Here is a 142,892-nt window from a genome sequence, read left to right as displayed (position 1 = left end):
GTACAATCCAATGATTTGCATATTATTATTAACATTGATCACATATTGACCCATTCGGATCCATCAATGAATGTAAGAGAAATAAAAGGCTTGGCTTCTTCGTCGGTCAGCTCCCTGGACCAAGACACTCTTCCTGCATGATTTGCCCCTGGTCCACTGCATTTGTATTGCCCGTAGAACACAGTCCTGCAGTCACCCACCACACAATAAATCAACCATTCTTATTATTAGCACCAGAAGCTAGATAGAGTTAAATTACATATACAATAGTCGCAAAAAAACCTAGGTACGTAACTTATATGTCTCCCTCGAGTCTATATCAATCTTACATTTATTCTCGTTAAGTTTAAAATTACATGCATGCATATTCCCTCAAGTTTTTGTCTCCCTGAGGTTCTCGAAAACCGAATAACCCGATTACTCGCCAGTGAATATAACATCACAAGATACGACTTTCATAAAATTAGTCAGAAGGGTGGCCATAATTAATTTGTTTAATTTCATTTATAATTTAGAAATTAAGAAGGGATATATATAAATACTTACATTTCTTTGGAGGGATCTCCCAAATTATACCATCCCTTTGGAATGATAATATTGTCCATATATGTGTGAGCAAAGACCACCCTAGAGAAGGCTCCCCATGCTCTACCCAGGTACAGTGCGGCTGAGCCCGTGACTTTACAGTTCACGAAGGAGAAACGGCCACTGTCGTCTAATATGCTCTTTCTTGCTTGTGCTGTCACTGCTCCTATCGCTCCAGCTATTGCATGAACCGCACAGTTCTGCACCGTATACCTCAATTATTGTTAGTATCCATATATAGCTACCTATTTTTTCAACCATCTAAATACAAATCTTTGGAATTTTTACTTACAAAAAATCTTTTTTTTAAACAGTAGATATTATAATACAACTCAAATCTTTTGAATTATTTGTAATCATGAGAATTGAACATCTGATTATGATCATGATACCAGCACCCTTTTTATATATATAATTCAACTGTATATGACACGTTGCCTTAAAAAAATCTCTTGATTTTGGAGAGTAATTTATTTATTTACCTCAAACATGGAGAGGCCATTCCCAAAGATGAAGTCGACGGAGCCTTCAATATAGCAATCTTTGTAATAATGCCTTCCTAAATGATCGCATAGTGTGTCATGTGCACCCAAGAACTTACAACCAACAAGTGAAGCAGTGTCCGCAGATATCCTAAATGCCACGGCTTGCTTCCCCACTGCTCCCGGCGCCGTATTCTGCACTCATTTTTCAGTCTAATAATTAATCGCTACCTAAATGGGATTACCATTAGGAAGAACAGCAAAATATTGTGACATTGTGGTATTTTTAACAAATCAAATCCAATAACGACGTTTCTTTTACAACTTTTTTCCTTTCTTTTTCCTAAGTTGCAAATCAGGAATCTGGCGTCAGGTTATGTTCCAGCTCAAATAGAAAGGCCGTGTACAAATTTTTTTTTTTTGCAAAACTAGACCTCTCTAGTTATCTTCAATACAACTGGAGAGGCCTCGGCATTTGTGCAAAGTTTTCCTTTCACTGAGATTCAAATTAAATTTGATCAGTTAGGTGATCAAAATTAAAATTCGATCAACTTACATAATCCATTTTTCTAAAAAAAAGGAAATTAATATAGAGTTATATATATGTATAATTTGAATAGGAGTATTTTATTACCTTGACTGTAATATTTTTGGCAATGAAATATGGAGAATTGACTGCAAAAGTTGCGGAACCAAATGTACCGAGAGGCATGCCATTTGGGCCAATAGTCTGGGAAGTATCGCCCCATTGAATTATTGTTTTTTCTGCTCCTGCGCCCTCTATGCTTATAAATGATTTGGTTGCTGGTATTGATACCTTCTCCCTGCATGCAATTAAGTCTGGGCAGGAGAATCGAATATGTGAAAGAAAGACAGAGGCTCAACGATCGATACTCACGTGTAAACTCCTGCATGAACCTTGATGACAACCCGGACAAGATTGATTATCGGCAACGAGTCGATGGCGTCTTGAATGCAAGTAAAGTCCCCCAGTGCTGCGTTCTTATCGACTGTGAGAAAAAACGAAGGGGTCACCTTATTCTTCGCAGCCTTGAAAGAGGTGTGCTTCAGCTTCCCAACAAAACTAACCCATGTCATGAATTGTAGCTCCGAGTCTTGAGCTTGTGTCGCGTTCACTTTCACTTGCTTCCCGGCATGACTTTCCTTTGGCTTCAATTCTTGCGTAGTGTTCACTTCAATTTGCTTCCCCGCATCTTGCGTCGTGTTCACTTCCATTTGCTTCCCCGCATCACTTTGCTTTGGCTTCAATTCTTGCGTCGTGTTCACTTCCATTTGCTTCCCCGCATCTTGCGTCGTGTTCACTTCCATTTGCTTCCCCGCATCACTTTGCTTTGGCTTCAATTCTTGCGTCGTGTTCACTTCCATTTGCTTCCCCGCATCTTGCGTCGTGTTCACTTCCATTTGCTTCCCCGCATCACTTTGCTTTGGCTTCAATTCTTGCGTCGTGTTCACTTCCATTTGCTTTCCCGCATCACTTTTCTTTGGCTTCAATTCTTTCGTCGTGTTCACTTCCATTTGCTTCCCCGCATCACTTTGCTTTGGCTTCAATTCTTGCGTCGTGTTCACTTCAATTTGCTTTCCCGCATCACTTTTCTTTGGCTTCAATTCTTTCGTCGTGTTCACTTCCATTTGCTTCCCGGCATCACTTTTATTTGGCTTCAATTCCTGCGTCGTGTTCACTTTCATTTGCTTCCCGGCATCACTTTTATTTGGCTTCAATTCCTGCGTCGTGTTCACTTTCATTTGCTTCTCATCCGAACATGAACATGAACATGACTCCTTTGGCTGCAGTTCCTTTAAGTGGCAAAGTGTGTGGCTCGCATTTAGAAGTAGAAAAAGGAAACTAAAATACAAAATTTGCTTGAAATTCAACATTTTTAAGAGAGAAAGTGGTGTTTGAATTTGGAGTAATTAATTGGTTCAAGTGGAAGAGGGCGTGGTGGCTTATATATGGGATTGTGATACACTAAATAAAGATTGGTTATCCGTATATCTTTATTAAATTGGTCGGTATATAATGCATTATATATTTATAGAACAAAAATATGGTTGTGAATAAATTGGTTTTCTTTTATTGGAGAAGAAATCGAGGGGTCACGGGTGGTGAAAATTAACTACATATATGGAATGTGGGGCTTCGCACTTTTGAGAGCTTTATTTGGCGCATAAAAGGGGCTTCGTGTCGTGTATTTTTCCTTTTGTTGTTGTGGTAGGGTTGGGGAGAAGCCTCAGCATCCACTAATATTGGTTCAAGCCGCCTTTGTGATGTAAGTAGCCAAAAAAAAAAATTAGAATAATAAATTGGTAACTTTCGGTACGGACATAATTTCTTTATATCTTTGCGATCATATCAAGTTATTATAATAATGGAGTGGTTCTTAATTTGGAGTCCATTCGGTTCTTAATTTGTTGTGCATTTAGCTCAATCAAATATTGGGATTTTTTGAAGATAGTAGTAAGATTTGAGTTTTGAAAGCTTATATAAAATATATACTTGATTGTTATACATAAAAAGTAAAATAAAATGAGAGTATAATGGTTAATAGAAAAACATAGAGAAAATGATCATTCAATGCACATTTAATTTCTTACAAATTATTTAAGTTTTAATGTTTGTTTTTTCATTCAATTTAAATTAATTATTTTAAATGGTAAGGAAGACTTATTTCTAAAATTCTGGGGAGGTGTAGTAGTCAGAGATAATCAACGAATTAATGTAGGAAGACAAACAAGTATCTATGGAAATCTACGCCTCAATCAAGCCAATCCACACCCGAAAAAGATTCCAAGAAAGATCGAAAGTGACCCCAATCCATCAAAGCAACTGAAAAACCTGCAACGCTCTTTCTTCTTCAAGCTGCCCACCATTATCCTACAACCTTTGACTCTGTACTATGTTTAGGGCCGCCATAGTTTCGAGCTCATTAGCCATAGCCGCTTCCATTTGCTTCCTCTTCTTCGCCCCACAGAAATCTTTCTACCACTCCCTCTTCCTATCTTCTTCGTTTTCAAGCAATGAATCAATCTCCAACCACCTTTACACGCTCACTAAACGGCCACATATCGCCGGCTCCGCCGCCAACGCCGAAGCCGCCGCCTATGTCGTGTCCACTCTCAAGTCCTACGACGTTCGAGCCCATGTAAGACCTTATTACACCGCCTTGACTTACCCAGTTCGCCGTTCTCTAACACTAGCGCCCACCATTCATGATTTACCGGTTGAGCTGGATCTGGAACAAGAGATTTACGAGGATGACCCGTACGCGGATGTGGCGGATCAAGTCACGCCCACATTCCACGCTTTTGCTAAATCAGGCACCGCTGTTGGGCTCGCGGTGTACGTTAACTACGGGCGGGTGGAAGACTACGCGGCGTTGCGAGCAGTGGGTGTGAATGCTTCGGGTCGGATTGCTTTAGCGAGGTATGGGAAGATATATAGAGGGGACATAGTTCAGAATGGGTATGCAGCGGGTGCCATTGGGGTTGTGATATTTACAGATAGGAAGGATTATGGTGGGGGTGGAGGGGATGCAAAATGGTTTCCTGATGAGAAATGGATGCCTCCTAGTGGGGTTCAAGTGGGATCAGTTTATAGTGGAGTTGGGGATCCGACTACACCGGGATGGCCTAGTACTGAGGGGTGTGAGAGGATTACAAATGAAGAGGTGGAGAAATCCGGGGACGTGCCGTTGATACCGTCTTTACCGGTTTCTTGGGAATCCGGGGATGTGCTTATGAGGGCGATTGGTGGAATGGTTGCGAATGAGGATTGGCAGGGAGGAGAAGGTGCCCCTGTTTATAGAGTTGGGCCAGGACCTGGAGTTTTGAATTTAACTTATGAGGTGAGCAACAATTGTCACATGCCATTTTGAGCTGCTAAATAGTTTAAAAGATTAGAGTTGCTAGGTTAGCTCTTACTAGGGATGAATTCAACAACGTTGAACATTAAAGTGAAAGCTTTTAATCAAGAAAATATGTGTTTTTTCTAATGGTTGAATGCATGTTACCTGGCTTTGCAGGGGAAACAAGTTATAAGCACTATTGAGAATGTGATTGGGATCATTGAAGGAGTTGAGGAACCAGATAGGTATACTTTTTTCGGAATGATGCCCTATATATATCTGTTATGAAACTGGAACTTACTTGCGTGTGAGGCTAAAGCTACGATTCTTCGTTAATTATGGCTGCAAGCCTGATACTTGTTGGTGCATGTTAGATTTCCTTGTTATGCTAAACATTACATGCAACTAGGAAGAAAGAATGGGGGATGTACAAGACATGAATATACTTCCCTTAACGAGTTCTTTGCGCTTTGTTATCATTGTTAGATATGTCATTCTGGGCAATCATCGGGATGCATGGACGTTTGGAGCTGCTGATCCTAACAGTGGCACAGCATGCCTTCTTGAGGTGATTACAGCTTGAAGCGAATACATCTACCATCCTTTTACAAGTGAATAATTTCACCGTGTACATGCATTACCGTCCGAACTGGTTTGATGCAAATTATTAGGTCGCAGAAAGGCTGCAGAAGCTGCAGAGAAAAGGATGGAAACCTAGACGGACGATAATATTATGCAATTGGGATGCTGAAGAGTATGGCTTGGTCTCTCTCTCTCTCTCTCTCTCTCTCTCTCTCTCTCTCTCAAATGCTACTAGCTATTAAGTCCATATATCAAGTAAATACAGATTGTAAGTTTATTTGCTGTTCGTAGATAGGATCCACAGAATGGGTTGAAGAGAATAGACAAATGCTGGCCTCGAGGGTTGTTGCTTACCTGAATGTTGATGTAGCAGTTTCAGGAGCCGGATTTGAAGCATCTGCGACTCCACAGCTTGATGAACTGATCATACAAGCTGCTAAGCAGGTACTAATGTGGTGATAGAGTCTGTTTGTTACCGTGAGCAATAAAGACGGCATATGGCAGCATAGTTATGATTCAAAATCTCATTTTTGAAGGTTCAAGATCCAGATAACTCATCTCAAACAATCTACGATTCTTGGATCGACTCGACAAAAAGTGCTTTGGTAAGTGCTTTGGTGATCTATGTTGCAAAATGACCGAACATAGGGCTTGGGCCATTCTAGTTTCCAAGATATTAATACAAATATTACTAATAACTACAGTTTTGGTATGGTAACAAGCATGTGGTCATACAAGTTACCATCTAAATCTAGATGTTAGTTTATTTTATAAATGTGACGCTTCTTGTTATCCTTTAAGGTTGGGAGACTAGGAGGTGGGGGATCAGATTATGCAGCCTTCGTGCAACACATAGGTGTTCCATCTGCAGATTTAGCCTTTGGAGGAGGCAAGTAAAAATTAAGCATCTCTAGCAATTCATACATGGTCTGAATGATCAGTTGACATCCTCAAACGTAAGGCAAGACTATGGGTTTAGAATATGAAACAGAAAAGGCCACAAAAACAGATCTTGTAAAAGGCTGCAATTCATGGAACTTAAATCAGTTCGTGTCATTTTTTTTTTTGATAAGAAACAAATTTTATTAATACATTAGTGTTTACAGTACATTATGCGGATAAGATATCCGCTAAGGGAAAGGTACTAGCCACCACTACTTCGATATTAATCAAAAACAAAATTCCAGTCCCTATATAATTCCGATACACTTAGGTGCTTATAATCTTTCAGTAAGTTCGCCCAACTTGCCACTCTAAATTTAATTTTGTCCCATAGCTCTTCGACCGTCTCCTCCGTGTCTTGGAAAACTCTGTTATTCCTCTCCATCCAAAGCGACCAGAAAATGCAATGAACGATAGTATACCAGAACCGAAGATTTTTACTTCCATTACGTAAACTTGGTTCAAGTGTGTACATCTCCTTAGACCTTGCCGGCATTACCCACATCATATTCAATTCCCTGAACGCCTTAGTCCAAATGTGTGAGCTGTAATTACAGTGTAGGAGCAAGTGATCTTGATTCTCTTCGGCACAACGACATAGACAACACCAAATAGGACGTAGGACACATATTGGCCATCTTCTTTGTATCATACCACAAGTCTGAAGTTTATCCAACGCCACAATCCACGAGAATACTTGCACCCTTGGCGGGACAGGTATTTTCCAGATATTCAAATAATATGAGGAATGAAAAGGTTCGCTGGAAATGAAGAATGATGCATAGAAAGATTTGACCGAAAATATCCCCGATGATTCCCCCAACCAAATTTTATAGTCATCTACTCCCCTCTCTAAACGAACATTATATAAGACACCTAACAACACTGTAAACTCACTCTCTTCTTCTTCACTAAGGTTTCTCCTAAATCTCAAGTCCCAGCTGTGATCATTTATCCCATCCCTAATGACATTCTCAACAAAGTTTGAAACAGATTTATTTTTAAGACTCGAAATGGCAAACAAAGAAGGAAAGCGTTGACAGAAAGGCACCCCTCCCACCCAATTATCTTCCCAGAACCGAATATGATTCCCCTCCTTAATTACCCCCTTAACCAATCGATTGAAAGCCGGGAACGATCTAGAAATTCCTTTCCATGGACTCTTGAAAGTGGAGGTCCCAGCTAGCCCCAAATCCCATCCATTGTCCTGAGTACCATAGATGCTAGTAATAACTCTCTTCCACAAAACCATCCTATCCACCGAAGCTCTCCACCACCACTTGCCGAGAAGCGACTGATTTCTGAATCGAATACTACCCACTCCCAGACCCCCATTCACCATCGGCTTACACACTTGTTTCCATCCCACAACATGCCAATGCTTCTCACCATCCGGTCCATCCCACAAGAAGTTTCTCATTAATCTTTCCATAATAATTTCTACCTTATGCGGAACTTTGAAAATGGACATAAAGTAAGACGGCAGTGCACTCAACACTGCCTTGATCAGCGTAAGTCTCCCTCCCCTAGATAAAAAAGATTTTTTCCAGTTGGCTAGTCTTCTTTTCATAATCAATAACACTGGATCCCAAAATTCCAATTTCAATGGGTTGCCTCCCAACGGCAAACCCAAATATTTTATTGGGAAGGTTCCTTTGTTGCACCCAATGTTACGAGCCATTACCTCTGCTTCCTCATCAGTAATGAGCAAGCCCACAACCATATTTTTTTCCATGTTAATCTTGAGTCCGGAGAGCCTGCAGAAGGATTTCAGAATGTCTATAATTGCTAACAAATGTTGAGTAGATTTTGCAAAAAATATAGTGTCATCTGCAAACTGTAGGTGAGTTATATGTTCGTTATTCCGACCCACTTCGAATCCCAAAACTTTTCCATCGAACTTGGCCATGTCAACCATTCGTCCCAAAACATCTATTACCAAATTGAATAGTAGAGGTGAAAGTGGATCTCCTTGCCTAAGACCTCTCTCCCTTTTAATTTTCCCCCTTGGCCTGCCGTTGATAAAGATTGAGTAAGAGACACTCGAAACACATCCCATTATCCACTTCCTCCACTTGCTTCCAAAGCCTTTCTTCATCATTACCCAATCAAGAAATTTCCAGTCAACACTATCATATGCTTTCTCGAAATCGACTTTGAACACCCACCCATTCCTTTTATTCCTTCGGTAAAATTCAACCGCCTCATTTGCGACTAAACAACAGTCCAATATTTGTCGTCCCTTAATGAAAGCACATTGATTTTCTTCTATTGTTGCACTGATGACTTTCCTCAATCTGTTCGTCAAGACTTTTGCCAAGATTTTATATAAGCTCGTAATTAAGCTAATCGGTCTGAAATCCATTACCCTCGATGCTTCATCTTTTTTCGGTATTAGACAGATGTATGTCTCATTTGTTATGCCGTTGATTATTCCATTTCTGTAAAATTCAGTGAGCACCCTTAGTAGGTCATCTTTAACCGTATCCCAATTTTGTTGATAAAAAGCCAATGTGAATCCATCGGGGCCCGGTGCCTTACAGCCATCACTCTCAAAAACCGATTGTTTTAACTCTTCCTCATTGAACGGTGTCTCCAACTCTTGTGATTGAACTTGATCTATCGCACACCAGTCCACTCCTGTTAATTCCGCGGTTTCTCCTAACAAATCTCCCTGTCCTTCTCCTCTTTTCTTATACAATCTCCTGTAAAAACTTAATATTTCCTCTTCGATGAGTGATTCATCCGTGACTCTCAATCCATCTTCCTTTTCCACAACATCAATCACTGTTTTGTTTCTTCTATGACTGAGTAGAGAATGGAAAAATTTTGAATTATGGTCCCCATCCCTCATCCACGTAATTTTTCCTTTTTGTCGTTGAATTTGTGATTTTCTTATCATATTGGTTTCCAACTCAATTTTCTTTTTTTTCCGTTCCTCTTTCAATGTCACTGACCACCTCCCTGATTCCTCTAATTCATCCAGTCTTGTAATGTCACTTGACAGTTCTTTAATCTTCAAATCCACATTTCCAAAACCCTGTTTATTCCAAGTAGCTACTTCCGCTTTGATCTTCTTCAGTTTAGTCATAAAGATATATCCCTCCCACCCTTGGAATGTTCCACAGTTCCACCATGTCTTGACCATCTCTTTAAAATTCGGGTGTGATAACCAGGCATTTTCGAACCTAAAAGGTGTAGGTCCCCAACGTAAAATACAAGTGTCAAACAACAGCGGATTATGGTCGGAGGTGATTCTAGGTAGCACCTTCTGTCTATAATTCTGGAACATCTCTTTCCAACCCTTAGTTATGAGGAATCTGTCAAGACGGCAACAAATTGGTTGATCCCTATAATTGGTCCAAGTGTACTTGGCATTCAGAAGTGGTGGATCGATTAAATTTAATTCTTCAATCAAACTGTCAAAGCATCTCATACTCGTCGTTCTCGAATGACTATTCATTTTTTCATTCGTACTCCTTACCACATTGAAATCTCCTCCCAAACACCACATATCACCACAAATCGAGTGTAATCCCGCTAATTCGTCCCAGAAGTTCTCCCTATCTCTCGGTTTAACTGGTCCATATACTGCAGAGAACCACCATTTTGCTTCCGCATGTCCACAAATTTCGATCGATACCGTGAAATTTCCTATCAAATTTTCACCCACTACCACCACCCTAGGATCCCATAAGACTAATATTCCTCCCGATCTTCCCACTGACGGAAGACTCACCCATTCTATGAATCTCGATTTCCAAATGCTAGCCACAAAATGTCTGTCCACCCTCTCTCTTTTGGTTTCCAGTAGTACCACGACGTCTGGTTTTTCCGTGCGAATGATATTCCTTATTAATTCTCTCCTATTTGCTGACCCTCCACCCCGTATGTTCCATGATAGAATTTTCATACTGAGACCGTGATTCCCTTGGAAGTAGGGCATCTGTCATAATTGGCATCACACTTTAGCTTATTTGATTCCTTGCTCAATTTGCACATAATGTCATTCTCCCCTGCCCCACAATTGGCCATCAGGTCCTTCTCAGCAGATCCACTGGGTGATTCAGTTTTGAAACCCATCGAGTCCACTTCCTGGTTTTCTATTTCGAAGCCCGGCTTAACATCGATTAAATTAGCCCCCCTCCCTAAAGATCCACTAGACAACCCCAATGAAGAACAAGACGCTGGGATGATACAATGAAGATTAAAAGAAGGATTGAGAAAAGAAGAATGAGTTCCAGATAATACCTGTCCCACTTTGGAGCTAGCAATTACCGTTTCTTGTTGCTTTTCTGAATCCCCAGGTGATTTCGGCGACGAGAACAGAGATGACAAGTCCTCCAGTTTTTCTTCCAATGAGGTAGATATCTCCGAGCTTGCAGACACATGGCTGTCCGTATCCGAGAAGAAGAAATCCTCTTCCGACATGTTATCGAGTTCTCCTTCAACGTCTTGATCTTCTTTGCCAATCAAATCACAGAATGAGTTCATGGGGCTATTCATGATTTGATTATTAATCCCCTGTGTGTCAGTTTTGTATCTGATAGCGGACTCTATGTTCCTATTTCTTCTTTGGTAAGTTATCTCAAACTTTGGCTTAGTTGATGCAGAGCTCACCACTTTCTCTTCATTATCCTGTCTTTTTGTTGGCGAATCAGACATCGTGTTGATCTTTGAGTGTTGAAAGTCATTCAAATCTTTAGGAATAATTCTAGAAAGTATTTTGACCACTTTACTATCGGCACTGGATGTATGATCACCACACTTGTTTTTGGGTGAAAGATGAAGTTTCTCCGTGGTCGAAGTAGTCGTTGTGGCATCCTTATTAATGTCCGAAATATGGAGCTGCTCCCTTGATGCGGAAACTCTACTGTCAACCTTCTTGATAGAGATAGCCACAGGATCATGATGCATCTGATCAGAGATATTGTCTACTACTGGACCTTTTTCATTTGGAGTACGTTGAATGGCTGGACTTCGATCTCCTCTACTACACTCCTGAAAGTTGTGTAGCCTGCGAATATTGTTATCACCCCATCCCGCCAATATTCTCTTACCATTCGCCACTACTTGAGCATACGTTCGTTTGTCGTATTGTTGATAAGCAATGGGGTCAAAAGTTTCGACCCTTATACTTATTTCTCTCAACTCCCCTTGAATCGGAATGTGCATCCTAGTATTAATGAATCCTCCCTCAATGCCTGTCACCTTAATTCTAGCTGCCTCGAGATCACTAACAGAAAGAGTACGAGCACTGATATCCAACAACCCTCCACAGAGGATCCCCAATACTCTTGAAGATATCCACCCTCCAAAGATTCCAAGGTAACCCGTAAATAGAAATCCAGCTGTTGCAACATTTCTCTGCAATGTAAGCCGAGTTGACGTCCTGCTTCCAACCCTCAAAGTCCAGCATAATTGCCTTATCAAAGAAGCCTCTCTTAAGTTTTAAATAAAATGAATAATCATCTTCATTAGAAGGCCACCAGACCGCTTTGTTCGCTTCAAACGGAGATAGAGTTACTATCTGTTTAGCTGCTTTTCCCAGAGCCTTTTCAATATCTTCCCAAGAATCGGTGACCTTACTTTTGGTAACAATCAGTGCTTCTTCCCACTTCATAGGCAAATTCGAGTTGCCTCACACACCATGCGTACTCTTCCTCTGTCGAAGAGAATCCCGATGAAACGTTTTGTCTCTGAATGTGTCGTTAAATAGCTTCCTTGGTTTGGGCTCTTGAAAGTACATAGAGACGGCGTTCTGGTAATCCCCTGACCTCAGCTTACCCAACGCAGTAGCTATGTGTCTCCAACCCACCGCCTTAATCCCACTGGGCACGATGGTAGTTTGCTTCTTACCATTTAGACAATATTTGGACAATTCCAGAAACCTACCTCTCTTATTAGAGAAGATCTGCACCGTAAACACCGCATTCCGACCTCTGAGCCTGAAAAATGGCTTATCGAGCTGTGAAGAATTAATGGCATCTAAGAATCTCAGTTGAATCCATTGTGCCTCCCTTGTATCAAAATCCAGCATGTAACATGATTTCCTAGTACGTTCGGACCACCAAATCGATCCTCCTCTACTCCCCAGTCTCAGCGAGAAAATCTTGTGCTCTATCTTAATTACCTCGTCTCGATTTGCTGACCCAGAAGCCATTGGAACGTTAGAGAAGAACCTGCGATTCCTAATAAACATCCTCAGAAGAAACGAAAGGAATTTAAAACTGAGACGGAAAAGGCGGAGAAGGTGAGGAGAAATTAGAGGCGGAAGGACCAGCGGCGGCCGACGGCCGACCGCCGTCGGCGAAGGTGAAAAAGTAAGCGGCGACTAGAGAAGCGGAAGGAAAGGACGGAAACGGCTAAGAAGGGCTCCGGAAGATTTGAAAAATAACGAGGGAGAGAGCATTTTCAAAAAATTCTCTCTCTATCTTTCCATTACCTACACTTATAGTTCGTGTCATTTCATTCAAGCTTTGAAATGTTATCATATAATAGCAGAAAAATAAATTAGCAGACAGTTGTGCGTATTCCCATTCTAACATATATGTTCTCAATAATCAAATAATTGGAAACGGATGTTGGAATAACCTCTCACAATCAGTAGCATTTAGATGGACTGATCCATGAAAAGCACGAATAGGGTCTGCTTATTTGTTGATAGAACTCGTGGCTTGCAGATTACCCTGTTTACCATTCAATGTATGATGACTTCATTTGGATGAAGAAATTTGGCGATCCATTGTTTCAGAGGCATACAGCAGGTTTGTTGTGCATTTTATTCTTGCCATCAAACTTTAGTATGCCAGCCGATTTTATTTATTCCCCGATTGTATTGGTCAAACAGTGGCAAGTCTTTGGGGTTTAGTAGCGCTCAAGCTAGCTGACGAGGAAATTTTACCTTTTAATTATCTGTTTTACGCCCTTGAGCTTCAGGTATGTGTCGGAACTACACATACTGATTTTTTATGGTATACTTGACTGTAATATTTTGAAAATGATTGAAACAGAAAAGTGTGGAGGATTTGCAAGGTGATGTTTCGGGTAGAGATATCACACTTGCTCCCCTATTCAAGTCTATAGATGAACTGAAAAAAGCAGCCATAGAGATAAATGACAAGAAAAAGGTGATGCTTACTTTATAATCAGCATTTACATTTAAAATTTGACGAACTGAACTGTGCCATTCTATAGTCATTACAAGGAAGAAAAGGTTGGACGTGGATGCGGAAAGATAACCAGAATTCAGTTCGAGAGCTGAATGATCGACTTATGATGACAGAACGTGCTTTTACAGATGGGGAAGGGATTCCTGGAAGATTGTGGAACAAACATTTGGTATGTTTCATTCTATATATTAAGGAACCAATATGTGTAATATACAAGTACGCTAAAGGTTATTATAAATACACACACATACACGTGTGCGTTTTTGTATATATAGTTTTATAATTAGTTTTGGTCTGAATTGGCAATATCTGATTCATATCTAATTCTACATTTGGTTGGTTTCAGATATATGCGCCATCAAAGTATAATGATTATGGTTCGAAGTCCTTTCCCGGGATAGACGATGCAATTGAAAAGGCGAATAGCTTGAATACTTCTGATTCATGGCGTTCTGTACAACATCAAATTTGGAGAGTTGCGAGAGCCATTACACAAGCTTCCTTGTGCCTCCAGGGTGAACTAAAATGAATGCTCGATGCAAACAAATTGGCTCGGTCCTTCTGTATATATATCAGGGCCAATGGAAAATGCTTGATATGACTCGTTACGAGCACTAATATCTTGCATGTTCAGAGCATAATTTGGGTTCATAGATGTTTAATTAAGAATGATTATAAACTTGGACTCGGTATTTTGATCATTCGATGTGATGGTATGGTTGGTCCACCACATTTCTACAAAAACTTTCAAAGGCTTCATTGGAAGAGAAGAAATTTAAACCTTAAATCTCATTATGACACATTCAAATCCACAAATGATGCATACAAACCGTGCACACAGTGATGATTCATATATATATCTATACATATGTTGCATGTATGCACCATTTGTAGAGTAGAATCAGAACACACTAGAAACAAAGGACCCAACAAGTAGGCTTACAGAAACGTTATAAACAGTTCATTTTATCTACTGGGAACAAATTTCTAATGCATATTGCATAAAAACTTAGTCCAATCAAACTGTACAATAAGCTGTAATGAGATGCCCCCCAAGGGCTTAATTATCCGAGGAACTTAACTATGAGTTTCTATATCTTAATGAATACATTTTTACTTGTATTCTAACTAAATATGTGCAACAAAACCAGGATTGTACGAATGTGAAGGTCCCTTACTTCCATACCTTTATGGCTCCATCTCTACTGCTTGATATCAGAAGTCTCTGGTTGAATTTCACAGAAGCCAAAGAGAGGATAGAATCATGGTGACACCCTGCAGAATCTGTGGCGGCAGCAGCAATTATAGCTTTTCTAGTCAATTTGGTAGCCAGTGGTCGTCTCTTTGCTTCCTGCTTGGAATTGCACCAGAAAATAGTCCAAGTACATGTTTATGGATTATATGGAGATAACATGTTTCATCTTTTCAACAAAGAGAAAAATTGCAACGTGATTTAGAAAACAAGGCATGCCAAAATAATTTATTTAAAACAGGTGATGGCTTTTAAGGGGGTTCAAGTAGTCAGGACTCATCATCAAAGGAACTTCCACAATCATACAAATTACAAGTGCCATACCGACTTTACTTCAAATTTCTATATTCTTTCTTGCTGTTATTTCATAACAAACTTGGAAAGCTGACATAGCAAGTTGCGAGTCCCGCAAAGAAGATTTTTTAAATCAGATTTTTAACACTTCAATTACACCACTAGCAGCAAAGAACAGAAACTGGAGTTGAGTATTTCTATAGGCTTTAAAATGTAAATAATCAATAACCCACACAGCTTTTGCTCTGTCAAACTTGGTAGTGATGTACAAGTGGAAATCCACCATAATAAGATGCATATTCCTTTACAAAAAATATCTGACCTGTTTAGGTTTTAAAGAACTTTTACTGCACCAATACCAACTGGGACAGAAAATAAGAGGCAGATCTTAGCGGCTGATTACCTGCACAACTTGCACCCCAAAGCTAGATTTTGTCTCATAAAAATCATCATTCCCAACTCCTTTGATACATGGTCCACATACACAATAACTCCTATCCGGGCTACATATAAAAACAGTACCATCCATAAGATGAGCAAAATTGTACATAAGAAGTAAATGGAATACAGAAACAGAAACCTCAATCTCAAAAGAAAACAAATGAGTACCTGCAATGGTTCCATCGGCGTATCTTCAAGTCAGTTCCCCCAGTTAGAAGATCTCCACCAGGTAATGGAAGCAACGCACGGATACCAGGAAGACGAGGGGGAGGTTCATTCAGCTCATCAATCCTGTACTTCGAATTCAAATTTTGCCTCAATTCTGATTTAGTGTTGGTCTTAGCAGACGGTCTAGTGAAAGCCCATGACGACTCATAATTCTCAGTTTCACTCTCATTGTTTGCTGCCCTCAACACCTGCAAAAATGAGCGATGATTCCATACTAGACTGACTAGTCAGAGGTTCCTAGCTAAAATTTCACCACTGGAAGTAATGACAGCTTTTCGAAGTTCTTATGTATGATATGGAGAATCCAGATAATGCTCATGGCAAGTGGTGACAGATCTAATAAAAGTAACCATCTCAATACAACTTTTTTTCTCCATGTACATTTTGATCTTTCTGGTATAATAAACACACGGTATACACCCATGTTTCTCAGTTTCATAATCGAAACAAATAGCAGTGTTACTTTACAAAACCTCAATTTAAATATTGCCTCGCTCAGAAGCATAGTCATGCATCATACAAGAAAGAAGAATAATAACATGGATACAGTTACACAAAAATAATAAATATCATGTAACAAGAAATAATTTTTCATTTAACGTGTCAACATCATGGCGCTGTGCAATGAGAAATAAACAGGGGAAAATACCACAAAACAGGAAATATGACAACAGAATATTCTGTACCTGGTGGCGGCTTCCATTTTCTGCATTCCAAAGTGAAACTTCATTACACCCAGCCGCAACATATACCAATGGTCTTGTAGCCACAGACAAGGGCGTACCAGTAGGAGGAACAAAAAGACACATCTTTTCAATAGGGCATGCAGGAGAATATTGCCATGAGTTAACAGGTATGCAGAATCTCAGATCCCACAAAGTCAGCACACCCCTTGATGATCCCGATATGAACCAATTACCACAAGGGTCTGCCGCCAGAGAAGATATATAGCCCTCCTCAGGAGGCACTTTTGTATGCCAGGCACGAGAGATTGTTCTTGTATCCCAGAGATGGATCCCACAATTTTGTGTGCTGCATAGAATTGTTTTGCCAGTACTTCCATCTGCAGAGTAGTTCAGAAGGCTTAGTATAGCCCCTTCTCCAAAACCATTCTTTTTAATATCAGTGATACCAGAATAATTTTCGACAACATTGCCAAGCCCTCTAGAGATGTGATCAACAGAAAATAAATGTATCATCCCATCACTTGCCCCAACAACAATTTGCATAGAACCTCGAAGCACAGCACAACACAGTGCACGACTACCACCCAATGAATAGGTTAGCCTAGACCTAAATGAGATGTCCTTCTCCAGCTTCTTGCAATCCCATATCTTAACAGTAGAATCTTCAGAAGCACTAACAAAAAAATGTTGGTCCATGGAAATAGAAATATCATTGACAGCAGACTTGTGCTCCTGGAGATGTGCAACCAACACACCCCGAGGCCTCCAGCCTGAATCTGGAACGGTAGATGACCAAGCTGGAGGGGATGGTCCAGCAGCCTCAGTATTTGTAGAGTGATTTTCTATTGCAGCAGAACTCCTTTTCGTCCTATCAGACACTCCCACTTCATTAAATCTACTAGTAATACAGGTAGTTTCATCAATTTCTCTGTCTTCTACTTCGTGCACCACTCTCCGCAATTGTGCAGGGCCATTACCAACATAAATTGATCCCGATACTAGCTTAGGAGCTGGGATCGTACTGGCTAAACTAAATGATTTATTTATTGGATCCATCCAAGGTAAGGAGGAAGAACTAAAATCTAAAGAATTTTGTGGAAATGAAGAGTCGGAGGCAGCAGGAGTAGCGCTACCTGTTCTCTTGTTCTCAATCTTAAAGTAGTACAAAGGTATGCTTTCTGATGATTTATCAATAAAGCTGTTCATGCAACTCATTTGTGGTGACATAAATCCAGACAACTGAGACTTTTCTGAGGCTACACGATCTTTCTCTTCCTCCATGCTCGAATCATTTCGTATTAATCGTCCCACGGATTTGAACTTACTGGTGTTATCATCCGAATCAGTTAAATCCATGTGTTCCCCTGTGTTACCAATAAAGTTATAGGGTATATCATCATGTTTTGACTCTGACCAACACTTTACAGGATCCAAATCCTTGACATCCTTGACATTTTTCTGGATCAATTCTACATCTTCCAATTGCTTAGATTGTGATGACGTGCTGTACCAAATCTTTCTCTGTCTCTCAAGCATGTCTGAACTTCTGGTGTTTTCTAAAACTTGATAATACAATTCTCTCGAGACTGAAGGCCTCAGACACGAGAGGACAGCTTTTTCCGAGGCTAAAGATGCTGGTTGTCTACGTAAGAAAGGACGTATGAGTGGGACCATAAACACATATGAATCGATTGCTCCTAAGTTCTCACTACATGATGCAATGAAGGTGACAGCTGACCTCCTGACCCACTTACTGGGATAGCATAACAGAGGAACAGCACGCTCTATCATTTCAAGCAGGATCCTCTTCCGTAAATAATTTCTTCTGCACAAGATAGCTAAGCAAACTAGGGCATTGACAATAACTGACTCGGTTACATCATTTAGCGCTTGTTCAACGTAAGGTAAGAGATATTCCTCCACACTTCGCTGGCCCACAAAAAAGCAGACATATACTATTTGCCCATAAAATACAGCCCTTAGCTGCTCATCTCTATCATTCAAAAAAGCTGGGAGCATAGGCAGCAAGAAGTCATTGCTCTGCTTCTGGCCCAAAAACCAACAAAGGTTATCGATTTCATGCAAGAGTGCTCTCCTAATGTTAGGCGTTTGCTTTGGACCCATTACAAGTTCTTGAATGACCTCCGAAATAGATTTTCTCAACTGTGTAAGCTGTACATCAGCACTCAAACTCTGTGGCTCGTCAGAACTTCCTTTGGTTATAAATGACTTCTGCAATAAACTTGCTTCATTAAGAACCCCTGCCTCAGTCAAGCTTTTTGAGTGAATGAGGAACCCATAAGAAGTCAGTGCAAGCTTAGATATATTGCTGGCATAACAAATTCTAACACTTTCCTCGGAATCATCAGGAAGCATGGAAAGCATAGGAAGAATATATTCCGGAAAAATTTTGGCATCACTGGGAGGAAAATCTCTGACTAGAGGAAGAATGTCGCACAAAGCCTCTAAGGCAGCACAGCGTACAATTGCAGCTGAATCTGAAAACAAAGCTATAATGTAAGGAAGGACACGTTGCAGTCGATCTTCGTCATCGATATACAAAGAACAAGATTTCAGCAGTAGGACAGCAACCCTCCGTATAAAAGGGACCTTGACATTTCGAATGCACGAACAAAGAAGCGAGGCAATCAGTACCATACCCTCACAGCTAATCATATCATTAGGTAATGGAACAAAAGGCACTCCATAAGTGTCTGACTGATTGTCATAATCCAATATCATTGAGGTCGAATCTGTCATAGTAATCTTTTTCAAGAAGGGAAGGTGACTTCGTTGGAATATAGTGGAGATGCTTTGAATCAACTCCCCAGGTCGCTGCAATCCATTTTGCTTCTGATTTTGGGAAAAACCTGACTTAACCACGCTATCTGGCACTGGATTCATACCAAAATGACAATTGTTTTGCTTCACATCCCTGAGCAGCGTATTCACATCCCCAAGAAGATCGAGATGATTACGACTTGAGTTCTTCTTGGTTTCTTCACCTTTGTTCGAAAAATTATTTGCCCTGTTGATATCCTGTTTTGCATCTATCACTTGCGGCAACTGACTTATATCATTTGGAAAAGTTTCCATAGAAGAGATTATATCATTGCCAGTCCTATTGCCTATCATTTGCCTATGTATTTCTTGGAACGAGGTCTCACAAGCTAGAACCTGCCACGGAAATAATTGTAATTGAAAAACCTAGGACAGCTAATCAACAATACAAAAGCATTATCCAAGTTGCTTACCTTTGCATCAGAACTCAGAGGATTTAACAAGGAATAGAATTTGTGAAGAAATGGTGAAAAGTAAGTCGGAAATACAACTACTGCATAGTTCTGCAGGTAGCTCTCAGCAGGCAGTCTTGACTCTGAATCCAATTGAATCATATGAAGAATCATTTTACGGATTACTGAATCTGGAATCTGTGGTCAAAGAGAAGACAAAACAATATCTTAGCATTCTGGGAATAGACATTTTACGAATTCCTGAATCTGGAATCTCGGTCATAGAAAAGAACAAAACAATATCTTAGTATTCTGGGAATTCAACTCAAGAAAGTGTTCCTGATAGCTTATTGTCGCTTAAGATGAGATGTTGCAGAATTATTGGACAAATTTTAGCCAGAGACAGATAGTTGGTAAAAGTAAACAACCGAAAAAAGCAAACGGAAAACTTAACCAGAAAGGGATCCGTATGCATAAGAAGGTACCTTTTCCAGATGCTGGCTAGGGTCATACTGTCCTCTTCGATATGCAAGAAGTTGAGATAGTTCAAACAATGGTTGACCTTCAAGAAAAAGCTCGGCAATCACACACCTAAAAAGGAAAGTTCAAAACATCAGGAATTTAAAACCAAATATGATAAATTTCCACTCAATAAAACGTGACATGAAAAAAACACTAAATTTAAGTGGTTATGCTGGCAAGATAATGGTGAAAAATATATTCTGAAACTAACAGCTCTTGAATAATAAATTTAAATTCTCCTAAAAATGTCTCATATGATCCATAAAAAAAAAAAAAAATTAAAGACAATCAAGCCAGTAAACTAATGAATTGGCTGATAGAAGAAGGCATTTGATAACTAGATAACCTTTTTCAAAGCAGACAAAAGTTGATAGAGAACGTATTCTGAAATTCTTCCCATCTGCAGTGATCATTTTATAGATTTTGTTTGTACTATCCAAATTGTAAAACGACAGAAGTTAACAAATGCAGTCACTTGAGAAATGATAAAAATAACCAGTATTTACCAGGCTACTGCAGATACACAGCATTGCAGAATAAAAATAATAATAATAAAGCTGCATGTTTCAGCTTACACTATACTATCACGTGTCATCCACATTGAGTTAAAATTGAATAAAACATGTCATCAGTACTAACTTCATCGTGGAAACAGCCCAACAGATTACAATGATGGTTCCAACCATTTTGGTCCAACTTTCTCAGATAGGAAAAGCTAGTCAAATGGAACAGGGATTGCAAAATAAGACGTCAAAGCTTCAAGAAAATCATTTCCCATCAATGATTTAAATGCTCTAGATGGATTTATCCAACTAATAAAGGAGTTGTCAAATGTTTGATCACTTGATCGCATCACCATGTAAGCAATAAATCATGTCTCTGATGAGAATTTCATCAAAGGTTATCGCATCAAACAATAAAACTCTCACCCTACTGAAAAGATGTCCATTGCTGGCGTCAAAGGTGCATCTTGTGCCATTTGCATCTTGCCTCCATGCTCATAAAACCTCTGAAAAATGTAGTGTATTATTTTATCCATGGTATGAGAAACAGAATCCTCCAAATATTAGAGAAGGGAAGATACAATGTCAGCTGCATAAAACCCAACAGAGATCCATATTACTTTTTCAATTGATCTCCTGATAGATGATGGATACGTCATTGCGCAATTGCGTCAAATTGTCAATTTCATTACAATTTCCTGATGACTGAAGCCCCTAAATTTCATGAGATTGTTGTGCACTCTCCATATTACAAAACGGGATGGGAATGAATTCGGGAATTATGATAGCGTTATCAACCCATTTTTTTGTGCCTAAAAGGATCTTAAGATAATAGATTGCGATAGTTCTGTCCATAATAAACAAAAAGTTAAATGCCGATGAAAAAAAAACTAAATCTTGCAAAGGTCAAGAAAATTTCTGAAGAGGATTGGTGATGCCACACTAGATTCTTCACATCGGTTACACAATTTTTAACTTAATTTCATACATTTCAGGGAAAAAGGAAGAATAAATTTGGAAAATTTTGTATAAACCCAGATCAACGACAACAAAAATCTAAGACGTTTAGAAAAAATCTCCCTTTTAAGGGAAATCAGTACCAGAACAATTTGATGATAAAATGGTAGTAAGAATCTATTGGTGTACTTTGACAGAGAGCAATGGCAATTTTTGACAAGAAAAAGATGGCACATAAGGCGCACTTTGTGTAAAAAAAGTAAAAAACAGAAAATGAACAGGTAGAAGATAAAAAAGAGGAGCGAAAAGAGGATATAAGATAGAATGCAAGTTGACATTATATTAATAATACTCATGTTGGATGTGAATCCAACATTCACATACCACCACAGGCAAGAAGTCTAAAACTACAAGCCAAGATAGCAGGTTCAAGATCTCATGAAATTAACATAAAAATACCACTCATCGACAACAGGATGATTTTCATCTCACTTAGGACATCAAACAGAAGTTATTGTACAGGTTCAAGGTATGAATAAAGAGAATCAAAGTAAAAGCAATTCCAAGAGCAGAATAAGAAAGTTGAAGATAATCAAGCATGTAAGATAATCACGAGAAATAAACAAATGGTACAAGTGAATTGGTTATGCTCACGTCTGCTTCCGCACTTGAAGATCATGAGTTGATACTGTCACTTGCATATGGAATGTCTCTTAGTGAAATAAACAGTAATACACCTAAACTTTAACAAGATTCTAGTTGCATCAAACCACTAAAACATATAATCCCTTGGGTATGAATTTTTCAGTATGCAGGCATTGAAGCATTTATACATAAGACTGAAGTTCTATGTGTCTATAAGGTTATCATCGTCAACAGGTGACCAGAAATGATCCAAGACACAAAATAACAAAAAAAAAACAAACCTCAGGTGCAACATAACAGCGCCTTCTTTCTCCAGTATCAAAGAAAAACGAAAAATCAGAAGGATCATCATGTGGAATATATGTGGGCTTAAATGATGCGAAATCAGCGAGGTACAGCCAATTCCAGGAAGTGACCAGCACATTCTCACACTTAATATCGCCTGCAGCACATTCATAGATCAAAAAAATAAGTGAAAAGAAAAATAGCAACCTTGCAGCTATGCACTTTGAATTTTCGTGTTCATCTCACCATGACATACTCCATGCTCATGGCTTTGTTTCACAGCATAAAGCAACTGCAAAAATGCATTGAGTAAGTTTATAAATGTGCGCATCTTTGGCACAATCACAAACTCCTACAGCATCAAAAAGATTTGAGAGAGAGACATGAACCTGAAATGCTAGCCATTTCTTTTCAACAAGAGACAGAAAAGGTCGAGTGCTCAACCGATCATGAAGGTTGTTAAAGAAATATTGCCTCAATAAATAAGCAGCTTTATCTGTTTCAAGCCAAAACTGCAAAATGAACCCAAAAATGGCATTAGTTTTAACTGTTTGGAACCTGAGGAACTAATGGCAGCAATGAAATTCAATGCAACTAAAAACTCCAAAATGAGAAAAAAAATGGGATATGAAGCTTTAACTTTTACTGGAATTTCACGATGTAACTTGTCAAATTACTAATTCTACAAATTCACAACAAATTATCTCTTCAACACCACTATAAAAAGACACGACACAGAACACTCCTCACATGTATAAGCTTTGTGAAAATGACTATTCATAGCTTTCCTGATAATTGTTCATCCACTATGAATTTCATATTGCTCGATTCAACAGCAACCATACAAAGTACGTAATTACCCAATTCTAACAAAAGAACTGAGGTATTGGCACTTCGAGTAAACAATTTTCGGAATCCAATTACGCCAAGTACAAGAAGTTCAAACTACTCCAAAACTGTACTCCATCCTCTTCGAGCAATACAATTCATGGCGTTCATTACAAGAACCATAGCAGCAGCACCAATAACAATCAATGAAAATTATTATCGTCAAATAAAGAAAATCGCAAAGACGGTATGGGGTAGATGATAAACCTGGAAGGGCCAAACGTGGGAGTGATCAAGGTTGGAGAAGACATCTCGAATGTGAGCAAGGCGGCGCTCATAGTCTCTTAGAGTGATTGAATCGCCTCTCTTGAAGTAGACCTTAACCAGAACCAAACCCTCGTCATGCTTGCACAGTATGGATTTGAGGAAACGCCCCCTCCCCAACACTTCCTTCAACACCAAATTGTAAGAAGACGGCAAATCGTGCAGGTAATACTCCGTCGCCGAAGCCTGCGTAGTCCGCGCGATCTTATTCCCCATTTCCCTCCTCAATTCTCTATTTTCCACAAATCATACAGTTCGAATTGGGACAAATTTGATCGACGCGGGGTAGAATTTCGAAGCTCTGGAATTTTAAAAAAGAAAGTTTTTTGGAGACAATCAATTTAAGAGCTCGGCCCATCATTTTCCCATCGCCCGCTCTGCGACAATGTTACCCTGAATTAGGGAACTCCGGGCATAACCGGACCATTGATCCGACCCATTTGCCATCAATTTCTTGTGTTTTTATTGGATATCAGTACACCGATGCACGCAACATATTTTTTGTAATTCGAAATATAATTAAAAAATAGTAAAAAAATTACATTATAATTCTTATAGAACAATTTTCATATATTCTTTGATGGTTTTATAAAATAATATAAATACAACACGAAAAAACATGAATAGCAACATGTATTTTTTCTATGTAACAAATGTTTACTCAAAGACAAATATATCTTTAATTACAATTATTTTTTATTTATTTTGTTATAAATAAAAATTATTTATATTGATAAATAAAAATTATTTAAATTAAAAAATTATTAACACTCAAATGTTAGTTCAAAAAAATGAATCAAATAATCATAAAATTAATAAATTACAAAATCATAGAATTATATGAATTTTTTTATAAATCGTATGTAAAAGTTTTGAAAAATAAATTGTAACAAATGTTTACTCAAAGACAAATATATCTTTAATTACAATTATTTTTTATTTATTTTGTTATAAATAAAAATTATTTATATTGATAAATAAAAATTATTTATATTGATAAATAAAAATTATTTAAATTAAAAATTATTAACACTCAAATGTTAGTTCAAAAAAATGAATCAAATAATCATAAAATTAATAAATTACAAAATCATAGAATTATATGAATTTTTTTATAAATCGTATGTAAAAGTTTAAAAATAAATTTACAAGAGTCTGAAATCAGATTTTAGAAAATTTACTAAAGAAATTTATCCATCATTTAAAAAAGTTTAACAATTTTTTGCGAAACTTTAACCTCTAGGTTTATGCAACGACGGATAGTATCTAATAGGTATACAAAACAGATCTATTATTTACATCATCTATAAAAAAAATATTATTTTGTATGTTAAAAATATTATTTTTTATTGTGAATAAAAGTAAAGTTAATCCGTCTCACGAAAACGATCTCACGTGAGACTCACTCAACCATTACACCGCAGAATCCATTCCACATTTTAATCAAGCAAAAATGTGAGATTAATTACAGCGAACTAAACAAGAAGAAACAAGCCTCGAACAAATTCGACTTATTAAGACCTATATACACAAAACGGGCGGGCGATCCAAAGATCAGGTCGCGGGCGGATTAGAATCAACCACCTCGCGTTCTTCGACGTTGGGATCGTTGGCATCCATGGTAACTGCTTCCCTATCCGCCAATCCGAGCTCGGCCGGGGAGTAACCGTCGCCCACCCACGTGAATTTTCCGCCATGGCCGCCTTTCTTGGGGGATCCGTTCTTTCCGGCGACCGATTTGCGGTCCTTCTTCGTCTCCGGGCCGTTGGGATTGATCACCGGTTTGACGCTCTTGCTGGTGTTCTTCATCTTTCTTGGATCAATTTGGTCTGATTTTTTTTTTATTAGATTATATAGTGGAAATGGTGGGGTGGCGGTCACGTGACCGATAAGGACTTGAACGGTAAGGATAATAACTAAGAATTAATTATTATTATATTTTATTAATATTTCATGCCAAGTCAAGGTAATAGTATCACAAGGTAGATGAAACGTGTTCGTTATAATATAGTTTACTGGAATATGTGGCGGTGCAATGTGAATAAGATCAATAAATTCTTATCACATAGTTATCTTATAAACTAATTTTCTTAGACAAATATTATATAATGATACGATTCATATTTTTATGTCATTTTTATTATTTTTTATTTTAAATATAAATCAAATTAATTCATCATGTAAATATTGTGATATCGTTTTACATATTCATTATTTTCAAATAATTGATACATTCACATGCTAGTACCAAAATTTCCATAGATGTTATATATATCTAGATAAAAACTTGTGTTAGACGATCTCACGTGTCGTATTTTGTGGAACGCATATCTTATTTAGGTCATCAATTACTTTTTATGTTAAAAATATTACTTTTATTGTGAATATCGATAGGTTTGACCCGTGTTACAGATAAAGATTTGTGATACTGTCTCACGAAAAACCTACTAATATAGCTATATGTATAAAGAGTGAGTCTCATGTGAGATCGTCTCACGGATCATAATTTGTGAGACGGGTCAACCCTACCCATATTCACACTAAAAAGTAATACTATTAGCATAAAAAGTGATACTTTTTCATGGGTGACCCAAATAAGAGATCCGTCTCACAAATAATACCCGTGAGACCGTCTCACACAAGTTTTTGACATGTATAAAATAGAGTCTCGTGTCATATTTATCTTTGGTTATTCGTGACATACCATTTTTTTCTTCCAAAATAATATATCCTCAGAATACCGTATTTTTAAAATAAAAGGTACAATAAAATAAATTTTGAAGTGTTAACTTTAATTTTTTTAAAAAAATTGGATTGATTGCAACATTGAATTATACGCATAATATAACTATTTTTATGTTTATTTGAAAAAGGCAAATTTTCAATTTTATTAATGAATACACAGTGAGTGACATTATTAGTCGTATATTTTTATATCAAATCGAAGACGGTCATGTAACTACTTTTTGATGATCATTTTAGTCCTTGTCATGATCAAAATCATTTAATTAAATAGTTAATATCATTGTTGATTTTTGTTTTCAATTACATGGTTACATACATGCGCATATCACAAAGGGTTTTTAATCACATACTTATAAAAATTTAAGAATGATATTATACAATTATTTACATGATTCTAACGAGAAAAATACATAAATACAATACTATAATTGATTGAGTGAAAGGTTACTAAATTTAAAATATCACTATTTTGTATATACATAACTAAAATTAACATGTTGACTTCGAAGAAGTTTTTAATTTTGGGTCTGATCGTTGACGCAAAGTTGAACGCGAAACTAATTCTCAAGTACTTATGCGATATTCAAATCAATATCTACCGAATTTTTCTTTTTCACGCCTTAAAAGCACAAGTGCCATTACAAAAGGGAAATACTAGCAAAAACCCTTCAAAATATTGTTGACCCAAAGGAAAAAAATAAAAATAAAAATAAAAAACAAACAAACGTGGCGATCAATTTTTACAATTGATGACCAAACTGGCGACACCTTTAGTACCAAAAGAAGGAGAAAATGATGGTCTAGGGCACTTCTTTGTTATGGTCGCCTTGGGACCAAATTTGTGGTGATTCAAATTCCCCCCATAGCTCTTACACGACTTCATTCTTTCGATATAAGAGCTCTCCTTCTTTGCAAGATCTTCTAGTCTCCTCACACTTGCTAATGACCCAAAAGTTTGTGACTTCCCATGGTAATACTTGGACAGACCCCTCCTAAGTAAATAAAGTTTGAGAATAGTGTAAGCTTGGCTAAAAGCACACATAACATTCTTTATCTGGGAAGAAATCATCTGTTACACCTTGTTATACATCTCCTTTCTGGTTTTCATTGTTCAATAAGTAAATTATAATTTAGTGTAATTAAGATTGCTTACTTGACAGGGAGTTGGGACATGAGCTCAGCCAACTCGAAAAGAGGCCCTAGTCGAGGGGACGAATCGGAGGAAGATGGTGATGATGCATCATCTGCTAGCTCGGAGGATAAGGAGGAAGATGACTCAACCGAATCATCCATGGAAGAGAAAGAAGACTCCATGGATCCACAATACTCAGCCGACTTCTTCGATCCCATTTCTTGAAAATTCTTCGTTTCTTCGCCCATGGAAAAGAACCCACGAGAATATTGAAGCCAAAGATTGAAGAGTGATGGTTGTTTTGAGGATAAGTCCCTTTTATGTCACAAAAAATAAGGGGAAGTGTGTGTGTGTGTGTATATATATATATACATGGCAAATGGGGTGCAAGTGGATGTATATGTGGCTAATAATGAGTGGGTTTGAGGGGTATGATTGGGTGTACACATTTTTTGTATGTATTGTACTTAAATCTATTATCTCTTACTATTATTAAGAATATCTATGATAAAAATAAAAATAATATATTGATCTGTATTTTGCTCTTCCAATTTTAATTTATGTTATATCAATATGTTTTTATGTTATACTATATTACACTTTTGTTTTTGTTTTTATTTTTATAATTTTAACAAACACTTTTGTTTTTTATTTTTTTAATTACAAGAGTACAAATAGCACTGTAGTCTCTCGATATTTTTTAAATTTCACTTTAATCCATCAATAATTATAAAAAAATTATACATATACGTATCGCGTGTGTAAAATAATTAGTATTGTTATTATCCATAAAACACCTTTGTTTCGATCCTAATGGGAAATTGGGGGCATTCTTTTGGCTTGAAATTGCTCAGCTTTCACATTGTACAAGGAAGAGGATAAGGTATGTGGGTTTGACTCCATCCATATCCGAGTCACCAATGCCTTTACCTTTGCACTTTGGGCAGACTTAGGTCACCATCTCCCGCATCTTTTGTCCCCACAGTTATGACACGAGGCAGACTGTCTTTTTAGGCAATCCACAGTTTCAACATTATGCCAGCGAGGGTTTTTTTTTTTAAAACTAATTCAAATTTCAAATTTTATTTCAAAACTAATTTAAAGAAAAAAGTATTTGCAAAAGTAATGTAAGCCAACGTGAAGCAACGTCCGTGCTTACTTAACGTGGACGCTGGATATGTGGAGCCACATTTGCACGACAGATTTTTAGCGACGGAATATATTCAAATAACCGTCGCTAAAATCAAATTCACGACTGTTTATAACAATTGGCGCTAAAGTTGAATCTGCGACGGGTTAGAACCGTCGTTAATATTAGCGACGGTTTTACGACGAGATAAAACCGTCGCGATTTCGAAATTTTATATTAAAACCGAATTAACCAACCGAAATAACCGAACCGTTTTGGTAGAAAATCGAATCGAACCGAAAGAAAATAGTTCGGATATCGGATTATATATTTCTAAACCCGAAAACCGAAAAAACCGAAAACATAACCCAACCGACCGATGGACACCCCTATCCACAATATGTGAACCTCAAAAGACAAGTCTCGATCTTTAAAATTTATATTAATTTCTTACCCACATTTTTTCCCATCCTCATAAGAGATATAACAAAAATTCATGTGAAACAGTCTCACGAATCTTATTTTCTAAGACATCTATCTTATTTGAGTCATTGATTAAAAATAAAAAAAAAATATTATTTTTTATGCTAAAGTATTATTTTTTTTTTGTAAATATCGATATGGTTGACACGTCTCGCAGATAAAGATTCAGGAGACCGTCTCACAAGACCCTACTATAGAGATATTATGCACAAACTTTATTATGTTTCTTATTATTATTACTTAAAAAAATTTAAGTTTTTAAATATGAAATTATATCTTATATCTATAGAATAATTACCTTCGAAACACAATCGTTTTTATCATTGAATTAATCTCTTTTTGAGAAATAAAATAACATGAATTTTCAGAAAATAAGACTCGTGAGACTGTTTCACATGAATTTTTGTCATATCTCTTATGAGGATGGGAAAAAATGTAGGTAAGAAATTAATATAAATTTTAAAGATTGAGACTTGTCTTTTGAAGTTCACATATTGTCGGTAAGGGTTTTCATCGGTCGGTTGGGTTATGTTTTCGGTTTTTTCGGTTTTCGATTTTCGGTTTAGAAATATATAATCCGATATCCGAACCATTTTCTTTCGGTTCCATTCGATTTTCTACCAAAACGGTTCGGTTATTTCCGTCGGTTAATTCGGTTTTAATATAATTATTTAAATTAATGATATAAATATATTGTAAAATATAATATGTTAATTTTTTACGGATTTTTTTAGTAAAATATTAAAATATAATGTCTAAATTAATTAAACAAACAAAAATGTACCGCGGTTTAGAAAATTCCAAAATTTCGAAATCGCGACGGTTTTTAAACCGTCGCTACTATTAGCGACGGTTATAACCCGTCGCAGATTCAATTTGAGCGACGGGTGTTAAAAACCGTCGCAAATGTGATTTTAGCGACGGTTTGTGGAATATATTCTGTCGCTAAAAGTCCGTCGCGCAGACATGGCTCCACATATGCAGCGTCCGCGCTTACTAAGCGCGGATTGCATTACTTTTGCAAATACTTTTTTTTTTAAAATTAGTTTTGAAATAAAATTTGAAATTTGAATTAGTTTTAAAAAAAACCCTGCAAGCGAGTCCCTTGCTGGTCAATTTGTACTCGAAGTAAACACTAATTGGACTTTGAATTGTGGTTTATCCTTTTATTGCAGTAGAATGATCGAGTATTGCTTAAAATCAGACAAAAATATTCATAAAAAAACTTGTAAAAATAAAAGAAAAGAAAAGAATCAACATAACACGACGCGATCAATTTTTTCTAAGCTAGAAAAATAATTTTTGTTAATTATTTATTTATTGTTTCTATAATGGAGGTGGGGAGTTCGAACCTAATATCTCTCCCCTCGATAAGAGAGTTCACATAATCAAACCAAGAGTTTTTTGTGCAAGCCGTCATTTACTCGTTCGAAAAAAGTAACTACGGGATATACACAAATAGAATGAAAAATAACTACAGGCTTATGATTTTATATTAAAATAAAAAGAAAAAGTTGTGAACTTGAATAACCCTTTCGTGTTTGCGATGTTGCATTAATTTGTATTAGATATTTAAGATAACATGTTCGATTTTCATATATTATGATGATTATAATTATTAAAACAATAATTGTTGGTGTGTAATAATTTTCTTAGCTTTAACTGTGTCTGATATATGTCGATTGAACTTTTATACGATTAAATATTTGATTTGAACTATTACTATTAGTTATAGTTTTTGATAAAGTAACAAACGATCGATCGTGCAGTATTTATTAACATAATTTCTCTAAAACTTTTGAAAATTCTATCATATAAGTTATAGTCGAAAATATTTGCAATGGACTTCTAACATTTTGTCAATAATTTAAATATAGTAAACAATATGTTTTTAAAAAAATTTGATGAGACGTGTTTAAAACTGTGGCTGAAGTAAATCATATTCTTGACTCTATTAGTAAAAAAATTATCATATTTTAATGAAGTGATTTTATGTTATCGTACTTAGGTAACTCAATTTTATTTGAGTCACTAATTAAAAGGACTACTATAACCATATTATAGATATATGACTCGAATATTTTAAAATCTAACCTTGAAAAATATTACGACCTCTCAATACAAATATGCATATACAAGGATGCAAATTTCAAAAAAAATATTTTGAGGGAAATTAAGTTGGTATCCATATTTTATCTCAGTTTTTTTTAGTGATGTGTGCTCAGTAAAAAAAAAAAAAAAAAAGATAAAATGATCATTTTTCTGAAAAACCAAAATATTTTTCTAAAAATTGGTGACTAAAAACAAATTGAATATATTGTGTCCAAGATATAGGTAGCTAGAGGCTCCAATGGAAAGGAACCGCTCGGGTGATGTACAAAAGAAACGAAGAATTAAAAAATATTTGGATAATTTTGTAAGGATCTTATCTTACAAATTAAATATCGAGGATATCATGATGGGCAATATATAATTAAAACTAGTGATTATGCACACGCGATGCGTGTGTACAATTTTTTTTATCATTATCAATGGATTAAAATGTAATTTGATAATTTATGGGGTGACTAAATTGATATTTAAATTGTTGAAATAAAAAAAATAAATAAAAGTGTGTGTTGAAATTTGGAAAAAAAAAATAACAAAAAACAAAAGTGTAATAATAATATTATGTAAGGGTAAAATTGGAAAAAAAAAATTGGTGTCCTCCTAGGTAATTACTATCATAGTATAGATAATCCGAGGATTTTGACCGATAACTTATGTAATATAACTGCATCTACCGGTTCACGTATTTGGGGTGAATTTCAAATCCATAATATATTTCAAATTTCTTAATTTGTGTGGATGGAAAAAAAATTTAAGATTGTATTTGGGGTGAATTTCAAATCCATAATAACAAATCAAGTCAACTTATACAATATTATTGGGCTTAAAATAAAATAAATTTTAAAAGTAAAAAATGTGTATTTATTTGTATTTAATAATATTATTGGGCTTAAAATAATTTAAATAAATAATAAAATTTATTTTCTAGTTTGTTCATGTGCGCTTAAATCATTTTTAATAGTTCGATGATCAAAATAATTTTTAAATTTATACATAAATCTCTTTCATGCTCATGTCATGTCGAGGTATTGTAGAAGAAAAACAGTAAAATCCGATCCAATTTATCGTTTAAGCTTGTTATTCTGGATATTATTCAAAAATATCGTAATGAAAAGAACATATAAATCATGTCATTTTTAATAGTCCGTTGATCAAAATAATTTTCAAATATTTTAATGAATCCAAAATCCTATCTATCTATATTATTTATTTATTTGGTTTTACGTTTGAAAAAAATTATATAGATCAGATGCAGAAGTACTTTATACTCCCAAAAATAAAAAATAAAAAGCATTAATATGGAATATTAAAAAGCATCCCAAATTAATATAAATATTAACAAATATATCAATTTTTGAAGTCCTAAATAAACATTTTTAAAATTAAAACAAATAAATATCAAAGATTCTCCACGCGGGGAGTTCTTACGCGAAGGTTCTGGATTGGTGCTAAGGGAGTTCGCGACAGCTAAATACACCAGGATTCTGCATTACCATCTATCCATAATCTGCTTTCTTCTTCATTAAGCAACAATCCTTCTCCCGATCCCTCTTACAGATCGCTCAATTGGATTAATTGCTGTCTCAATTTCAAGAATCACCATGTCTTCCCCCGCCGAGTAACTTTTCAACTTTCTGCTCTTCGTGTGCGCTTTATTGAGGATTTGAATTTGTTTTTTATGACCGCGTTAGGCGTAAACGTTTGATTAAGATTTTGCAATTTGAGGCGTTTGAGGGCTATTTGTTGTTGTATGATTGCGTATCTTGTTATTAACTGTCCTCTTTCTTGTTGATTCTTTCTGTCTTTATTCTAGTTTGTGTCTTCGGATGAAGCATTGTCGTTTGTTGATGGACATTTTTACGAATTTTGATTTTTTTGAAGTTGAGTGTTGCTTTGACTTTTGATTTAGTGCTTCGGGAATGGACTTAAATCTTGATCTTGTGATACCCTATCTACGGAATTACGGTAGATGCATCTGAATGTAGGCAAAAACTGAAGATTATAAGGTTGTAGCAAATTCTGTGACATGACATAATGGTATCACAGGTGGTTGTCTATTGCCTTGTGGGACAAAATACATCTCGTAGTTGTAACATTTGAGACAGTGCTGCAGACATTCTAAGCCTTTGGATTTGAGACGGAAGTAGGATTCTGAAGGTGGGGTAGTTTAGATAATCTAAAATTGCGTTACAGTAGAAAACTGAAAAGGTTTAGAAGATTGTGTAATGAACACAACCAAGATTGATCATTATCAGAAAGCGAATATTGTCGATCAAAGTCTCTTTTTGTGAACCTGTGGGCCATGAGTGTGATGGACTCTGAATTGTAGAGCAAGGCGCTCTAAGACTTATGAGTATGTTTTGCAATGCTTGCACTTTTTGAAGTGAAACACCCTAAATAAAAATATGCTAGAATCTGAATATTCGAAGAAAATTTCAGTACATGTAATGCAATTTGTACTTAACAAATTATGAAATAATAAAATGAAATTCATTAGCACATACGTGAAAATGCATGTTCATTATCTTGCATTCTGTTTACATGGAACTAGTGTCTACTTCCTTTCAAATTTCTACTTGTTCTTTGCATGTGCTATGGTTCTGGATCCTACACAAATGTATATGCTTATACATCAGACAGTAATTTTCAATCATTGATGTTCATGATTTCAATTATTGGTTCGTTTGATCTATAGATTCTACAAGTCTCTTCCGCCTATAGCTAAAGCTTATGGAACTGCATGCTTATTGGTGACTATTGCATGTCAAATTGGGCTGCTCAACGGACAACAACTTGCAATGATCCCTTATCTGGTGTTCTTCCGTTTTGAGGTGAACTTATTTCTTATTTTAGCCCTCCTATCGTGTTTGATATTAAATAAGTTTATAGAATACATTTGCGGTGATTGTCAAATTAATACATCCTTGTATTGTTTAATAAAATTGTTCGTTAAGTCACCGTGAATGTATGAGTGTGGATTATGAATCAGCTAATTTTATAAAATCTAGTTTATCTTTTTTCGTTTTTCCTGGCTCCAAATCATTTTGCGCCATACCACAGGGGTGCATGCAATACAAATGCAATTATTACTGCAGCATGACCGTTAAGCAGCTATAAGATTTTTTTAATGGTAGGATCTATTGCATTTTGCAAGTTTGTGTTTCACTCGACACTTAAGTCAACGCAACCTATCCTTCGAAATTTCATGTTTACAAATTGTGTCATACTAAAAATCCCGCTTTTTCTTTCTTACCCACGCACAAACATATCTTCGGTAATAAAATGAAAACGAATATAGTAATTGTGAACTGTGTAATGTAAACTCGTATTGGATTCGAGATTAATTTTGAACTTGTTATCTGGAAACCAATTTTTTTGATGGAATCTCAATTTTATTGTCAGGTGTGGCGGCTGATAACCACATTCTTTTTTCTAGGCAACTTTTCCATCAATTTTGGGATTCGCCTTTTAATGATGTATGTTGCAATACAATGACAATAACTATGTCTTATTTGAAGATTTACCTTCTCTGATTATTTTAGATCGAGATATTTGTTGAATAGTGCCTTCATCATTACTTTCTGATGCTGTAGAGCAAGATACGGAGTTCAATTGGAAAGTGGACCTTTTCAAAGAAGAACAGCTGATTTCTTGTGGATGATGTTGTTTGGAGCTTTTTCTATATTGGTATATCAAGTTTCTCCTCTATCCTCCCCCCTCTCTTTAGGACTTCATATTCGATGTACCCTTTCTGTCTTTATCGAGAAGCCGATCCTATGAAAAGGGGTTCTATTATACGTTCCCGTATTGTTTTCCCTCCTTTTCGATTGACTGTTCCTCTTATAGCATCATTCTCGTCATTTTGAAGGCCACTTAGCTTTAAGAAGTTTAAATGGCTATTTCTTTGTTTTATTCATTCTGTTCTATAACATATGCACTTTTTTGCTTGTATAGGCTCTATCTGCCATACCCTTCTTCTGGTCCCCTTACTTGGGCGTATCACTTGTATTCATGCTTCTGTATGTATGGAGTAGAGAATATCCAAATGCCAGCATCAACCTTTATGGCCTTGTAACTCTTAAGGTACTTTAATTCTTATTTTGGGTTTCTCAACAACAAAGTTTCTTGGTTTCTTCTTTCATACTGGGCTCATTGTTACTTTCTTTTTTGGCTTAGGCATTTTACTTGCCCTGGGCAATGCTTTGTTTAGATACCATCTTTGGTTCTCCGATTGCACCAGATCTTTTGGGTATTATTGCTGGGCATCTTTATTACTTCCTAACTGTGCTTCATCCGCTTGCTGGTGGGAAGAATATACTGAAGACGCCAAATTTGATGTATCCTTTTCTTGTTGTCTGTACTCGATCGCACACAAACAAGTGCTTGTGCCAGCACAAGCTTCACGTAATTAGTTGCACCAGGTTAAAAATCATTTTCCAATGTGTTTTGTCTCAAGATATTGTTATACCATGAACATGCCATGTCGCTCATGCGTTTTCTCGCTCAACTTTGTTATCCCCAATATTCTGGTGTAGTGCCTTAGAATTAGTACTAGAAAAAAGGTTAGGAGTGGTGGGATTGAAACGACACAAATAATACCCTCGTTCCCTTGGAAACATGAAAACCTTCTGATTTCCTCCCGGGTTTCTTTAATTTGTATTCAGACATAAAATAGTGGCAAGGTGGAGAATTGGTGCTCCAGCAAACAGCGCACCTCAGCCTGACAGAACTACTGGTGGGGTATTTAGGGGAAGATCTCATCGCCTCGGTGGATAATACAACTGCTGTTCTTTAACATGGAAACGACATTAACTTTGTTACACAAACATCTGTTAACAAAGCTCTAGCTTTTGAGGGGATATAATTTCGTATTTAGATATAATATATGCTGAAAAGTCAAGTTGGGCATTTTAAAAGATTGCGCAACCGTGGACAGAATCCGAACCTTTTCCTCTGGAAAAAATTAAATGTTAAACTAGCGCTTCTATTCTTCTTTGCATATATAATTATCCATGTTTTGATTGACTTTGTATAGCAATAGACTCGCTAGTGATACAGAAGATTATCACGAGCATGATCACCGCGCTCGGTATTGAATTGCTTGTAGCAAGATGGGACAAAAATTATTGTTGTTAACATTCAAAGGTTTTAGGCTAATTTCGTGAGCTGAGCTGCAACCCCAGGTAAGTAATCCTGAACTTAAAGTCAATTTCAGAATTATTTTCCTGATTTACCAAATAGATTGAACTCCAGCGTTTAAACGAGTTTACAATAATCAGCCTCTAGACTTGAATTCTGTACAAGATTATATATATATATATATATATATACCTCAAACGAATTGCAAATGAGTTGCGGCTTTTGGACCATAAAGCCGCAACTCATTTGCAATTCGTTTAAGGTATAGATATTTAGATACAGCCCCCACAACCCCAAATAAATTAGAGTGGGTTTCGTGTGAGACCGTCTCACGGATCTTAATATGTGAGACGGGTCAACCCTACTCATATTCACACTCAAAATTAATACTCTTAGCATAAAAAGTAATACTTAAAATATTACTTTTTCATGGATGACCCAAATAGGAGATTTGTCTCACGAATACAACTCGTGAGACCGTTCACACAAGTTTTTGTCAATAAATTAAGCCCTTTAGACTAAGCACAAGGAGATTAGTTTCGAATTTTCATCGAACTGCTTACTGCAAAGTCGTTAGTGTAATAGGAAATGTTGAAAATCTATCAGTTCTTGCATGTAAATATAGGTCGCCACGGATTCTACAATACCGTAATCCAGCGATTGTTTAAGGCCGCAACGTACTTTTTTGGCTTGTGATCACCAATTACAAATCGATAATAGTTGAGAGCCGTCTTGCTTTAAATTGCTAGTAATCTATCAAAAATTTAAATTTATTTTTCATGGTAGGAAAGAGAGAGAAAATAGACGATGTTGTGCGATTATAGGATGGAGTGTTTGGACTTTGGTTGGGTTTATGAAATAGTGTGTATACATTGAGATATAAAATGAACATTGTTTTAGGATAAAAGAAACGGGGAGATTATTGTCAGGAGAATGATGTTTATGCTCTAAGTTTTGTTAAAAATAAAGGGGGCGTTAATTTTTTTAAAATTCGAAATATCTAATAATTTTAAGGTGACAAAATTTTTAATTCCACAAGCTTGAGAATAAAATGCAAAATAAATTAAATTTGAAATTAAGATTAAGGTATTTTTATATCCACTACTGACTAAATATTTTTTTTATAAATTAAATTATTATTTTGATCTTATCTATTTGATGCTGATATATTCTAAATATTAAGATTTAATTAATGTAAGCTCTTTTTTTTAAGTGAATTCTTTTAAAATATATTTAAATAATTAATTTGATAAAAAAAACATTTTATTTTCAGAAACTAATATTATTTATATTGGATATCATGATTGATTGAAATAGTAGAAACTAAAGAAGATATGTGATAAATTATAAAAACAAGAATGCAACGTTTTTTTATTTGAAAAAAGAAAGAAAAAATAATGCATAATTAAGTTGAAATAAATGTAGCAGCAATATTTAGTTTAATTTACAGTAGTTTTAATTTTAATTATGATAATAATTGAGTAGTTTTGAAAATATGAAGTTTTTGGCAATCTAATTTAGGGATTGAGAATCATTAAAAAAAATTACTTAGACAAAAAAAAAGATTCATATTGTCAACTTATACAACAAAAGATAGAGTCGGAGTAGTGTGTGTGAAATAAAGAGTATACGTATGATTTCATTTATTGTTATTGTGGTTTATTGATTGAATTAACTTATTATTCTATTTTGTATAAAATTTGACCATTTTTTCCTTGTTATAAATAGTTACATTTTATTCTTGTGCACATATATATTTTAATTGGTGTGTGGAGTGCTGATCAGAAATATAATATAGTGACCATATTTTAGATCGTGGAAAAAGTTAAATCATATTAAATAATTATATATTTGGAGCGAGTTGAAGGAGGGGCACATGTTTTGGCAGATGAAAAACTGTAATGGCTTGGTTTGTTTTATTTTGTAGATTAGAAAAATGGGTTCAAAAAAATATAACCAACAGGGAAACATAAAAAATGTGAGTGACACAATTCGTGGTCTGAGTTTAGTTTAACCTACTTTATATATTATTCTCAGGGCAGATCTAAACTCTAAATAGTACTGATCTTAACCCAGATAAACATGTTGCAATATAGTGTTCTGATAATTTAATATCAACTCTCAATACTGTCATTGTGATACTTTTGTCCCACATATTAAAAATGAAAGATTTAAAATGAGTTTATAATGGCTTACAGTGAACTTCTATATCAACTTGGGTTAAATCATTTTCGTAAAACAACGACAAATACGAAGTAGTTGTTATAGGGGTCCATTGTGCAGTCACGTAACCACGGGCCCGAGCTCGGTGCGTGACAGTCATTATTTGTTCGTAACTTCTTGTTAAAATGTTATGTTTTGGTTGTAATTTTGATATATGTATTAATTTTTCTACTTTTTATTGCATATTTACTAAAATTTAAAATCATTGCTAATGCTTAATGAGACCAATCCGAATTGGACCCGTCGGATTTTGGCCAAGACGGGGCGAGGCTAAAAAAGGAAAGGGAAGGTTTGGTCCCAATTTTTTCTCGACGGGTTGGGTCTTGGAATGGATCAAACCCATTCCTTGGCCATTTGATAGGTAGATTCAATGCTCACTGTAGAAAAATGTTTTATGGAAAGTTAAACATGAATTTCATAAATTTGATTGCATATTTTAATCTGGTTAAGTCCATCTTCCTATATATCTTGTATTCTTGATCATATGAGTTACTTATATTTTATGTTGGATCTAATCATGAATTCATCTACACAATTATGTCTATCACAAGAGTCAAAGTTTGATGGAATATGTGAATGATCAATTGTCATATACGTTCGATTCTTTCTATCAACACTTCTTCGGACGAGTCTGTCGCACAAAGTTTGTTCAGTACAATTTTACCTATATATAATGCTTGATTAATGGGCAGTACCATCAAATCGAGAGCCATTTTCATTGAAGACAAGACATCTCGCCCTTACTATTGTGGTCCCCCGATCCTTTAATTTTTCAGGCGAAGCACACAGTTTTGTTGCTATGGAGACCACTGTTTTTGTGATGTCGCAAAACCTTTGGTAGCAGTTGACAGTCTAACACTACTGCATGTTTATAATTAGGACATTACTTAGGACCACAAAGCATTATTTTAACGTTGTCGATGGAAAGGAAATGCATGCTTCCAAAACACGAATCCATGATTCTACTTCAAAATCGATCTTCTTCTATTTTACTTAGCTGATATCCCAGTGATCAGTGGTTTAAATATTTTTACAAAAATATACGTATCTAATTTTTATTATAAGTTATCTAGGTGGATGGAACGTGAATTTCAAATCTAATTTTGTTCAACTTTTAAATTCTTAAAAAATGGAATTATGTTGGATCAAACATTACATCATGGGATAATAAATTGTAAGCATATATATATATATATATATATATACACACTTCTAAAATTGTTATCGCATGCATGTTCGTTCATGTTCAATTTGAAATGGCCAATCATCCTTTCATTTTCAATAATAAATATCGATGAAGCCACAACGTAACGAACAAACACATAATAATACCATGCATGTGAGACGCCGCCGCACAAACGCTATTTTATTAAACTGATATTGATTTTATGATTCTCCTAGACCATGATCACCAATTAATATAATTATCTTACAACTGTTCAATACTAATTTTTTTCCACTTGTTTGCTTATTGTAATTCTTATTGTAGCTAGGGTTGTCGAATTTCCGTCTCTCGGGGCTAATGTGGTGACTGGGGTTCGGGTCACAAGTCGTATCGAGACATGATCTCAAGGAACATTTTTGTTTTTGTTGTTCAACTATAAAAGAAAAGAAAGAAAGAATAAATTCTTGCATTATTTAGTTGGTCGACAAGCCAACACAAAAAGTAATGAATTTGAATAAACTTTTTCTTATTAAATTGCAACAATAATATGGGGTCAAATATCCAATTATATGAGAATTGGAGGGGTAAACTGAAACAACCCCCTACATTTTTATTTGTTTTTTTAATATTTGATTGAAAATGACAAGTAACTTTAAGAAATGGAAAAAGGGTTGTCAGGAGAAAAGTGCATTATCAAAAAAGTAGCGAGCAAACTAACTCATAATTTATCATGCTAACAAATCCAATTAACAAAGTCAAGCATCATTTGGAAAGTGTCTTGATCCATAATTTAAAATTGGACAGAAACTAATAAATCAGAGTTGGCTCTTAATTAAAATCACTCGACTGAGTAGTTCTTTTTGCTCCCATGCACGAAATCTTCCAAAAGGTGGATTCCTAAGATTAATTTCTGGGTCAGTAGGATCTATCCTCTTGATTAAAAATAAATTAAAATATATTTATATTTTATGAAAGAGTATAATTTAAATTTTAGGAGTTCTTTTCGTCCATTATATTTATCATTAATGGTAATATTTTGATATAAACTTTAATTATGTCTTCTTGCACAATCAAAATGCAGTATTCTATCCCATGTCCATTTTTAACTAGTGTTTGGGTACATTGATTTATTCGAGGCTAAAATAAGAAATATATGAATCTATTTTTGAATTTTTGAAATGTTTTAATAAACGTCTCAACTCGAATTCAGGGTGTGGCAGACTTTGATATGTCGGAGTCCTACTTTAATTAAATGTAGTAAATATCTACAAGGAAAAAAATAGGATAATTGGTTTAAAAAAAAGGATAATTCAGAGCTTGAATAAATTAAATTCCAACCTGGAAATTAATTTATATACATGCATCTCGATAATATGGTGACAACCAAATCTAGCTGTTCGGGCCCTCAGGTGGGCCTCATTTTTTCAGCACTTTCTCGTCAAACATTTTTCGCAATTTTCTCATGATAAATAAATTATAAATTTTTTAAAGCATATAAATTGATAAAGACTTTTTTTGCTCATAAATTAATTAAGATTTGGCACCTTCGATAGTTGGGAAAAAATTAAATGAGAACTAAGTTTTTTTTTTTTTTTTTTTTCTGGATTAATTAAATAACTTATTCGTTATCTAATGCTAGAGTAGTACTTATCCATGTGGTGAATTCGGAGCCGGGCATGTGTTACATGAGATTTGAAGCGATTCTCGAAAAATAGACCCACTTAAAACTGAAAATAGAACCTAAATTATTCCAAAGTAGAAGCAAATTCTAAAACACAGAAGACCGACGATGGAAGTTACAGTAACCGGTCAGAAACCGAACAAAACTAGTGACGGTCAATTTTTTGGCTGTGCCAAAACTTCACAAAATTAATACGAAAATATGGCTCTCATAGTAGGATTTCAAATCGGGACTCAGTTTGAAATTTTGGCCAACGTCGACGGAGATATCGCCGGTCAAAATATTAGTGTTTTCGTCAAGTTTTGAGAAACACTTTAATATCGTAGCAAAACATATCATACGTCAAGAACTTTTCGAAAATATGGTTGCTTTTAATTTTTAACAACCGGTGACGACGATAATGCCGATCAAAATTGTCGAAAATTAAATGTTGAAGAAAAAAAATGATTAGCAATGACTTTCCCCATTATTAATGACATGTGAATATTTCAAGGAGAATACCAATCGATAATCAAAATCTAATCTAATCTCAACATTGTTTAACACTTCATGTGACTATTGACCGGGCACATGTACAAACAGTTATTGACTACTATTCATGATAATTAAGGTACTGGATTGCATTATTATTTATCATTATACACAACTTATAAGCATGAATAATTTAGAATTTATTTTTAATTAATATAATGTTTATGCATTATCATAAAAATATACTCCACCCTAGTAATTCTATTTTCTTTTCGGGTTTTCATGAGGATAGCAACATATATTGTAACATGTGACATCTGATATGAAAATTCTAAATTATGTTATTATTATTATTGTTGTTGTTGTTATTGTTATCCCGATTATAATTTTCGATTGGCGATCATTGACTCCAAATATTTGAAATGCAAGGACAGGTTCATCATTTGACACATGCTATACTTAATCATGCATGCTAGCATAATGTAATTTGGAAAGTGACATCCACTTTATAAATAAAAATAAATAAATTATATCCACTTTTCTTTGTTTATTAAGTGAATCTCGTAATTAATTAGTTCAATAGGTACAACAAACTTGTTAAAAATATTTGAAGCAAATTTGAGATTTGTTATATTTTTTTATAAAAGAAAAGGGGGAAGAAAACAAGAAATTGCAATATTGGTTATATGAGTAGGTCTCTTGTGATACGATCTTACGAATTTTTATATATGAGACGGGTCAAACCTATCGATATTCACAATAAAAAATAATAATCCTAACATAAAAAATAATATTTTTTCATGGATGACCCAAATAAAAGATAATGATAAGTGGTTTTGCCATAATAATATCACATGAGTAATTTTTTTTAAGATCCAATTTTAATTGACGATAAATTGACATTTTATTATATCGTTGCGAGAGATTGACGAAGTCTTCCTCCCAAAGCCCAACCCACCCGAGAAATAAAAGAAATACAGTTTGCAGACAAACACAAGAAACAGCTCACAAAGCTCTACGCCCACATCCATTCATTACACATTCACTCCTAGAATTTTCCGAAAGCTCACTCTTCTTAACTTCTCTGCCCTCTTTCCTTATTTGTATTCACCAACTAAAAATTGCTGCGTACATAAAAATGGATCCATGCCCGTTTGTTCGTTTGATCGTAGAATCTCTAGCTCTTAATCTTCCTTCCGCCACCAGACCAGCCGGATCGGAAGTTCACCCTTCGGCCACTCCATGCTACGCGAAGCTTAAAATCAAGAACTTCCCTTCGCAGACAGCCCTCCTCCCGCTCTGCGGCGGTTCCCGGCCAGCAGCCGCCAATGCAACTGAATTAATCTCATCCTCTTCTGTCGGCTTCCACCTCGACACCGACGCACTCCGCCGCCTCTCATGCAAACCCGTTTACGTCAAAATCTCGGTTTTCACCGGGCGAATGGGGCGCACCTGTGGGGTCTCCGGTGGGAAGCTGCTAGGGTCCGTTAAGGTGTGTGTGAACCTTGGCACTGCGGAGACGAGGAACTGTGTTTATCAGAATGGGTGGATGAAGATCGGAGGCGGCGGCGGAGGGGATCCGGTGGCGAGGCTGCATGTGACTGTCCGGTCTGAACCGGATCCCCGGTTCGTGTTCCAGTTCGGGAGTGAGCCCGAGTGCAGCCCGGTTGTTTTTCAGATCCAGGGAAATATAAGGCAGCCGGTTTTCAGCTGCAAGTTCAGTGCCGATCGGAATAATAGGTCACGGTGAGTGATGCAAATCCAGCGCATTTTTAGCCAATTTTGTGTATCATTTACTAACGTGGACCAGGTGCTGACGGAGTTCGCTTTGTTTGTTGCGTAGCATAGGACCCGCCATGCACCCTTTCTCTATCATTCTTCCCTGGAATTCGCTGGTTTTGATTGGTTTATATATACATTTTTTAATTTTTTTCATATTTCCTTTTCTTTCATTTTATTCTATCATTTTTCTGGAAAATTATAAATTTCGCCACATAAAGTTTGGTTTTCGCTTTAATAGTTTTTGTCGCAATTTTGACGTAGTGTTGGATGTTGGTGGTGCATGTGACTTCGATCATTGCTTATATGTCTGGTATAGACAAAAAAGACTCAAAGTTTTTGTAGTAAAACGAAATTAAAAGTGAAATCAGACCAATTTACTGGACGAACCTTATAATTTTTCTGTCATTGTTTAGGTGTGCCTAACATTTTGAAATTTCTTGAATAATTTATGTTGCCATTGATCACAAGGCAAAGAAGTATATTTCGCATTCCGTCTTTGCTTTAAATAGTAATTAATTATCTTGCAAATGCTCAGTTTGATTTATTTTGTTTTTTGTCAAATAGAGGGTCCTTCGTTTTAGGTAGTTGTGATGTCAACCAGACAACCGCCATTGATTCTCTTTGCATGTGCAAAGATTTGTTTTTTTTAGCTTAACTTTTTGCTCAACCAAACTTAATTTTATTATGTTGTAACCCTATGATATAAAATTATAAGTTGTATGAATTCACAAAGTTTCCTTCCTCAGTGCCAGATCCCTTCCTTCGGATTTTAACATGAACAACAGAGGATGGATGAGAACGTTTTCGGGAGACAGGGACAAGCAGGGCCGGGAGCGGAAAGGGTGGATGATAGTCATCTACGATTTATCCGGCTCGGCTGTTGCAGCAGCCTCTATGATCACTCCCTTTGTACCGTCGTCCCCCGGCTCTGATCGTGTTTCTCGTTCTAATCCTGGTGCTTGGCTTATCCTCAGACCGGAAGGAGTCTCGATTAGCAGCTGGAAGCCATGGGGTCGTCTCGAGGCTTGGCGCGAGAGAGGACCAGTCGATGGTTTGGGTTATAAATTCCAGCTCGCAAGCGACAATGGCTTAACTAGTGCAGTCCCTATCGCTGAAGGTACTGTTTTATCAAATTTGATCGGCACAAGAGTCAAGACTGCTGCATGTACATTTTACATGAAAATGTCATTTTGAACCTATAATTTGTTAATGCTAGCTTTGTGTATGAACTTAGGAACATCAAATGTTTAACTAAGTTTTTTGAACCTTGATATTTATACTGATTTCAAATTAAACTTCCATCAGGTACTATGTGTGTGAAAAATGGTGGCGAATTTTGCATTGACAACACCAGAAAAGAATCGGGATTGAGCTTGTTATTGCCAACGCGTGGATTCGTGATGGGGTCAAGTGTGGAAGGCGAGGGAAAATGCAGTAAACCAATGGTTCAAGTCGGCGTGCAGCACGTTACATGTATGGCCGATGCGGCCTTGTTTGTGGCTCTTGCAGCAGCCATAGACCTTAGCATGGATGCTTGTCGGCTCTTTTCATGTAAACTGCGGAAGGAGTTTAGTCTCGAGGAACACGAGTCACTTTCTTGAACCTACCTTGCAAAATATTTTTTGGTGAAATCTGCAGTGAAAGCCATTGAGTTACGGAGAACTCTTGGTTTGAGCTTGGAAGATATAATGTTAAAGTTAATCTTCCGCCCTTAATTTTATTTCAAGAATTCTTCGTTTATTTTCAATCTTGTAGATAAAAGTATGACCACATTTTGTGCCGTAACTTTCATAATTATTTTTTAGAGATTGGAAATTTTTAACCTGATAATATATGTATATTTCTTCATTAAATCAGAAGTATTCTGTAGTGAGCTGATGTATCACAGGATGACAATGTAAAGGTATAAATATTTTGAGATGTTATTTATTTATTCGATTGCATTCAATTATATGTTTCTGCTCTACAATTTTGAGGACAATGGAGATCTTTTTTTATTTGCATGTATATAGTGGCAACCCACATAAATGCCAACTATTTTCATATCAGCTAAAAATGGTGAAACTTTCCTGATTTGGAAGTAGCGCATTTTACTATCCTCACGATATCTTATCGTGTCTCTGACTCCTTGATGTTGGGTTTCTCCGGCACGCTGACTATGAGTCTATGACCATGGATTGTCTTCTTGGCCAATGGAACTCTCTCTCGATCAATGCTGCTGACGAAGGGAAAATTATTTCTATAAATATTAAGTTGGCTGGGAAAGGAAGGCAGCTCACCTTTGGGCATTGTTGGAAAGACATTGATAAAAAAAAAATCTACATGGACGGTGTTTGGGTTCTTATATGCGGATACTGGTGATTATATATTGATGCTACTAAACCTGTGTCCTGCTGGGTTCAAAATCTAGACCAGTAGTTTTGGTTCTTCACTACCGACAATTGTGGTCTTACCTTTGAATCGTGTCCAAATATTTATTCCCTTAGGTATTGATCACATGGAGTACCGTATGGTCCATGTTACATACAGATACAAATATTCCAGCAAGTATATGAACCATCTTGATGGATGTATGAAGATAGTGAGTGCTCGTTCTTTTGAAATTATTGAAATTTTGGTATATTTTATCTTCAAACATCGTTTCTTGAAATTCCACCAACCAAAACTAAAAATTACCAACTGACGACGGAAGCGGAGAAACCGGAACAGGAATTTGTGACAGCGGAGAAACCGGAGCAACAGCTGATCGATACTGTTGGAGATGGACATGAGGAGTAGAGCCGAACTCGAGCCCAATCCTTGGTTTGAACTGAACTTAGAATAAAGTTTCGAACTTCGAATAAAGGTCGAGTATATCTATTTTGAACCTTAAGTTTTTTAGCATAATTAATGGGTATGTCATGGTCAATAAGAAGAGTATACCCGTTAAATGTGTAGAATAAAATTCTGGATATGAAAACAACATGACATAATAAATGCCATATCGAAAAGTCTAAATAATATATATAGTTTTATATGTTGCATATATAGTGTGTATATTTATAAGAGTACCAGTATCACTCATTTATTAGATGTAATAAAATATGAAAAAAAAATTCACATTCAATAAATGAGTGACACCTCATTGCACATATATTGTAAGCTAATTTAAGTTACAGTCCGAAGAAATCCATGAAATTGATAATTTTTTGTGAAATTTGTTCATAAATTATAAGATAATATTACTTTTTGTGAAATTTATTGATACATATTATAAGTATAGTGATACATATTAATTGATACCATCTCCATCTCCGAATTCCATCCCCACCCTCATACCCGTCCTGATCTCCGCTTTTTCGAGTTCGGAGAATTCCCAAACCCGGAACTTTGGGGATCAACTTTCTATCCCCGTCCCCGTCCCCTTTTCAAAAATATTAATATTGCAAAACGATGACGAATTCGGAGATTTTCTCAAACCAAAAATTATTATTATCTATTATTATTAGAGATAATATTAATATATCAATATCAATATTAATAATAATAAGATTATTAATATTTTAAAAATATTATTATATTATTAATATTAACAATACTATTATTTTATTATTGATATTATTTTTTAGGCGGGTTCGGGGATTTCGGGGATGAGGATAGTAATCTCATATCCGTCTCGAACTACATCGGGGATTTAAAAAAATCTCGGAACCCGAACCCAAACCCGAAAAAATCGGGGATCCCCATCCCCGTTCGGGTTTTCCACGCAGGGCCCCAAACCCGTGAGGAAAGTTGTCATCCCTAAATGAGAGAGAATGATAAGTTGAAGTAAATCTTATTGACCTTGGTGATCATCGTCGGTATAATGTAAAGAGTGAGTCTCATGTGAGACCATCTCACGGATCCTATGTTGTGAGACGGGTCAATCATACTAATATTCACAATAAAAAGTAATACTCTCAGCATAAAAAGTAATACTTTTTTCATGGATGACCCAAATAAAAATCCGTCTCACAAAATACGACCCGTGAGACCGTCTCATACAAGTTTTTGCCTAAAGATAAAATCTCTTAATTAATTCAAAGTTTCTTTAATATTGAATATCTCTAAAATTTACTTTAATAACGAGCATTAGCCCATAATTTTATAAAACTTTATTGTGTGCCTTAATATATCTTATTAATATCTCTTATTTAGGTCATTCATGAACAAATATTATTTTTTATGCTAAAAATATTATTTTTGCTATGAATATCGATATGATTGACTCGTTTCACAGATAAAGATTCGTGAGAACGTCTCACAAAAAGACATACTCTAAAATTTAACCCACGGTGACGTGAATTCCCTCTTCCCCCATTCCACAACCGTATTTCATTGGGGCACATAATATCTTCATCCTTTTTTGTCATTCTACCAGCTCTTTCAGCGATTGGGCTCCTTTTAAGGCCGATGTGATGCTATTTTGCAAGGTCCCTCCAAAACTTTACAGCAGTATTCAGACAACGTATTTTTTACTTTCTCTAAATAATTTTTTCCAAAACTACTCTGTTTCATAAGCAATTTTCTACGATATGTTATGTTTATAACAATCTATTTTTCACAAATGAACCAGTTCGCGAGTTTTTATTCATTTTGGAACTGAAACGAAATATTGATTTAGGTTCGAATTCATGGAAGATGGTTTACATTTCGGACATTCTAGTTCATGTGAAAGTGTTTTTATTTTCTACCTGATCCTTCTTTTTTCTTTTCCAACTAGTTTATAGTTTATTTCTTATTATGTTACTTCACATATACTATGCGATACGAACTAAAAGAACATAAAACAGATAAACTGGATTGGAGACAAATCACAAGTTGTGAGAAACATCAAAATTTTCCCATGAAAAATATAACACAAGACAACTGCAAAGATTATCTACTTGAGTAGACCCAATCTCCAAATTAATTTTCTTTCCAGTAATAATATCTCAAAAATATGACAAATTTAAACCTTACAGTGCCAAAAACTCCTAACCCAAACTCTTCCGATCATCAAAACCAAAATGTATAGCAACAGCCATAGTTTGTGTGTATTTCAAAAAAATGTTTTACAAAAGGCACAATACAAATTCGGGGACTCCACAGTACAAATTAATTCATCACCAGAAGTCGATGGAATCTGAGTCATGACACCCTCAGTTAATGAGAGAGCCAACACCAAATTGTTCAAATAAAAAAAGACATTAATTTCGGATAGATCATGGATTGGAAATTGCACTGTTAATCAGTGCTTCCACCAATGTCCCACAAACGAGAGGCTTAGGTGAAGGGATCCTAAGACAGCTCAATCCACCCCCAGGAACCGCTGAGCAATCTGTTCCAGGTCTCTGGAGTTCCTTTCCAGGGATGCAGTTCAAAGAGAAATCAAATCCCACGTTTCTGAACAACAATTTGTCACAATCTTGGCTGAACCCGGAAAAGAAATTTGCTGAAAGGGTTAGATTCAAAAGTGCCCTTAAAGAACATACTAAATCCGGTAAAGTCCCGGAGAATTTGTTGTTTCCAAAGTTGAGGACCTCGATTTCACTCAGACAAGATAAAGAATCGGGCAGATGCCCCGTTAACGTGTTGAAACTCACGTCTAAAACTTGCAAATCAGTCCACAGGCCAACCCCTTCTGGTATGCAGCCTGTGAGTTGGTTGTTGAGGAGCAAGATTTCCTTTATCCCCATGTAGCTCAAACTGAAAGGGATTGTTCCTGTGAACCTGTTGTTTGCTAAGTTAATCACAGAAGCTGGAGAGTTGCCTAAATTTTCCGGGATTTCACCATCAAATTGGTTGTTGTTAAGGAAAATTGCATCAAGTTTGGTGTCGAACAGATCCTCGGGAACGGGGCCTGAGAATGAGTTGAATCTGAGGTCCAAGTAGAGGAGATTTGGAATGTCGAGAGCCGTGGTGGGAAAAGGGCCCGAAAATTTGTTGTTACTGAGGTCTAACTCTGTCAAGGATTCGAACTCCCTGAAAGATGATGGCACAGTTCCAGTGAACCTGTTGCTGTTGAGATGGAGAAGAGACAAATCTGTGAGAAAAGACAGTTCTTTAACCAGAACACCTTGAAGATTAGCATGGTTAAGATCAATGGCGGCCACCACTTTGCCCGCGGGATTCCCCATGAAATCTTGAGTCTCCGAGCAGAAAACCCCTTTGTAGGAGCACACATTTGAGCCAACCCAAGAACCCATTATCCCCTTGGGATCATCTGTAATCGCAGATTTCCATGTCTGCAGCGCAGTGTAAGCTCTGCTGAGACTCGACGCTGAAGGGTTGTTCTTCGGAGGGTCGACTCCTCCACCAATCCACACACCTCCGCCGCCCACGGCAATGCCGACCCCTTCGCCAACAATAACTGCGAGTGCAGCTTCTGTAACAATAATTGGGAGGATAAACGCAAGAAGCCAGCTAGTCTCCATGTGCTCTATGGTGAAATGTAAATGTTTTTAGCTACTTGACGAGATTTGCTGGAAGGATATCCGGATTCGGTTGCTGAATTGATGACAAAGACCGGTGTGATTAATGGGTTCGGAATTCAGTTTTACTGTTTACATGCCTTCGAATGTTTCGAGCCTTTGATGGCGCAGAGATAAAAGCAGAACCACCACTAGGGTCAGTTACATCACATTAACTATAGTACTAAATTTGTAATTCCATGGTCCATCACTCAATCCATTTTACCATAAATATCAAGCTTCAGACCATATTTTAAATAAGATCGAATAATAAGAAAAATCCTCCCAGAAATAAATTGTGACTTTATGTAGTTAAATAAACTAATATGAAATACAATTTTTTTCCTTTCTGAGGATTTATTCATTCGAATGGTATGCAAAGCAAAATTTGTTGGGTTAATAATATCTGATAATTTTTTTTTTAGTTTTTTTATATTGGGGTTTTGGATGAAAGTTATTCACATGCAGAACAGGGGAAGCAAAAATAACTTTGGACTCATTTGGATTGCGAGGGCAAATGATTATTTAAAAATTATTATACTGTATAAATAAATCCTATAAATAGGGATTTAGTGATTTTATCTCATGATTCGAAATGGTGGATATAACCCAATTTTTTAGACTTCCACGATCACTACTCTACGTACGGGTGCATGCACTCACTAGCTAAATCATGGATATATGAAGTGGCTTGCAAATTACTAGGGATGTAATCGAGTCGAGTCGAGTCGAGCCGAACTCTTGAATGTTTGAGTTTGGTTCGTTTATAATCGAGCCGAGCTCGAGCTTTATTTAACGAATGTATGCTTGGCTCACGAGCTTATTCAAGCTTTTATCGAACCTAAACAAGCTTAATATATATGAATTATACATTTAAATTTTCATTAAAAATAAATTATATATTTAAAGAAAAATATATTATTCTTATTAAAACTTGTAAATTTATTATAATAAATAAATTTAATAGATTTTTTCTATATATTTCCTAGCTTGTTGAGGAAAATGTTGATATCAGAGATTTCGGTGACATATTATATACTACAGTAAGATAAGAATGAGATCGAGTTAGATTCTGATGTACTTGTGTTTTATGATTTGATTGCATTATTGATATAAATATGCTGAACAAGTACAGAACTGTTATAGATTCCTTTTTAGGAGAATATAGGATTCAAACCAGATATGGCTGATGAGTAGAGATTTCACAGTAAGGATTCTAGATTTAGAATTCCTTTGATATCTGTATTGTATATAACTCGATTATTACAGAAAGGAGCAGATTGCATCCTTATGTATTCAGTAGATCCACTGAAATCGAGTTTAGTATTGACAGATTGGTCAGTATTATACAAGTTGGCTGATGTTTGCCTAGATAAGATTTCAGAATTGTGTTATATCAGAAAGATAAATTTCAGAATTGAATTGAGATCAGGTATTGTTTGTATAGTAGATTTAGTACAGAATGGTATTGACTATACAGAATGATACAAAATGAATTGAAAGAATATTTGAAAGATCATATTAAATATTCTGAGAATTATGATTCTTGTATACAGAAATTGTTCAGATATGTATTTTGTTTGAAACAGATTCTATTCAGAATAGATGATATTTGATGTTAGTATACTGATTGATTTTGAGACAGTTGATATTGTGATCAGTGACTGGTCAGATACCGATATCAGAAAGATCAGAAAGTCAGAAATGTCAGAATTGTCAGAGATTGATATTATATGCGTTGACAGATTATCTGATATGATTGTGTTTTGAACTGCTTGAGAATTATTGCTTCTAGATCAGTATTTTATACAGATTGTATTGTTTGGGGAACATATTATAGTTGCAGATGATATATAGCAGTTGATCAGAATGGCATGAAGATCTGATTGATTTGTCAGAATCGATAGTATTGTTAGAACTTACAATCCTATATATTTACTAGATTAGTATAAATTATTGTTATTCTGAATCAGTATTGATACAGATTTTATGAACCGTTGAGAGTATATACAGTTCAGCGGGTACTAGAAATGAATTCGAGAATTTCAGCAGTTCAGAAACGTGATCAGAGTGGTCAGAACAGTATTTCGATAATCAGAGCAGAGTATCGGTCAGAGAAACAGATATGTGATTTTGTGTTTTATATTAGACTGATTGTGTCATGATATCAGAATGTTTCAGAGTTGTATAACAGAATTGATATTTATAATCAGAGCCGAATACCAGGTAGGTATTTTTCCTTAAATTTTCATTATTAACTGATTGTTTATACCGAATAGTTTGAATCTGAAATCACAGATAGTGTCAGAAATGCGCCGTAGTGACTTCAGTTATCATATTTGTGATTGAGAATGTATGAGATTCGAACAGACAGGTATGATATAGACAGATTAAATCAGTTTTGATAGAATTGTACAGAAATGTTGGTAGAATTATACTGATATGTCTGAATCGCCAACAGAAGAAGACAGAAAGATAGAAATCAGAAGATTTATTACAGATTTTGTATATTTTTGATTCGACATGGGGAGTATATTTCGAAGAATTTCGTTTTGAGACCCCTATAATACTTTCCGGATTGTGATATGATATGATTATGAATGACAGATTGTTCAATCTATATCTATTAGGTTGTACAAGATGATGTACAAACAGAAATAAATGACACAGATTGATGTCAGAACATAGTCAGAGTGACTAGAATGTAGAAGTAGACTATATCAGATTGTGATTTTGATCAAGTTTGCAATTATAGCAGATCATACCATAAGTTATTTTGCAGATTATTTACAGATTGACAGACAGTCAGAGTGTATTATCCAGATATTGGAAGATATCCAGAGAACTGTAATGCTGGAGGTTAGCACTAGATGATATGACATATTGTCATTGTGTGAATTATTGTATAATTATAACTATCAGATTATCAGATGGGTAATGAGATAGTTACAGACAAGATATTATACAGTGAATACTACAGAATTCTTTTGCAGAGAAGGTAGAAAAGAATGAATACAGATCAGATTTGACCGGTTTATATGCCAACGTCGGATGATGACGGTTGGTAGGGGAATGATATCCTTGATTTGAGGATAATAGATTGATAATAGCTAATAATACTGATATGTCATGAGCTATAGATTGATATATACAGATGTTGTATAGCCAGTAATGCGAGATTGATTCTAGCAGAAAGAATTAGAGAAGTATTATGATATTATACATAGAGAATTCTTATTCCAGACTGGAATTAGAAATCTGAGATAGATTCAAACTCTGTATACATTTTTCTGATATATCTGAATTGAATGTTTATGAGTTCGAGGACGAACTCAGATCTAAGAGGGGGAGAAATGTAATGCCCGAGATTTTATTACCGTAATCTGAGATTAATCTGGAATGATTTATTGATTAATCGAGATGATTATAGATGGAACAGATTAGACCGGGAGAGTCGTGGAACGAATTGACAATGTGCCAAGAAAGGAGCCCCGCGCACATGCGCGATATGTATCGGCGCACATGCGCGAGGAGGACAGAAGCTTGCGTGGACATGCGCGACTCCACTGCGTGCACATGCGCGTAACGTCCAGAGGCATCGGCGCATATGCGCGACGGAGATGGCGCACATGCGCGGGTTGGGCAGAGTGATTGGCGCATATGCGCGACAACGATGGCGCATATGCGCGAGCAACACGGGGGCATGGTTAAGGCTCTCGGCGCATATGCGCGGAATTTTGCGCGCATATGCGCCAGTCATGCAAAACATGATCAAGCCACTTGTCTTTTGGAGGTGCAACGTGTATATATATATATATATATATATATATATATATATATATATATATATATATATATAAAAGCAATTGTTCTTCAAAAATAAGAAAGAGAAACCGAGGGAATCTTCGGGTGAAATTTAATTTGAGAAGAATTTGTCCGTTCGATTTTGAATCCGACTTCGGTACTGTGTTCCTATCAACGTAGGCTACAACTGGACGTAAGTTTTGTTACGTTTAGACATGTTTTGAATTTATGATGTTGTCAGAACTGAATATGATTCAAATATGGTGTTTCTGCTACCGTAGACATCGTATAATTGAAGTCAGATTGAAGAACAGATTGTTTCTGTATTTGTTATGATTTTCAGAGTTGATTTGACTGAGATTTCATATCAGATTTGTATTGTTATGGAGATTATGACTAGTATTGTTATTGATTACGACGTCTGATATTATATCTGTGATGTTTAGACTGACGGGGTAGCGAGACTGTGTTGTTATGCCGTTTAAACATCAGTTGAATTAGATTGATCAGATTCAGTTATGATTTCGATTATATCGTGATATCATTGATATCAATCAGACTGTATTTTGTTCAGATATTGATCAGATTATATACTGAGTTGAGTATTGATCAGAACAGATTGTATATTGAGTTATTCACTAATACAGCGTATTCGATATTGTCATTTCAGAGTCGATATGGACAGATTTGACTTCGAGACTTCGTCTTCGTCAGACCGGGACGACAAAGGTATAATTCATGTGATATTCGGGAAGACACAACTCAAATAAGATCCTATTTGAGTTTCCCAGCAAAAATCACATACTAGCTTTATTGTTTATATTATGCTTTGTTTACCGATTGTTATACATTGCATTTTAAGATATTTATGCTTTGTTTACAGATTGTAATACATTGCATTTAAGATAGGAAAGTCTTGACAGCTCAGTCAGACTTCTAGACGTTCGGTGTATCGTACATAGGAGCAGACACCCTCCGATTGTAGCACGACGATACAGCCATGGCCGAAGTCTAGGAATAAGACGTACAGTTACCACGATCGGTTGAGTAGGTGACAGCCATTGACGTCTTATTCACACCGGGATCCCTAGAGTTATAGTTGAGTCGAGTTTAGACATGATTTGACTAGAACTGCATGCGTATATGAATGGGGTTCATAGACTATGAAACCCATTGTTATTGCTTTCAGTTATGATAGCCTGTTTTTATGATTTGATTTGAGCATGACAACAGGTGGGACAAGATCGGGGTCAGAAGATGATGAGAGAAGATGAGTTTAGCGTGGTGATTCCGGACTTGGATATAGATATGTTTTATTACTAGAACTTTAGTAGTTGAACCTTAGATTAATTGAAACACTATTGTACATTATTGTACTTTATACAAATATGTATATTATTTAGATGTCATTACCTTCCGCGCTTATACTTTACAATCTAAGTACCAATAATAACACGTTTTATAATTCATAAAATCGAACATATGACATTGACTCTTTTTAATAAGAAGAGTTATTATATTCAACAAGACGATGAAGTTGCTTCCTCGTAGAAATCAAGGGGATCCACATATAACAATAGCTTATGACCTCTTAATATGCAATGTGAAATTATATATATTATTGGTGTAACTTTTAAGAATTTGATAATTGCAAAACGACTAAATGGCAGACCAAAATTCGTGTAAACATGCGATGTCTCACTCAAAACGACCCAAATGAAATGGCCAATATTACACATTTATCTGCATATGAAATTTTTTTTAACTAGTATCATAAATTTAATATTAGGATCGCATCATTAAAACTTATAGTTACTTCGGAATTTACTGTTCGATTTTATGTTTATTCATAAAAAATTTTAGGAGCATTTTTTCCCCAGTAAGTATAAGTGTTGTACGACTTTATTTATCTTTATTTTTTTTTTGAGATATTATGGTTTTTATTGCGCTATACATGACATAATTTTCTGGAAAACGCTTCTCATTAATTGTTTAATTAAAATGACAGTCACTATACTTATAATAAATTTCACAAAAAGCAATATTATCTTATAATTTATGAACGAATTTCACAAAAAAATTATCAATTTCATGGAATTCTTCGGAATGTAAATTAAATTAGCCTACAATACATATGCAATGAGGGGGTCACTCACTTATTCAATGTGATTTTTTTTCTTCATATTTTATCACATTCAATAAATGTGCGACACCTCATTGATACTCACATAAATGTACACCATAAGTATGTAACATATAAAACTATATATATTATTTAGACTTTTCAATATGGCATTTATTAGGTCATGTTGTTTTCATATCCCGAATTTTATTCTACATGTGCATGTCGCAATCTTAAAAGACAATAGAGTGGAGCAATTACTTACATGATCATGAGTTAGTTTTTTTTTCTTTTTTTAAATCGTATTGCTACATGTAATTTGAATACTAATAGATTACAATTTTTTTTTCTAATTTTTGGTTTTTGTGATGGACAAGATAAAGTAAACATTGGAGAATAAAAGGGCTAAAAGAGCAATCAAGAATGATTTTCGACCATTAACATAAAGCACAAGGAACAATGATATATGAGGAATGTGTGTGTGCAAAGCCCATAAAAAGAATCGGGGTAACCAGATTAGCTTAGAAAAAGCCCAGGCCCAGTATTTGGAATTTAAAAGAATCGGGGGTAATCAAGTCAATTTAATAAAACATTTTCTTCATTTATATACATTATATAATAGAATTTAAAAAAAAAAAAAATTTCCAATTAAAACAATTGAGTAAAATTTTATGAGTTTTAAAAAGGAAAAGGATAAGAAATGGATAATAATATATATAACAGGAAAATGGTGGCATGGCCCATCAGTGGATCCTCGTCACTCCCATTAATGCCATTCACTTGACTTTTTGTTCACTCCTTCCCGCACCCTCTTCTGAATTCTACGATCTTCGATCAGGGACCACTCAGACATCTAGATTCCATTCGATCCCGCTTTTGATGCCATTCTAGTTTTAATTCAGATTTTGCTTTCGGTTCTCGATTATCTCCAGGTTGTGGGCCGTTGCTTAGAATTCACTCCACGTATGGATTCGATTTCTGATGATCTGATTTTGATTTCGAGTCCCGATTCATCGTTTTTCTCAGCTGAGTTTTAGCTTCGTTTGATTGTATCCCCAATTCGTACGTAGATTTGACCTGATTAAATAGATTCAGTGGGTTTTCGTGATAATTCGTGTTGCTATTGATTGCGATGAAGATCGAGGAATTGGATGATTCTATGGATGGTGGGTTGGAGAGAAGCTACGGTGATAACAGTAATAGTGATAAGGAAAGAAGGCTGATCCCGGTCCGGGTCGACGCCAAAAGGGCTTTGGTCGGGGCTGGGGCTCGGATACTTTTCTATCCGACCCTTTTGTACAACGTCTTCCGGAATAAAATTCAAGCTGAGTTCAGGTGGTGGGATCAAATTGATCAGGTATAACACAGCTTCATGGTTCAGGGATTAGTCTCTAAAATTCTTCAATGTGTTTTTTTGAGATTTGATTGTTGAGGTAGTAATTTTGTCATACCTCGTTTTGTTTGAGTTGCAATGTGCGTAACATTAAATTTGCGTACCTGTGATCGAAGCTAGCGGATTGTGATATTGAAAATACAATCACAAGAGCTTTGATTCGAGTCTGATGCAAATATGCAATCTTTGTATTGCGACTTTTTGTGCCGATGGTGTAAAAATTAGTTTAATTTTGTAAGAAATAATCTCCAGCATTTTCTCATGTTGGGTTGGAGAATTGCCTGATAGTGGCCGTCTCTTTATGACCGCTCGATGATGATGCTTACTCACTTGAGTTTGAGGTTTATATATTTTCGCTTTCAATGATATCCTTATCATGGCGGTTACCAAATATTTATGTATCTTCTGTTGGATATTTAAACTGAAGATATATGTCTAAATATTTGCATCTGTGAGGAGTATTCAGTTTCTCCTGCTTGGAGCCGTTCCATTTCCAAAGGATGTACCTCGGCTTAAGCATCTTGGAGTTGGTGGTGTAATTACTCTGAACGAGCCCTATGAAACTTTGGTACCGACATCTTTGTACCATGTAAGTTATTTATCTCTGCTTGACTTTGGATGTTGGAATTGTGTGAGCCTGTGAGGCTATGATTATTCTAAAGCCTTTTTCTTATAAGCTATCATACATTTATGTTTAATTTATACGAGTTTGCAGTTTCTTTTGCCCTAAACGGGTATCTGTTTTATGTGGCAATTTTACTTCTAAATATTTCTGTTATTGAAAACTTTGATATGTTTTTACAATTAGAATTCTTCCATCATTTGTGTGAGATGTTCTCTCCGGCCCCTTGTTCAAATTGACTTCCAAGGATTCTCTTTCTCACTCAGTGTTCTATTCTTACTCACCATCCTGTTGCATTGTTATTTCAGGCTCATGGAATAGACCATCTTGTAATCCCAACCCGAGATTATATGTTTGCTCCATCGTTTGTGGACATTAATCGAGCTGTAGATTTCATTCACAGTCAGTGGTTTTCTTTTCACCATTTTCCTTATATCCGCCTTATGTCTTGTAATTATACCATCCTCAACACTTGCCTTTCTTTTCACGCTGCTCGTAGAAAATGCTTCTACTGGTCGAACAACATATGTGCACTGCAAAGCTGGACGGGGACGGAGCACAACCATTGTCCTCTGTTATCTGGTGCTGTTCTTTTTTCTCCACAGAATTTGAGAAGTAACAATGGCAATGTTGGACCTTCGTAACACCTTAACATGATTTGCAGGTGGAATATAAGCATATGAGTCCTGTGGCCGCACTTGAATATGTTCGGTCTAGAAGACCCAGGGTGCTATTGGCTCCATCCCAGTGGAAGGTATACACAAAACCAGGGCTAAATTGCCCAGATCTGAGAATTTAGGGGAGGAGGTAGAAACAGGTGCCACGAGGTTAGAATACTGGCAATTGACGTTGTGCATGGTGGGTTTTGCTAGAACCATGGCAAGTGTACTTGCCATACGAGAATTATTACACTTGCCATACGAGAATTATTCATCCAAGTTGTTGGAAGAGTTGATTGCACATTGTCATAAATGCATTTCTTTGTCTCTGCATTTTGACGTTGGAGGATTACTACAACGTGACAAGAGGGTCGTGGAGAAAAATGGGATGTAAACACGCAGTTATAGTAAATCACATAAAATCTCAAAACTTTTTATTTGTGAGCGACGAACGCAGAACGCCCCTTGCACCCTTTGCTGGATCCGCCTCCTGCAAAAAACTGTATTTTTTTCTAGCTGATAAAAGCAACTTACAAGATTCTGTGTCATGTGGATGCTTTAAAACTCGTAGTTGCTTGCTTTTCCAGGCAGTTCAAGAATACGAGCAACAGCGGATGGCCACGAAGGCGATGTGTACTTCAGGAGACGTTGTGCTCATTACAAAAGCCGATCTCGAAGGTTATCATAGCCCTTGCAACGACATCTCCGGCAAGGAGCTGATGGCCATGCCAAGAATATCGATGTCAATGCCTATGATGGCTAGGTTGTCTTGCCTCTTTTCATCGTTAAAAGTTTCAGGTAGCTGCGGACCGATAACGAGGCAGCTAACCGAGGCTCGTGCTTGCTAAGCTTGGAGGGGGGAGCATATCTTTGCAAACAAGCTAACAAGAAAAACGTCCATAATCTCTTGTGGTAAATGATAAGAATATAAATAAACAGAAAGAGGATACTTTTCGGTTGTACATAACATGGGTCGGGTATGATTTGGTGCTTAATTTGTATATAACTACAAGTACTACTATTTCATCTTGGATCCTTTGCTCGTATACTGATTTTGTGAAGTCGGGTCTAATCCATGTATTGGATCCGAATATTTCTTCGGTTGCCTGGCCGAGTAGAGTTGGACTCGGGTCTAATCCATGAAATAAACAATGAAACTTTGAGTTGACAAATACTAAAAAAATTAGTATATTAAGGCTATGTTTAGTCTATAGGATAAAATAACTAATTGGATTGATAACAAAATTTAAGGTAAGGATATATAATGTGTAATGATGAAGAATGTTTTGTTTGGTAAGATTTTAATGAGAATGATAAATTTTATATTTTTTGTTTATGAGACAAAAATATCCTAAACTAACATTGATGACAATTTGGTATATAAAATGATATTTCTAGCAATGTTTTAAAAATCATGTGGGTAAAATGACAATTTGTGTTATATTTTAGGAATTGAATTCTCAATCCTCCCAAAAAAATGTGATGTCTTTTCACCCAAATAAGTTTTTTTATCATGAACTTCATGATTAATGAACCCATAAAAAATGAGACAAACATGGATTTATCAATCACTAAAAAAAAAAAAAAATAGGACGGTTAAACCGTCGCTAAATGGTAAAAGCGACGGTTTTAACGACGGTTTGGCGGTCGTAACAAAACCTAGCGTCGCTTTCTCAAAACGACGGTTTTTCAACTCCCGTCGCCTATAGCGATGGTTTTTATGAAGAAGACCGTCGCTCCGTAGCGACGGTTTCTATAATGCCCGTCGCTAAAATAAGCGACGGTTATATACCGACCGTCGCTATATTAAGTGACGGTTCGTAAACACCGTCGCTATAAAAAGCGACGGTTCGTAAATACCGTTTACAAACCGTCGCTAAAATAAGCGACAGTTGTTAGAAAACCGTTGCTATATTTAGCGATGGTATAAGTAAAACCGTCGCTATATTAATCGGTGGTTTTTTTAAAAAAAACCGTCGCTTCATATAACGACGGTATGTAACGAGAGTCGCACCTGATGCACCGCGAAGATATTAAATTTAAACAAAAATTAATGTATTAAATTTACACAAATAAACTAATACGTAAAAATTAAAATCATGTATTAAATTTTCTGTAAAAAAAAAACTTTAAAACCTGATGTTGCGCGAAGATATGCTTGCTTCCACGGAACGCTGAAAAATCGCACCGAGTAGCAAATCTACAAAATAAATACGAAATAGTTAGTACACCAAACTTTAAATTTTTATTTAAACATATCCTAGAAGGTTTAAGTTTTATCACTCATATCAAACATATCCTAAAAAGTTTACGTTTTAGCATCGGTTTTATTCAGTTAAATTGAAAGGGTTTCCAACTTATAAAGAAACATTCTTATTTTCGAGCTTCGATTTGTTATGAATTCCATTTAAAGCGGTCAAGGTTTAAGGATATATATATATATATATATATATATATATATATATATATATATTATATCGTCCTTTATTTTGACCTATTTTCAGTTTGGTCGTTTAAAAAAAATAAAATTACATTTTTGTTTTAAATTTGTTAATGAGATAAGGTGGTTTAGTGAAGAAGAATCTGAAAAAAGGAATTTGAAGTACATGTGTTATTCCTCATTGCACTACATAATATTAAATTCCGCGAATCTGTGCAAACCCTAATACGTACTCCTTTTTAAAGCACAAAAAAATCTTCCATAAAGCCAAATAAATGAATAACAACTTTATATGTCGAACACGACATTTCATCATTATTATTTTCATATTGCATGTGGAAAGTGACACATTAATTCTTCTATAACCCTTTTCTTTCCCTCTCTTTAATTTGGATATTATAAGCATATAATTAATTAAAACATGAATGCTCATTTTCTCTCTCTCATTTTATAACATTTCAAATGTTGTAATTATTTCATTGATTGAGTTTTTGTCTCTTTTACGAATTTTAGATTGGCAATTCACAATTTTATTATACTAACTTGCAGTACTTTGTATTACAAAAAACTAATTTAATTTATACGTTTACAATGCACGCAAATTATCATAAGAATCTAATGATGTGTGTATGTAGATTTGTAGATATACACATCTCTAGAGCTGAAAGTTTACAATATATATACATTGGATGCCACTTTGGGAGACGCGGTTTCGTATAAAATCTTTAGGTTAATTCTAAAGTTAAAGGAGAGAGTACATTCATATGATATAAAATACAACTATATTTATTGATAAAATTTTAATAAACTTATGCAAGCATTTCATTTTAATAATAGGTTTGATTTGTTCACAGACAATTCCTGTGAGTTGGGAGATTCTGAATTTTTTTTATTAATAAAAGGGCTCTGAGTTTCTGATAAACCCAAGATTTAAAGCTGCTTAATTATCTTAATCAAATAAATTATGGTGTAAATTTCTCAAAATCAGTGGTCTTTATTCCCTTTAATTAAAAACTACGTTCATTCACTTGATTACATGCGAAAAGAAAATAATAATAAAAAAACCCTTAACAGATATAAATACATTAGTAGTACCAAGTATATATCTTTTTCTTAAAGATCTAAATATATAGAGGTGGAGCCAAGAATATTTATTTGTGAGTATCGGTTTGGCTTACGATGCATTTGGAAGCCCTTGGCCAAACAAGTATTTCACAAATAGCCGTCAAGGAATTCCATTAATAACATGCCATTTTGATCATTTGAAACAACTCGATGAATTTAGTAGCTCATTTTAAGAGGCTATAATCAAATGACTATAGATCGAACCTACCCAATTTTTACAGTATGCTAGTTGGCTGTTGATGATCTAGCTATACTTATCATCTTCTTTTTGGGGTCAATATCAGTAATGCGGTTAATCCAACGATAAAACTAATCCCAAATTATAGAGCTATGACACAATCAAAGACGAATGAACAAAATGTTGAATTGTATCGTATACTAGTCTCTACAGGGGATTATTACTCATTTTGGTACTTGATGTTGTATTTTCTAATTATTTCTTCAATTAGGAAAATGAAAAAAATAAATAATAATTCTAGGTTTTATATTAGTCAAAATGTTTTATTAAAAAAACAAGTATATGTCTATAAAATTAATTAAAACTTGATATTCACAAATTTCAATACAATTAGCCATTATATATATATATATATATATATATATATATATATATATATATATATATATATATATATATATATATATATATATATATATATATATATATATGAGGGAAGCCGTTGCGTCCCTAAACAACAATTGAGCAATGATATCCATTTTCAAAACAAAACAAAAAAACTAATAAAAAAATATATAAAGTTTTAATGACGTTCAATATTTGTATCGAATTTTGTAAACAAAAATACCTAAAAAGTAAAAAAAAAATGGAACAAATATAATAAGAATAAACACATAAAGACGACATAGCAATCATCATGGTGATAACTTTCATGCAGGTGAACTCTTTACTTTGAGGCTGGCCGGTCTTGCATTGGTATACATGGCTTCTTCTATCTGACAAAAACACTGCAGCCTTCCTTTGTCTTACACTTCTTTTCCCCTTTTTTTCTCCTTCTTTTCTCTCTTCTGTGCTTTTTCTATCTTGGGTTTTGTTCAACAGTTATTTCAGTTTGAGCCAAGAATTTGGACAAAAGATAGAAAAGGGACAATGCATGTATGGGTATACATGGTCCCTATTCGCTTGTATGAACAGAATTAAAGAAGAGTTTCGAATAGCAATGATTATGGCAATGATCTCTCTCTTTTGTCCTAAAAATCGAAAAAAGAAAAAAAAAGAATTATCCATGATGATGATGATCATCATCAGGGTTATCGGGATCAGGCCAGAAGGTGGAGTACTTCAACCATTCTGCTTCCTGAGTGTTTGCCATGGATGATTCCTGAAATTCCAACAAAAATATGATAATTAGATTATATGAGCTAATGGTTGATTTACGCGTTCTTCGGTGAAACCGAACTGGGTTCAAGTTTTATTCGGGAGCGATTAACATGTTCGAATCTCGATCTTAACTCAAATTTAAGTTAATATTCATATAAGTTTGAACTAAGTAATAGCGGAATAGTATTCATGATATCTAAACCTCGTACTTCAATTTCCACTTAAGTTACAAGGGATACATGCATATTTAAGTTCTAACATGAAAAGTTACAATTTTAGTACATTGGACATGACTTGATGCGCCCAACACCATATCCAGGACTCCGATAAAAAGTGATTAAAGGTAAAACTTATCGAGATAAAACTGCTATGTGATTATTTATAAACCGGAAATAAAAAGATGACGCAAGATAAAGAACCATATAGAACCATAAAATTAATTTTGAATGTATACCTAAAAAAATGAATGGAATTTTGAAGCCATTTCGGCTGCATGCATGTGAATTCTCTCTTCCTAGGATGCCATATGGAAAAGTTTTTGGGTCATTCTCCTTCTTGGCTTTTACACCAATGCTTCCTCGTAGATTTAAATAATAAATTGTATTTGGATTTAGATAAAGTGTTCTATTGTAAAGTAGATTTAGCTGTCATCTTCAATCTTATTCCTTTATATATTCTTTGTGTAAGTAGTTAAAATTGAGAGCAGCCTTACAAAAGAATTATCTCACTAAGTTCCATTTCTTCACTTTTATTTATTTGTTCAAAAAGTGGAAGAAAGGAGGATTCTTGCAGCAACTTCCACAATTGACGGCTTTTAGTTTCACGATGTTCTATTTATGGTTGCATGGATATAAATTGCCTAACATGCATGTGATAAGACACAATCAAATAAAGTTTTCATCAAAATAATTTTAAAAAATATATATATAGACTAGATAGGAAAATGTATAAATGTCATAATATTTATGTTTTTTTCCCAAAGTTTTTCGTTGAATGAAATATATAGACTAGCTAGGAAAATTTAAATATTTGACCTTGAAAATTCGAAATTATACTTAATTAATTAATGGCTTTTATGGGTTTTGTGATTATTACCAATCCAAATTCCAATGTCAAGAATCAAGAACCTTAGGTATAAGCTTGAGACAGAATTAAGGTACCTTTAATATTCTAGGTTCTTCTATTCAATATTACATTTATAAATTATTATTATTACTACTACTACTACACAGACATCGATGATATATGAATTAAAAGAGAAAAAACCGACACGGTTTCAACTTCAAAATTGGCAAGTCAAAATAAAATGTAAGAACTGGTGACATTATGATAGTTAAAAGTGACTAATTAAAGGCAATCCGGGAAAGAAGATACGTCAATCTAACCCAAAATTTTTTTGAGATAAAACGAGAAAACAAGAAAAAGAAAAACGCATATAAATCCTCCAAGTATAGTTTGGCTAGCCTGATATCGAAATCTCTCCTTATCATAAAATAATATTCCCTTTATCTCAAAAACGGTTATAATTCACGAAAACAATTAAATTTAATGATATAAATTTATTTTCATGTACATTTTTGTAAATATTGCTACAATATATTCGATTTACTTCAATTTATACATTACTAATCATATCTTTATTTTCCACAATGCAAGTGATACCTTTTCCCATTCCATGATTTAATCTCTAAGTAGTTGTGGTTTAGACAGAGACACACACACACATATTTAAGAAAGCATGCATTTTAGGGTCAAAAAGTTGAAGAGTTCAAATACATACTTCTTTGATGTCAGTTGAGGTGCAGCCCATAATGAGTTCCTCTAATCCAGATGCAGACCTTCCTCCTAGTTTATGATGTTGTTGCTGCTGCTGCTGCTGCTCACAGAATATAATAAATAATTTTTAGTTGTGACAAATATAAAAACATAATCATGTATATGATCATGTACTGTCTGCAAAAGATAGGGACTATTAAAGTCAACAATATGATTATATATTTGTTAGCAATATCGCTGGCATTCAAATTTCTGATCACTTCCCGATGAGTACAAATTACAAACAAAGTCATATGATAAAACAGGCTGGATACTGATTAATTTCTTTTAAATGAATAATCTTTCTTATTAATTATTAGTTTAACCTCAAGCCACTGGACATTTATACTGATGTTGTATATAATAAGAACAGAAAAAGGTAGATGTGAAAATGAAAAGCAAGATTGTTATTTTCAGTTTTCGAAGAAAATCGAACTCAAAAGTATTGAATTCGAAAAAGTATGTAACGAGGCTGGATATTCGTGATTTATATATTTACTTGTGTATGTGTGTTTATACAAAGTTTATATATATAGGTGTACCTGGAAATTTTCATTCGGGAGCATGATCGTTGGAACATGGAAGCAGTTATCTTGATCAAGAATAATGCTGGAAGTGTGATGCATTACTGGTGGAGGTGATATAATGGCAGAAATGGAATGTGAAGGCCTGCTGACGTGATATGCTGTAGCTGCTGATGCTGTTGAGATTTGATGATGATCATGGCTCATGTGCATCATGTCACGCGCTTCGCACGTGCCACTTTGTGCCTCCCTTCCTATTGAAGCCTCTCCAATATTTCCAGCCTGAAATATTAATCACCCTAAATTAAAATCTGTTTATTTTAATTTGGTTTTAATAATTATCATTACAGGTCTGAAACCTCTCAGTCATGCTTCATTAGTTTGTCACATTATGGACAGACAAAAGAAATATGGTGAGCATGTCATGTTATATATAGAAGGAAAATGCATTATTATATTTGTAGATTAATTTTAAAATGTGTTGGTAATGTCCATAGATTATAATTAAGAAACATAAAAATTGACTTAAGAATTATAAGAAATTCAGAGGGAGAAATACAATACCGTATCACAAAATGCTGGTGGTGATGAATCATGAATGCAAAAAAAAATTGTAAATGACATGATGAATGATTTCATTTGAAAATGTACACTTTGTAAGTATATATTATCTTAAATAATAGCTTAATATGCTAACGAAGTGAAAATTTTGCTATACATACCTGATCGTCAAAGGGTTTTCTATAAGGAAGAAAGCTAAAATGATCAGCTTTCAATTGCTGGATATGATCTATAGCACTATAACATGGAATAGGTGCACCAACATTTACAGCGGCAGCTGAAAATTCGTCTCTTTGGGGGATCATTTCCTTATTAGAACAACTCCCACTGCCACTTTCTTTCTGGCTATTTGGCTCGACGCTTAACCCCTCGCCTAAAAGGGCATTAACACTACTTTTCTCCGAAGACCAGTTGCATTGCCTTGGTTGTGTCTGATAGAAAATCTTGGAAACCACAAGTTCCCCTTCTCTTTCTTCTTCATGTTGGCCTAAATGGTATTGATGCATAACCCAATTCGTTTTCTCGGGCTTTCTGTTTTTCCCAAAGTTTGTGTACAACACCAAGATTTTCTTGCACCCTTTTTGCTTGCCATTCACCATGACTGGCCTGGTTTTGCCTGTCTTATGCCACCGCGTTTCGCCACCTTGTAAGTCGCATTCGGTTTGAATTTTTCTTCTTTTTCTTGTACCGGTTGTGTAAGCTTTGGAGGGTCTATGGAAGAAATGTCTGCTAAGTCCATCTCTTGTCACTCCTAGAAAGAAAGAAATTAAAACAAAATTAGGTTTATTTAGGTGCAACAGAATCTTGAAATTTAAATTTCTTTGAAGTGAAACTAGGAGAGACTATTAAAAAAATAAATAAAACAACCATAGTCAGAAAAATTGTTTATCTTCCAAGAAAATATCATAGTAAAACCTATCTACTTGAATCATGGCAGATTAAGCTACCGTATCCAATACACACACTAAATGAAAATTTATAAGATTAAAAAAATAAATTATATGGTGAGAGTAGTTCAGACCTGGAAGCTTTTCGGGATGTGTATAACAAATCCCATCTTCACCTTCAATAGTAGGAATAAATTCATCAATTAAAGGATGGGATATTGATTCTTTTCCTTCAACCTTTGCTTCAAGATGTTCTATCAATTCTTGATCCGTCGGATCAAACTTTACTCCGGCCGGTAAGCCTACCCAATCCTGCAACAAAACCCAGTTATTTCAATCACCAGAACTGAATATAACATGAAAAAAGAGAGGAATCGGGAAGACTTAAAAACCATAAAATCAAAAGCAAAAAGTATATTTAACTCTCATATCTTGTTTTTAATTATTTAATAACTTTCCGAAATCTTGCTAATGAAGACAAGAATATATTCAATATTTAGAGAAATTTCGAGTACCGGCTTTCCTTCAAGCTTGTGTCCACAACCCGGGCAGTGTTTGGATCCACATAGTTGATGCTCCTCAAGCTTCGCATCTATGAGATCAGAACTGCTCACAGATCCCAACTGAGTACCCTTGTTCATGGCTCAAACAAACACCTCCTCTCTTTATAAACTACGTATTCATCAGATTATATATCTGTACTTGTATATTAATCTTAACTCCATATATTAACAACCTCAACCCAGCTTCTTGCCCAATCAAAACTCTCAATCTCCTCAGCAAACTATTTAAATATCAAGAAAACAAAAATAACTTGACCATTCATGTACGTGCAGTTGTATCTTACGTTACACATAAAAATACCATCTTTTTCGAAGATAAAAATAAAAAATCAGTGACTACATAAATCCATGGACATGGAACAAAGAAAAAAATTGATGAACATATGAAATTCTTGGATTTCTTGAAGAAAGTCTTTAAAACTAAAAGGTTACGAACGAATCAAGCTTCAAGGGAAATGAAATATTACGAAAATATAATATATTTAAAATATAGACGCCAGAGAGGTTAGGACAAAATCAAACAGAAAGAGAGGAAGGTAAAAAGAAAGAAATCAAGGGGCTTTAATCACGCAAAAAACGCCAGAATTCTGCTACTTTAACTGAAGCAAGTAGTGAGATAAAGGAAAAGCAAGCTGCCCTATATCATACCTTTAACAACTCTCCCTGCTAAATTTGTAGACTGTTTTGTGTGTGTTTTAGGTGTTTGTGCGTGAGAGAGAGGAGGAGAAGAGAGATTTTGGATTGGATTTTTTAATTCATACACCTTTGTATGTATGTATGTTGGAGTCTTCTTGACTGGTAAAGCAAAAGCAAGAAAATGCAAGGGCCTCGGTTGTTACTTAAGAATGCACTCAAAAGCGCAGCAACCCCAACTGTTTTTTACTTAATCTGCCCAACCAAATTTAGTCCAACAGAAAATACATTTATTTAGGATATGTTTTCATATTCAAATGTTTAAAATTAGAACCCATACATGATTGCAAATAAAACAAATATTTTTTTTTATTATTATAAGAAATATTGGTGGCATGTGTACTAATTTATAAATATAAATATTGTATACGCACCCCAAAAAGGAAACTCAACTTAGAAATTTGGATTTGCCCAATTGACTGATTGAGCAGTCATCGGAGGAAATCAACTGTTGCAACTATTGGCGTGACAACAGATGAAGCCCTAATACGATGATGTATGAATTATGGAATATGGTTAATAAAATAAGTAGGGTTCCGTCAAATCTTTCGAGACGAAATCAGAAAGTTTTTTTATCAAAAGAAGTTAAAAAACCCCTCTATGTTATATGATATTATATATTATGTATATTTGCTATTGATTATTAAAATTTTTTGATATACATAAAATACGTCACAAACTTTCTATTGAGTATTAAAAATTGTAGATGATTGGTCCCACATTGACCCCAAATTTCTAAAACAATAAAATACGGTGTAGACTACGATAATCCAAAATTTATTGTGAAAAAGTGGGACATTTTACACCAAACTTTAAATTTTTATACATTCCGAAATCAATTGATCAAATAATCTCGATGCTGAATAATAATAATAATAATAATAATAATAATAATAATAATAATAATAATAATAATAATAATAATAATAATAATAATAAACCATGCCAAAAAAAGGTAAATAAACTAAAGAAAGCTATAAAAACAGGAATGAATTCCAAAAAATGATAGGAAGTCACATGGGTTTTGAGCTGTGGAGTGCTCTGATCATGATTCTTTGCCATCAATATTGTTTACACAATGTGTAGGAAAAAAGATGGAAAATTAAATCACTCAAATCTTCTGTTTTTACTTATAAATTTTATTTCATTTTTTTCGCATATTTATGTGAAAAAAATTATTTTTTATGCATGTAAACCACTTGCAAATGTTATAAATACTAATTATTAATCGATACCTAATTTTTTAAACTCATAAAATAAAATGTTGAAGTATATATTATATAAATGGGAATAAGTGAGCAAGGCTGGCCTGCTGGCTGCTGGAGAGATGATATAAAAGAGAGGAGGGATAGAATGTTGATTGATATTCAAGGCAAGTGATCAGGAGTATACTCGATGGACCACCACCACACTCTGTCTATTTTTAAATTCCAGCCATTTTTTTAATAGTGTAAATTTAGAAAATAAATTAATAAAAAGTCGAAATTTTGTTGGTTTTTGTTGCGTCCTTTTAATACGGTCAAAAATAAATGATGAAGCCTTCGGATCAATGTTTATAGAGAACATATTGGAATGATTGTAATTGTTCATATGTCTTGATTAAAAGGAGAAAAGAATTATTTGGGCACCTTGAAGAAATTAATGTTTATAGTAAAAAAATATGGAAAAGATTATATTATTTTTTGACTTCATAATTATTTTATATATGCACATGCAATTATTTTGTTATTCGATGCATAAATCATAATATTCTGTAATATACAAAAATTATATATTGATATAGTTTTTTTTAGTATAAATGAGAGAGAGATTCAATTAATTTCAGTTCAAGGGTAACGAGTGTGACCATATGACTACTTTAATTTTACATATATTGAATGCAAACAACATATATATAGCCATGACCTACACAATACACACATATGTACATATACATGTATGTCTATATATATATATAAGTATTATTTAAAATGGTTAAAAGTGTTGAACAATATTCTTTAATTGGAATAAGTACTAGTCTTGGTTAAAAGGACTGGAGTTGAATGTTGACTAATGGAGTAGAACCCACATATGGTGAGATTGTTCCATTATTACTCGTCGTTTGTAGTCTATTTTTCAATAAATAAATCAACTTGGCATTCCGTGCATGCGAATAATGAATGATAAACATAAAATTGTGGGTTACCAACCAAAGACATGGAGAGGACAACCATTTTACTTTTTACACACACATTCATGTATAATATTCTCTTTCCATCATATATATATATTCATCATCTCAAGGATATATATTATATTCAAATTAAACTAAAAAAATTTGATACATCACGGACCATATTATGAAGAAGTTCATTTACTCATAAGTTAGAGCTCATTTTAGGTTGAAAATTGAAATATGGAGTGTTTTTTGCTTAATTTTTGTCAGTTTTTTTAGATGAATTTAAATATGTAATATAACTTTATTCTTGTCACATTAACAACATAGTAGATCATCGATGTCATATAGGCAATATTTGATGGTTTTATTGAATTCTAGCGCGAGGAAAAAAGGAAAAAAAAAAGTGTTTGATGTTACTAGATGAAAACCAAGCTTTGACATACATGAATAAAATCCAAAACATAATTAAAAAATTATGAGACTAAAATCCAAAATTGTCCCTATTAAAATATAACGAATACCTGAATATATTTGTGATAGAATAACAATAAGTTTGTCTAAATTGCTATGGTAAATTTTGAAGTGCAATCAAAGATGGGAAATAAGATTCGGGCGAATAATTAATATTGAATGTACTCATCTTAAAAATACCAATACATGTGTGTGTGTGGATAGATAGATAGATAGATAGATAGATACGTGGGAACGTGTTAACGTGTCACACATACCGTTTGATAATGGCGGCCGGCGAAAGTCATCACCCAATTGTAGAAACCAAGATTCGAAGCAACGAAGAGTGAAGACGGCAAAACTATAGTCGTCTAACAATTCAATGGCACAGTAAATAAACGCAGGTGAAAATTTTACATGCATGACTAATCACTTTTAACGATAAAATACACAACTAAAATACATACAAAAAATGTATTTCTTTATATTTGGTTATGATTAGGCATGCGATATAACTCATCATTAACGAGAAAAGCCACATGCTTGCAAACCATTCTATGCCCCCGATTTACTTTTTGGGTCGCCATTACAATTGTCTTATTTGTTAGCTACCTTCATTAATTTACATGATTATGGTCAAGTATTTGGTGTGTAATACCATGCGAAAATTGAAGTCTGATTTTCCATTCTATATCCACGTCCTGGTCAATGAGATACGATCCCGAGGACACTAGATCCAACCTTTTCTTTCTTAAAAGAAAAGATTTGGATTCCACGCGACGAATCACATGACTAGCTATATATACTCGGATCTGCATCATAAGAACTCGATATCGGGCTACAAAATTTACGTGCATGAGAGTATGAGCCATATGTTTATACTGGGTTTTTTTTAAAACTAATTTAAATTTTAAATTTTTTTTCAAACAAAGTGTTGCAAAATTACGGCAAACCGTGCTTACAAAGCACGGAAGCTGCACATGTGGAGCAGCGTCCGTGCTTAGTAAGCACGGATTAGGTCCACGTTGGCTTATTAGCGACGGTTTTACATTCCGTCGCTACTAGCGACGGTTTATTTACTTAGCGACGGTTTAAAAATCCGTCGCCAAAGCAAAATTTTGCGACGGTTTTACCGAAATAACGAAAAATAATTATTTCATACCGATACCGAAATTTTCAGTACGGTATCCTTTTCGGTATACCGATTTTTCGGTAAGTTCGATATTTTTTTCTGTACGATTTTTCGGTATTTCGATATTTTTTCTCAGCCCTAGCCGTGAATAGTAAATGACGACATGCGATTAATGTACGCCGTTAATGTCCACATAATGTTTTTAAAAATATTTTACTATTAACAGCGCACATAAAGATGCACGCCGTTGATAATACTATGAACGGCGTGGCGTGTCTTTATTATGCGCTGCTGAAATTGCATATGTTATTAACATCACACATAAATGCAAGCTGCAAATATTACTATCCGCGGCGTGCATTTATAGTACTATCTGCAGCTTGTATTTATGTGTGCTGTTAATAACATATGCAATTTTCGCAGCGCACAATAAAGACACGCCACGCCGTTCAATGTATTATCAACGGCGTGCATCTTTATTTGCGCTGTTAATAGTAAAATATTTTTAAAAACATTATGTCTGGACATTAACGGCGTATATTAATCGCACGTCGTCATTTACTATTCACGGCAAGGGTTGGGAAAAAATACCGAAATACCGAAAAATCGTACAGAAAAAAATATCGAACTTACCGAAAAAAATATCGAACTTACCGAAAAAATCGGTATAACGAAAAGGATACCGTACTGAAAATTTCGGTATCGGTATCAGTATGAAATATTTTTTTTTCGATATTTCGGTATATACCGAAATAACGAAAAATAATTTATTATTATTTTTTTTTTCTAAATTTAAATCGGTCTACCGAAAATATTTCGGTACACCGAACCGGTACCGATATAAACTTTTTTCCCATTCGGATGCGGTATGGAAAAATTCCATAATATAGCGACGGTATTACACAACCGTCGCAAAATTTGAGTTGGCAACGATTTTGTAACCTGTCGCTAGTAGCGACGGTTATTAAACCGTCGCTAGTTGCGACGGATTTGTAAAACCGTCGCTAATAAGCCAATGTGAACTCAATCCGTGCTTACTAAGCACGGACGCTGCTCCATGCAGCGTCCGTGCTTATGCTTGGTTTGCCATAATTTTGCAACACTTTTTTGTTTTGCATTATTTTTGAAAAAAAATTTAAAATTTAAATTAGTTTTAAAAAAAACCCGTTTATACTAAATAATCCAATTAGCATACCCGATATAGCATGTAATAAGTTCTTGTTTGAATTTTTGCTAAAAGAAAATTTGAGAATGCGAAAAATAATTTTTGGATGGTATTTGATATCTAGAATTGGTTTATGGTCGTTGTGGTCACTTATTTTTTTCCCTAAATAAAGTTATTTATAGTACATTTAAGCGTATCAATTGGAGCGTAACATGCACTGCATAGCAAATGTACAAAGAAATTGATTACCAACTAACATAATAATATGATCATATGTGATTGAAATATAACAAAATTGCTTATACATATAGAACCGTGAGACCATCTCACAAAAAAGCTATTCATTTATTTATACATGTCTAATATGCTAAAAAATATGTAATGGATAAATTGCATATTATTTATTATTAGAAAAGTAATGAGTAAAAGCAGCATTACGTTGTAATGATCAAAGGTCGGTATATGATTTTCTAAGGGCAAAAATTTGTGTGAGACGGTATCATGTGTCGTATTAATTAATGAGAAATCTCTTATTTGGTAATCTATGAAAAAATATTATTTTTTATTACTAAGAGTATTACTTTTTATTGTGAATATCGGTAGGGTTGACCAGTCTCATATAAAAAAGATACGTGAGACCGTATTTCAAGAAACTTACTAATAATTAAATCGTTAAAATGACTATCATCGGTTCATTGTGGATCGGTAATCTTACAAACAGCAGTTTTGTTAATTCAGGTTGAAAGGGACTACTGTGATAAAGTGGATATCATTCAATACTTCTTAAAAATTGCATTATAATAGAATTTTAATTTTTTTTTTCCAATTAAAACAATTGAGTAAAATTTTATTAGTTTTAAAAAGAAAAAGGATAAGAAATGAGGATAAAATGGTTATAGGAAAATGGCGGCATGGCCCATCAGTGGATCCTCGTCACTCCCATTGAAGCAATTCACTTGACTTTTTGCTCACTCCTTTCCTCACCCACTTCTGAATTCTACGATCCTCGATCAGGGACCACTAAGACATCTAGATTCCATTCGCGGAATCATTCCGCTGTTGATGCCATTTCTAGTTTTAATTCAGATTTTGCTTTCTGTTCTCGATTATCTCCTGGTTGTGGGCAGTTGCTTAGAATTCACTCGACATATGGATTCGACTTGTGATTACTGATTTCGATTTCGAGTCCCGATTCATTGTTTTTGTCAGCTGGGTTTTAGCTTCATTTGATTTTCTTCCCAATTCGTGGGTAGATTTGACCTGATTAAATCGATTCAGTGGGTTTTCGTGATAATTCGTGTCGCTATTGATTGCGATGAAGATCGAGGAATTGGATGATTCTACGGACGGTGTGTTGGACAGAAGCTACGGTGATAACAGTAATAGTGATAAGGAAAGAAGGCTGATCCCGGTCCGGGTCGATGCCAAAAGGGCTTTGGTCGGGGCTGGGGCTCGGATCCTTTTCTACCCGACCCTTTTGTACAACGTCTTCCGGAATAAAATTCAAGCTGAGTTCAGGTGGTGGGATCAAATTGATCAGGTACAACACAGCTTCATGGTTTAGGGATCAGTCTCTAAAATTCTCCAGTGTGTTTTTTGGGATTTGATTGTTGAGGTACTAATTTTGTCAAACCTGGTTTTGTTTGAGTTTCAAGGTTGCTTTAGTCGTCTCGGCCTCTCGGGGAAAGAAAGAGGATTTTTTTTTTGGAATTTCCTGTAAAAAAATATTGATGTTTTATGCTCTTGGGTTTTTTTATTCGTATTTATGTGCGTAACATTAAATTTGCGTGCCTGTGATCGAAGCCAGCGGATTCTCATATTGAAAGTACAATCACAAAAGCTTTGATTGGAGTCTGATGAAAATATGCAATCTTTGTATTGCGACTTTTTGTGCCGATGATGTAAAAATTAGTTTTAATTTTGTAAGAAATAATCTCTGGCATTTTCCAATGTTGGTTGGAGAAATGACTGATAGTGGCTGTCTCTTTATGACCGCTCGATGGTGATGCTTACTCATTTGGGTTTGAGATTTATATACTTTCGTTTTCAATGATATCCTTATCATGGCGGTTACAAAATATTTATGTATCTTGTGTTAGATATTTAAACTGAAGATATATGTCTAAATATTTGCATTTGTGACGAGTATTCAGTTTCTCCTGCTTGGAGCCGTTCCATTTCCAAAGGATGTACCTCGGCTTAAGCATATTGGAGTTGGTGGTGTTATTACTCTGAACGAGCCCTATGAAACTTTGGTACCGACATCCTTGTACCATGTAAGTTATTTATCTCTGGCTTGACTTTGGATGTTGCTATTGTGTGAGTCTGTGAGGCTATGTTTATTCTAAGGCCTTTGTCTTATAAGCTATCATACATTTATGTTTAATTTATATGAGTTTATTTTTTCTTTTGCCCTAAACGGGTATCTGTTTTATGTGGCAATTTTACTTTTAAAATATTTCAGTTATGGAAAACTTTGGTGTGTCTTTACAATAAGAAGTCTTCCATCACTTGTGTGGGATGTTCTGTCCGGCCCCTTGTTCAAATTGACTTCCAAGGATTCTCTTTCTCACTCAGTGGTCTATTCTTACCCACACCATCATCTTGCATTCTTATTTCAGGCTCATGGAATAGACCATCTTGTAATCCCAACCAGAGATTATTTGTTTGCTCCATCGTTTGTGGACATTAATCGAGCTGTAGATTTCATTCACAGTCGGTGGTTTTCTTTTCACCATTTTCCTTATATCCGCTTTATGTCCTGTAATATACCATCCTCAACACTTTCCTTTCATTTCACGCTGCTCGTAGAAAATGCTTCTACTGGTCGAACAACCTATGTGCACTGCAAAGCTGGACGGGGACGAAGCACAACCATTGTCCTCTGTTATCTGGTGCTGTTCTTTTTTCTCCACAGAATATGATAAGTAACAATGGCAATGTTGGACCTTCCTGACACCTTAACATGATTTGCAGGTGGAATATAAGCATATGAGTCCTGTGGCCGCACTTGAATATGTTCGGTCTCGAAGACCCAGGGTGCTATTGGCTCCATCCCAGTGGAAGGTATACACAAAACCAGGGCTAAATTGCCCAGATATGAGAATTTGGGGGAGGGGGTGGAAACAGGTGTCACGAGGTTGGAATCCTTGCAATTGACATGGTGCATGATGGGTTTTGCTAGAACCATCGCAAGTGTACGTGCCATACGAGAATTATTAACCCAAGTTGTTGGAAGAGTTGATCGCACATTGTCATAAATGCATTCCTTTGTCTCTACGTTTTGACGTTGGAAGATTACTACAATGTGACAAGAGGGTCGTGGTGAGAAAATGGAACATATATTTTTAGGGAAGGTTGAGGCAAAACACGCGGTTGTAGAAAATCACATAAAATCTCAAAACTTTTTATTTGTGAGCGAGGAACGCTGAACGCCCCTTGCACCCTTTGCCGGATCCACCTCCTGCAAAAAACTGTATTTTTTCTAGTTGATAAAATCAAATTACAAGATTCCGTGTCATGTGGATGCTTTAAAACTCGTAGTTGCTTGCTTTTACAGGCAGTTCAAGGATACGAGCAACAGCGGATGGCGTCGAAGGCGATGTGTACTTCAGGAGACGTTGTGCTCATTACAAAAGCCGATCTCGAAGGTTATCGTAGCCCTTGCAACGACATCTCTGGCAAGGAGCTGATGGCCATACCCAGAATATCGATGTCAATGCCTAGGATGGCCAAGTTGTCTTGCCTCTTTTCATCGTTAAAGGTTTCAGGTAGCTGCGGACCGATAACGAGGCAGCTTACAGAGGCTCGTGCTTGCTAAGCTTGTAGGGGAGCATATCTTTGCAAACAAGCTAACAAGAAAAACGTCCATAATCTCTTGCGGTAAATGATAAGAATATAAATAAACAGAAAGAGGATACTTTTGGTGCCCCATCTGACGGTTGTACATAACATGGGTCGGGTATGATTTGGTGCTTAATTTGTATATAACTACAAGTACTACTATTTCATCTTGGATCCTTTGCTCGTATACTGATTTTGAGAAGTCGGGTCTAATCCATGGATCGGATCCGAATATTTCTTCGGTTGCCTAGCCAAGTAGAGTTGGACTCAGGAGAAGCGTGTTATCTTTGTTTGCTACAAAACAGACATCGTGTATATATATATATAATATATATATATATATATACAAATAAAATTATCCAATTCCTAATAATAAATTGCAGGTAAATAAGGTTACCTTCGCGAGTGACAATGAAATAAACAATGAAACTTTTAGTTGACAAATATTAAAAAAATTAGTCTTTAAAAGGTTTACGTTTTAGCATCGGTTTTATTCAGTTAAATTGAAAGGGTTTCAAATTTATCAAGAAACATTCTTATTTTCGAGCTTCGCTTTGTCGTGAATTCCGTTTAAAGCGGTCAAGGTTTAAAGATATATAGTATATGATAAAAACTTGTGTGAGACAGTTTCACGAGTCGTATTTTACGAGACAGATATCTTATTTGGATTATCCATTAAAAAATATAACTTTTTATGCTAAGAGTATTACATTTTATTGTGAATATCGGTAGGGTTGACCCGTCTCGTAGATAAAGATTCATGAGACTGTCTCATAAGAAACCTATATATAAATATAAATATAAATATATATATATTCGTTTAAAAAAATCAAATTACATTTTTATTGATGTAAAATACATTTTTGTTTTAAATTTGTCAATGAGATAAGGTGGTTTAGTGAAGAAGAATCTGAAAAAAGGAATTTGAAGTACATGTGTTATTCCACATTGCACTACATAATATTAAATTCCGCGAATCTGTGCAAACCCTAATACGTACTCCTTTTTAAAGCACAAAAAATCTTCCATAAAGCCAAATAAATGAATAACAACTTTATATGTCGAACACGACATTTCATCATTATTATTTTCATATTGCATGTGGAAAGTGACACATTAATTCTTCTATAACCCTTTTCTTTCCCTCTCTTTAATTTGGATATTATAAGCATATATATAATTAATTAAAACATGAATGCTCATTTTCTTTCTCTCATTTTGTAACATTTAAAATGTTGTAATTATTTCATTGATTTTGTGTCTCTTTTACGAATTTTTGATTTTTTAGTATGTATTTGATCGATCAATTTACGATTTTATTCTACTAACTTTGCACTTTGTTTTACTAAAAACTAATTTATACTACACAATGCATGCAAATTATAATAAGAATCTAATTATATGTGTATGTAGATTTGTATGCATACACGTCCCTAGAGCTGAAAGTATACAATACATATACATTGGATGCCACTTTGCGAGACGCGGTTTCGTATAAAATCTTTAGGCTAATTCTAAAGTTAAAAAGGAGAGAGTACATTCATATAATATAAAATACAACTATATTTATTGATAAACTTTTAATAAACTTATGCAAGCATTTCATTTTAACAATAGTTTTGATTTGTTCCCAGACAATTACTGTGAGTTGGGAGATTCTGAATTTTTTTTATTGATAAAAGGGCTCTTAGTTTCTGATAAACCCAAGATTTAAAGCTGCTTAATTATCTTAATCAATGAATAATTGTGTAAAATTTCTCAAAATCAGTGGTCTTTATTCCCTTTAATTAAAAACTACGTTTATTCACTTGATTACAATCGAAAAGAAAAATAATAATAAAAAAACCCCTTAACAGATATAAATACATGCATTAATAGTACCAATTATATATATTTTTCTCGTGGCCATGCACGTCCCTTTTCTCTCCCTCTCGAGTTAAGTAAATCATATCCATATATACTAATAATAATTGGCTGGAAAAAGATCAAATCTGAGATTTTATTAGAATATGTGATTAAAGCAGTACTAAAGGGCACATAATTATCATACTAAAAGAGATTAACTTAAAGATCCGGACCCAAGAATTGGGTCAAGCCAAATGGATGTGGAGGAACAAATTTTTTTTTCTTTCCGAAAATTACATATAAAACTTCTTCTTTCGCCCTATTGTGTCCCCTTCGGTCATCAAAACATGTTCGTATTAATTTAGGTTGTGTTTGGATGAAGGAATTTGAATATACGGATTTCAAATCTATGAATTTATAATGTATTTGATTATTTGGATGGATTTTAAATCCACTTCACTTTTAACTTATGTCAATAGTGATTATAACTGATTTGAAATCTACCCAAAATGGGTGTTATTTGAGAATCATCCTTCAAATCACTCTCCAAATTAAATCACTCTCTTCAAATCAAATTGTTCCATTCAAGACCAACCTTTATTAATTTGTTGATGATGACAACGGTATTAGCTTTGGAAAATTGAATAAGTTACAATTTCCCATTTCGGAGTGGTGAATCTTGGTCCAAGAAGCCATATGCATCGAACAAATGTGAATTTAATTTGAATTTAATAAAAATGATGAAACGTCAGAACATATAAGTTCTTTGAACCCGATTTTTCGATTTGAAATTAGATTTGAACACACAACACACACACAGATATATATGAATTTTGTTATGATAATGTACATGCAGCATAAAGCATTATATTGGCTGTACACAGTAAACAGCATAAATAAAATATATTAAAATAACCTTCAAAAAAAATATATATTAAAATAAAACTCCCTTTTAATTAATTAATCTACCAGAAATAACGAATATATCTTTTTACGGGAATAACAAGTATATGTCAGTATGTTTAAAAAAAAAACAAGTATATGTCTATAAAATTAATTAAAAATTGATATTCACAAATTTTAATACAATTAGCCCATTAATTCTATTTATGAGGTAGCCGTCGCGTCCCTAACCAATAATTGAGCAATGATCCATTTTCAAAACAAAAAAATAATAATAAAATTTGAATGAACTTCAATATTTGTATTGATTTTTGTAAACATCAAAATGAAAACAAATTATACAAAAATACCTAAAAAGTAAAAAAAAAAAAAAAAAAAAAAGAACAAATATAATAAGAATAAACACATAAAGATGACATAGCAATCATCATGGTGATAACTTTCATGCAGGTGATCTCTTTACTTTGAGGCTGGCCGGTCTTGCATTGGTATACATGGCTTCTTCTCTCTGACAAAAACACTGCAGCCTTCCTTGGCTTACACTTCTTTCCCCCTTTTTTCTCCTTCTTTTCTCTTTTCTGTGCTTTACTAACATGGGTTTTGTTCAACAGTTATTTCAGTTGGAGCCAAGAATTTGGACAAAAGATAGAAAAGGGAATGTATGTGTAGGCATGATCCCTATTCGCTTGTATGAATAGAACTTAAAGAAGGGTTTCAAATAGCAATGATTAAGACAATGATCTCTCTCTCTCTTTTGTCCTAAAAATCGAAAAAAGAAAAGAATTATCCATGATGATGATGATCAGGGTTATCGGGATCAGGCCAGAAGGTGGAGTACTTCAACCATTCTGCTTCCTGAGTGTTTGCCATGGATGATTCCTGCAATTCCAACCCAAAATATGATCATTAGAGTACCATATGAGCTAATGGTGATTTAGGTGGTCTTCGCTGGAACCGAACCGGGTACAAGTTTTATTCGGGAACGATTAACATGTTTGAATCTCGATCTTTAACTCAAATCAAAGTTAATATTCATATAAGTTTGAACTAAGTAATGTCGGAAAAGTATTCCTGTTATAAAAATCTAGTGCTTAAATTTCTACTTAAGTTACAAGGGCATACATGCATAATAATAATAAAAAAGATTCAGTGTAATTTTCAAGCCATTTCGGCTGCATGCATGTGAATGCTCTCTTCCTAGGATGCCATAGGAAAAAGTTTTTGGTCATTGTCCTTGTTGTCTTGTACACCAATGCTTAATTGTTATATATAGATTTAGCTTAATTGGTCCATATTATAAAGTACATGCATATTTAGGACATTATATTTAGCTGTCATCTTCAATCTTTTTAAATATTTCTTTATATGTTCTTTGTGTAAGTAGTTTAAATTGAGACTAGCCTTACAAAAGATTTATCTCACTAAGTTCCATTTCATCACTTTTATTTATTTGTTTTAAAAGTGGAAGAAAGGAGGATTCTTGCAGCAACTTCCACAATTGACGGCTTTTAGTTTTACGATGTTCTATTTATGGTTGCATGCATATATATTGCCTAACATGCATGTGCTAAAACACAATCAAATAAAGTTTTCATCAAAAGAATTTAAAACAAAAAAAAAACGAAAAGGTTTAAGGAGAAGATAAAGAAAATGAGAGAGCAATTACATGTATCCCAAAGTTTTTTGTTGAATGAGTTATATAGACTAGCTAGAAAAATTTTAAATATTTGACCATGAAATTCGAAATTATACTTAATTAATTAATGGTTTTTTATGGGTTTCGTGATAGATATGAAAGTCTAATTTAGAATTAGTAATCCAAATTCCAATGTCAAGATTCAAGAAACTTAGTTATAACCTTTTAGTATTCCTAGTATAAAGACATAATTAAGATACGTTTAATATTCTAGGTTATTCGAAATTATTTTTATTATTATTACTCAGACATTGATAATATAGAACTAAAAGAGGAAAAACAGAAACGGTTTCACCTTCAAAAGTGGCAAGTTAAAATAAAATGTAAGAACTGGTGACATTATGACAGTTAAAATAGTAAGCAACATATACAAAAATTTTGAATTGGTTGAACACTTCAACATCCTTAAATATAACCAAATACGATTCTATATTTTGTTTGATAGAATTAAATATTTATTGCTAATTTATCACATTGAACGGTATAACAAAACTGACTAATTAAAGGCTATGCTGGGAAAGAAGATACGGCAATCTAACCTAAAAAAGAATGAAATAAAAGGGGGAAAAAGGAAAAAGAAAAACGCATATAAATCCTCTAAGTATAGTTTAGCTAGCCATATATTGAAGTCTTTCTCCTTATCATAAAATAATACTCAATTTATCTCAAAAATGAGTAATTACAACACAATTAAATGTAATTATTGCTGTAATTAATTTATCGATTTACTTCAATATTTACATTATTAATCATATCTTTATTTATCAGAATGCAATTGATACCTTTTTCATTTCATGATTTAATCTCTAAGTAGTTGTGGTTTACACACACACACACACACACATATATATAAAAGAATGCATTTTAGGGTCAAAAAGTTAGAGATTTCTCATACGTACTTCTTTGATGTCAGTTGAGGTGCAGCCCATAATGAGTTCCTCTAATCCAGATGCAGACCTTCCTCCTAGTTTATGATGTTGTTGCTGCTGCTGCTGCTCACAGAATATAATATAAAATAATTTTTAGTTATGACAAAAATAAAAACATAATCATGCATATGATCATGTATTGTCTCCAAAAGATAGGGATTTTTAAAGTCAACAATATGATTATTTATTTGTTAGAAATATAGCTGGCATTCAGACAGTATTGAATTCGAACAAGCAAAAAGTATGTAACAAGGCTGGGATATTCGTGATTTATATATTTATGTGTGTACGCGTGTTTATACGAAGTTTATATATATAGGTGTACCTGGAAATTTTCGTTCGGGAGCATGATCGTTGGAACATGGAAGCAGTGATCTTGATCAAGAATAATGTTGGAAGTATGATGCATTACTGGTGGAGGTGATATAATGGCAGAAATGGAATGTGAAGGCCTGCTGACGTGATATGCTGTAGCTGCTGATGCTGTTGAGATTTGATGATGCTCATGGCTCATGTGAATCATGTCTCGCGCTTCGCACGTGCCACTTTGTGTCTCCCTTCCTATTGAAGCCTCTCCAATATTTCCAGCCTGAAATATTAATCACCTAAATTAAAATCTGTTTATTTTAATTTTAGTTTTAATAATTATCATTACAGGTCTGAGGCCTCTCAGTCATGCTTCATTAGTTTGTCACATTATGGACAGAAAAAAAGAAATATGCTGGTTGCAAATGCAAAAAAAAAGGTAAATGACATGATGTATTATTTCATTTGAAAATGTACAATTTGTAAGTATATATTATCTTAAATAATAGCATAATATGCTAATGAAGTGAGAATTTTGCTATACATACCTGATCATCAAAGGATTTTCGATAAGGAAGAAAGCTAAAATGATCAGCTTTCAATTGCTGGATATGATCTATGGCACTATAACCTGGAATAGGTGCACCAACATTTACAACGGCAGCTGAAAATTCGTCTCTTTGGGGGATCATTTCCTTATTAGAACAACTCCCACTGCCACTTTCTTTCTGGCTATTTGGCTCGACGCTTAACCCCTCGCCTAAAACGGCATTAACACTACTTTTCTCCGAAGACCAGTTGCATTGCCTTGGTTGTGTCTGATAGAAAATCTTGGAAACCACAAGTTCCCCTTCTCTTTCTTCTTCATGTTGGCCTAAATGGTATTGATGCATCACCCAATTCGTTTTCTCGGGCTTTCTGTTTTTTCCAAAGTTTGTGTACAAGACCAAGATTTTCTTGCACCCTTTTTGCTTGCCATTCACCATGACCGGCCTGGTTTTGCCTGTCTTATGCCACCGCGTTTCTCCGCCTTGTAAGTCGCATTCGGTTTGAATTTTTCTTCTTTTTCTTGTACCGGTTGTGTAAGCTTTGGAGGGTCTATGGAAGAAATGTCTGCTAAGTCCATCTCTTGTCACTCCTAGAAAGAAAGAAACAAAATCGAAGTTAGGTTTATTTAGGTGCAACAGAATCTTGAAATTTAAATTCATTGAAGTGAAACTTGGAGAGACTATTTAAAAAAACAAACCCTAGTCAGAAAAATTGTTTATCTACCAAGAAAATATCATGGTAAAACCTATCTACTTGAATCATGGCAGATTAGGCTACCATATCCAACACACACTAAATGAAATAAAATGAAAATTTATAAAACAAAAAAATAAATTATATGGTGAGAGCAGTTCAGACCTGGAAGCTTTTCGGGATGTGTATAACAAATCCCATCTTCACCTTCAATAGTAGGAATAAATTCATCAATTAGAGGATGGGATATTGATTCTTTTCCTTCAACTTTTGCCTCAAGATGTTCTATTAATTCTTGATCCGTCGGATCAAACTTTACTCCCGCCGGTAGGCCTACCCAATCCTGCAACAAAACACAGTTATTTCAATCACCAGAACTGAATATGACATGAAAAAAGAGAGGAATCGGAAAGACTTAAAAACCATAAAATCAAAAGCAAAAAGTATATTTAACTCTCATATCTTGTTTTTAATTATTTAATAACTTTCCGAAATCTTGCTAATGAAGACAAGAATATATTCAATATTTAGAGAAATTTCGAGTACCGGCTTTCCTTCGAGCTTGTGTCCACAACCCGGGCAGTGTTTGGATCCACATAGTTGATGCTCCTCAAGCTTCGCATCTATGAGATCAGAACTGCTCACAGATCCCAACTGAGTACCCTTGTTCATGGCTCAAACAAACACCTCCTCTCTTTATAAACTACGTATTCATTAGATTATATATCTGTACTTGTATAGTGATCTTAACTCCATAAATTAAGAACCTCAACCCAGCTTCTTGCCCAATCAAAACTCTCAATCTCCTCAGTAACCTATTTAAATATCCAGAAAACAAAAATCATTTGACTATTCATGTACGTTCAGAGGTATCTTACGTTATACATAAAGATACCATATTTCTTAAAAAAAGAAAAAAAAAATCAGTGACTACATAAATCCATGGACACGGAACAAAGAAAAAATTGATGACCATACGAAAATTATTGGATTTTTTTGGAGAAAATTGATTCCAATCTTTAAAACTAAAAGTTTACGAAAGAATCAAGCTTCAAAGGGAAATGAAATACTACTAATATATATTCAAGAAAATATAGACGCGAGAGAGATTAGGACAAAATCAAACAGAAAGAGAGGAAGGTAAAAAGAAAGAAATCAAGGGGCTTTAATCACAGAAAAAACGCCAGAATTCTGCAACTTTAACTGAAGCAAGTAGTGAGATAAAGGAAAAGCAAGCTCCCCTATATCATACCTTTAACTCCCTGCTAAATTTGAGACTGTTTTCTGAGTGTTTTAGGTGTTTGTGCGTGAGAGAGAGAGAGGAGGAGAAGAGTGATTTTGGATTGGATTTTTTAATTCACACACCTTTGTAAGTATATGTATGTTGGAGTCTTCTTGACTGGTAAAGCAAAAGCAAGAAAATGCAAGGGCCTTGGTTGTTACTTAAGAATACACTCAAAAGCGCAGCAACCCCAACTGTTTTTTACTTAATCTGCCCAACCAAATTTAATCTAACAGAAAATAAATTTATCTTTGATATGTTTTCATATTCGAATGTTTGAATTTACTTGAAAAAGAACCAATTTATGATTGCAAATAAAACAAATATTTTTTTATTATTATAAAAAAATTTTGGTGGCATGTGTATGTACTAATTATAAATATAAAAACATTGTATACGCACCCAAAGAGGAAACTCAACTTAGAAATTTGGATTGTCCCAATTGACTGATTGAGCAGTCTTCATCTATATGCTTAATTATTTAAAAATATCGATCAGTTTTTTTTTTTCTTACCGGACTTCGAATTCGACATGTTCTTGAGAACTTATACAGTATATATATATATATATATATATATATATATATATATATATATATATATATATATATATATATATATATATATATATATATATTGCTCTTAACATTGATCCCAAATGTCTAATTAGGTCTCTTGTGAGACAGTCTAACGAATCTTTATTTGTGAGACGGGTCAGTCTTATCGATATTCATAATCAAAAGTAATACTCTTAGCATAAAAAGTAATACTTTTTCATAGATGACCCAAATAAGATATATGTCTCACAAAATACGACATGTAAGACCGTCAGACACAAATTTTTGCCACAAATAAAATATTGTGTAGACAATGATAATCCAAATATTATTGTGAAAAAGTGGGACATTTTACACCAAACTTTAAATTTTGATATTTTCCGAAATCAATTAATATAATGCTGATATGGAAAAATAATAAAAAATAAAAAAACCCATGCCAACATTTAATTTTATGAGCCTAATTTTCGAAATCTAAGTTGTTTAAAAGAAATAAATCAAATATTTATTAAGAAATAGAGAACATTTAAAAAAAGAAAAAGGAAAAAAAAAAGGTAAATACTAAAGAAAGCTATAAAAACAGGAAAAGAAAATTCCAAAAAATGATAGGAAGTCACATGGGTTTTGAGCTGTGGAGTGCTCTGATCATGATTCTTTTCCATCAATATTGTTTACACAATGTGTAGGAAAGAGATGGAAAATTAATTCACTCAAATCTTCTGTTTTTACTAAATTGTATTTCATTTTTTTCACATTTTTATGTGAAAAAAATTATATTTTTGATGAATGGAAGCCAAGAACTAATTATTAATTCGATACCTAGTTATTTCGTATTATTTTAATTTTAAATGCATAAAATAAAATGTTGAATTATAAATTATATAAATGGGAATATGTGAGCAAGGCTAGCTGGAGAGGATAGAAAAGAGAGGAGGGGTACAATGTTGCTTGATATTCAAGGCAAGTGATCAGCAGTATACTCGATGGACCACCACCACATTCTGTCTATTATTTATTTCCAGCCATTTTTTTAATAGTATATATTCAGAAAGTGAAAAAAAAAAATTAAAAAACTAGAAATTTTGTTAGTTTTTATTGCTTCCTTTTAATATGGTCAAGAATAAATGATGAAGCCTTCGGATCAATGTTTGTAGAGAACACATTGGAATGATTGCAATTGTTCACGTGTCTTGATTAAAAGGACCAAAGAATTATTTGGGGACCTTGAAGAAATTAATATACATTTATGTATGTGTGTGTGTATTATAACTATTAATTAAAATGGTTAAAAGTGGTGAACCATATTCTTTACTTGGAATAAGTTCTAGGTTAAAACCGACGGAGTTGAATGTTGACTAAAGGAGTAGAGCCCACATATGGTAAGGTACTCGTCGTTTGTGGTCTATTTTTCAATAATAAATCAACTTGGCATTCTGTGCATGCCAAACATAAAATTGTGGTGCACCAACCAATGACATGGAGTGGACAGACATTTTACTTTTTACAAAAACTAACATTTACCTTTTTGCACCCACACATTTTGTGTTAGGTACAATGATTATCTTAATTGATAGAAAAATCGAAACGTGATATTTAAATTTTTATACGGTTTAAAATATTTGAATTATATCATTAAGATTAACTATAACTTTTGGTAAAACGACAAATTTTCGGTCTTACAAATAGTATTAGAGTCAAGATCACGTGGTTGGTTCTCATTTATTGCAAAAAATGCAATTATTGAGAAATAGATTTTGGGTGTAACAATTGTTCTTGCTCGGTAGAGTAATCAAAACGTGATATTAGAGTTATTGTACGATTTAAATATTTGAGTTACATTGATATCACTAATTATAACTTTCGATAAAATGGCAAGCTTTCGATCCAATACGTTGACAATGTAATATTCTCTTTCCATCATATATATATATATATATATATATAGTTGAGTTATACTTTTAAAAAATAAAATTTTGATACCTATAAATTTATACAAGGACCATATTCTTACGAAGCTCATTTACTCAAAAGTTGGAGCTCATTGTAGGTGAACCAATAACGATTTCCATTTTCACACTCCCATGTTTATGTAAATTGAAGAGTGTGGAATATAATTTCAAAACCAATGTCCAAGATGTATGTGTTTGGTGGTCAGATTTACGGTAACAAATGTTCTAAAATAAGCAATCACGACTAATTTAATAACACGTGAAAAATTATAATTTTAATCCTGCAACTTCTCTCATCTAATAAATTTACTGGATATTGCTTATTTGACATTGATGTTCGCCAACTTCTCTTATATTATATAAGTTACAATAAATCTACACAGAAATAAAGGAAAATGACAAAAAAAATCCCATGAAACCGTGGGAAAAGTTAGTTCACTTTCTTGGCAGGTAGACATGAGTCGTGGTGTGGTTTGTCATTCACTAATTAATGTGGTTAATTTGGTTATGATTAGGCATGCGATATAACTCATCATTAACCCAAAAAGCCACATGCAAACCATTCTATGCCCCCGATTTACTTTTTGGGTCCTTCACTCTCGATCGCCATTGCAATTGTCTCATTTATTAGCTAGCTTCATTAATTTACATGATTATGGTCAATTATATTCTATATATATTTGGAATTTTGGTGGACACTAGATCCAAACATTTCTTAGTTAAAGGAAAAGATTTGGATTCCAAATCACGAATCACACTATATTCGGATCTACATCATAAGAACTCGATCGGGCTACAAAATTTACGTGTGACATATGTATAAACTAAATAATCCAATTAATAGACCCGATGTAGCATGTAATAAGTTCTTGTTTGAATTATTGCTAAAAGAAAATTTGAGAATGCGAAAAATAATTTTTTTTGATGGTATTTGATATTGTTAATTGTCACACATCGGTTGGATAAAATACATGGGAGTTGTATATATGATCTTGGACAATCATCCCCCCTTGAGCTAGCTTTTGGGGTTGAGTTAAGTCCAAGTTCCAATCTTAATATAGTATCAGAGCTCAGTTTACACTGTTATGTGTTGTATTGTCCATAGTTGGGTCATCCGTTCTGCCTATAATTGAGTCATTTGTAAACTTCATGCTCCAAATGTTTATTTTTGGGCGTGAGAGCTGTGTGTTAGTTGTCTCATATCGGTTGGATAAAATATCTGGGAGTTGTATACATGATCTTGGACAATCCTCCCCCTTGAGTTAACTTTTAGAGTTAAAAGTTAGGTTCAAGTTTCAATTTTAATATATATCTATTATTGGTTTATGGTATTTGTGGTCACTTATTTTTTCCCTAAATAAAGTTCTTTATAGTACATTTAAGCATATCAATTGGAGCGTATCATGCGCTGCATAGCGATGTACGAAGGAATTGATTACCATCTAAAATAATGATATGATTATATGTGATTGAAATATAACAAAATTGCTCATAACATATCCGACATCAAGATCTTAAGATTGTTATAGCTTATAACGAAATTGCTTATAACATAATAATATGATGAATTTCTACCTGAATCAATTTATGAAAAAATATTACTTTTTATACAAAAAAAAATATTATTTTTCAATTTAATTTTGGGTCGGATCAATCCATCTCACATATATTAAACCGTGAGATTGTCTCACAAAAGACATACTCATTTATTTATAAATGTCTAATATGCTACAAAATATGTGATGGCTAAATTGCATATTATTTATTATTAGATCATTTTAAAAAGTGATTAATAAAATCAGCATATCATTGTAATGATCAAAGGTCGGCATAGGGTGTGAAATATCCTCCTGAATTGATTGAAAATTAACAAGATTTGAAAAATATATTTTTTTATCTGATATAATTAGCGATATCTGATCCTATTGAAAAATTATTTATTTATTATACTCTTATACGGATTAGTATTTCATATTTATAAGTGGGCAAATTAACAATGTTGTCTATGTATGTATGTATGTATGTATGTATGTATGTATTACGCACATAATAAATGGAGAAGGGGTTCTGAAGAATTGGATGCAAGTACCATTAAGTTGGGTAAGACTTTTTGGTCCAATTTTGTACGTAGTTAGGTTCATCTAATTTGAATATTTTGATTAGGGTGAGCAAATATCGAACCAAATCAGAAAATCAATCTAAACCGCTGGTTTCTATTGGTCTTCGGTCATTTGAATTGATTTTAAAATTAACCACACCGAAAAATGGTTTTATTCAATGTTTTGATTTAAAAAATTTGAAACAAACCGAATCAAATTGATTTTATAAATATATAACATTTTTAGCTTTATATATATATATATATATATATATATATATATATATATATATATATATATATAGATTATTTAATTTTTAAGCTTATATCTTATTAGTATAAAAAATTGGAGTAGGTCTCTTGTGAGACGGTCTTACAAATCTTTATATGTGAGACGGGTCAACCCTACTGATATTCACAATAAAATTTAATACTATTAGCATAAAAGTAATATTTTTTTATGGATGACTCAAATAAGAGATCTGTCTCACAAAATACAACTCGTGAGACTATTTCACACAAGTTTTTGCCAAAATATTTATAACTAGCAGTTTTAAATCTTTTCCATATGTCTCTTTTTGGAAGTGATGTTGGCTGATGATTGTTAATTTTTATATTTTAAAAAAAAAAAATCTGAACCACTTAATTTTGACAATTTATATTTTGAGTGGGTCTCATGTGAGATCGTCTTACGGGTCTTAATCTGTGAGCCGAGTCAACCCTACCCACGTCAAAATAAAAAGTAATGCTCTTAGCATAAAAAGTAAGACAAAAACTTCTGTTAGACGGTCTCACGGGTCGTATTTCGTGAGACGGATATCTATTTCGGTCATTCATGAAAAAATATTACATTTTATGCTACAAGTATTACTTTTTATTGTGAATATGAGTAGGGTTGACCCGTCTCACCGATAAAGATCCGTGAGACCGTCTCACAAGAGAACTACTCAAAAAGTAATGCATTTTCATGGATGACTCAAATAAGATATATGTCTCACAAATACGATTTGGTTTTATCATCTCACAAATGATGATAAAATTATGTTTTAAAATAGTTTAAAATTTTATTTGGATGAAGATTAAAATTGAACTTCCAATAAAAGTATAGCCTAGATTTGGTTTTATTTTTAATTATTAACAACTTAGTTTGATTTGCAATTTTACAAAAATGATAGCGTTGGTTTGATATAAACTGAACCAATTCAGTTTTGTTCACCGCAACTTCGATGCATTGCTAGAATATCTTTTCAAATTATTCCATTGAATAAAAATCCTTTCAACTCCAACTTAATTTGAAATCCATATATCGAAATAATGATAAAATAAAAAATCATTAATCAAGCTCAATATTACAGAATACTGTCTTTCACCCTACCAGGGCACACATAAAACACACACATCCAATAACTTGCATGTTTCCGGCATCCAATCATTAATACAGACTCCAGAACGGCAAGACCAGTTACATAGAAATTTCGGTTTTGACCTTGCCCACAGTCTAAACAACTAAATATTTCCAGGTTGTGCTTTGACCGAATGATTTGATTTGGAAAGAAGAATTTGAAATGACACTCATATTAAATGGAATTCAAATCTACCATTGTATTTATACAAGTTAAGGATGAAGTAGATTTAAAATTCCTCTAACATAAATTTATCCAAACAACCAATTGATGAAATACATAACTTCAAACCCCTCCATCCAAACACAACCCCAACATTTTCTTTTGCTTTTCTAGCTATATTGCATCCATCTTACCAAAAAAAAAAATAGAGGTGAATGCTACGACTACAACAATTAGGGCACCCTTTAATGCTTAGGTTACTCAGAACTTAATGCAACTGCAAATGTATATACAGAGTAAACACGTACAGCCTGACACAAACCAACCTGCAGTACACTTTTAATGCTGGCTAGCTTGCTCCAACGAATTATTAAGTTAGACATAATTAGTCTCGTATGCTCGCTATCTTGTTCCAACAAATTTAATATTTTTCAGTAGACATTTTACCAACCTTAGCAGTGGCAAAACAAAAAAGCTCGAAAGCATAACATTTAAAGGGCGACCTACAAAGCATGCAATGAAATGAATCATGTATCAGGGTGTTTCTTCCAAGTATCTCAGTAATTATCGTCCATGAAATGCGCCTGGCATACCTTATTTCCATTAAATATCGATCAAAATCAAAAGAAATTTAAAAATGCCACTCGAGGATTAAAACATTTTAGGGGGTGGTCGAATCGCCGCGGCAGTAGGAATTTCATTTTGAATGGAACCTACTGGAAACTGCCTCGTAGCTCCCTAGATGCAGAACTGCAAGATGAAAGGGTAAATAAGAAATACAAAATTGCGGTAAATAAATTTCTTATGGACTGGTGAAATATCAGTAGGGCTAAGGAATTCTGCAATAAATAGCAATTACCATCGCCATAAGATGCCATTGTGAGTGGAGATGATAAAAGTTTTTGCGCTGTTTTAGCAATATCTAGAGCCGTAACTTCATCTACAGCCTTCAAGAAATGCTCCACAGGTTTCCTATGATTCCAAAGCAAGCAAACACAACACAGATTAGTCCAACTTAATAATCTCTTCTTAATATATACACAGCATAAACATAAATATCATAGAATAACTTTTATCGATTCTGTTGAACAGGCATGGTAATCCACTCAACATCGCGAAGACCACCACATTTACATGTTAACCTATCCCCCTTGAATAGTCCTCTTGTACACCAAAAGTACCAACACAGAACAAGATGCTATTGCACCAATGTCCAAGATAGTGCAGCCATTAGCTTTAATTACAGGGCATTTATACACAAAAAAATTGCCAAAAACCCCATGCCAGAAAACAGACTGAGTAAATAAAATATGGTGGATTGAGAGGAACTACAGTTGGCCAAAGACTATTTATCCCATGTCCAAAAAAATCTTATTTAGAGTGGGCTATATCTTTCTTCAGTAATCCATCTGCCTTTAGTTTTCATTGAGTAGCATATCTTGTTGGATCCGATTCCATAAGATGAATGGAATCCAGTTTAATGCTCCTTCAAAATCAAATAAAAGCACATAATAAATATACCCAGACAATTTTCAGGTGTTTGTGATATATAATCGAATCATTGAAATGACTATCATCTGTTCATTGTAAATCAGTAGTCAACAATCTATTCCATGCATTGAAAGATTAAAAATAGCAGTTTTGTTAATTCAGGTTGAAAGGGATTACTTTGATAAAGTGGATATCATTCAATACAACCAAAGCAGGAAAGAGAACATAAATTTTGGGACATCCTCGTATTATCAGTCAGAAACCAGCACAGCCATAACTCGACATACCTCTCTCCATATGTCAAAATTTGTTTACCTATGTCTTCTGATGTAACCATCTGCACAAAAATTGAAATAGCAACTTAAATATTCAAATACAACAAGAAATAAAAAGCATGCACTCTCGGTGGAACATTTCAAATTAATGACATTGGAATTTCTAAGGTATATTTTAGAAAGAGTTCTCTTTAAAGGTTCAGTTGCATACTCTGGATTCTAGGTTCATCAAAATGGCAGATTTCGTCGATTGTTTAGCCCGATCAAGTTGCACACCATTAACTGCAAGACAAAAAAGTTGGCAGGAGCAAAGTTCAGTAAAAGAGTATCCACATCCATAAATAGGATGCACATATATTTATTAATATAATGTACAATTCTGATGGCGCAAGTTTAGCTAGCATCAGAAAGTCTTTACTCAAAAGAAAAAAGTTTGCAACAAATCTCAGATAAAGGAATTAGGAAGGATGTTAAGATAACCTTTCAGGATCAGCAGCAAACAGAATCAGAAATGCTAAAACAAAAATTAAACTATGATATTAAAAACTCTTATGTCGGACCTTCTCCAGGAGTTGCAACAGCAATGAGTTCTTTAACAGCTATGTCAATGGCATTTGTCGCAAAATCAGATCCCTGAATTCAAACAAATGGCCTCACCAATTTCAGTTAAGAACATAAGAACAATACCCACAAAGTGAGCAATGAAACAGGTTATTCCCAGTGTTATCAGGCCGCATGCCGCAAATTTTCTATTTTGTAAAGTCCTCAAGCAAGATCAGTTTTCTGCAACCTTAGTTGCGAAATATATCACCAAAAAGAGCAATTTCTACACATATTTGCTTATTTAATATTAAGCCATCATAAATGCAGACGAAGTGAAGCTCTTGAACAGACTGAATTTGCAATCTACTTTTTTTTTTTTTGATAGGAAACGGAATCTACAATCTACTTCTAAGTAGTGAAAATAGACATTATAGTTTGAACACATTAAATACATCATCGTCAAGGCTAAGTTCATAAAATATGGATAAAGACTGTCATTTCCAAACTCCATATGATAATTTTTTTATCTCTTTTCATATTGATCCACAATCTACTTTCAGAGGACTAAAAATCCATCAGAGCTAAACCTGTTAAACTCATCCTGACATCCTCAATGTTTACTTTGCTACCTTAGGATCTTGAGCATCAATAAATATGAACACAAAGCACAAACCTTCTTCCTAAAATTCTTAATCTATTCATCATTAATATCTCAAAAGTACAGTTCTTCAATAGCATTTTAAATTTAAAGCATTGCCATTACAAATTGAAAGGAAAGACAGGCAAAACGATAATGGGTCATGGTTGAGATAAATAATATAGAAGTCATAAAACACTTAACAACTCAGATGTGGCTCATAAAACACTTAACAACTCAGATGTGTCTCAATGCAAAATGCATGGCTATGCCGATTGAGATATCACAGCATTAAACACAAAAACACAGTCATACACAATCTGTTCAAAGCTAGAAATACTAGATCATACCGTGGAGCATTGAATTCCAAATAATCCAGTATGGTTGAAAATGCTATTGAATGCAGAAAAGGATTGAATCTGAGGATGCTCATTCAGGACACGAAGGTCTGTTTAACAATCAAAAGAGCAGTGAGTGACAAGCTGAACCGATAACAACTCATTCAAAGAAGAAAAGAAAATAAAAAATGACAAGATGACATTGACTGACAACAGATTGAAAAATGTGTTGATTGTTTGAGAGAATTGGCAGTGTTTAAAAAAATACAACTTCCTAAATCAAATGCTTTAACAAAATCGATTAATGACATACATAATCTTGAGTACATCCCCTTTCCAGGACCACCAGCAGAGAAAGACCCACCTCCTCCCATGAGCATCTACAAGACAAATACAATCAGTCTTCTTGCAAGATAGCATTCAAATGAGAAGAAGACCAGGAGGTCGGGGAAAAACACTGTGCAGTCTTATAGTAATTAAAAAATAAACGAATGAAAAAATTGAACAGTTAAACCTGAAGAACTGTCAATGCTATAGCATCCTTTTCTTTGATCCAGCCACCAGGAAGTTCAAAGGCGAGAGCAAAGTGAGTTATCTAATCAATTTTGTTGGTGAATACAGGGGTTAGAAAAAGGTTATTGCTAGAGTTAACCAACATGCCAGAGTTAACGAACATTTAGGGAACTGGTATAAATTGGTACACTGATGCATACCCCTGATTCTCCTTGTTGTCGAAAATCACCGCCAGTATAAATAGGCTTAGGTTCCGAAGGTCGAGAAACAACTGGTAGATCTGATAGCAGAGGCTCAGCATATTCTAACAGTTTATCATGCTCAACACCGGAAGCTGCAAGGACCATCCTAGAAGCCGTGTAGTTTTCCTAACAGAATCAAAAGCCTTTCTAGTCACAGAACAAATAATTTGAAAGTGAACCTAAAGAACCTAACCAAAACAAGAAACTGGTAAAATTAAAAAACCATGAATTGGGACTTACAGCAACAAACTCCTCCAAAACAGAACTGTTCAATCTGCTAGCTGCAGATTCTGAAGCCATAAGAGTGTTTCCATAGGGACCAGAGTAACCAGTTGAATGAATGGCCTCCAAGAGCAAGTGCTGAGGGTTTTTCGAGCACTCGCTAATATCAGAATTCACCTTATGGAGTTGTTCACCAACTTCCCAATCCAAAAACGCCGGGTTTCTGACACAGTCAATAAGGAGCTCCACCATTTGAGGAACGTAGGTCTTCAATGCATCATAGGTGTAACTCATATGCTCTCGAGAGGCAGACGCAGTTACATTACCACCAATTGCCTCAACTTCTCGCACAACACGTAGGTGGCTCCGGTTAGTGGTACTTTTGAAAGCCATCCGTTCCAATAAATGTGTAACCCCATAAGAAGCTGGAGTTTCATAGATTGAGCCACAATCAACATACAACCCAATTGAAGCAGCAGGATTCTGAAAAACAAGTTTAACCAATTATGCATCATTCACAGAGAAAAAAAAATTCCGAATTCCCCAAAGTAAGAAAGAGGTGAAAAGTATGATATCTCATACCGCTGATACTTCAGAAGCAATCTTGAGACCATTTAGAAGAGTGGTTATTTTAGTCTTTCCAGGCTCAACATAATCAGGTAATGATGCGGGAAGAACTACATTCTTAAGTGGGAAATCTAGAGGGGGAAGGGACGGGGACTTCTCACCAGTTAACCAACCAAAGAAACCTCCTGATGATGACTTGGCAGCAACAACACCTGTACTCGCATATCTAGTCAATCCCCCACGGCCAGTCTGAGTCTTTCAGGGCAGAAAAGAAAAGCACAATCCCTTAAGACTTAAATATCATAAGCAAACACTTTCTATGAAGCACAATTGTGATGCAATTGAACCAAAATAATAAATTTCTAAGTGAAACTAAACCATTAACATTCAAAACTTCAATACAAGTAGGGATACAAAAATACAAGATACTATCCCACACTGGCTTCATGGTCCAAGGTACAGTGTGTCTTCCAAAAATTACAAATTACAAATTACAAATTAACCTGGTACCAACTATATAAAAATCTATGTTTATCATAAATGTCAATCTTGACGAGATAGAATGAAGCATGAGCAGCTAATCCGTGCTCCAACACACTCCACGAGAAGGTTCCAGATTCTTAGCAATAAATTTTCAAACAATAACTCAGCCTATTGCAAAAGCAACCGTTTTTATCAGAGAGACAAACGCACAGCCTCCGACAAATGCTCCCCTCGGATGTGTATCATTTAGCTGATAGATTCTCATTTGTAAGAAAATGAACTTAAGATGATAAATATCCGATCGTAATATACATTTTACATCAACGTAAACTAATCAACATAAGAAAATCATACAGCCACCAACCAATTAAAACACATAACCATGTCTGGGCATCCACCAGATCTCAATTATGGAATCATACATCTAGAAACAGAAATACACACGTAAATTGCTGAATGAGCGGCGCTAGAGTTAAGATGGGGCCAGCTACTCATGCAAACCTTGAGATCTCGAAGCCGATATGCCGCCGCTCTATACATACTGAATATCCGATTATCGATCCTTGGAATCAAGAAGAAAATGAGTGGCTTCGACTGTGCGAGTGCGTGAGAGCTGGTCTGGGAAAGCAGCTACTGCGGAAGGAGGAGAATGGAATAAAAATGGACAAATCAGGCCGGTTTATTTATTTTTGGGCTTGTACGGCCCGTTATTTTCTGGCAATTGCGCACGTTCCTTTTCAAACACAAAAAAAAAAAAAATAATAATAATAATAATAATAATAATAATAATAATAAATATATAAATTGATCCCTATTTAAGACAATCATTAAAATATATTATTTTTTTATCAAAATATTATTTCTTTTTATAATATAGACAAATTGATTTTTCTGATATATAAAAATATATAAAATCGTCTCAAAAAAAACTATTATTTCTCAAATATGGTTGCGTTGCTTCGTGTTTTGGTCAATGATAAAATAAGGAGTGAATCATGTTATAATAAAGGGATTGAATTTAAAAAAAATTATTTTATCTATATTAAATATCCACCTAAAATCCAAAACTTCTCTCAAATATGAAAACTCTACCTAAACGTAAAACTTCAAATCAAACTCAACTCAAATAGAAAATTTTACCAAAACATCACTCAATCTCTAAAACATAAAACTTCACCTAAAACTCGATTCAAATAAAAAACTCTACCAAAACTCTACTAAACCGTAAAGTTGAAAACGACATCCAAAACTCGATGCAAATGTTAAAAACTCTACCAAAATATAAAAGCTGGACCCATATTTAAAAAAAAACGACTCAAATGTAATAAATATTATCCAAATATAAGATATATTATTTTTTTTACATAATGATTTGATGTAATATGGTATAGGGTATCGATAAGATGCTCTTTTCGCAGAAAAAACACATGGGTTCGAATTTAGATCCGGTGCAAGCAAAATGATGTGATGCAATTTTTTCATTTTATTTTGATAAAAATGTGTAAATATTATATTGCCCGCAAATCACTCCATTTGACCAAAATAAAAACATAGCACTCCTTTTGACCAAAATACACATCAAACTAATCCCTTATATTTTATTAACCCCTTGTTAGTTAGGTCATTATTTGTATGAGTAAGTCTTTTGTGAGACATTCTCACATGTCAATCTTACCGATATTTACAATAAAAAATAATATTTTTTTATGGATGACTCAAATAAAAGACATATATCACAAAATACGACACGTGAGACAGTCACACACAAGTTTTTGTCTATTTGTATATCCAAGAAAAAATATTATTTACTATTTTTTAAACAAATACATCTATTATAAAGAGGAAGCACCCTAGGAAAATTACCTTGGTAATCAAGACCTTTATATTTTGTTAATTTATACTTTTTTATTTATACAAAAGTTATCCAGGGAAAATTAACGATCATTTATTCCATAAGAAACTTATCAAGAAAATGAAAAATGCTCAAAAATGGACAAAAATATTTATTCGGCTAATTATCCCAAAAACCCGAAAAATGGACCAAATATTTTTAGTGAAAAAAAGTGACTACAGAAATTTATCTGGTAACCATTTTTAGAAATAGTAAATATTTTGGATTAACGATTTTTTATTTGGTTTAGTGTTCAGGTGTGAAACAGTCAAACTTGTGGTGGTTGATTAGATTTTTTTTTCTAATTTAAAACAATAAGAAGGAATTTTTTTTTACGCTAATTCCTTTACCATATTTCCAAAAAAATTACATAATTAAAATCCTTCGTGCCATTCATATATTGCATTTTATATATGTATTTGTTGATATCTGAGTATGTCTTTTGTGAGACGATCTCACGAATCTTTATCTGTGAGACGAGTCAACCATACCGATATTCACAATAAAAAATAATACTCTTAGCATAAAAAGTACTATTTTTTTCATAATGATCCAAATAAGATATTCGTTCACAAAATACGACCTGTGAGACCGTCTCACATAAGTTTTTGTCATTACATATTTGCATATTTTAGAAAAAAAAATGTATATGCCATTGTCCATTGATATATTTAAGTAGGAACATTACTATTTTCACTATATGTATTTATGAATATGATACTGAAACTTAATTTACTTAGAAATAAATTTTGAATGGAGAAAGCAGTTGATTAAAAAGATTTAACTATTTATTTGAATTATCAATCGCAGATCGGTCTTGGTTCATGAAACTTCGAACTTACCATAACTGCAATCCAAGGGCCAGAATTGATCCAACAATGCCCCACTATTCGATCGAATTTGCCCCTGGTTCATGAGGAATATTTAGAAAAATGGATTTGGTCAACCATTTTTTTCAAAAAAAAAATTGACTATAGTTAGAAAAAAAAATATCCGGTCCATGATTCCTATACTAGATAAGAATATTATATTTTTAGCTTGACAACAAACATAGTTTCATATTTTTAAGCAATATTGACCATTTTTCAATTACGACTAATTTGGTATTTTTGTAAATGGGGAGAATAAGTCAAATATTAATACGTCATATATTTATTTTTACCTAATTTTATATATTATACAATATGATAATTGATCCTTGATTTTGTGAGTCAAGTCAAATATCAATTTTTAAGGATAATCGAGTGATAATAATAATTTTATTGAGATTTATAAAAATTATTTATATAATTATCTCGAAATCATTTATATAATTATCATATTATATAATATATAAAAATAAATAAAATATTTATTTGATTTTAATTTCTACCTACTAGCATAGATTTATAAAAAAAAATCATTTATAAATTGAGGGTAATTAAGGTATTTGTAGTGTATTTTATCATTTGATTAAAATTATCACACCTTCTATTAGGGATATTTTATCCTTCTAAAAAATTATTTATCAAGGGCCCCTGATATTATCATGAGTTTTTTAAAAAGGTACCAAACATGGGATAAGGAGGATTATTTATCAATCCCTCTCTTATCCCATGTACCAAACTATGCCTAAGTATTACTTGTCAATCACTTTCATAGCACACATAAATATTGGTTATCAACAATGTCTATGTCACAAATTACACTCATGCAATATTGCAAGAGAGTCAAACATGTGACATTGATTCTCATAAAAATGTGAGATTAAATTTTTTGTCACTTTATCAAAAGTTATAACTGATAGCAATACTGCGACTCTAATATTTTAAAATGCACTCATGGTGATCAAAACATCATTTTTTGATACCTGTTTGCTCTACAACATATATAATTTGGCTATTTAATTTATTTTAGAAAATAAAAGAAAATGTAGTGAAACAGTTAAACTATAAAAGTTTGTCATTCATTTGGATCGAATTTTATTTTTTAATAATATATTTGGTGTTTATAAATTGTAAACTATAATATATATTGTTATAATATAGTATTATATAAATTTTTGGGAGGAGAAAAAGTTAAATTAAAAGTATATAACAAACTGAGGTGAAAATATAATGCAAATCATATGTTAGTTTTGTTTTTTAAAATGAAAAAAAAAGTTTTGAAAACATAAATCACAAACAAAGCCCAAGTTTCCCACATCAATATGTACTTGATATACTTAATTGACATGTATGTTGCTAGGAGGATGCCCGTCTATTCCCTCTATCCTTTCTTGTTCTCCTAGGTAACGTTTGGTTGGGGTGATTGGGTAGGATAGATAATTTTATCCTACTCTATCCGGCGTTTGGTTGGGGTGATTATTTAATCAAGTCAATCCCTCTTATGAATGATTAGGTTATATTAGGTAGGTTAAAATAATACCTCCTCACCCCCTAGGATTATTTATCCCACTCTTAATACCTCCTATTTTTCCAATTTTACTCTTCTCCTAAATTCAAACTCACCACCACTTCCCGCCTAAAATCAAACTTACCACCACTTCCCGCCACCGACTGCCGCCTCCACAACCGCCGCCGGCCGACCACCGGTCGACCGCCGACGGACCGCCAACCGCGGCCGAGCACCTGCCGACAGGCGATGGACCGCCGTCCGACAGCCGTTTAGCGATGGTTTGTAAAAAACCGTCGCAAATAGCGACGGTTTGTTTTCAAACGGTCGCTAAATGTCAAATTTTTTAGTAACTAAAATAATTCAAAATCAGATCGGCGACGGTTTCTCAAAAACCGTCGCTAATAGCGACGGTTTTTAAAATCCGTCGCTAATTTTCCCCGCCGTCGCGAAGGGGAAGGGCAATTTCGTCTTTTCATCCAAAAATTCAAAATTATCCTACACTTAAAAATCTTACCAAACATAATATTATTTTACACCATATATTACAATCCTACCAAAATCATTTTCTTTATCATTTACGTACTAATCATTAGTTTATCATATCCTTCCAACCAAACGCAGCCCTAATCAACTAGCATGGATTACATAAGATTAAACATTGATCTCGAACTCGAAATTTAGAACAAAAACGATGGCTTCGTGTCATAGTATGGTCTGCAAATCGCCAGGGGTTTCGGCCACGATGTTACTGGGAGTGATTCAAGAATTACATGGACCAACTTATATATTAATCCAAATTATACTGCCATATTTTACCAAAGTGAGTAGTTACTTCTTCCCATTTTTGCGATATTTACATTTTTGAGGTCCAAAAAATCACTTGAAAACTAAACTCGTTTATCCGATATATCAGGCCTCCCTTCCAAGCATGGCACTGAGAAAATGCCAACTTTTAAGCTCAACTCTTATCCAACACGACTTATACGCCAAAAATCAAGCACAGGAAATGGGGTTCAAGTTTTGTCTGCAGATACGGTAACGACAAATTTGTCCATTGAAGTAATGAATGCACGGGACGACGAATACGATGGAGTCGTCGTCGAACCGAAAATATGCTGGAAATCCAACGTCTTTAATCACTTCTTTAATAATTTCTATAATCACATTTTGTTAGGTTGCAAATACTGAGTTGCTAAATTCGATTATAAAATCATCTAATGTAGTATGACCTTAATCACATATATCAAGTAAGTCCAGTGCAAACATCAAAGAACCTCATAATTCAATCATATTTTTCCATATACGGAAAAAAAGGGTATATGGCTAAAATTGTTGGAACAGCAAGCCGATCAGAGACGTTGGATGTTCGTAGGCAAACACCTGGAAATTAACGTTGTAGGCAAACACCTGGAAATCAACCGTAGGATCGTCAAATTATAAGCTTAACGTAACGGAGGTCGTCGAAAGTTCACCAAAGCTCCGTGTAGGCTATCAGAGACGTTGGATGTTCGTCCGAGCTCCTGCAGCAGTGGTTTAGTGATGGTTGATTGCGTCACTTATGACTGATAATTTATTACTATAATAGAGATAAATCGGTAGGTTTATATGACTTTTTTGTTAATTGCCAAATCAACTCCGTTATGTTTCTCCTTCTATTTAAAAGCTAGTTGTTTTACTTCGTTAATTACGACTTTACCCATTCTAAATTTTAACAATTTAATTATCATTTTAATCCTAACAGTTACAAAAGTTAATTTTACCCCTTTCTCAATGTTAACAATTATGAATTACCTGTTTGGCAATTATACTAGTTATCATATTGTCTCTATTCTATAATAGTATCCCAATTTTAATAGGCATAAACTTGTGTGAGACGGTCTCACAGGTCGTATTTGTGAGAAGGGTCTCTTATTTGGGTCACCCATGAAAAAATATTACTTTTTATGCTAAGAGTATTACTTTTTATTATGAATATGGGTAGGGTTGACCCGTCTCACAGATTATGATCCGTGAGACGGTCTCACATGAGACTCACTCATTTTAATATTAAAAATCATTGCAGAGTAAAGGAGTATATCACTGAATATGTTTTTTTTTTGTAAATTCGACGAATAACTCGTGACAGACCGCCAAATAATGTGATTATTTGCCAATAAATCCAAAACTTTTCAAGTTTTTTTTTTAAAAAAAATCGCTACATTTGTATTCGACCATATCAAAACCCTTTTTTCTGTAAATCTCATATGGCTAAAAAAAATGACTCTGATTGAATCTAGGCTGACCATAATATTCTCATGGTAGCAAGAACTCAAACTATATATCAATTAAGTAGGAACATTTCCACACTCTGTCTTTGTAAGTTCTTGCAATAATTAAAGTGACTCAATAAAGAAATTTTCTGGTCTTAATATTTTTATTTTTAATTCTGAATACGTACCGTCCAATTTTAGAATATATTTTAAGTTTCAACGTGGAACAATGCTAAAGAGCGACTACTCGTGCAAGAGCCACGCAACATGGCTGGACCTGTGGCCAATATGCGTGCCAATTGCAGACATTATTACTCAATTATTATATTTTTATTAGCCAATTGATCGAATATTTGTCAATTTTGCCGGGTGGTGAGGTCAAATTTTTGTCTGCTTTTAGATTAATAAATATCATCTTGACATCATTCATTTATTTTATGTCTCGTATTAGTTTGGCTAAAAGTCTACGGAAAATGAAATGCAATTTAGAACTTTTTCGAGAAAAAATTATGAAAAAATAGAATTAGATAAAAAAAAAATCTGTGAACAAAATTAAACTATTTTCTTTTTTCCCCCTTGTATATTTATAGTGATAAACCCAACATAGAAACTTTTAATTCCAAGATAATTGATTTAAAAGTAGTTGAATTTCAGGAAAGAAACTTATTGAGTTAACTGATCATGATACGGTAACTCATATTTTCCTCACATTTTTTACACTAATTAATGTAATATAATTTGAAAGAGAAAAGTAGCTTGAAATCTTCCAATATTTGAGAAATTTGAATTATACCTCTAGATTAATTTAACAAAAAAATTTACTTTATATATATATATATTTACATATAAAAAAAATAGATTTGGAAATAGGAAACAACAAGACAATGTAAAAAAATAGATTTGGAAATGGAAACAACAAGACAATTGTAGATGTTAATTTGACCAACTTATTCGATCACTGACTGTATTATTTTTCGGTTTATTTCATCCTACCTATGTGGACATCTGTGGACATTATTCCATGATAATATGGATGGCCTACTTTTCTAAGAACCTAAAAAGGGAGAATGATAGCAACCCCCAATTTCGACCTTTGAGTGGAAATGCATTAAAAGCCTAATAATCAACGATGATAAAGACGGTTTCGTCTTGTTAGAGTTTTAGCATTTCGATGAATCCTAATAAAAACAAAAAACAATATATATATATATATATATATATATATATATATATATATATATATATATATATATATATATATATATAATTTGAATAAAAACTTAAGACATATTTCGTCGTCGTTTCATCAATTGTTTGACTTAAATGTTATAATAATTGAGTAATAAACATTATTTTTTATTTTTATGTTTTGATTTGTTATTTCCTTATTATATATTATGTATTCTCTCAATTCACGAATATATATAAAGGATTAAAGTTTAACTTTTAATCGAAAGATTCGGAATATTCCATGGGAATGTGCTACATTCGTCCCCTTTGACCCAGAGCCAATACAAGTGGTGAAACTTGAAAGAGGTAATACACTTGAATTTCACTCATGCACACGTTTTCTTTATTAGCCTTCCGCACCTATTCTCACGTTTCAAATGTACGAATAAAAATATTCAAACATTTTATTGTTATTATTATTATTATTGTTATTATTATTATGAACACAATAATTTAAATTATGCGGTCTAAGTCTACTTATGAAAAAATTTCAATTTGTATTATCATATGATCAAATTTCTCCCAAGAGAACTTTAATAGACGGGATTAAATTTTTTAAAGATATGGATTTTTTATATATGCCAACTTTTTATTTTATATTGTAATTTTTGAAAGAATCATATAATTGTATAAATTATTGCGGCTTAATTATGAAATAAATTATGTTACAATAATTGATTTTTTAGTTCATAATGCAAATCCCAAGAGAAAAGTCCAAATTCTGTCCCTATTGTTATCGTGATGGTTTGCGTTACTGAGCATCTGCACAACATTTTATCGTCACATGCTCTTAATCAATATCACCTTCTTTCTAATACATTAATTTGCTTTAGGCTAGATGGTATTAAAATTTGATTAAATTCAAATCAAAATGATTTGACTGAATTAATAAGTTATTAATTAATCACTTATACTAATAAAAATAATCCTAACTATTAGGAAGCAATAGTTTCCCCGATTATAAGATCATTCGATATATGATTTTTATATTGTGATGTAATGTTTAAGATATATCATAAGTCATAATTTTTAATACAACGATGATGATAAATGTTGTTTCGTCTTACACGAGTTCTTGAAAAAAAAATCCTAACTCACAATACTTTCAAAATAAACCGTTTATTTTACGAATTTGTGTGAATATGAGAGACTAATCAAGAGGCTTTTGACATAAATTTCTATATTTTGATCTGAATTAATATTATTTTGAAATTTTATGTCCTTAATCTCAAAATTCTGATGTTACCCTAAACTTTTTCTTCTCATCATCCACTCTATATTATCTGGATCACTGGATGAATATATTTTTTATTATAACTTTAGCATATAAACAACATTTTACGTCACATATCATGCTTAGGTTCATACTTTAACCTCAAAATCATATTTTTTTAGCTAACCAAAGGTCAATCGGTAACCATGCCTAATTAACAATTTATTATAAAATAATAAGAATTATTACATCTACCTTTCTTAAGTTTAGTCATAGTTATAAAAAAATTAACTACATTTAAATATTACAAAAAAATACAAATAAATTCAATAACTTCAAAAATTACCTACACTCCTTCAAAGTTGTACTCATCTTTTTATTTTCATCCTTATTGGTGTATTTATCTTACATTTTCATAAGAATACATAAAAAAAATGATATATATGAAATATTAGAAATTATTATATTTATTTATTCTTTTCATCGACACAAAAAAATAAAATATTTAAATATAATCGAGTTTTTTATTATTATAGCACACTTCAAGTAAATGTAATTAACTTTAAAATAATACTATAATTCCACCTATCAAGGTAGGATCATCACATTTCTCCAAAATTAAAGGAAAAAAATGCATAAATAACAACTAGTCATGATGGAATCAAGACCCAGAATCGAATCTTCAACATTTCCAGGACACCACCCCTCTGTTTTCTTCGGAAGATCGTTTATGAAAGCTGTTATCTTGTGCTAAATCAAAACCATGATCTGGAGATCCTATTGAAAACTGCGAAAATCACCTTTGGTTCAAGCCTCCTAAGCTTCCACCACTTCCCTTTTCAGTTTCCATCTCCAAATTTCCGTGACTCCTCACCATAAATCTTTAGCCACCTGTGTTTGCCGTTCAAAGCTTTAAATTCTTGGGAAAAAAAACCCTTTTAAATACAGATAGTATTCTTGGTTTTACAAGAGAAAAAGAGGAGCATTTTTTTGTCTAAAATTCAAAGTTCTTAGGCTACCAAAAGGGGTAACTTTGGCGGAAGATCATACGTAAACAAAATATTTTCAGGCATCCACAGCCATCGTGTTAGTTGAGCTGCGTCGGAGCTGAGGTGAGCAGCGATATTGAACAGTAAAAGTAAAGGTTGAAGAATCCAAGAAACGGGTTCTGACGTTGGCGACTATGGGATTGGAGTGTAATTCGATGCCTAAAATCGTGACTGGGGAGTATGGTTACATTTTGGAGGACGTGCCACACTTGTCTGATTATATTCCTAACCTTCCTGTACGTATGATTGTCTTAGTACATGTCTTTAAAAATTGCATATTATGTGTGGTAAATATGCACGATTGAGCTTTAATTATCTTCGCCTCCAGGGAGTTTTTTCCCCTTTTGCTGGTGATTGTTTGTTCAATATCGGAAAAATGAGTATTTGTCACTTAAAACAAAGAAATTGATGTTTCTTTGGTAGACACGTCACTTGTGTAAATTATCTTAGCTATATATAGACTACGTGTTTCCTGGTAATTTCTGTAGGAAATAGAAAAATGATCTTTTTTATATATAGTTCCATATCGATCGAAACATGAATGGTTTTCTGACGTGTTCTGCTCTGTTTCGGTATCTTTCCCCTAGCCCTGTACTTGATTTTTCCCATTTTTCATTTCGTAACCGCGTACACTACGGATTGCTTGTACTTATGATTGATATGTACTTGATTGTACTCATTGATTTACATTGGAATCATTAAGATTTGATCCGTGGTGGAGTTAGGAATTTGATACAGTGTGTGTGTGGTGGTGGGAAGGGATCTTATTTTTGTATATGTATCACAAAAGGGAAAGGGGCCATCACCCCGCCAACTAAAGATGTGTCCTCCACGGATTTGATCTCTTCGTATGATGTTACCCGCATGTGCTCTATCATAGTGATTTTTTTTCACCTTCTGTATTTATGGTTTATTTGTTTTGGGCAGGTTCATTCGAATCCTTTGCAAGATAATCCTGCATATTCAGCTGTTAGGTAAGTTCATTTGTCTCGTTTCCGTTTCTTTTATGTTCATTTCTTTATAGTCTTAAATATATTTTTCCACAGGAGTCGGATTGCATCATTTGGTGAAGGCTGATTATTCTTACTTTTTTTTAACAGGCAATATTTTATCCATGTTGATGATTCCGTACCACAAAAGGTCAGTCATTATTGAGAAATGACCTTCGAGCGAATAAATATCTTTTATATTGGTGTTAAGCACTTACATGGCTTTCTATTGATGAATGGTGTACAACATCCTTGTTTATACTGTAGGTTGTTGTTCACAAGGATAGTCCAAGAGGAGTTCATTTTAGACGAGCCGGTCCTCGCGAAAAAGTAAAGTGTATATATTGCTTATACAATGTCTATTACACGCTTCATGCGTTCAAATGTAGATAAAAGTTTTAATTTTTCAGGTTTATTTCGAGTCTGAAGATGTTCATGCTTGTATTGTCACGTGTGGAGGTTTATGCCCTGGTCTAAACACAGTTATTCGGGAAATAGTATGTGGTTTACATCATATGTATGGGGTAAATCGAGTTATAGGAATAAATGTAAGTAGATTCCTTATTACATCTGTTCAGTTAAAAGGTATAGCTTTTTATTTATATTTATTACTGGATATTTGAATCTGCAGGGAGGATACAGAGGTTTTTACTCGAAAAACACCGTCTCTCTAACGCCCAACTCTGTAAACGACATTCATAAACGTGGGGGAACTATCTTGGGAACGTCTCGTGGCGGTCATGACACCAAAAAGATCGTTGATAGCATTGAGGACCGCGGAATCAACCAGGTACATGAAAATATAGTTGTCATGAAAATATGTTGAATACTATCTACGTTTATTCTAATATTGCATTTTTGCTGCTTTCAGGTCTACATAATAGGAGGTGATGGAACACAGAAAGGCGCTGCAGTAATTTTCGAGGTATTTTTCCGATATCATTTTCCTACATTGAAGCCATTTGAACAATGTCAAGAATCTGAGTTTGAATTGTTTTTCGCTATCCTAAAGGAAATCAAAAAACGTGGTTTAAAAGTTGCAGTGGCGGGTATTCCCAAAACCATAGATAACGACATTCCGGTATTTATGCTGTTGATATTGCTCTCAAGTGTGCCTTTGAAACTATCCAGTCTGTGTTACCCTAGCTTATCCCCTGTTACCTACTACTCTAGGTGATCGACAAATCATTCGGTTTTGATTCTGCTGTCGAGGAAGCCGAACGTGCTATTAATGCTGCACATGTTGAAGCTACAAGTATCGAGAATGGCATCGGTTTTGTGAAGTTAATGGGAAGATATTGTGGTACATTTTATACTGTATTCCATATTGTTCTAGTACACTCATCATTTTACTGTAGTACATTACATATTTTTGTTGAAAGGAACACATGATTATCTTATTAATTTGTGCGTCAAATTTTCTATTTGTCATTTGACACTACATGCTATGTGCGGTATCTCAGGATTTATCGCTATGTATGCAACCCTTGCGAGTCGAGATGTGGATTGCTGCCTTATTCCGGAATCGCCCTTTTTTCTTGAAGGCGCTGGTGGACTTTTCGAATACATAGAGAAACGGCTGAAAGAACAAGGGCATATGGTGATTGTCATGGCCGAAGGGGCTGGACAGGAGCTTCTCTCTGAGGAATTTCGAACTGCGAATCAACATGATGCTTCTGGTAATAAGCTTCTGGATGACGTTGGACTATGGATATCTCGACGGATTAAGGTTCTACTGCCTTTTCTAATTTCTAAATATTCCGTATTTTCTTCCTTTTGTGCAGGAAGTTTGTAAATCATGCTCTTGTTTTGGTTTTCAGGATCATTTTTCGAAGAAAAGAAAGATGGCAATTAATCTAAAATATATAGGTACAAAGCCTCCGATTTTGTGATCAGCACAATGAAACCTAGGATATCTTTTCTTACAGATTTTGCACTTGTTCGTCCAACAGATCCCACATACATGATTCGGGCTATTCCTAGTAATGCATCCGACAACGTGTACTGCACGCTTCTTGCTCAAAGTGCTGTTCATGGAGCCATGGCCGGATTTACAGGTTTCACAGTAGGGCTCGTAAATGGAAGACAAACTTATATACCCTTCTATGTAAGCTACTCAGATGATCGTAAAGTATTCTAACCCTTTTTAGCATTTACCACGATTAATGTCTTTAGAGGTCCAACATGTCTTGTTTTACTTCGCATGATTTTGCATTTAGTGTCTCAAAATGTGTCAATCCGACTGAAAGAGAGGTGGGGAGATCAGATGGATTTTGGGGGATAAACTCAACTTTGAGAAAAATGACGAATAAAATTCAATATTTTTCGCTAGTTCACGTCCCCTTTGCCTTCAGCTGGATCCACCTTCGTCTATCTCTGGTTTCTCCCAAGAATCTTGGCTTTTTTATTAGTAATTTGCTCACACGTAACTTTGATCCAACTCCAACCATTTCCCATTTCTGAATTTTTTGAGAATCGCCACTCACTTCAGTTCATCCTCTCTTCTTTGTTTACTTTTCTTGCACTTGTGTGTATGTCAATCCTTGAGTTCTCATGCTGATAAAGAAACCGACCCAAATGATTTGCAGAGAATTAATGAGTTGCGAAACAAGGTCATAATCACTGATCGAATGTGGGCGAGGCTGCTGTCTTCCACGAATCAGCCAAGTTTCTTGTCTCGAAAACAGGCCACCGAAGTTGACAAGAAGGAACACCCGGATACGCAATTATTAGACGACAGTTTTGCTGATGGCGAAGCAGTGACTAAAGATATCACATGCTAGATGTTGTTGCGAGTTAGCGAACTTGCTCCAAAATTTCTAGTAGTAAGGCTCGTAGAAGCTATCTATATATATGTGTGTGTATAGAGTACACTGGTTTGTTGCAGAAATTGCCTTGGTTTTGTTATGCAATTAACTGCTTAAATAAATGCTAAAAGATCCAAATATTATGTAATTTGAGCATATATCTGAGAGTTAATCGGAATAAAATATGTTTGATATACTATTAGACACGGTTTGATTAATGAAACTGGATGATGTAATGATATTATAAAGTTAATAGATATAATAAGTTTAGGTGGTGTAATTATTTATCCTATCAGGTTTGGTGTATGAGTTAATTATCTTATCGACAACACCAAACAATATCGTATATTTACCATGAATTCGATCAATCCTGATACCGATTGGCAAACAATTTGTATAGTTTAGCAACCATTTTTTTGAAAACCTAAAAAAGTTACTAGATTAAAGAGACAACTATGTGTATTCTAAATTTTTTTTATTTGACTTGCAAATGAAAAGTAAAGTACAAAAGTAAATGATGTCGTAAATATTTATTGGAAATTGCTCTATAAAGAAGTTTTTTTATTCATCAACCCCGTTATTAAATCCAACTTCGAAAATATGTGTTTATTATATTGTATTTTGAATTTAAGACTGACATAAAAACTAAGTGATGTTTCGACAAATCATCATAGTAGTCAGTATTGAATAAAAAAACCTGTATCACTGTATCTTACTTCAAGTTCATATTTTCGTAAAAATTGAAACGAAAAAAAAAAATACAATTGGATTACATATTTAATTTATGATTTAGAATCTAAATCACCTCAAATACCTCTACCTGAAAATATCCCAAGTGATTTTGATGCATTTATTTTTCTATACGGTAATAAAAAAAATTGTTGATACTCCATACTCTTGATTATATAAGGTCGAATAATATGTGGTTATAAAGACCAAAAGTCCTCGACCCATGGCAAAATTGTAATCCATCTCAAAATTTAGGGGTCAAATTGGTATTTCTTGTATGTTAAATTTCCAACGGAATACAGAGACGACTTGGGAATTGAACGGATTCGAGGTTCAGCAGTCTGCGATTTATTTCAATCTGCGGAGGATCAAGAAGATAGGGAAAAGAGCTGCATACTTGAATTGAGATGGGAATAAGATTCGTACTGATGGTAAACAAGCAAGGACAGACCCGTCTAGCTCAGTACTACGAATATCTAACGATCGAGGAACGACGCGCTCTCGAAGGTGAAATCGTCCGCAAATGTCTCGTCCGCACCGAGCAACAGGTCTCTGCTTTTCTGTATTTTGTTACAATTTTGCGTTTATTTTGATATGACGTACTTTATAAAGAAGAATGAAACTGGATCTCATTTAGCACTCGAAAATGGAAGAAATGCACATGATTTGATTGATTGCACCTGCTGCTTGATCTGCCATCTCCTTGGTTTAGTCTCTTATGGATTCATGTAAATCAATCTTGTCCTTTTCCTGTGGATTTTACTCTGATCGCTAATTTGGTGAGTAGCTGCATGAACTTGACTTTGGAACTTCCTGGCGGTTTGATTTTGATGAATTGTTGTGGTCCTATGGATGCGGTTGTAGAAAGTTCAAGCTTGAAATTTAGGTTAGGAAAAATCGATCTGTGCGTCCTAGTTTTGGATTCAAACGTGTCTAATTACGGTCTGGAGAGAGCCTGTAGAAGCACCGAAGATATGTGCGTCCTAGTTTTAGACTCATCTTCGTCCTAGTATAAGATTCTGATGAAGGAGAAGCAATTTGTGGCTATTTTGAAAGCATATTAGCAAACTGGCAGTTTTTTTGGGGGGAAAAATGACAAGGATCAATGCACGATCAATTCACCAATTATGCGATTGAATTAATTTTCATTTGGTTCTGCTTGGGATAATTTTGGTGTTGGTGTGTTTCTTACCATACAGTGATTCCATGTCACAAACTATAATTATATTAAATGTTATGGTTTTGTTAATTTATTCGATTGTCATTATTTCTTTGGAACCTAAGTAGTGGGCTCGGTACAGTTTTTCATCACAGCCATGTGGTCGTGTTGACAAGTTCTGATCATACGTTGTGAAATAGTTTATAAGTACAGTGACTAGGATGTGCTGATATCTACTTTCTTCAGTCACTGGAAAATGTAATTTGAAATCTCAAATCACTTGCTTTATTACAGGGTAGGGACTTCGAGTCTTTTTGCTCATCTACTTTTATTTTTCCATCTTCATTTTCATGTTAACTTCGCTGCTAAGCTGCTAATTGTTAAGTAGAGTGATAGAAGACGTGTGTGTCTTATGGTTAGTGGCATTTATCTCGTCCAATGTAAGTTGCTTAAGTTTTTGGTAATCGTGCTTGTGATAACATTTGTTTGCTCTATTTTGAACAGTGTTCCTTTGTTGAGCATCGAAACTACAAAATTGTGTATAGGCGATATGCATCACTATTTTTCCTGGTTGGAGTAGACAATGAAGAAGTAAGTTTTACAGTTTTGTATTTATCGATCTTCCTTTGTGCATTATGTGCTACATTTTCCTGTTCTTGTTTCTTCCATAGGCTGTTTTGCTTGTGAAATCAACAAAAGTAAAAATAATAATTGTAACTGCCACATAAAAATTGAAGGATTTATTGAGAAATTATTACTTTTTGGAATGCTTAATATTGTAGCGTGGCTGTGTTCGTGATATCTAACCTACTGCTTTATTATTTTGGATCAATATTGAAATGGTGTATCTTTGCAATAAATGGTTGAGTGTTATAGAGTGGCTGTGTTGGGTATGTATTCTGCAAACAGCTTTCTTATTTGGAAATCTAAAATAATACCGTAGTCCACTCACTAGACTTGCAGTGTTACCACACCATGAGGCAAGAGCATTAGATGATTGGGCGTCAATATCAGTTTTCGAAGTGATGATTTAATCTAACTTGATCCTGTATAATATTGCAACATTTTTATAGCTACATTTATTTTTTTGCTGACTTGGTTATGTGGTCAAAGCAATGACATACACCAAATTTATTGTAGTATTAACAATCTTCAATATATGCATCTCAAAATTAATGTATCTAAAAAGCACTTGAGGTTGATGGATTTGGGTACCCTAGTTTGTACGTATTTGATTATCATTTGTTACTGGCTACATTGCTCATATATTGCCATGACTTACTATTTGTGAATGATGCGTTAGCTTGAATTGAGTGTTAGTCAAAGAGTTAGTTTATACTAAAGTTTATGAAAAACCAAGTTTTCTATGAAACATGGGCATTAACCATCGAAGAAAAACTAGGGAACACGTAAGTTCTTTTTAAAGCCTGTGAAAGAATACCCTGTCAACAAAATGATGAGAATAGCAGCATCCTTAAGTTCAAATGATGATTCGTGAGAAAATTTTAGGATCTTGTGCATACTTTCTTAGAAAGTTGAAATACGTCCATTGACTAGCATGAAAAGTCTTCTTGCTCTTCATCCAACTTAAAAAGTTGAAGATCCATGATTTGGTTGGTGTCTATGTTTGCAGAATGAGCTTGCGATTCTGGAGTTTATTCACCTCCTCGTTGAAACTATGGATCGACATTTTGGCAATGTGGTAAGTTTCCTTTTTTAATCATACAAGTCTGTAATCATAGTTCACTCTCTTCCTTTCAAAGATCTTTTCATGGCTGAGTTGTAATTTGGCAGTGTGAGCTGGATATCATGTTTCATTTGGAGAAAGCTCACTTCATGCTGGAAGAAATGGTGATGAATGGTTGCATTGTCGAGACAAGCAAGGCCAACATTCTGTCTCCAATACAGCTGATGGACAAAGCATCATAGGCCGGTGAGTCCAGCGCTTTCGAAATATTGCAACATTTGGTACCATGTTTTGTTTTGAATTACTTTTTAATGTAACTCTCGTGTAATTACTTCTATGTCTGCTAAAAAAAAACTTCTTATTTCGATGGAGCTGAGTTCTTATTTATGCAATATGGTATAATTGGATTGTTATATCATGAAGGCACAGTTCGAAGTGATACTAATTATTTCTTTGATAATTTATCTTGATCATATTATTTATCTACTCATTAATTATTTATCTTACATGAATCAAATCATTCAATTTAAATTACAATATTACATTTAATAAATAAAATTATTGATATTTTATTGATTATTAAAAAGACAAAACGTAATTTATTATCTTATCTCATATTTAATCAATCAAATTAAATGACTTATTATATATAGATCAAATAAAATATTATATTAACTATTATTTTTATTTATTTTTTTATTAAATTAAATTATTTATCTCTACATTATTATCTTATTATAAGTTTCAAACGGTGCCGGAAAATAAAGAACGATGAAAAAAGAAGTAACCGGGGGTTGAAAAAATATCTTGGTTTGGTAGCATGAATTTTAAAAGTTCTCTCTTTTAAACGTTTCCATCCGCCTTCATTCTCAAAATAATAAAAGCTATTTGTTTAAAAATAAAAAAGTAAAACCTTCAAAAAAAATAAAATAAAAAAGTAAAAGCTATACAAAGAAACACCAAATTGTATAAATAATACCTCAAGTTGGATTAACCATATACAGACGGATAATTCCACCATTCAAATTCAGATAATGATCTCAAGAACTTCTATATATTCAGGTGAATACAAATTCGGAAACCAAAATAAAAAAATTAAATTTGAGAAGTATGATCGAAAGTCTCACTTGTCGGCAACGGTATCATAAAGAAAAAAATAATGATTTACGAATTGAACATGCTTACATGCCTACTTTGGAACAAAACTGATCTATTGACTCGATCTTATTCCACGCTAAAACAATTAGAAACCCTTCATCGCCCTTGATCCATAGAAATGGTCAGTTCATTATTGGAGATTGTATCTGGTTTTGAAGATGAAGAGGAAGACACGACTGATAGACGTCTCCTCACTACAAAAGCCGGTAAAGTCGTCGGTGGTTGAAGAGGAGATGTTTCACTGTCAAGCATATTAACAACATCATTTGACATGGTGGGACGATCACCGGGATCTTCTTGGACGTAACATAACCCGAGTTTATGCACTTCATCACTTGAGATGTATCGCATGTTTCCACCAGTGAAGGATCTGTCAAATATATGGCCTTGTTTCCATGCTTGTTAATGCAACTAACAGAATGAACACGCAAAAGATCTATATGCCACTCTGAATTAAGTTGTTGGTGTAACCATGTGGGACCATAATAAAACATTTTAGAATTTGAATGAATAATGTAACTCACATATCTCAAGAGATTTAGCACTTGTTCCGGATTGTAAAATCCGGTGTTCTTCTTCCCACTGACTATTTCAAGCAACAAAACTCCAAAACTGAATACATCATCAGACTTGGTTGAGAATTTCCCTTCCAATGCATATTCAGGCCACATGTAGGCCCTGCTCAAAGTAACATGAGCAATTTAATTTTGAGATAATCATTTACGTCCACTTGGAATAACATGTGTTTCAGAACGTGTAAGAAAACTTACAGTGTCCCGATGACAGTTTTGGTGCTTGCCTCGCTCCTTTGCCTTCAACAATCCTCGACCTCGAGCTATCCCTAAGATAATGTCGAACCTCTTCTTCCAGTCAAGCAACAACCTGTTCTCCTGATCTGACAAAAGAAATAACTGAGGAAAAAGTCGATGCTAATATTCAAGATAAAGATTGCTGAAGTGCTGCTAAATAAACGTCCTACCAAATAAGAAGGCATCTAAGCTTCTGTTTGGCATGTGTTCATATGGTAAGATTTTTTTGTGTTTGTTGAGGCTGTATCCTAGAAGTCTCACAAGGTTTCGATGCTGAAGCTTGGGGATCAAGAGTCGAGACGACTTCATTCTGGAATTCCTTGATGCCTTGACCAGAGCAACTGGACAGCCTCTTCACCGCGATTTCTTTTCCTCCTGGAAACTTTCCTTGCAAAAATTTAGAACAGTGACACCCGTTAATGCATTAGAAAGAATGGCCTTCTTTTCTTTCAAAATAAGTACTACGAGCAGCATTGTTCTCACCTTATACATGGGCCAAAATCCACCGTGCCCAAGTTTATTTGCATCAGAGAATTTATCAGTAGCAGATAAAACAATATCCAAACTATAGAAAGGTACATCAATGGCGTTCGTGCTGTCCTTTTTCCATATTCATTGTGCTGTTCTTTTCATATTCATCAAGTCGTCCACCGGTCCTTCATATTCATGTGAGAAGATCACCGGCTGCTCTTCAATGTTCCCTTCATTGTGCATAGAAATGGAATCGTTTTTTCAAAATTATAAATGGTGATTAAAGATCAAAATGAGATGCATGCATCATTGTCTTCTAAGAGATTTTTGTGCTTCAATGTGACAGTTCAGTCCGATATTCCCTGTTCAATTTATGGGAGAAATCAAGAAATGTGTTATCCGTCAAAATTCTAACGCTTACCTTCTCCTTCAAACAAACTTGTTCGACGTACTATATTGATGCAGAATAAAGTAAGTACAACCCCAGCTACAGAAACGATGGAAACAATTACATATTTCATGTGTTTCTTGTTCTCAGATCCTCCTCCGGAGAATCGCTAAATCGGTAGTTCGAAGAATTTCTTGAAGTAATAATCCAACAACATATTACTGATCCAAACACACCTACTATTGTTACAACTAACACTAGATCGTCCTTCCTATTCATAGCCTGTGTTGCAATAGCATCTTTTGTGCCCATCGCCCTTGTCGTGGCAATTAGAATTGGGCCAATTTTTACGAACTCCCGAATAATTGTATGTTGGCTCCAACGGGATTCTCCAACTTATTTCAATCTGATTTCCATCTTGAGCATCCGGGTTGGCATTAGCAGGTTCTATGTAGCGCGGGTTAGTCACAGTGAATGGTGATGATTGGTCAAGCTTCAAATTTTGGATTGATTTGTTTCCTGTTTTACATCCAACATCACCTTCAGAGTTGTATGGAATAACAAAACTATTCCTTGCCTCATGAACACACTCTCGCATTATGCCAAAAATTTTCTAGCTCTGAGATCCGTTTTAAAGTATTTTAAACCATTTTTTGTTGCAGATTTTTAATCGACTGTTTTGGATCTTCATAACAGTTAAGTAGTTGTAGTGATTTAAACATCAACATACTTTGATCAAAACTACATGCATGAACTACACACTCCCGCATGATGCATTTTTCATCGCATACTTATTTATTATTATTTAGTAAGAAAAAATTATTCACGGCATATATTCCATGGTAGCCTTTATTTGTAAAAGGCTCCCCAAAAGTTGATTCATAATCGTGACTAAATCACGTTTATCTATTAGGCCACATTATGGAGCAAGATATACCGTTGGTGGCTTTGAATGTTGTTTCTTCAATTTTTTAATCTTTTTGATTATCTTTTAGTTTTATATTTTAAAAAAAATAACAGCTCTTCATAAAGTATGAAAATAGTAATGTCTAAATTCATTTATTTTCAAACATATCAATTTTTTTTATATCTATTTGATCATCTCTAGGTATCTATCGTATGTGCATATTATATATATATATTTTGTGTATTATGTATGTTTGTGTGTGTGTGTGTGTGTGTGTGTGTGTGTGTGTGTGTGTGAGATCACATGTAACACATATGAAGGAGACAATATGTGAAAAACGAAATTCATTACGAAAATAAAGAATTACAACTCCGGAAAGAGATCTGGCGGAATAAGAGATTTATTTACATAAAATCCTCAGTCTTGATAGATATATATAAATCACATTCCTCCTGCCAATAAATTTACCATCGAAGCTTCGCAGGAAAATACTGCAATAAATATAAAGATTTGAATGAAATTAGAACCTCTAGAAGAGAAGAAAAATCAAAGTTCATAATTATAATTTAATTTTTTTTAAAAAAAAAACATTATTTACCTTCTCAATGAGGGAGAGGTAGTAAGGTTTCACCTTTTCAACATCTACACGAACTTTGCTTTTACTGTATAAGTCATACTTGCTGCAATTTTTTATCAAATAAAGTTATCATTAATATAATTAAATTAAGTATAAAAAAAATGTCTTAAATTGGGCAAAAATTATATCATGAATTATTATATTTCACAGACACTCACTTAAAAATATGTAGCCATTTCAGGTTCTCCTTATCCTCCTCATTCATCAAGTGTGTATATGCTCCAGCCTTGTGCAAGGCTGCAGCCATCCATGCCAATAAATCAATCAGCAATCTTTGAATCAATTACTTGCACAACTTTTAAACTTTTTAATAGATAAAAAGTGGTAAAAATTATTTTCTTACGATAAAATGAATGGTATCGGATGACGAACAATGCAGCCGAAGGTAGAGTGGTTCCATTTTCCTTAGCCACCTAAAAGAATAACAAGAAATCATAAATCGCACTTTATATATAATATACAAATTAAAAATTCACGGGACGATTTTATAAATTTTTCGAGGCTAATTACCAAATACATGTAGTCATCGTGCCCGAACGACATCGAAACGTTCTCTAATCCGCAACCCTCTTGGTAAATTCCATGTTTGGTGCTGTAAGAAGGGTTCTGAGAGTCCGGATTCGTCTTGAAATACTGCATCAAATGCAAATCGAGTTTAATTAATTTGATGAACTGATTTTGGCATAGGATCATATGAAAATCTTTACATTTTAAATAGAGTTTAATGTTTGATTACCTTATGATGTACAATGGATTCATCAAAGGCACAGCCAAGAGGGAATGTGTCACCAACAACAGCCCATTGAGGCAGCGCTCCAAATCTAGGTAGAAGCAGCACCTTCCCAAGATCTGCATCCCATTCAAACAAATTGATCACCATTCTATTCTAGATTCACACCAAAAAAAAAAAAAAACAAATCAGACTACCAAAATAGGAAACAAATTACCGTGAATGAGGGCGGTCAAGTGCAGCCAATCGTCGTTGGGGTAATCTTTCCTGATGGCCTCGGCAGTTTGCAGCAAATGCTCGATTTGTGGCTCGTCCAAATCGGGATCGCTATCGTCCACCACATCGTTCAGAAGCTCGCAACACTCCCATATGCTCATCTCTAGTTTATCGAGTTTCATATATTCTGCCCTCATTTCCTTCACCTGCATTTGCAATATGTCTTCAATTTCACACTCCAAATTTATTAAACAAATCTTACACACACACACACACACACTTACAAATTCAACTGTTTGATTAATGTGGTTCAGGCGGTAGAATTCCTCCACGGTCTTTTGTCTCTCACTTTGAGCATTGTAATCCCTGCCATACGTAAATCCCCAGTTGAGTATATCCCATAAATATTATATACTTGCCATTTTATTTTTTCACAATCTAAAATTATTCATTTTTCCCTGTAAAAAAAAAAATCTTTTTTCCTAATAATTTTTTATTATTAAATAATAGTTAATCTGTTAATGCACCCAAGCGGCTCGAGTAGGTAACTAATAGTAATATATGTATATGAATCACTCAAAAAATATTATTTTTTTATTGTAAAACTTCAAAATTTTATATATGTAAAGGAAATGTCGTATATATTCTGGACACTATACGTGAAACAGATATGGATAATATGCCCCAGATTTGGGAGAAAAAAAAAGAAAAAAGAATTTGATATCAAAACAAACAGCGAATAAAATACATTTTAAGATTATTAAATCAAACGCCTTTTTTGCCAGAAAAAAAAATAAATAAACTTGAATATTTCGAATCTAGGGTAAAAAAACAAAGAAAAAAATAACCTGAATGAATTGCCAAAAGAATTGATTTCGGGCGCGTCGAATTTCCCATCCAAATCCAATTTTGGCATCACAAAGCCTCCATCCAACACAAGTTCATTCGCATCATCGCATGGAACTTTCTTCTCGGCAGTGTCGAACTCTACAACCAAGATTCAAACAAAAAATACATATAAATCTAAAACGTCGCTCTCTCAAAACCTGAGTCGTGTAAACAAATTAAATCGAAGAGAGTAATAATAAGACATAAAATGTGTGTATACCAAGGGGAGGCTGCTCGATGAGAATCGTCATCGTCCAAAAGAGAGAGCCCAAGCGAAAACGAAAATAGATACACGTATGTGTATATATATAGTTTGTGCAAAAGGGAGCGTGTAGGATTCGGAGAAAAAGAAGATATTTATAGTGGGTTAAAAACTGTCCTTGATTGACAATTTTAAGGTTTCGAGTCCTCAACTGGAAATCTAAAAAAGACTCTAATATCGTATGTTTTCTCCGAAAGATATGACGTTACGTTTGACCAACACTCCGGGTACCGCGTGTAGATCACCGCGTTTGTGGATCGTCGGACGTATGCTCCACGCGCGAGGGAGATAATTGTGGGTGAGTCAGATGGACGTGTACTTGATTGTTATCTTTATCGAACTTACAGCAGGACCTGACGCGGCACCGAGTCATAACCGACGTCGTTTCAGGGGTAGGTGATTCAACGGCTGAGCTGTTACCCGCTAGCCAAATTAGTATGGTAAGTGGACGATCCTCGTTGTGCCCCGTCATCGATCAACTTTCATTTTTTTTTTATATTTAACAAATATAATATGTAACACGGTTTTTGGCTTGGTGAAATTTATTGTCTTAAAACGTGAAACATGATAATAAATATTTTTTAAAAAAAACTACAATTATAAGAATTATTTAGAACTAAAATTAAAAATTTTATTAACATTTTTAGATAGGTGATAACTTCTGATAATATTTCAAATTTTTGATAAAGTAAATTATAAGATAAGATAAACGTAAAATAATTTATAACTTCTGCGTTTTCTAAAAACATGCCATTTTTTTTTAAACAGAACAAATAAAAAAGAAGAAGTTTCAAACAAAAAAACACACAGAATTTTCCCCCAAATTACTCTTATTTTTTGTGACAAAACAATGAAAAATCAAGTATAATATTTTGATAGCAAAAATTCTTTGACATAGTTACATTTTATGCAAAAATTGTCATAGGTATTATAATTAAAGTTTTTAATGTAGTCACACACCTGATGTCTAAATAATTATATATTATAACTTTGTTCCATGGAATTTTTTTACGTTCTTAGTATATTTTAGTTCGTAAATTATGTTAATCGAGTAAATCGTGTTATACAACTTTGTGAAACAAACAGGCTGAAAAAATTGTCAGACACGATAAATCGAAATCATGAATATTTGATCTTACGTTTACCTAAAACTCGGTCCCTTCCATGGAATTTGTTTGTTGTCCATTAATTTAATAGTGACGGTCATAATTTATAATAAGAACTATCTGGGTTTTGATCAGGGAATTATAATATTGATGATGATGTGGCCCATTTATTCATATACTTTAATTAAAACAAAAAGTCAAAGTATTAACTTGTTGGATTAATATTTAAATTCCGACAATGATTAATTTTGTTTTAACTATATAAATTGATTGCAATTTTTCTTGAAAATAAGACAAACATGGTGTCAATTAGCACTTTAAAATTTTTCACATTTTCCATGTGTAAAATTATAATGTTTTGTTTGGTAGATTAGTTTAAAATATAATCTTGGAATAAGTAATAATTTTTAAAAAAAAAATGTGAATTATGGGGAACTGAAAATACTGAAACGCTTTCTTCGGAACTTTCAAAGTTCTTGGGAGACGAAAACTTCACTGAAATTCTGTTACGATTAGAGATAATGCTATTTTATTATTTGGCAATTTTTTTGTGCCTACGTCTCTCATTATTTTAACTAGTAACTGTTGCACACGCGTTACGTGTGTCCTGAATACATGTGGTTAATATATTAAATATTCATGATATTACAATATAATGACGTCACAACATAAAGAAGAGAGTTTATTTTTCACGGTGCTAGTTTGGAGAAGAAATAATATTATTTTTCACGTGAGCAGTTTTCTTATGACGGTGAATATAATATTATTTGTTAAGAAAAAATATAATATAAAAAATTAAAAAAAATAAAATAAGAAAGAAAGTTGGTGTCCTCGTAGAGCGGTTATTATTAGGGGTTCAATTATAATAAAATAGTAAATATAAAAAATTAAAAGGGGTAAAACAGGAAAGAAAGTTGGTGTCTTAATAGAGCGGTTATTATTAGAGCCTCGTACTTAATATAATATTATAGATATTATAGATTATAGATTAAATACGGAAAATTCATGTTATTTTACAACATTTGACTTTTTTAGTTATCTTATTAAACAAACTTTTAGTGATTATATTAAATAAATGTAAAAACTTGTGTAAGACGAGACATATCTCTTATTTGAGTCATCCATGAAAAATATTATTTTTGTGCTGAAAATATTACTTTTTATTGTGAATATCGGTAGGGTTGACACGTTTCACAGATAAAGATTCGTGAGATCGTCTCACAAGAAACATAGGTCTTAAATAAAAAATAGTTTGTCTGATATTAAAGTCTCAAGTTCGAAATTAGATCTCGATTTCGAAACTCAATTATATTAACTTTCTCCTAAAAAAAATTGGTAGAAGTTAATGTCTCGGCCACAAGACCTTTTAGTAGTCGGTGGAATTTTAAAGGTACACACATCATAAGATCTTTCAGAAACAAAATAAGAAGTACTTTCAAAAAATTTATGAGCTCTTAACATTTTACAAAATAATATAAATAATTCATAAGTTTTGTTAAATTCTGTTTTGTAAATAATTATAAATATTTAAAAGATATTCAATATTTAATAAATTTAGAATGAAACTAACTTTTAGGCACGTGTATATAAAATCGCAGTGGCGGTGATTAAAGTAATATGACGGGGTGCGTGACAATTAATTATGGTACTTGATTTGCTTACAGACTTTAAAGATGTCAAATGGGCGGGTGGTGTGGGCCGGACCGGGCCCGTCATTTTGGTGGACCTCCAAATATTTAACGCAGCTTAACTCGTTTTGAACCGCGGGTGAGACAGGTTGGTTAGCTTATTTTTTATTAAAAAATAATTGAAATAAATGTTAATTTTTTAAAGAAAAAATTTAAAAAACATTTGAAATACTAAAACAAAAAATTAATCAAATAGTTCAACTAAAATTTAGAAGTATTACGATGAGAAATTAATAAGTAATAAAATTAATTAGTTAAATAAAATAAAAAAGAAAAAATCATTTAAAATAAGTCAGATAAAACTTAAAAATACATATATAAAGAATTTAAAAAGACAATTTTGTAAAAAAAATAATCTAAAATCATATTTTGATGGATCGGAACAAGTCGTCCTGTTTAGACCCGTTTGGCTCACATTTTCCCAACCCATTCCATCTCATTTCTATGTCGGGGCGGGCTAACCCGGTTGGGTCAACCTAATTTCACAAGCCTAACTACAATCGATTGATTGGTTGATGAGAAAATAACTCGTTTTTTAGGTGACCGAAGTTGGAATGGTTCGTCTAAACCATTTTTCTAATGGGTTTGGGCTGATTGCGAATCCGGTTCCAAAGTGCCAACTTTTAACGGGTTAGTTTCGGAGATAAAATTGCTTTCTTATTGTGTTTCATTTGCCATGCATTGTGTAATTTGCACACTCTTTTTTTCCTTCAGGAATGGGTGACAGATGAGTTCATATTTGTATAAACTTTTTAAATGATGATATCTGTTGTGCCTTGTAATATGCTGTCCAGTGTCATTCACAAGAAGTTGAGAATATTTTAGGATAATGTTTAAATTTTTTTAAGACAAAAGTATTACTTTTAATGGTAAGAGTATTACTTTTTATTGTGAATATGGATAGGGTTGACCCGTCTCACAGATTAATTTTTAGAAACTAATAAACGAGCTTATCCTATTGGCAGTTGATTTTTTTCTCTCTCTCTATTGTTAACAAAAGAGTTACAGAAGTGCCAACAATCTTGGCACTCGTAACTCCTGCTCCAAATCAAGTTTTGTAAATAGCTCTGGGTTATAAAAATTGAAAAAGGGTAATTTAAATTATCTTTTTTCATCACCATAGAAACAAGGGAGAATAAGAACTTGACTTGATAACTCATATTATTATAATTGAGTCTTTTACTGATCATGAGTAAAGATGATGCATAAATAGTCATGGCAAAGTGGTGGATGGAAGATTATCATGCTTATCTCTGGTTTCACGTGTCATAAATAGTAACAACTTTCGCAAAATTCTAGGGAATATTTCAATTTTCTTCTCACCTTCTTTTTCATGGTTTGCAGGATTATATTACACGCCCTATTCATGTCAAAAAATAATATCTTCAACACCAGGTGTGGGTGATCATCACGGGTGTCCTTATCGTCATTTCAGGTCAGTTCTCCTTAGTGGCTGCCGCTGTCCTTTCTCTTTTAATGCACTGAACTGCACCTTCTAATGTCAGCAATCCATCAAAAGATGCACCAGGTAGCTAGTTTTGTTCAAGCAAGAAAGTTCTTTATTGGACTTCCACTCCAGCAACTTCCGCTGTGATATTGTTTAGCTGGAAAAATTTCTGAAGATACGTAACAATGGTCGTGATCCGCCAATTTTCATCTCAAATAGGGTAGTCGTGTTTTTTTTAGCACAGATACAAAGATGAATATAGTTCCCAATTGGTCTTATTTTCACATTCACTGAATCTAAACTCCCCTTTACTGTCAAATATTTCATTTACGGCAATCGAATAATTTGACTTGACATGATTTGAAATGGGTCATCATGATTTCCCTAACATTATAAGACAAGCAAGAATGGCAAGCAAGACTTGACCGATTCTCTTCAACTATACTACTCTGGATGGAGCGACTTTGGCAATTTTCAGTTCTAGATGATTGGTTTAGTTATCTAGTATTTGAAAATATGAGACATCAATTGGATAGTTTTTATTGAGTTATTTCATGTAATGAGATAATATGGAATTCACTTCGAAAACTGAATATGATTTCTGTACTGAATAGTCTGAACAGACATTGTTAATGTAATAGCCGAGCCCGGTGTACGGTACGGTTTAAGCTTTATTGTGTTAATTGGGTTTTGTGATTAGATGATTATAGTTGTGTTTTGGGCTATAGTATTATTGGTTATTATTTATTTGAGGTGTTAGTTGGTGTTGATTGTTCGTTTCAGCGTTTCGAATCGATTTTTAGTTGTTTTGTTACTGTTCATTGCCGTGAGTAGAGTGCACCCGCGCTCTTAGATGAGTGCCCCCGCGGTGTACTATTCATGATTTTGGTTTTGGAGGGCCGTGGCATCACCGCACCCGCGGCAGTGCAAGGACCGCACCCGCGGTGAGACCGCACCCGCGGTAATTGTAGCACCGCACCCGCGGTGTTCGTGCATGGGATTTATTTTGGTTGCCGTGAGCTTAGCGCACCCGCGGTGCTTGTGGGACCGCACCCGCGGTGTAAGTATGGGCGAGTTTTTAAGTGACTTTTTGGGAGTTGTTGGCCATACCTACCTTATCTTCTTTCCTCCATTTCCGATTTTCTCTCTTTTGGCAAGGGTTTTCATCCATTTCAATTGCTTCCCACCTTTGATTCTTGGCTTTGTTTCGATTTCCGACTTGAGATCATCGTTCTCCGTGGTATAAGGAAGCTTAGGTAAGTTTTTGGTGCGATTCTAATGAGGTTTCGAGTTAAGGGTTATTTTGGATTTGATGTTTTGATGGTTCTATGGATTATTTAGCATGGACTTTTGGATTTAGTCTTGATATTGGTGTTATTTATGGATTATTGTTGTAGGTGGTGTACCAAGAGTATAGTTGGAGGTGTTCTATTGGTTTGTAAGTGGAATTTCATCCTTTTTGCTCACATGATATTATATGTATTGTGTTTTAAAGGTTTCAAAGCGTTATTCCCTTCCATTGATCCATTGCTATGTATTCGTTTCATTGATTATCTATTGGAGGCATTGTATGTCTCACCATTGTTATAAAGGGAATACAAGATATATTATGAGATTGCGAAACGACGGCCTTAAATGCTATTGAGAATTCAAATGTTTTATTGGATTGATTAATCATAGCCATAGCATTGCATGCAATTAGATGATCATCGACCATAGGCTTTTATCCCCTCACAGTTATCGATTTATATCGATGGGATATTGGCAACCACAGTCACAGATACTATTGATATCAATCCAACCATAGAAAAGAGAAATACCATCGTTTTGCTATCTATTGCCATTGCTATTGCTACAGTTATTGCTACGTTATTCATGTTTCAGAGTCGATGGTATTTATGATTTAAAAGCCATGTTTTACAGTGTATACTATGTATCATTGCTATGTAAGAGTTCCACTTGCTGAGATTTATTCTCATTTCAGTTATTTTCATGTGATGCAGATAAGAGCGACGGACCGGGACGTTGACTGTGGATGGGGGTCATATGCATACGAAGATTGGAAGGATGATTATTTTGTACCATTTTGTAACATGATCACACTAATGATATTTTGTATTTTGTTATGTCATTGGAATGATCATGTTGTTATTTTGTAAACACTTTTATAAAATGTATTTTGAAACTCCTTCCATGTTTGAAAGAAAATTTTAAATTCCGCTGTATTTTAATTGTATCGGGTCAGGGTGTCACATTTAGTGGTATCAGAGCGGTGTTCTTCGGACCAATGCATATGACTTCGTCTACTTTCAACTGTCCGGGTATGTTTTCTTGCATCTATCCATTGTTATATATATTGATTGGTGTCTTGTGAGCAATTGTAGAGTATGCCTCCTAAGCGTAAGGCGGCAGAGGGTGAGGATAGTTCTTCCTCGAGAGTTGTCGACGAGTTCGGCAAGTTGCTTAAGGAGCAGGCTAAGGTGCATAGCGATCAGATTCAACAGTTGCTCCGATTGCAAGGAGCAGGACAGGGTCGAGGCCAAGTGAGAGGTCAAGTTGCTCAGGCTGTTGGCACTGATGCCGTCTTTTCTTCTTTTAAGAGAATGGATCCACCAGAATTCGCAGGTAGCACCGATCCTCTAGTTGCTGTCGAGTGGGTCAAGGCGCTTGAAGCTATCTTCGATCATCTCCAGTATGAGGACAAAGACAGGATTAGCTGTGCAGTGTTCATGTTGGTTAAGGCTGCCTGCATTTGGTGGAATGCTACGAAAGTTGGAGTTGATGTTGCGACACTGAAGTGGTCAGAGTTCACTGACTTGTTCTACGACAAGTATTTCCCCGACGCACTTCGAGCGAGGAAGGTTACGGAGTTCTTGGAACTTAGACAGGGGAGCTTGGATGTTGGCCAGTATATTCTGAAGTTCGAGGAGGGTTGCCTATTTGCTCCGTATATTGCTTCGAACGACAAGGACAAGGGCGCTCATTTCATTCGAGGCCTTAGAGCGGAGATTCGTCGTGATATCAACATGTCCAAAGCTGTTACTTTCAAGGAGATTGTGTCCAAGGCACTGTTGGCCGAGCAGGACGAGAAGGACATCGCCAGGGAGAGGCAAGAGAGGCACCAGGCCATTGCTCAGAGAGGCCAGGGTTCGAATCAGAGGGGCAGGGATCGTTTCAAGGGCAAGGGCAAGATGGAGCCGAGTTCCAGACCACCGCCAGTTCCATTTGATCCCGAGAAGCCACTGTGTCCAAAGTGTGGTAAGCATCATCGAGGAGAGTGCAGATTGGGCACTCATACTTGTTTTCGTTGTGGCGCGGCGGGTCACGTTGCTAGGAATTGCCCGAGGGGAGATAGCCAAGGGAAGGTGCAGGGTCGTATCTTTGCGATGACCAAGGAAGGTATTAATCGTGATTCTTCATTGATCTCTAGTACTATTTTGATTTCAGGCAGAGTAGCTACTACTTTGATTGATACTGGTGCTACTCATTCTTTTATGTCTGAATTATTTTTGAGATCTTTGGGTATAGTTCCTTCTGTTCTTCCCATTCAGCTTAATGTTGTTTTACCTTCGGGGGATGTCTTGTGCCCGACATCAATTGTCTTTGCGTGCCCTGTTCGTATTGAGGAGCGAGTTGTATTCGCTGATTTGATTGTTATCCCTATGGTTGCCTTCGATGTTATTCTTGGCATGGATTGGCTTTCGACTTACCGTGCAGTTATCGATTGTGTTGCTAAGAAGGTGACTTTTGCAGATGATGGCCAGGGAGGAGCGCTCGCCAGCACAGGTACTTCGCTGGTCCTTCCTTTTATTTCTTGCTTTGAGGCTGAGAGATTGTTGTGTAGAGGTTGCGATGGGTTTCTTGCTTCTATTGTGGATGTTGATAGATTGATTAAGTTGAATGTAGATGATATTGATGTGGTGAGAGAGTTTGCTGATGTGTTTGAGGATGATGTTCCGGGTTTGCCGCCGGATAGAGATGTTGAGTTTGTGATCGATTTAGCTCCAGGTACGGTTCCTATTTCTAAGGCTCCGTACCGAATGGCCCCTACCGAGATGAAGGAGTTGAAGACTCAGTTGCAGGATCTTTTAGACAAGGGCTTTATTCGTCCGAGTTCTTCGCCTTGGGGAGCTCCGGTTCTATTTGCCAAGAAGAAGGATGGTTCTTTGCGACTGTGTATCGACTACAGGGAGCTTAACAAAGTAACTGTCAAGAACAAGTATCCGTTGCCTCGGATAGATGATTTGTTTGATCAGCTCCATGGTGCTACTGTGTTCTCGAAGATTGATCTTCGGTCTGGCTACTATCAGTTGAAGGTTAGGGAGTCTGATATCCCTAAGACAGCTTTCCGGACCAGGTACGGTCACTATGAGTTTCTTGTCATGTCTTTTGGTTTGACCAATGCCCCTTCAGTCTTCATGGATCTGATGAACCGTGTGTTCAAGCCTTATCTGGATAGCTTCGTTATTGTTTTCATCGACGATATCCTGATCTATTCCAAATCCAGAGAGCTTCATGCAGAGCATCTCAGAGTGGTGCTTCAGTTGTTGCGAGAGAAGAGGTTGTTTGCCAAGTTGAAGAAGTGTGAGTTTTGGCTAGATCAGATTTCTTTTCTAGGCCATGTGGTTTCGAGAGATGGCATTGCTGTTGATCCGTTGAAGATAGAGGCGATTCGGAGTTGGCCTATTCCTACCACTGTTTCTGAGGTACGCAGTTTCCTCGGTTTGGCGGGTTACTATCGTCGTTTCATTTCAGGTTTCTCCAAGATTGCCCTGCCATTGTCCAATCTGACGAGGAAGACTGTGAAGTTCGAGTGGTCTATCGATTGCCAGAGTGCATTTCAGGAGTTGAAGGACAGATTGACGACAGCTCCTGTTCTTTCTTTGCCCAGTGGTTCAGAGGATTTTGTGGTCTATACCGATGCGTCGAAGAGAGGCCTTGGTGCAGTGTTGATGCAGCGAGGTAAGGTCATTGCCTATGCGTCTCGCCAGTTGAAGGATTATGAGAAGAATTATCCGACGCACGATTTGGAGCTTGCAGCTGTGGTTTTCGCCCTTAAGATTTGGAGACATTATCTGTATGGCGAAAAGTGTGAGATCTTCACAGACCACAAGAGTTTGAAGTATCTGTTCTCGCAGAAAGAGCTCAATATGCGACAGAGGAGGTGGTTAGAGCTTGTCAAGGATTACGATGTGACGATCAGTTATCACCCAGAGAAGGCGAATGTTGTGGCTGATGCTTTGAGCCGCAAGTCGAGTGCTTCATTGAGTTCTTTGATTCAGAGACCATTGTTGATGGATTTGCAGAGAGAGGAGATTGATCTGGTGATTCCAGGGACCATTGCTCGCTTTTCAGCGTTGGTCATTCGATCTACATTGACGGACAGGATCCGTAGAGAGCAGTCGACTGATGTTCAGTTGGCAGAGTTGAGAGCTAGAGCCGAGGCTAGAGGGAATTCAGAGTTTAGTCTGAATGGTGATGATTTGGTAACTTTCAGAGGCCGCATTTGTGTTCCTTCTGGCGACGATATTCGTAGAGACGTCTTGACAGAGGCTCATACCGCACCTTATTCGATTCATCCAGGCAGTACGAAGATGTATCAGGATCTTCGTCGACTCTACTGGTGGCCAGGTATGAAGAGAGATATTGCTTTGTTCATTTCTCAGTGCCTTACTTGTCAGCAGGTAAAGATTGAGCACCAGAGACCTGCTGGGACATTGCTTTCTTTGCCGATTCCTCAGTGGAAGTGGGAGCATATCACTATGGATTTCGTGACTGGTTTACCCAGGACGCAGAAGGGTTTCAATTCCATTTGGGTTATTGTTGATAGATTGACCAAGTCAGCGCACTTTCTCCCAGTCAAGACGACGTATTCGATGTCTCAGTATGCCGAGGATTACATTGCAGAGATTGTTAGACTTCATGGAGTTCCTGTGTCGATCGTGTCTGATCGTGACCCTAGATTTACCTCAGAGTTTTGGAAGAGTTTGCACAGAGCTATGGGTTCTCGATTAGCTTTCAGTACAGCTTATCATCCTCAGAGCGACGGTCAGTCGGAGAGAGTCATTCAGATTCTGGAGGATATGCTCAGAGCTTGTACTATTGACTATTCTGGTAGCTGGGATTCCAAGTTGCCTCTTGTGGAATTCACGTACAACAATAGCTACCAGGCGACGATTGGCATGGCACCGTATGAGGCACTTTATGGCAGGAAGTGCAGATCTCCTTTGTTTTGGGATGAGGTTGGAGAGAGGAAGATGTTGGGTCCCGAGTTGGTCCAACAGACTGCCGATGTTGTTGCAGTTATCAGAGAGAGGATGAAGACTGCTCAGTCCAGACAGAAGAGCTATGCAGACGTTCGTCGTAGACCTTTGCAGTTCGAGGTTGGCGATCATGTTTTTCTGAAGATAGCACCTCTCAAGGGTGTGATGCGATTTGGCAAGAAGGGCAAGTTGAGCCCTAGATTCATTGGTCCATTCGAGATATTGGACAGAGTGGGTGACCGAGCCTACAGATTAGCCCTACCGCCCGATCTTGACAGAGTCCATAATGTGTTTCACGTATCGATGCTCAGGAAGTATATTGCAGATCCTTCCCATGTTCTTCGCCATGAGCCATTGGACTTGACGCCGAGTCTGACTTACCATGAGATTCCGATTCAGATTCTGGATCGCACAGTTAGAGTTCTGAGGAACAAAGAGATCGGCATCGTTAAAGTCCTTTGGAGGAACCATTTGATTGAGGAGGCTACGTGGGAACCAGAGATTGAGATGAGAGAGAGGTATCCTGAGTTGTTCGTGCCGTGACGTCAATTTCGAAGACGAAATTCCTCTAAGGAGGGGAGATTGTAATAGCCGAGCCCGGTGTACGGTACGGTTTAAGCTTTATTGTGTTAATTGGGTTTTGTGATTAGATGATTATAGTTGTGTTTTGGGCTATAGTATTATTGGTTATTATTTATTTGAGGTGTTAGTTGGTGTTGATTGTTCGTTTCAGCGTTTCGAATCGATTTTTAGTTGTTTTGTTACTGTTCATTGCCGTGAGTAGAGTGCACCCGCGCTCTTAGATGAGTGCCCCCGCGGTGTACTATTCATGATTTTGGTTTTGGAGGGCCGTGGCATCACCGCACCCGCGGCAGTGCAAGGACCGCACCCGCGGTGAGACCGCACCCGCGGTAATTGTAGCACCGCACCCGCGGTGTTCGTGCATGGGATTTATTTTGGTTGCCGTGAGCTTAGCGCACCCGCGGTGCTTGTGGGACCGCACCCGCGGTGTAAGTATGGGCGAGTTTTTAAGTGACTTTTTGGGAGTTGTTGGCCATACCTACCTTATCTTCTTTCCTCCATTTCCGATTTTCTCTCTTTTGGCAAGGGTTTTCATCCATTTCAATTGCTTCCCACCTTTGATTCTTGGCTTTGTTTCGATTTCCGACTTGAGATCATCGTTCTCCGTGGTATAAGGAAGCTTAGGTAAGTTTTTGGTGCGATTCTAATGAGGTTTCGAGTTAAGGGTTATTTTGGATTTGATGTTTTGATGGTTCTATGGATTATTTAGCATGGACTTTTGGATTTAGTCTTGATATTGGTGTTATTTATGGATTATTGTTGTAGGTGGTGTACCAAGAGTATAGTTGGAGGTGTTCTATTGGTTTGTAAGTGGAATTTCATCCTTTTTGCTCACATGATATTATATGTATTGTGTTTTAAAGGTTTCAAAGCGTTATTCCCTTCCATTGATCCATTGCTATGTATTCGTTTCATTGATTATCTATTGGAGGCATTGTATGTCTCACCATTGTTATAAAGGGAATACAAGATATATTATGAGATTGCGAAACGACGGCCTTAAATGCTATTGAGAATTCAAATGTTTTATTGGATTGATTAATCATAGCCATAGCATTGCATGCAATTAGATGATCATCGACCATAGGCTTTTATCCCCTCACAGTTATCGATTTATATCGATGGGATATTGGCAACCACAGTCACAGATACTATTGATATCAATCCAACCATAGAAAAGAGAAATACCATCGTTTTGCTATCTATTGCCATTGCTATTGCTACAGTTATTGCTACGTTATTCATGTTTCAGAGTCGATGGTATTTATGATTTAAAAGCCATGTTTTACAGTGTATACTATGTATCATTGCTATGTAAGAGTTCCACTTGCTGAGATTTATTCTCATTTCAGTTATTTTCATGTGATGCAGATAAGAGCGACGGACCGGGACGTTGACTGTGGATGGGGGTCATATGCATACGAAGATTGGAAGGATGATTATTTTGTACCATTTTGTAACATGATCACACTAATGATATTTTGTATTTTGTTATGTCATTGGAATGATCATGTTGTTATTTTGTAAACACTTTTATAAAATGTATTTTGAAATTCCTTCCATGTTTGAAAGAAAATTTTAAATTCCGCTGTATTTTAATTGTATCGGGTCAGGGTGTCACAGTTAACTCCTACATCATGCTTTCTGCTCGAACTTCTTAATGATTCAATCTATCGATACTCACTAGTACTGCTAAACCAGTGAGGATAACTCGAGAGCAGCCCTTCGTAAGATGGGAGTAGGCAATCGTGCGATGGAGGAGGTCATTGATAAAGTGCGGAACAGACACTATCAGGTCATCGTTCTCATAATCTTTTTTCTGTTATGCTGCCATATTTCTAATGGTTACTTTTATCCTCAGATGTTGGTTCTGCAGTTGGCATGCACCTTGACTTTTGAAGCTATTCATGGTAAATTTTGTGACGCGGGGATAAATTATCGATCGAAACCAATATTACAGTAGAAAGATTTTGGATTCCAAGGTAATTCTTTGATGGTTAAAACCAACTTATACATTCCTAAATCCCTACAATCCATTAGTGAGTAGTATATAGGATTGCTCGAATTTATTATTGCATAAAAATTTTGTAGATGATAATATGACAGGTGAATTTCAACGGTAATTGCTTGTGCTATCTATCATCTCACATCTGTGAGTATAATTGAGAAATTGTGTTTTAGAAGATGTTTCTTTCTTTGATTTTTTCGAGTTCATATCTGGAAGTTTTTATGTCATTGTTGTCATCAGGTCAACGTATTTGGTGCTAATTTGGGGTGAAGAATCTAAATCTTTGATAACTTATAAATTGGAAATAGGGCTTCTTGTGTCTCTTCTGTTTCCTAAGCCAATTTATTGCTCATGTTTGCTGATTCCAGTATTTTTTAACACCCGTTTGCTTGAAGTTCTCTAGAACAAGTTTAGGGGTCGATCGTTAGGTGACAACTCCTTCAGCGTTGGGAGGATCGATGGTGCATGCTGTTGCTAGCCTATATGCATAAAATATGTACTGCTCATCATTCTTCCCGCTTTCTCTTTGCGAAATAGTTCTTTCTTGAACATGATCCTTGATGGAATTTGTATCAGGTTCTTTTGATTATAAGTTATATACTTTAGAACAAACGATAAAATACCAAGCAGGTCACCGATAACTTTCTTTCAGTTTTTTGTTGTGGGTATTTTGTGCTAACTCACTGTAAATGTCCCAATCTAGTACGGGCATTTAAAACAATTGATGTAAATGTCATCAATTGTTTAAAATATAAATCCATATGAAGATTGAGAATTATTAAAGATATATAGCATTGGCATGTGAAAATTTCCACTTAAAATCCATCATCTTTTTGTTACAGTTTGAGAATTCAACAGAAGAATCTAGAGATAAAAACTTAGATTAAATTAGCATCAAGTATAAGAAAGTGAACAAGTAATAACAAATTCATATTTTAAGGGAGAAAGTAATTTTAATTAGTAAATTTTTAAATTTATCACGTGAATGATACTTCTGAGTTTGTGTTGGTTATAATAGTCTTACAGAAAATATATATTATTTATAATTGTCTGTCTTCCATTATTATGGCCCGACTCTTTGCACACGTCCGTGCTTCTATATGGAGGATGTGTTAGGTTCTGATAGTGACTAAGCGGCGAGGTTCGCTGCTTGGATATTTCCTAACAGGGTGTTAATGAGGCGATCTGCCGTTGAGAAAAAACCAGACTCGAGATCAGCCTTGCCCCACCAGACCAGATATGTTTCCATCCTAGAACTTCAAAAACTTCTACGTACGTACGTAACAAGAAAAAAATTATTCAATATAATAAAAAAAATGAAATAAATATTAATTTAATATAAATACTGGGATGGGTTTATTATAACTGGTGCCCAATCCGACCTGTTGACCTGGTTTTAATTCGACCTGGAACTCTTTGACATGGCTTAGATCCATACAAAATAGAACATATTTAATTTAAACTTGACTCATAGTCATTCATACTCCCTGACCAATCTTGCTTGTTTGGAGCAAGTCATTCATGATTCATGTAACTCACGGTCCTCGGACAAGATTTATAAAACTCGTCGGGCTTCTTGTTAATACAAGTCTTAACATTAGAGCTCAGACCCATTGATATCGATCTTCTTCGATGGTTGATTATATAATGTCTTATATTCGATAACTGTCTTTACTGTAGCAAGACGAGTTTTTTCAACGTCTTTATGTCCTCACTGACACGCATATTGGGAATCTTCTCAGGAAGTCACCCATCCTAGAATTACATCAAGTCAAGTACACTTAACTTTGGAGTTCTTATGTGATGAGCTCCCGAAAAAAGATGTGTATTATTGATTAAGTAATACCTATAAAATCTTTTAGATATTCATCAGCGGTACAGTCTCATACTTGGACAATTTTTGGAATCTCTCTTATTCCAGTGTGACATCAGTTCATTCATATTCCCTTCACCTCGAAGTGCCTTGAAGCTTGCGATGAGCCGTTCATTGTTTGTGTAATCTCATGACACCGACGATCACCCCACCTTTGCTACCACGAGTCACAGGTTACCGTTTCTAACTGCGTAACAAAAAAATGAATGGATTCTCGGCTGGATTCCTCATGATCCTTTGTTCCCTGAGGTCCCCTTTCCTCCACTAATTTTGTAGTGTTTTCTCGAGTTTTTGGATCCGAAATTCGGGTTGGTTGTGCAAGCATGCTTGTGTCGCTAAAATTATTACGTTTTACTAGTATCATATAATTAACTTTCTTATGTATGTTTCCTCTTAAAACTATATTTAAGATCATGACGGGAGTAAACATATATATTTGCGAACATAGAATGAAAATTAGTAATCAATTCAATCAAGAAAAATTACGTCGGTGATCATTTGTTTTTGTGAAAACAACTATACACACTGCGCACTTCTTTTAAAACGAAAAGAAGAAAAGAAAGAAAAGAAAAGAACCACATCAGGGGAATATCTTTAGTACGGGCAACGATGGGTTTTCGCTTGGCAGAGACACATTTAATTTAAAACTTATTCAATATATATATATATATAGACACACACACACTATTAATTATTGATTGCAGATGATGAAGGGCGTAGTCGCTTTCATAATTTGAAAATGAGAGGTAATAGAATATATCAGGTTGATGACATTACATATTTGAATATGGGATTCTATTGCTCCCACAAGTTAAATTATAAAATCATTTATCTACTTTTTTATGTGTATAATTTCTCGGACGTTGTAAAATTATACACATCAGTATAAATTATATTATATTATGGATAACAAATCATGGGTTCTTGTCAGAAGTGAAATACTTTTGTTACAAGTAAATTAATGGCAAAGACAACCAATAGATAGGAAGAGATAACGACCCAAGGCATGCATGACTAAATTAAGGCTTGAGGAATTTATACAGGGTAGTCCCTATGCTCGGCAATTCCAACACAATGGCAAGTGTCAAGCAGTCGAGAGATCAACAATTTGTAAGCAGCCGAGAGCCCGTAACCACATGCAATGTTATGAAGATATAAAATTGTGTAGTCAACGAGCTCTCTCTCGCGTGTACATACACACATATACAAAGAGGGAGGTGCACTAAACTCATGTGCGAGAACGACATCCGCACATGCGCGAATGTAGTTAACCTTGTATCTTCTTAATGGAGGTTTCTTGTTACATATCTTAGAGTACTTCATTTGCTTCTTTAGATTCCGGCGCTCTTTATGTGTCAAATCAGTAAGTAGTAATTTGTCTTGTCCGATACGCTTGTTTTCGTTCCATGTTCGTTTATGTTTTCGCACACTTATTCGTCCATTTCATTCAAGCACGATCAAGAAAAAGATTAACAGTCGGAAAAATATAATTTGAAGACTGCCTCCTATAATTGTGATGCCAGAGGACAATTCAAAAGTAATTTTACCGTTTTACCTAGCTCTTACTAATTAATAATTTAAAAAATCTGTTTAGTTATAGAAATAGAAATACATGATCAAGTATATTGTTAAAATATCAGGGCATGTGAGTGGGGAATAAAGAAGCAAGTCAAATGTAGCCAAATGTAAGAAGCAATACCGTCAATGTGTCCCTCGAATGCCCCCACCTAGCGAAAGGCGATGTTTCATGTCACGTGGGGCTGAGGATACGTGGAGCAACATCGTACCATTTGATTTTAATGTTGGTGTCCTCTTTGCATGTGCAATGGTGCATCACATTACGTGACCCCGACTCCTTACCTTATTTCGCCAATTATGTCTCCCTTTCATTAAATCTTTCCCCCCAATCACACTTACACGTGTGTGGCTCTTGTTTAAAGGGCTTCCTGTTTTTCGGGTATAAAACTGGATATAAACTAATGATATTTCACGTATGAGTAATTAAGCAACATGTACTTTGCACGACTCATAAAGCCTTTTTTTAAATACTAACCGCACCGACCCCCCTTTCTTTTACTACGTCAAGTTATTGGAATTTAATAACGTTATATAATTAAGCATGCCTTTGTATCGAGGATAAGATATCGATTGTCTTTGTATGTTTATTTTGAGTAGGTTTCTTCTGAAACGGTCTTACGAATATTTATCAATGAGACAGATCAACCTTATCGATATCCACAGTAAAAAAAAATAATGCTCTCATTATAAAAAATAATATTTTTTCATGGAGAACCCAAACAAGAGATATGTCTAATAAAATATGATCCGTGAGATCGTCTCACCCAAGTTTTTCACTTTTGTTAAGATTGGAACTTGGACCTAACTCAATCCCCGATGTGGGACAATTAACACACCCCTCTCACGCCCAGGAATGAACATCTGAAGCGTGGAGTTTACAGATGACCCAATTATGGGCAGAACGGGTGTCCTAATTATAGGCAGTCAAACACATAACGGTGAAACCCGGGCTCTGATACCATGTTAAGATTGGAACTTGGACCTAACTCAATTCTAAAAGTTAGCTCAAGGGGGGAGGATTGTCCAAGCTAATATATGTCACTCAAAGGTTATTTATCCAACCGATGTGGGACAATTAACAACTTTTTATTTTTTACGGATGGTTATATCGATCATCGTTCAATGATATCCATTTACAACAACTAATTACAATCAATTGCTAATTAGCATATAAACTCAAATAAGTGGGTCAAAAGATCCGTCACGTCTTTATTTCATCCGATATTTTATTCGACTTCCGTAATAATTTGAGACATATACTAGTATCCCAATGTTATATGTATTATTATCATTATGCAAATGGTGGCTAATTTAGTAACTTCGAAAATGTTATTAGAGAAAACTATGTTGATTTAATGTTTAAAAGATCTTACTTTAAATCAGTTGTTGAAAATACATTAATAATTCTATCATATAAAATATATATGTCAATAGAAGAAGAATAGTCTCTTGTGATACGGTCTCATGAATTTTTATCTGTGAAACGGATCAACCCTGACAATATTCACAATAAAAAGTAATACTCTTAGTATAAAGTAATATTTTTTTCATAGATGATTAAAATAAGAAATTTATCTCACAAAATATGAATTGTGATATCGTCTCACACAAGTTTTTGCTATAGAAGAATGCAGAAAAAAAATAGAATGGGGGAGAATTTAAAATATTTTTATTTTGAACAACTAACTTAGGATCTAGGACATAAATTTCAATAATTGAAGGCAGTTGGATCAGATTTTATTTTCAGCTATTAACATTTAATTAAAAATGACCCCACATTTGGTAGAGATATAATTACTCATACCCACATGTAAGATTTAGATTTTAGGGTACCGACTTTTTTAAATTCCCTACCAAATAATCTCTACGTGTACCCAAATATTATGTGAAAGTATTATTTTTTTAACATAATCTTATTTTTAAATGAAAAAAGACTACAAAACATAAGGATTAAAACCTCAATCGGAATAAGTTCTATCCAATTAAAGAGTAGGTCTCATGTGAGACCGTCTCACGGATATCAATCTGTGAGACGGGTCAACCCTACTCATATTCACCACAAAAAGTAGTACTCTTAGCATAAAAAGCAATACTATTTCATGGATTACCCAAATAAAGATCCATCTCACAAAATTTGACCCGTGAGACCGTCTCACACAAGTTTTTGCCCCAATTAAATTGCCTGATCGAGCATTTAAGAAACTCTATTAGAATCACCAAAAATCGAATAAAATAACAAGCGATCGAGAGATTTAAATCGCTATACTATAATCACCAAATATATCATACATATTTTAAATATTCCATATGCTTCAAAATATAGGTCTAATATACCATATGAGCTGACTAACCCAATACGTTCTTCCATGATATAATATCTAAAAGAAAAATGAGATTTTTTATCTTTTATATTATTTTATAAATTTAAGCCTTAATATGAGATATATGTTTTTTTTTAAATTGTTTTTTCAGATGTGTCGTTATCTCTATAATGTCACATCGGTATTCTAATCAAAATAACTAAATTGCCAAAAATGATAAGATACAGAAATAATATTGAAATTCGGTAATATATACAAGCAAAAATGCGAAAACCTAACATATGTCGCCAAAAATACAATTTTCTCATTCAAAAATATAAAACTAGTATCAATCAATATATATTTTAAAAAAGTTGTTTTAAAATTTAAATGTACATCTAATAACACTCCGCGTATAGACTCGAATTGAAATCCTTCCCATCCTTAATTAGGGTTAAAAAAAATTAATAAAACTGAAAAGAAAATGATAGCGGTCCTCAATTATTGAACTATCTATAGCATATTTTATTGAGTGGGAGTTGCATTTTAACGTGTATGGTCTATAATGAATGTTCAATAACACGTACCATGTTATACATACCACATAATATTTATTTATTAGAAATATATTTTTACAAATGTATATTTTATTCATCTACGTACATAGATTAAGAAATATATTCAAATCCTAATTAGACAATAAACAGAGTTATTCTTATCCAAAGTCAACTTCTAAATTACATCATATGATAATTATTTATTTATTTATATTTCCTAATTATTTATTTTTCAATTTGTGTCAATTTCATCAGCCATTAACTGACATGGAACATGTCGATAATGTCCAATATTTCATCAATATTTTTTTGTATAACCTCATCATTTTTCGACATCATATCATTACTATAAAGAAAATGGCTAAATTTGAAGGGAAAAGTACAAATTAATGAACTAAGATAATAAATTAGTCAACATGACAAAAAGGAAAAACATATAAATTAGAAGACCAAAAATATAATTTCACAAATTTATGTAATATCTCTAACTTTTTTACCTAGTTGTTTTCCCACAAACTTCTATTTCAAATTTAAATTTCAATCTTTCTAATTTTTTTCCATTGAGATGATAACGTAAAATAAGGCATAAATAATTATCGATCTGATCAGACAACTATTCTGATTAATTACTCGTTTCCAGTTTTATTAGGACGTATGTTCTGGTTTCATTTATTTGACTACCAATCAAAGTTTTTCTCATGACTGACTGAATTTTTAAACTTTTAAATTTCTTTAAAAAAAAAGATAAAAACAAAATCAAAAGCAATAGCATTTGAACAGAGAAGTTTATTTTTCAAAAGCATCAAAAAATATATTTTAAAATAAAATAATAGTCTCTTCGATTATGTTTGAGCTTTCTTTAATAAATGAAACGAAAGCTATCCTTCATTGTTGAATTTAAAAAACAAAGAGTAAGTATCTTGTGAGACGATCTCACAAATTTTTATCTGTGAGACGGATCAACTCTACCGATATTCAAAATAAAAAGTAACACTCTTAGCATAAAAAGTAATAATTTTTCATGGATGACCTAAATAAAATATTCGTCTCACAAAAACGACACATGAAACCGTCTCACACAAATTGTTGCCAAAAATAAAACTATTTTTCTTTTTTGAAATAATTTTTTTTTAAAATCGAACTTCTTAAAGTTTTTTAAATTATAATTTTATATTTAAAACTGATCTTGAATGATGCCAAATTAAGCAGACAGTACTGAACCTTGTGTTCCATTCTTGTGTAAGGTTGGATATGAAAACATTATGAGGCATGTAACAATGAAAATAACACACACACACACACACATTGCTATATATAATAGGTGTCGCCAAAGTCGTTATGCTATAAAAAAAATTTGGAGTTAATTTTGTATTTAATAATAATTGATTTTCAATATACTTAATTTATCTATTTTTAAATAATAATATTTCTTATTTTTTATATATTAATTTAAATATATTGATTTTGAAATAGTATTAAATCAAAATATATTAATATATTTGATTAAAGAAATAATTTATATTAAAATATAAAAAGTATAATAGAAATCAAAATTATATATATTTAACTGTTTTTCAATTTATTTACAAAAAAATTAATCAAGGTAGAAAAAAAATAAATTTATTTAAATTATTTTAATAAATCTCGTATGAGATGGTCTCATTAATATATATTCATGAGATTAGTCGACTCAGTCCATATTTTTAATAAAAAATAATAATTTTGATATAAAACAATGTTTTTCATGGGTCAGATAAAAGATCTGTCTCACAAATTAACTAATGATAGTGACTTATAAGAGTTTTTGTCAATTAATTTTAATATTTTATTATATTTAATAAAATAAAATTGTATAAAAGACATTGTATGTTTATATCAGTATTTTAAAAAATCATTTCATGATATATTAGGTATTTTAGAGTAAATAAAGAACTATGAAATATGTTTTATGAAGTGAATATATTTTAAAAAATTAGAGTATAAATAACAATCCCTTAAATTTTTTCATTGATCGTATTATTTTATTTAATTTCAGTGATGGTTTTCAGTTTTATGTTACTTTTATATATTTAGTTCTTTATACTCTCTAAAATATTAAATAAACTATAAAATTTTAATATAATATTAAGTTTTTCAAATTTTTTAGTGAAGAATGCCATCGTGAATTTTTGATACATTGATTGTCTATTTAACGATATTATTATTACTATTGTTGTTGTTGTTTAATTATTAATTTAGTCTAAATATTTTTTAAATGTTCAAAAAATAAATACAATTTTTAATCATAATTTTCATCTAATAAATGATTTATTAGT

General features: G+C 34.5%; 14 protein-coding genes and 1 long non-coding RNA gene across 30 annotated transcripts in view; 7 read left to right on the top strand and 8 right to left on the bottom strand.

Moving 5' to 3' along the window:
• Window positions 1-3,011, bottom strand: part of LOC140825908 (probable pectinesterase 53) — a 3,171-nt gene extending 160 nt beyond the window's left edge. The window contains exons 1-6 of one of the 2 annotated variants that reach the window (XM_073187948.1): window positions 2,499-3,011; window positions 1,966-2,219; window positions 1,702-1,891; window positions 1,068-1,262; window positions 547-785; window positions 1-186 (exon numbers count right to left, since the gene is read on the bottom strand). The exon at window positions 1-186 is cut by the window's left edge and continues 160 nt beyond it. In XM_073187948.1, coding sequence (XP_073044049.1) covers window positions 39-186; window positions 547-785; window positions 1,068-1,262; window positions 1,702-1,891; window positions 1,966-2,219; window positions 2,499-2,963 — 1,491 coding nt within the window. In that variant the 5' untranslated portion in view covers window positions 2,964-3,011 and the 3' untranslated portion in view covers window positions 1-38. Of the gene's footprint in view, window positions 187-546; window positions 786-1,067; window positions 1,263-1,701; window positions 1,892-1,965 lie in introns of both variants that reach the window. The other variant, XM_073187946.1, reaches the window with a different exon arrangement.
• Window positions 3,012-3,800: 789 nt separating this feature from the next.
• Window positions 3,801-14,406, top strand: LOC140825907 (probable glutamate carboxypeptidase LAMP1). Its single transcript, XM_073187945.1, has 12 exons — window positions 3,801-4,930; window positions 5,108-5,175; window positions 5,417-5,498; window positions 5,602-5,694; window positions 5,804-5,956; window positions 6,049-6,117; window positions 6,314-6,401; window positions 13,138-13,221; window positions 13,305-13,393; window positions 13,468-13,584; window positions 13,652-13,795; window positions 13,973-14,406. The coding sequence occupies exons 1-12, from the start codon at window positions 3,983-3,985 to the stop codon at window positions 14,153-14,155; spliced, it is 2,118 nt and encodes a 705-aa protein (XP_073044046.1). The 5' UTR covers window positions 3,801-3,982; the 3' UTR covers window positions 14,156-14,406.
• A 122-nt stretch (window positions 14,407-14,528) lies between these two features.
• Window positions 14,529-24,266, bottom strand: LOC140825906 (serine/threonine-protein kinase VPS15-like). Its single transcript, XM_073187944.1, has 11 exons — window positions 23,768-24,266; window positions 23,062-23,184; window positions 22,919-22,964; window positions 22,669-22,829; window positions 21,212-21,291; window positions 20,246-20,351; window positions 19,782-19,958; window positions 16,528-19,704; window positions 15,782-16,029; window positions 15,576-15,675; window positions 14,529-14,977 (listed from the first exon to the last, which is right to left on the bottom strand). The coding sequence occupies exons 1-11, from the start codon at window positions 24,038-24,040 to the stop codon at window positions 14,801-14,803; spliced, it is 4,668 nt and encodes a 1,555-aa protein (XP_073044045.1). The 5' UTR covers window positions 24,041-24,266; the 3' UTR covers window positions 14,529-14,800.
• Window positions 24,267-32,814: 8,548 nt separating this feature from the next.
• On the top strand, window positions 32,815-36,411 carry LOC140825905 (derlin-1). Its single transcript, XM_073187943.1, has 7 exons — window positions 32,815-33,040; window positions 34,118-34,253; window positions 34,825-34,898; window positions 35,016-35,109; window positions 35,377-35,505; window positions 35,599-35,759; window positions 36,087-36,411. The coding sequence occupies exons 1-7, from the start codon at window positions 33,024-33,026 to the stop codon at window positions 36,196-36,198; spliced, it is 723 nt and encodes a 240-aa protein (XP_073044044.1). The 5' UTR covers window positions 32,815-33,023; the 3' UTR covers window positions 36,199-36,411.
• A 6,682-nt stretch (window positions 36,412-43,093) lies between these two features.
• On the top strand, window positions 43,094-45,818 carry LOC140825904 (uncharacterized). 2 transcript variants are annotated; one of them, XM_073187942.1, is made up of 3 exons: window positions 43,094-43,847; window positions 44,636-45,000; window positions 45,189-45,818. In XM_073187942.1, exons 1-3 carry the CDS (start codon window positions 43,240-43,242, stop codon window positions 45,482-45,484), a joined length of 1,269 nt encoding a protein of 422 aa, XP_073044043.1. In that variant the 5' UTR covers window positions 43,094-43,239; the 3' UTR covers window positions 45,485-45,818. The 2 variants fall into 2 exon arrangements, with proteins under 2 accessions (XP_073044043.1, XP_073044042.1); XM_073187941.1 differs by having other exon boundaries at window positions 43,095-43,847; window positions 44,630-45,000.
• A 2,974-nt stretch (window positions 45,819-48,792) lies between these two features.
• LOC140825903 (uncharacterized) lies at window positions 48,793-50,516 on the bottom strand. Its single transcript, XM_073187940.1, has one exon. The coding sequence runs from the start codon at window positions 50,315-50,317 to the stop codon at window positions 49,106-49,108; it is 1,212 nt and encodes a 403-aa protein (XP_073044041.1). The 5' UTR covers window positions 50,318-50,516; the 3' UTR covers window positions 48,793-49,105.
• Window positions 50,517-57,016: 6,500 nt separating this feature from the next.
• On the top strand, window positions 57,017-60,125 carry LOC140825901 (phosphatidylglycerophosphate phosphatase PTPMT2-like). Of its 2 annotated transcripts, XM_073187937.1 has the most exons (7): window positions 57,017-57,242; window positions 57,350-57,636; window positions 58,139-58,261; window positions 58,603-58,696; window positions 58,794-58,876; window positions 58,959-59,048; window positions 59,541-60,125. In XM_073187937.1, the coding sequence occupies exons 2-7, from the start codon at window positions 57,412-57,414 to the stop codon at window positions 59,799-59,801; spliced, it is 876 nt and encodes a 291-aa protein (XP_073044038.1). In that variant the 5' UTR covers window positions 57,017-57,242; window positions 57,350-57,411; the 3' UTR covers window positions 59,802-60,125. The 2 variants fall into 2 exon arrangements, with proteins under 2 accessions (XP_073044038.1, XP_073044037.1); XM_073187936.1 differs by having other exon boundaries at window positions 57,017-57,636.
• A 3,163-nt stretch (window positions 60,126-63,288) lies between these two features.
• LOC140825900 (NAC domain-containing protein 75-like) lies at window positions 63,289-69,056 on the bottom strand. Of its 4 annotated transcripts, none has more exons than XM_073187932.1 (7): window positions 68,856-69,056; window positions 68,160-68,428; window positions 67,779-67,956; window positions 66,919-67,508; window positions 66,215-66,478; window positions 65,638-65,736; window positions 63,289-63,858 (listed from the first exon to the last, which is right to left on the bottom strand). In XM_073187932.1, the coding sequence occupies exons 2-7, from the start codon at window positions 68,283-68,285 to the stop codon at window positions 63,757-63,759; spliced, it is 1,359 nt and encodes a 452-aa protein (XP_073044033.1). In that variant the 5' UTR covers window positions 68,286-68,428; window positions 68,856-69,056; the 3' UTR covers window positions 63,289-63,756. The 4 variants fall into 4 exon arrangements, with proteins under 4 accessions (XP_073044033.1, XP_073044034.1, XP_073044036.1 ...); XM_073187933.1 differs by having other exon boundaries at window positions 65,638-65,733; window positions 68,856-69,055; XM_073187935.1 differs by having other exon boundaries at window positions 65,638-65,727; window positions 68,856-69,055.
• Window positions 69,057-74,696: 5,640 nt separating this feature from the next.
• On the top strand, window positions 74,697-77,933 carry LOC140825902 (phosphatidylglycerophosphate phosphatase PTPMT2-like). Its single transcript, XM_073187938.1, has 6 exons — window positions 74,697-75,345; window positions 75,959-76,081; window positions 76,427-76,520; window positions 76,617-76,699; window positions 76,782-76,871; window positions 77,365-77,933. The coding sequence occupies exons 1-6, from the start codon at window positions 75,121-75,123 to the stop codon at window positions 77,623-77,625; spliced, it is 876 nt and encodes a 291-aa protein (XP_073044039.1). The 5' UTR covers window positions 74,697-75,120; the 3' UTR covers window positions 77,626-77,933.
• A 2,733-nt stretch (window positions 77,934-80,666) lies between these two features.
• LOC140825899 (NAC domain-containing protein 75-like) lies at window positions 80,667-85,963 on the bottom strand. 4 transcript variants are annotated; one of them, XM_073187927.1, is made up of 7 exons: window positions 85,822-85,963; window positions 85,116-85,384; window positions 84,735-84,912; window positions 83,876-84,465; window positions 83,347-83,610; window positions 82,992-83,087; window positions 80,667-81,275 (listed from the first exon to the last, which is right to left on the bottom strand). In XM_073187927.1, the coding sequence occupies exons 2-7, from the start codon at window positions 85,239-85,241 to the stop codon at window positions 81,180-81,182; spliced, it is 1,350 nt and encodes a 449-aa protein (XP_073044028.1). In that variant the 5' UTR covers window positions 85,242-85,384; window positions 85,822-85,963; the 3' UTR covers window positions 80,667-81,179. The 4 variants fall into 4 exon arrangements, with proteins under 4 accessions (XP_073044028.1, XP_073044029.1, XP_073044030.1 ...); XM_073187928.1 differs by having other exon boundaries at window positions 82,992-83,084; XM_073187929.1 differs by having other exon boundaries at window positions 80,668-81,275; window positions 82,992-83,081.
• Window positions 85,964-92,537: 6,574 nt separating this feature from the next.
• Window positions 92,538-97,985, bottom strand: LOC140825897 (mitochondrial-processing peptidase subunit alpha-like). Of its 3 annotated transcripts, none has more exons than XM_073187924.1 (12): window positions 97,832-97,985; window positions 96,863-97,102; window positions 96,299-96,763; window positions 96,017-96,184; window positions 95,818-95,898; window positions 95,617-95,683; window positions 95,316-95,413; window positions 94,346-94,418; window positions 93,997-94,067; window positions 93,798-93,847; window positions 92,879-92,991; window positions 92,538-92,769 (listed from the first exon to the last, which is right to left on the bottom strand). In XM_073187924.1, the coding sequence occupies exons 1-12, from the start codon at window positions 97,868-97,870 to the stop codon at window positions 92,717-92,719; spliced, it is 1,518 nt and encodes a 505-aa protein (XP_073044025.1). In that variant the 5' UTR covers window positions 97,871-97,985; the 3' UTR covers window positions 92,538-92,716. The 3 variants fall into 3 exon arrangements, with proteins under 3 accessions (XP_073044025.1, XP_073044026.1, XP_073044027.1); XM_073187925.1 differs by having other exon boundaries at window positions 96,863-96,883; window positions 97,009-97,975; XM_073187926.1 differs by having other exon boundaries at window positions 97,009-97,975.
• Window positions 97,986-106,908: 8,923 nt separating this feature from the next.
• LOC140825896 (ATP-dependent 6-phosphofructokinase 3-like) lies at window positions 106,909-111,330 on the top strand. Its single transcript, XM_073187923.1, has 13 exons — window positions 106,909-107,574; window positions 108,266-108,312; window positions 108,439-108,478; window positions 108,595-108,657; window positions 108,738-108,875; window positions 108,959-109,117; window positions 109,199-109,252; window positions 109,340-109,408; window positions 109,501-109,630; window positions 109,791-110,056; window positions 110,148-110,196; window positions 110,280-110,434; window positions 110,916-111,330. Exons 1-13 carry the CDS (start codon window positions 107,473-107,475, stop codon window positions 111,108-111,110), a joined length of 1,467 nt encoding a protein of 488 aa, XP_073044024.1. The 5' UTR covers window positions 106,909-107,472; the 3' UTR covers window positions 111,111-111,330.
• Window positions 111,331-112,137: 807 nt separating this feature from the next.
• LOC140825895 (AP-4 complex subunit sigma) lies at window positions 112,138-115,171 on the top strand. Its single transcript, XM_073187922.1, has 4 exons — window positions 112,138-112,411; window positions 113,527-113,613; window positions 114,656-114,724; window positions 114,817-115,171. Exons 1-4 carry the CDS (start codon window positions 112,271-112,273, stop codon window positions 114,949-114,951), a joined length of 432 nt encoding a protein of 143 aa, XP_073044023.1. The 5' UTR covers window positions 112,138-112,270; the 3' UTR covers window positions 114,952-115,171.
• Window positions 115,172-115,720: 549 nt separating this feature from the next.
• On the bottom strand, window positions 115,721-118,118 carry LOC140828143 (uncharacterized). Of its 5 annotated transcripts, none has more exons than XR_012117134.1 (3): window positions 116,638-118,118; window positions 116,392-116,545; window positions 115,721-116,237 (listed from the first exon to the last, which is right to left on the bottom strand). It is a non-coding gene; the product is annotated as an uncharacterized lncRNA (long non-coding RNA). The 5 variants fall into 5 exon arrangements; XR_012117133.1 differs by having other exon boundaries at window positions 115,721-116,545; window positions 116,638-116,762; window positions 116,847-118,118; XR_012117132.1 differs by having other exon boundaries at window positions 115,721-116,545; window positions 116,638-117,063; window positions 117,160-118,118.
• A 651-nt stretch (window positions 118,119-118,769) lies between these two features.
• On the bottom strand, window positions 118,770-121,243 carry LOC140828142 (inositol oxygenase 4-like). Its single transcript, XM_073191128.1, has 10 exons — window positions 121,134-121,243; window positions 120,874-121,012; window positions 120,310-120,391; window positions 120,027-120,231; window positions 119,816-119,928; window positions 119,590-119,712; window positions 119,423-119,492; window positions 119,238-119,316; window positions 119,041-119,122; window positions 118,770-118,933 (listed from the first exon to the last, which is right to left on the bottom strand). The coding sequence occupies exons 1-10, from the start codon at window positions 121,162-121,164 to the stop codon at window positions 118,907-118,909; spliced, it is 951 nt and encodes a 316-aa protein (XP_073047229.1). The 5' UTR covers window positions 121,165-121,243; the 3' UTR covers window positions 118,770-118,906.
• Between the last annotated feature and the right edge of the window lie 21,649 nt (window positions 121,244-142,892).

Source organism: Primulina eburnea, chromosome 3, assembly GCF_022965805.1.
Source record: "Primulina eburnea isolate SZY01 chromosome 3, ASM2296580v1, whole genome shotgun sequence".
NCBI classification, from domain to species: Eukaryota; Viridiplantae; Streptophyta; class Magnoliopsida; order Lamiales; family Gesneriaceae; genus Primulina; species Primulina eburnea.
The sequence above is the reverse complement of the archived record's forward strand: the minus strand, read 5'-3'. Positions and strand labels throughout refer to the sequence as shown.

Coding starts and splice junctions, on each gene's coding strand:
- LOC140825906 (XM_073187944.1), bottom strand. CDS start 24,040: ATGGGGAATAAGATCGCGCGGACTACGCAGGCTTCGGCGACGGAGTAT. Junction 19,959..20,245: donor CTAGCCAGCATCTGGAAAAG/GTACCTTCTTAT, acceptor CTTTGACCACAG/ATTCCAGATTCAGTAATCCG. Junction 19,705..19,781: donor CTCTGAGTTCTGATGCAAAG/GTAAGCAACTTG, acceptor TTTCCGTGGCAG/GTTCTAGCTTGTGAGACCTC.
- LOC140825899 (XM_073187927.1), bottom strand. CDS start 85,241: ATGAACAAGGGTACTCAGTTGGGATCTGTGAGCAGTTCTGATCTCATA. Junction 84,466..84,734: donor ACATCCCGAAAAGCTTCCAG/GTCTGAACTGCT, acceptor CTTTCTTTCTAG/GAGTGACAAGAGATGGACTT. Junction 83,088..83,346: donor TCCCGAACGAAAATTTCCAG/GTACACCTATAT, acceptor ATATTCTGTGAG/CAGCAGCAGCAGCAACAACA.
- LOC140825903 (XM_073187940.1), bottom strand. CDS start 50,317: ATGGAGACTAGCTGGCTTCTTGCGTTTATCCTCCCAATTATTGTTACA.
- LOC140828142 (XM_073191128.1), bottom strand. CDS start 121,164: ATGACGATTCTCATCGAGCAGCCTCCCCTTG. Junction 120,392..120,873: donor TCTTTTGGCAATTCATTCAG/GTTATTTTTTTC, acceptor TACGTATGGCAG/GGATTACAATGCTCAAAGTG. Junction 119,317..119,422: donor CCGATACCATTCATTTTATC/GTAAGAAAATAA, acceptor GGATGGCTGCAG/CCTTGCACAAGGCTGGAGCA.
- LOC140825895 (XM_073187922.1), top strand. CDS start 112,271: ATGGGAATAAGATTCGTACTGATGGTAAACAAGCAAGGACAGACCCGT. Junction 112,412..113,526: donor TCGTCCGCACCGAGCAACAG/GTCTCTGCTTTT, acceptor TATTTTGAACAG/TGTTCCTTTGTTGAGCATCG. Junction 114,725..114,816: donor ATCGACATTTTGGCAATGTG/GTAAGTTTCCTT, acceptor GTAATTTGGCAG/TGTGAGCTGGATATCATGTT.
- LOC140825900 (XM_073187932.1), bottom strand. CDS start 68,285: ATGAACAAGGGTACTCAGTTGGGATCTGTGAGCAGTTCTGATCTCATA. Junction 67,957..68,159: donor ACAAGCTTGAAGGAAAGCCG/GTACTCGAAATT, acceptor GTTTTGTTGCAG/GATTGGGTAGGCTTACCGGC. Junction 66,479..66,918: donor GAAAACCCTTTGACGATCAG/GTATGTATAGCA, acceptor TTAATATTTCAG/GCTGGAAATATTGGAGAGGC.
- LOC140825904 (XM_073187941.1), top strand. CDS start 43,240: ATGGATCCATGCCCGTTTGTTCGTTTGATCGTAGAATCTCTAGCTCTT. Junction 43,848..44,629: donor GATCGGAATAATAGGTCACG/GTGAGTGATGCA, acceptor TTCCTTCCTCAG/TGCCAGATCCCTTCCTTCGG. Junction 45,001..45,188: donor TGCAGTCCCTATCGCTGAAG/GTACTGTTTTAT, acceptor AACTTCCATCAG/GTACTATGTGTGTGAAAAAT.
- LOC140825897 (XM_073187924.1), bottom strand. CDS start 97,870: ATGTATAGAGCGGCGGCATATCGGCTTCGAGATCTCAAG. Junction 97,103..97,831: donor ATCGGCTTCGAGATCTCAAG/GTTTGCATGAGT, acceptor CTGCCCTGAAAG/ACTCAGACTGGCCGTGGGGG. Junction 94,068..94,345: donor TGTTGCAACTCCTGGAGAAG/GTCCGACATAAG, acceptor TTTGTCTTGCAG/TTAATGGTGTGCAACTTGAT.
- LOC140825896 (XM_073187923.1), top strand. CDS start 107,473: ATGGGATTGGAGTGTAATTCGATGCCTAAAATCGTGACTGGGGAGTAT. Junction 108,479..108,594: donor ATGATTCCGTACCACAAAAG/GTCAGTCATTAT, acceptor TTTATACTGTAG/GTTGTTGTTCACAAGGATAG. Junction 109,253..109,339: donor GCGCTGCAGTAATTTTCGAG/GTATTTTTCCGA, acceptor GCTATCCTAAAG/GAAATCAAAAAACGTGGTTT.
- LOC140825902 (XM_073187938.1), top strand. CDS start 75,121: ATGAAGATCGAGGAATTGGATGATTCTACGGACGGTGTGTTGGACAGA. Junction 75,346..75,958: donor GGTGGGATCAAATTGATCAG/GTACAACACAGC, acceptor ACGAGTATTCAG/TTTCTCCTGCTTGGAGCCGT. Junction 76,872..77,364: donor TGGCTCCATCCCAGTGGAAG/GTATACACAAAA, acceptor TTGCTTTTACAG/GCAGTTCAAGGATACGAGCA.
- LOC140825901 (XM_073187937.1), top strand. CDS start 57,412: ATGAAGATCGAGGAATTGGATGATTCTATGGATGGTGGGTTGGAGAGA. Junction 58,262..58,602: donor TACCGACATCTTTGTACCAT/GTAAGTTATTTA, acceptor TTGTTATTTCAG/GCTCATGGAATAGACCATCT. Junction 58,877..58,958: donor CCATTGTCCTCTGTTATCTG/GTGCTGTTCTTT, acceptor CATGATTTGCAG/GTGGAATATAAGCATATGAG.
- LOC140825907 (XM_073187945.1), top strand. CDS start 3,983: ATGTTTAGGGCCGCCATAGTTTCGAGCTCATTAGCCATAGCCGCTTCC. Junction 5,695..5,803: donor ATGCTGAAGAGTATGGCTTG/GTCTCTCTCTCT, acceptor TGCTGTTCGTAG/ATAGGATCCACAGAATGGGT. Junction 13,796..13,972: donor GATTGTGGAACAAACATTTG/GTATGTTTCATT, acceptor GGTTGGTTTCAG/ATATATGCGCCATCAAAGTA.
- LOC140825905 (XM_073187943.1), top strand. Junction 34,254..34,824: donor TGGTGTTCTTCCGTTTTGAG/GTGAACTTATTT, acceptor TTTTATTGTCAG/GTGTGGCGGCTGATAACCAC. Junction 35,506..35,598: donor ATGGCCTTGTAACTCTTAAG/GTACTTTAATTC, acceptor TTTTTGGCTTAG/GCATTTTACTTGCCCTGGGC.